Source organism: Manacus candei, unplaced genomic scaffold, assembly GCF_025592945.1.
Source record: "Manacus candei isolate 608988 ecotype Guabito, Panama unplaced genomic scaffold, ASM2559294v1 h1tg000022l, whole genome shotgun sequence".
NCBI lineage: Eukaryota > Metazoa > Chordata > Aves > Passeriformes > Pipridae > Manacus > Manacus candei.
In genome coordinates, this window is record NW_026138070.1 from 6329550 (window position 1) to 6462717 (window position 133168).

Genomic DNA, 133168 nt, shown 5'->3' on the forward strand with positions numbered 1-133168 from the left:
TCAGTTTGTTCCACCCACGGCAGGGACACCTTTGCTATCCCAGGTTGCTCCAACCTGGCCTTGGACACTCCCAGGGATGGGGCAGCCACAGTTTCTCTGGGAATTCCATCCCAGCCCCTCCCCATCCTCACAGGGAGGAATTTTTCCCAATATCCCACCTAACCAAGGACCTTCTGTAGAAACCAGAAGATAGGGAAAAGAATTAACAAAGAATTCAGTCCACGTGCTGGAAAGCCCCTTCTAGGAAAAAAAGATACTAAAAATGTGGATTTAATTAACACAGAAATTGAGAAATCAATAACCAATAGAAGTGAAATACTGGCTAATGAAAGAGAATGATGTAATTAAGAACCAATGAACATTAATTTCTTTTCTTTATAAAATTTATAGATTTGGCCTGGACAAGGAATTAAGGTTGAGGGAAGACACACTTCACCCCACCCCTCTTCCATGTTTATGAGTTTATCTACACATTCCAACCTCCAGTGTCTCTGGGATGACACAAACACATTTACAGGGGGTACGTGGAAAAAAAAACAACACTGGATTAACTCAGCTGGAAAATATCCCAGAAATCCCTAGGTCAGTCCATTTGGCAATTCTTCTCTTTGCAGTCTCTGTCATCCCACAGCACCAGGAGCCCCAGTCCTGCATCCAGGTGACTCTGCACAACATTCCCAGGAGCCCCAGGGTGACTCTGCACAGAATTCCCAGCTCAGGAGCCCCAGTCCTGCATCCAGGTGACACTGCACAGAATTCCCAGCTCAGGAGCCCCAGTCCTGCATCCAGGTGACTCTGCACAGAATTCCCAGCTCAGGAGTCCCAATCCTGCATCCAGGTGACACTGCACAGAATTCCCAGCTCAGGAGTCCCAGTCCTGCATCCAGGTGACTCTGCACAGACATTCCCAGCTCAGGAGCCCCAGTCCTGCATCCAGGTGACTCTGCACAGACATTCCCAGCTCAGGAGCCCCAGTCCTGCATCCAGATGACTCTGCACAGAATTCCCAGCTCAGAAGGTCTCTGAGCCGACGCTCCTGCTCTCCTCCTGCAGCGGGGAGGCCGTGGTGTCCCCCGGGGAGGCCACGTTCAGGTAGCCCAGCTCTGAGGGCTGGGAGGGGGACAGGCCCAGGGAGGAGTCCTGGCTTTCGGCCTCTCCCTCAGGCTTCATGTCCTGAGGGGTCTTCATGGCACCAAAGGGGTCTGGGAGATCCCGGGGTGGGAAGCTAGAAAGGAATTCCCACTGTTAAGTCATCCTTCACACACCTCAAAGTCTTCTCCAAGGATCTCACATTCGTCACCCACCCCACAACCTTCTTCAGAGGATCTCACACCCCTCGCCCACCCCCAGAGCCTCCTCCAAGGACCTCATATTCCCTCATCCACCCCACAACCTCCTCCTGGCTCCTCCTGCCCCCCCCAAGGTACCTGGCACGGGGAGGTGGCACCACCTTGCTCTGGAGTTGGCGTTCGGAGACGTGAAGGGTCTTCGAGTCCTGGAAGAAGGAAGAGAGACTTTGAAAGGAGGAGGTGCAGGTCAGATCCTGAATTCCAACATATCCCGGTTTTCCAAGCCCTCCCCAGCTCCACTGAGAGTTCTCCCCATCAGCTCCAGACCCACAGAGGTGCCAGTCAGGGATTTCACCTTTGGGTCTGAACTTAAACCAAAAAAAAAACCCCAAACCAAACCCCACCCAGCCCAGGGGAGCCCCAAACAGCCCTTTCCCCCTCATTTCCACCCCAACTGGGTTCCCTCCACATTAGAACATCCCAACAAACCTCCAAATCCACCTGGCTGGTTTGAAAGGTCCTTAATTTCTCCCTTTTTTCCCCCTTTCTCCCCCCAAAGCTCTTCCTCCAGCTCAGCCGAGTTGGGATCATCGCTCAGCTCGGCCTGAGGGTTTTGGGTGACAGAAGGAACATCCCCAACCCCTCTCCTCAGGGTTGATCCTCCTAATTTTGGAGCCAACTCTACAACTGAGGTCTTTGAACAGCTCCAGAGGTGCCAAGTGAGATTCCTGTCCCCTGGAAAGGGGTCCCGGGGCGCAGCCCCTCAGGGACGAGGGGAGCAGGGAGCGCCTGGAACCTTCAGCTCCCCCCAAAGTCGGTGCAACCTCTCCCACGTCTGGGGCCCTTTCCATCCCATCCTGCTGGATCCAGCTCTCCCCCAGCCCCTCAGGGCTCAGCCCCTGCTGACCCCAGCCCCTGGGGGGTCTCACCTCCGGGGTGGGAGCAGGGCTGCTCCTGGGAACGCGCTGGGAGGGAGGCGCGTGGCCAGGGAGCTGCAGCCTGTTCTCCTCCTCCAGGAGCTTCCCTCTGGGGGTGGAAACAGGCACAAGTTATTTTCCTTCTGGCCACACTCTGTTTTCAAAGGGGAATTTCTCTTTTCGAACTCCAGACCCTCCTCCACAGTCTCCGGCTAAAGGTTGAGGATTTTGATGGGAAAATGGGCTAATTACAGCCCTAATTACAGCTGATATGGCTTTAATAAGAAATTATTAAATAACATTATTTTATTATTATTTTATTGATGTGTTATTATTCAAAATAATTTATTTATATATTTATAATAATATCTTATTAAGTAATATTTTATTTAATTAAATATTACTGTTAAATAAATTATAAATTATTAAATCTATTATTATTAAATAAATAATTATTAAATATTTATAATAATTTATTGTTAAATAATAAGTTATTCATGTGTTTATTTATAAAAACATATTATTATATAATAAAATATCGTTAGTGTTATTATTTAAAATAATTTATATATTCCTAATAATATATTATTAAATAATATTTTATTCAATTGAATATTATTATTAAATAAATTATAATACAAATTATCAAATAAATTATTATTGAATAAATTATTATTAAATATTTATAATAATTTATTGTTAAATAATAAGTTATTTATGTATTTCTTTATAAAAACATATTATTACATAATAAAATATTGTTAGTGTTATTATTTAAAATAATTTATTTATATATTTCTAATAATATATTATTAAATAATATTTTATTTCATTAAATATTATTATTAAATAAATTATAAAATAAATTATTAACTTTATTATTAAATAAATAATTATTAAATATTTTTAATAACTTATTGTTAAATAATAAGTTATTCATGTATTTCTTCATAAAAACATATTATTATATAATAAAATATCGTTAGTGTTATTATTTAAAATAATTTATTTATATATTTGTAATAATATATTATCAAATAATATTTTGTTTAATTAATATTATTAAATAAATTATAATATAAATTATTAAATATATTATTATTAAATAAATAATTATTAAATATTTATAATAATTTATTGATAAATGATAACTTATTTATATATTTATTTATAGAAACATATTATTATATAATAAAATATTATATAAAAATAAAACTATAATAAAGGCTAAAATTTAACAAAATTTAATTTAATAAAATGCAACAAAATTAAAGGAAAAAGGTTAATAGCAAATTTAATAGCCACGGCACTAAGGGCTGGGGCACAATCCAGTTCCTCTGGAATTCTTAGGATAAACAGGCCCAAAAGCAGGGCAGAGGGAGGCTCCCAGAGGGGGGATGGCCATCAGGAGGGTCCTACCTGCTGGCCAAGGGGGCAATCCCAGAGCGGAGGCTCCAAAGGGGCTCCTCCTGCTCCGAAATCTTCTGGAGGAGCCGCCGCCTCTCCTGGAGCAGCTTCTCGTTCTCAGCAGTGATCTGGGAGATCAGCACCTTCCCCTGAGGGGTGGGAACAAGGACAGAACAACCAGCACTTACACCTGGGGCTCCTCTGCAAACCTCAGAGCCCTCCCAAAGGGGTCACCAGCAACTCTTGGAACCTTGGAGTCCCCACTCCTGGAAGAGTTCAGGGATCCTGGGGATGTGGCACTTGGGGACATGGGTTAGGAGTGAACACCTGGTGGAGGGTTGATGGCTGCACTTGATGAACATCATTATCTTAAAGGTCTTCTCCAACCACAAGGACTCTGGAATTCCATTCCCTGTCTAATGTAAAATACCCCAAAAAAAGGCTTTGGGGTCCCTTCCCAGCAGAGGCAAAGGAAAATGGAACTCAGGCAGTGTCTGGGGGGGATTGGAGGATTTCGCTTCCCCTGAGGGCAAACCTGAGCCAGGAATTTCCTGTGGGCTTTTTGTTCCTGCATCTTGGGGATGGTGCTCCTGGACTCTTCCAGAAGGAGCTGGTCCCTTCCTGCAAGGAGGGACTTTGGTCTGGAGTGACAGGACACAGGGAATGGCTTCCCAGTGCCAGAGGGCAGGGTTAGGTGGGATACCAGGAAGGAATTCTTCCCTGGGAGGGTGGGGAGGCCCTGGCACAGGTTGTCCAGAGAAGCTGTGGCTGCCCCATCCCTGGAAGTGTCCAAGGCCAGGTGGGACAGGGCTTGGAGCAACCTGGGCCGGTGGAAGGTGTCCCTGCCTGTGGGACTGGATGGTCTTTAATGTCTCTTCCAACCCAAGCCATTCCATGATTACTTTGGAAGGAGGGGATGCTCCTGCAGCCTGCCCTTACTGGAGAAGCCCTCGGTGTCTCCTCTCACCTTCTCCACTTGGAGCTTGGACTCGCTGAGCTCGTTTTCCAGCTGTTTGATCCTGCTGTCCCTCTGCTTCACCTCGTGGATGAACGTCTCCTTGGCCCTGCGGATCTTGGCCTTGTGCCGGAGCTGCAGCTCATTGTACTTCCTGAGGAAGCAGGGACAACCCTCAGGCTGGGCAATGCTCCATGGCAGGAGATGGCCTGAGTTCCTTCAGGCTCCTCGAAGCCTGAACTGGGACGGTCAGCCCTCCCCCAGCTCCTCCTGCCTGCATAGAATGGACTTTCTGGACTCTTTCACTGATCAGTTTGGGGGTTTTTTCTGTTGGAAATGTTACATTTTTAATTGTCAATCAAATGGAAATTGATTAAGGGGAAAGGAGCCAAAGCATTTCCAAAATAATGTCAAAAAACAAAAGAATTTTCTACCATGTAAGGGATAATTGGCCATGTTGGCTCAAAATTCATGCTCAAAAAGCTACTGGGCTTTAACATCAGAACAGAATGGGTGTGGGGAGAAAGGAGCAGCTCCAAGGAGGGTCTCTGCTGATACCAGACCCTGACCAGCAGCACCTACAGCCCTCCCAGGGCCCCCTCTGCTGCCTTCAGCTGCCAAGGAAAGGCTGGGAGAGCTGGGGTCTTAACCCAGAGAAGAGAAGGCTCCAGGGAGACCTGAGAGCCTCTTCCAGGGCCTAAAGGGGCTCCAGGAGAGCTGGAGAGAGACTTGGGACAAGGGATGGAGGGACAGGACACACTGTCAGAGGGCAGGGATAGATGGGATATTGGAAGGAATTCTTGGCTGTGAGGGTGGGGATGCCCTGGCACAGGTTGCCCAGAGAAGCTGTGGCTGCCCCTGGATCCCTGGAAGTGTCCAAGGCCAGGTTGGGCAGGGCTTGGAGCAACCTGGGCTAGTGGAAGGTGTCCCTGCCCATGGCAGGGGGTGGGATGAGATGATCTTTAAGGTCTGTTCCCACCCAAACCCACACGGAATTCCACGACATCCGACACGTGGTGTGGGACATCACAGCACACTGGGGGGATGGATTCAGGGGGATCTCCCGGTGCCAAATCCCTGAACAGAAGACAGGAAAGGCCACACAACAGCCAAATCCACTGCCAGGCACAGGAAGAGCAATTCCTGGGGAGGATTTTGTGCCATCACCTCACATAGAGATCCTTCTGGTTCAGGAGCCGAACACCCTCCTCATACAGGGCCTTGTTCTCCTCCTTCAGCAGGGACAGCTGCTCCGAGAGCTTCTGGTTCTCCTTCTGGCACTGCAGGTGCTGCAAAACAGCTCTGCTTTATTGTGTGTGGCTGCAGGAGCCCCTCTGCTGCCTTCCCCTCTGCAGCCTGGGCTGAAAAGCTTCTCTCTCCTCAATCCCAGTGGTTCCCATTACAGATAATATCCATCCATCCATCCATCCATCCATCCATCCATCCATCCATCCATCCATCCATCCCCTCTCACATCCATTTATCCATCCAACCATCCATCCACCCACCCATCCACCCATCCATCCATCCCTCCCTCCATCCATCCACCCATCCATGCACCCATCCATCCATCTATGCACCCATCCATCCACCTATCCATCCATCCATTCTGCCCTCCAGGCCTCCTCCCCCTAATGAGGGGCCCTGGGAATTTCAGAGCAGAGGGAGGCAATGAATCCTCCCAGACAATGGACTCTGCCCAAATTTCCCTGAAAAAACTCCACTCTCTGCAAGAAAAAGGGAAGGAAGAAACCATAAAGTCTTCCTGTGCCCTCAGAGCTTCATCCCAGGAAACCTACATGAGATGAAATCATGGAATGTCCTGAGCTGGAAGGGACCCCCAGGGATCATCCAGTCCAGATTCTGGACAACTCCAACAATCCCCCCCTGTCCCTCAGAGCACTGTCCAAACCCTCCTGGAGCTCTGGCAGCCTTGGTGCTGTGCCCACTGCCCTGGGGAGCCTGGGCAGTGCCAACCACCCTCTGGGGGAAGGACCTTGTCCTGAGATCCAGCCTGACCCTGCCCTGACACAGCTCCAGCCATTCCCCGGGTCCTGTCCCTGCTCACCAGAGCAGAGATCAGAGCTGCCCCTTGTGAGGAACCTGAACACAAAAGGAGCTGAAGCCCCTCCATCAGTCCCAGCTCCATGTGCTTACTGAACCTTTTCCTGTTAAATCAGTGGGATCTGCAAGGGCTCAGCCCCTGTTCCAGCAGCTCCCAGGTGTACATTTACCCCCTGGAATGTTCCTGTTACCCCCGGGATGACAAGGAACACCCCCCCCACAGCCCCTCACCTCTCCAGGGTCGAGCTTCCTCTCATCCTCCAGGGCATGCAGAGTCTTGGCCTGGAGCTCCACGTGCATCTTGGCCAGCGACGCCTCCGTCTCCCGGGAATGCCGGAGCTGCTGCCTCAGCTCCTCCACCTGCTGCTCCAGGAGCTTCCTGGGAACATGGGAGTGTGACAGTGAGACCCTGAGGTGGAGGTGTCACCACCATGTGCCCCCAAGGCTGGGTGTCCCCTAAAAACCTCCCCCTGCCCTGGGTCACGGGGAGGGAGAGAGGAATCAGTACAGGGGGAGAAAGGGATCAGCACGTCCTGGTGTCCCCACCAAAATCCCACTGAAATAGTTAATGGCTCACACATTGTAAGGTCACCAAAGGACTTCTGCAAACTGAAGAGAAGCAGCTGCTCACCCAGCAAAGCCCACCCCTCCCTGAATATCCTACTGGGGAAGGACCTTCAGAGCAGTTAAGGGGGTGCCAATGTCCAGCTATCCCAGGTGCAGATGCATACCTGGAGCTACAAACTGGATTTGGGAAGAGGCTAAGAAGAGGCAAATCCTGCAAGGTGGGATAATAATCATTCTTATCACGCCAATGTCCTCCCTCACATGAGTACTCTGCTGTGAAAACCCCTCTGGGGAGCATCAAAAATTTGTGACGTGTCCACTGACGTGATCCATGGTAAAACTGCCCAGGATCCATGGGAAAACTCCCCAGGATCCATGGGAAAACTCCCCAGGATCTATGGTAAAACTCCCCATGACCCATGGTAAAACTGCCCATGATCCATGGGAAAACTCCCCAGGATCCATGGGAAAACTCCCTGAGGAAGTACAAGGCGTTCCCACCTGAGCTGGAAGAGTATAATTACTCATGAAATCTTTGACTTTTGGGGGGGCTTCCCAACCAACAGACCAACAGACATGGAAGCTGCAACTCCCAAGTTTCATCTCTGGATCCAGCAGGCAGTGACTATAAACAGCTTTCTACCTTTATCCTTTCTTTCTCTTCCTTGCCTTATGCATTTCCTTAAGTGTTATTTTTATGCTTTAAGGTTGCTATAGATGCTTTAATACTGCTGTATTACTATAGAAAATAACAGCAATACACCTGTTTACCTTTGAAACAAAATAAACCCTACATATATATTTTATATTTAAAAACACTGATTATTCAGCGTCCTTTCGCTCTAATCCACCCCAAGGGATTTATTAACCAGAATCTGGGTTGATCTCCCCTTCTGGGTTGTGATGCCATGTCCCAATGACATGAAAAAGAGTGGATAATGCACTGGGATCATCAGGGGGGCTGTTGGTATCCCTGCACTGGCAGGAGAGGCCAAGGGCCTTCCGAGGCAGCTGAAGTCTCCAACAATTTTTTAAATCTCCAAGAGGGAATCCCTGGAGCTCTGCCAGGGATGTGGCAGATCCAAAGGGGAGGTCAAGCCAGTGGTTTGGGATTCCCTCATCCCCCCAGGAGCTGCAGCTCCCATGGACTGGCAGGACAGCTCAGGTACCTCTTCAGCTGCCCCTCGTGGAGCTCCCGCTGCACTCGAGCTTCGTTCTCCCGGGCCTCCTTCAGCTCCTCCTCCAGCAGCTTCTTGTCAGAAACACGGGCCTCTGCCAGCAGGAGCTGGTGATGGGAATCCTTCAGCTTCTGCTGGAGCTTGGAAATCTTGGAGGAAAACGGACATGGACTAAATTTCTGAATGATTAAACCAGTGTCTGCACCAGGTCGCTTGGATCCCTCCATGTCTGGGACTTGGGAATGGAAGCTTTCCTTGTTTTGAGTCAAAGTCCATGGAAAGCAAAACTTCTGGAATGGCCAAGGAGATTTTGGATCTTGGATCAGAGGGTGTGTCATGAATTGGCAACAATTCTTTTGGGATCCAATTTGATCCTGTAAACTTCAAAACTGACTCCAGAGATTCCTGCAGGAGCACAGCAGAATCAGTGCCATGGGAAACACAAGGGTTTGGAAATTTCCAGCCAGCAAACAGCAGGAAATCTGCTTGGCAAGAACAGGATTGAGGCTCCCTGTGCCTGCCAGTCCCAGTCCCAGCATTTCACAGATACTGAGCCATCACACTCACCTTCTGTTCCCTTCTCACTAACAACCAACTTTCTTTCTACAATATTTATCTGAGTGATCCCAAAATGGACTTTGGGGAACCAATTCCTGAGCTGCTCCTGCCAAACACACCCCTCCTGTTCCCCAGCTCACATTCACCTTTTTCTGGGCTTCTCCTGCCCTGGATTTTTCCTGGGCCAGCCTGTCCCTCAGGCTGCTGTGGAGCTTGTCAGCCTGGGAGCACTTGGAGAGCTTCTGCTCCAGCTCCCTGACCTTCTGCTGGCTCCTCTCCCACTGTGCTGACAGGGATGAGCAGGTTTCTGTGGAGTCTGAGAGTTTGGCCCGGGCCTGTTTCAGCTCAGCTTTGACCTGAGTTTGCAAAGAAGAAATGGAGTTTGTACTTCAGCAAAGATCAGCTGGAATGGCTTGGGTAGGAAAGGGGACTGGGAGCAAAAGAGGGATCAGGGAGGAAGTGCAGCAGGTTTTATTTGGAGGCAGGGAATTTTCTCATGGAATTCCAGAGGGGTTTCGGTTGGAAGGGACCTTAAAGCTCAACCTCATTCCATGGGCAGGGACACCTTCCACTAGCCCAGGTTACTCCAAGCCCCATCTAGCCTGGCCTTGGACACTCCCAGGGATGGGGCAGCCACAGCTTCTCTGGGCAACCTGTGCCAGGGCCTCACCACCCTCCCAGCCAAGAATTCCTTCCCAATATCCCATCTAACCCTGCCCTCTGGCAGTGGGAAGCCATTCCCCTTGTCCTCCACCCCTTGACCCCAGTCCCTCTCCAGCTCTCCTGGAGCCCCTTTAGGCCCTGGAAGGGGCTCTCAGCTCTCCCTGGAGCCTTCTCTGGGTTAACCCCTCAGCTCTCCCAGCCTGTTTCCACAGCAGAGGGGCCGTAATTCCCACGGAGCTGAGAGCTGTTCCCACCTTGGTGCACTCCTGCTGGAGCAGCAGGTTCTGTTTCTGGAGCTCTGCGTTCTTCTCCCTCTCGTACCTCAGCTCCCTCTCGGCGGAGCTGCACAAGTTCTGCACCCGCCGCAGGTCCTGGCGCAGCTGCTGCAGCTTCTCCTCCTGCTGCTGGAACCTCTCCTCAGACAGACCCTGAGGGAACAGCACAGCACCACGGGTCACAGGGACACCAGCTCCAGGGAAGGATAAAGGCTGTTAGCAAGGAAGGCATTTAAGCAGGAAGATGGGCAAAGCCTGGCATTGCTCTGCCCCCACACAGTGGCCTTGGAAAGGTTTAGAAGCCATGGGGATGTGGCACTTGGGGATGTGGTTTGTGGTGAACATGGCAGTGCTGGGTTATGATCTCAGTGATTCCACAGTTCTGTCCCTCCCCTCAGAGAAGCCAACATGACTCCTGAGGTCGAGGGAGAACATGTGAAAACCCGGATGAGGGAACAAACACCTGATAAAATGACCCTTTCCGACCAAAGAAAGCCACCAGGTTACTCTGAACTCTTGTGTCAGAATCCAGTTGAGGCAACCAAGTAGGAGCAGCACATCCAGCCCAGCTCCAAGAGGGAACAGGAACACGGGGACTCCTGGCAGTGGTGCAGGAACACACTGTGACAGCCCTGACACCCTGAGGTGTCACCGACGGTCTGGGGTGGCTTTTGGAGCTCCTTGGACCACCCACCTTCCTGCAAGGGCCTGGCACACAGACCAAAAGCTCTGCTTGGGTTGTACCCAGCATCACTTCCAGCCACATCTGGATCTGAATTCCCGCTGTGCATCCTCTCCCTCTGTTCTTGGCACTAGAGGGAATCCACTGAAGGCCAAGCTTCCCTTCTTAAATACATCCCCAGACAACTCCCCAAGCTGGGAAAGGTCTTGATCCAGCACTGTGGGGTCTGGCAGTGGCAGTTGTCCTCGAGAACCACGAAGTTTTGTGGTTTTTTTCCCCCTCATCTACTTCTATCAGGATCCTTTCCAGCATTCCCTTGTGTCCTGCTCTGCTCCACCTGTAGGGATTTGCTGCTTCTTGGATCTGGCACAACTCCAGTCCTCTCCTTTCCACTCCCACTCCTGCCCACAGGTCACCCAGTCCTCTCTTCCCATCCAAACCCTCGCACAGAATCCTTTTCCTCCTCAGCCTCCCCACCCTGGGTTCCCCCACCATTCCCACCCCTCCTGGCAGGGATTCCTGCCCCTGCCCTTCTCTTCCAGCTCACAAGGTAAGAAAGGGGAACAAATACCATTTAAATCCCTTATTTCTGCCATGGGCACTGACTTTATCCAAGTTCCCACCACATGCAAAGCACCACACAAGGAAACGAAGCCATCCCCAATTTCCAAGGGTTGGACTGTCTTCCAGCCCACTTTAATTAGGTTTTCCCACCCAATTAGTGACCAAAATCAGGGTGCAGATGGCAAAGCTGCCCATACCTGTTTAAGGCTGCCATCTAAACTGTCTGCTGAGCTCTGCCATGGCAGGAACCTGCTCTCCCTTTGCTCCAAGCCTGGGCTCATCCTCCAGGTCTCTCCGGCGTCTCCCTGTTCCCGGGCGCTCCGGATGTTGTGCTTGAGCTGGGAAATCTCTTCCAGCAACATCCTCTTCTCTTCATTGCTCTCTTTGAGCTGCTTTTCCAGCTCTTCCTTCTTCTTGTTGCTCTCTAGTAATTCAGAGCTTGAAGGGGAAATAGTAAAGGAGAGAGATGACTACACACATCCCAGGGAAAACACCCATAAAAGGGAAAAACTTGGGATGTGAGAGTCCAGCGAAGGCTCAAGTACCTCGGGAGGCTCCAAAGGGGATTTACTCCTGTGTGCAGCAGTTCTGGGCAAAGGTCAGTCTCCTTGGGACACTGTCCCACAAAACCACGTGTGTCCAGAGGCTCAGCCCTCCCTGGGAGGAGGTCACAGACTGGCCAAGGGAACCCTGCATGGGGTGGGAGCTGCTCCGTGCTCCAAAGACACAGGGAAGCACCGAAAGGAGGGGCTCAGGTCTGCCAGTCCCTGTCTGACTCACCTTCATCCAAACTGTCTCCACTATCTCCATCCAAACTCAAAGTGGGGGCTGCCCCATCCCTGGAAGTGTCCAAGGCCAAGTTGGACAGGTCTTGGAGCAGCCTGGGATAATGGATAGCAGCCTGCCCAAGGTCTGGGTGATCTTAAAGGTCCCTTCCATCCCAAACCATTCCAGGATTCCCTGTGCCGGTTTAGATGGGATATTATGGATAGATTCTTCCCTGTGAGGGTAGTGTGAGACTGAAGTGGGTTTCCCAGAGAATTTATGGATTTCCCATCCCTGGAAGTGTCCAAGGTCAGGTTGGATGGGGCTTGGAGCAACCTGGGATAATGGAAGGTGTCCCTGTTCATGGATGGGGGTGGAATGAGATGAGCTTTAATGTCCCTTCCAACCCAAACCATTCCATGATTCCATGGCCTGTTCAGGCACTGGCACAGGCTGGAATCAGTGCTGGAATCACCATCCCTGGGAGTGTTCAGTGACTGTGTGGATGTGGCCCTTGGGGACCTGGGCTAGTGGTGGCCCTGGCAGAGTGCTGGGGGAATGGTTGGACTCGCTGATCTCACTGACTGTAATCACCCTGGATCTAATCCAAGCTTTTCCTTACTACTGAAAAAGGGGAGTCAGATCAACACCTGGTGACACCTACTCTCCAAGGACACCTGAATTCCAGGGACTCCCAAAATCCACAGCAGCATGAGGACCACCACTGCTGGCAGCCATTGGCCCTGAGGAGCCCAAACCCATGATTGGAGCTTTTTTGGGACCCCCTTCGTCCAAATATTTGGACTAAGTCCAAGTATTTGGACCCTCTTACTCCAAACACCACCCAACTCCAAGGGATAAATCCTCTTCCCTAAGGACAGCTCTCATTTAGTCTGCTCAGAACCTGTAACAGCTGCAGAAGAAAGGTTTGCTCCTGGCTGCTCCTCATGTCATTGAGGGAGTTCCCCAAAATCAGACACTGATCCCATAAGGACACCAAGCTGCTGGGCCTGTTCTCTCCAGGACAGGGAGTCAGAAAAGACTCAGAAATTTTAAGTCAGCAAAGACAAGGAGCAGAAAATACCACAGGCCTTGGGAAGGTTTACCAGAGCAGCTCTTGTTCCTCCCTCAGGCTTTTGATCTGTTCTTCCAAAAACACAACTTTAGCCATCTGTTCCTCATAGGTCTTTGCATCTCCATCTTCCTGTGTCTGCTCCTCTCTGTGACTCTGTTCATCTTGTAGGATTTCAGAGGCCTGTAAGGTCAGAAAACACCAGGACTTGGATTTCCTTTGCTCTGATGGAAATCTTTTGAGCCAGTGCAAGGCAATCTGGGGGCTCCAGCAAGACACAGCTTGTGATTCTGTGGTTAAATTATCCCAGTTCTTGGAGTCCTTCCTCCTGCAGGGGCAGTAGCTGTGTGTGAACCACCACCAAGTCATGGTTCTTTATCTGATTTCATCCCACTGTGGCCCATCTGCAGCTCCCAAGGTTTTACAGCATGTGCCAAATCTCTTGACAAAACCAGCAGCTCTTGGGAAAGGTGTGGATTCAGCTGGATCCCAGAGAGATCCCCTGTCCAGACTACCCAAAATCCTCTCCAGGGGTGGCTGCTCTCCACCCCCAACGTCACCCCACGCTGAAACACCAGACAAAACTGCCCCCAAACCTGAGACTGGAAGAGAAGACAACAAGAAAATAGAAGGGGCAGGAAAGCAGGAATGTGTCAGGATACAGGAATTCCCAGGCTGGATCAGAACCTGAACCTGCCTGGACTAACATCTCCAGTGGTGAACCCGAATCCTTCCCACACAATCACTGTTTTCCCCACTAAACACCAGCAATAACATTGATTCCTAAACATTTTTAACCAATAGCTCTTCCTGAGCACTGGAAGTTCAATTCTAGGTGGTCTTATCTTCACCAGGATTAATAAAAAGAAAACAAAAGGGGCAAAAGAGCAGGAATGTGTCAGGATACAGGAATTACCAGGCTGGATCAGAACCTGAACCTGCCTGGACTAATATCTCCAGTGGTGAACCCAAACCCTTCAGACACTGTTCTCCCCACTAAACACCAGCAAAAACATTGATTCCTACAGGTTTTTCACCAGTAGCTCTTCCTGAGCACTGGAAGTTTGATTTCAGGTGGTCTTATCTCCACCAGGATGAGTCCACTCAGATCTGAGCCCCAGCAGCTCCTGTCTGCTCCAGGCCCTGGGGCAACCAGGATTTCCTTCCATGCCTCACCTCTGGGTCTAACAAAGCACTGTCCTTGTGCTTCTCATGGGACACATCCACGAGATCCCTGCTGGCTGATGCTCTCTGGAGACCAGGGGAGGTGTTACTGTGGCCTGGAAGCTCCAACTGGGAGTCAGGAAACCCCTGGAGAGGAAACAGCAGGAGTCAGTGGATGAAACACCCCCCGAAGGACAAGCTCAGGAAAAGTTTCCTCCTCTCAAATGTCCAAAAACCTCGTGAAAACAAGACAATTCCAGCTGAGAGAACCCAGTGATTTCATGCCAAGCTCATTTCCAGCACTGTTGGGAAACAATTCATCCCAATCCAGCTGCTCCATCCAAAGGGAAGCCAGAAATGCCACCCAAAAGGGGCTCTGTGCTAAAGGCTGTTCCAGTCTAACATAGGGGATCATGGGATCATCTCACCCCATGATCCCTTGGGTGGAAAAACAGTAAAAACAGTCCCTCCTTTGGCAAAGCCACCAGCAGCTGGTGGTTGAATTCCAGTCAGATTTCCAGGGATGGATGATTTTGATCCAATGGTCCATGAGTAGGTTGAACTATTGGGATGCAAGGGTTTAAAAAGGACTCTTCCCATTTCCCCCAGCATCCCCCACATCACACAATTCCTTTCCAGCCCTTTCCTCCCCCTCTCCCACCAGCACTGGTTTGTATCCACAGCTCTGCAGGCCTGGTTTCCACCCCAGCTTGCAGTGTGGAGTTGTTGCAGCAGGACAAAGCCCTGGCCTGTAGATGCCACTGTTCCTCCAGCAACTCCTGTGTCTCTGGAGTTGTGCCAACAGCTCAGGAATTCCATGGTTTTTTACTTGCATTCAAGGAGGTGACTGGACTCAGAGCTGATTTAAGGCCTCTCAGAGCTAAAATGTGGGATTTATCCCAGATGGAACCCCCCCTTTTCCACCTTCCCTCAGGTCTGCCTGATCCAGGCTGTGGATCTGCAGCTCTTCTGGATTTTTAGCCTAATTTCCAGCCCTTGTCCAGCCCTTGGGCAGTTTTGCTGGCACCACAAACTGTCTCTCCTCTGTGGCCCAGCTGCAAGCCAAGAGCTCCAGCAACATTCCCAGCAGGGAGAATCCCCCAGGAGTGGATTTAGCAATTAAACTGCCTCAAGCAAAATGTGCTGAGGTCCCTGGGGAACATCCCAGGAGGGATCCCAGCAGGATGTTCATGTCACCTCCTGTGGCTCTGGGCTGTTCTGACTCCTGCAATAAACACCTGAGTCTGAAAATTCCCACTCTGCCCCCCAGAGAATTTAGGGTTTGGCTGCAAAGTTGGAATTACTGGTTTGGGATTAGATCCACTGAAGTGAAAAACAAATGATGGAGTTAGAGACAGCACCATGAAAACGGATGGATTGAAAACCCTCTGCCAAAGGTTTCAAACTGGAGAGAAGCACCAAGTCAAATCACCTGCTTGGAGGGGAACTGCTGGATTTTATGGAGCATCCAAAGGGAACTGGCTTGTTCAGGGAGTCCCACATACCTGGCTGCCCAGGACCCCCTTCTCAGCCTTCAGATCCTCTCTCAGCAGCTCAAGCTCAGATATAAGTTGCCTCCTCCTCTCCCTCTGCTCTCCCAGATGATTTCCCAACTTGTCTATGGTTTCCTGACAGCTTTCCAACATCTAGAATAAGAAACATTAGGAGTCTCTTCTCCAGCATCCTTTATTCTACCCAAAGAAAAACAAATTACAGGAAATGTGTCTTCTAGGAAACACAGAAAGGAGAAAAAAAGACTCTCAAAAATTTCCAGGGGGATTCCTGCATCTCATTCCCAGGGCTGGCAGGACCTCTCCAAAGGCCTGGAGCCTCTACTGACCAAGATCCCTTGGGAAGGTCCTCTCCCACCTGTAAGCAGCTCTGTCTAGCTGAAACATCAGGAAGATCCAGTCGTTGGGAACAAATGGACCTGGTGGGAAGCAGCTTTAAATGTACCTACAGACCCCTTGGTTTCACTGAACCCTAAACAAGAACTGAGAACCTTCACACAGGTGACACCTTCACCCTCACAACAAACCCCTCAGCTTGCAGAGCTGAAGGCCAGACCAGCTCCTGAGGGAGGTGACTTTTCATGAAGATCACTTGGGCACGTTGGCTCCTTTCCTCCAAAAACATCCCTCTGTCTCCAGGAGCTGAGGGACTCCAAATTCCCAGGAGATGCTGATAAGGAGCATCCCCAGGAGAGAGTCGCTTGAGATGCTCATTTCAGATGTTCCCTAAGACATCCCTAAACAAAGCAGTTGGTTTCCCAAGGGAAAGCTCTCACCTCCTGCATCTCCTGTGCTCCAGATGCCTCCTGCTCCTTCCTGTCCATCTCACTTCTGTTCTTCTGCACCTCAAGCAACTCTGTTTCCAAACTGGTGATCTGAACACGGACAAACCACGAGTTAAAACCAAGCCAGGACTCACAGTTAAATGCAGAACTCCTGCTAAACTGCTCCTTGTGCTGCCCTTCCAGGATCAGCCCCACGTTTGGAAGGAAGGAGCAGGAGGGGCTGTGCACAGGCATCAGCTCTCAGCTCTCATCCTGCTGCTTCCAAGGGGGAAGGAGCCACCCAAGGCCAAGTCAGAAAGAGAAGGAATTGCCCCACAAAAGGAGAGAAACAACCCAGGCTCCTGGTGCAAATTCAAAGTGCTCACAGGTTGTGGTGCTCTCCTGACACCTTGGAAGGAGGTCACCCTCCTTCCCAGGGCTGTGGCAGTGCCCTGTGACACTCCAGCTCTGGAGCTGTGGGTTCACAGGCTCAGCCAGGAGTTTTATTTAAAATATATTTATGTATATTATTATATACATATATATTTAATATATAGGGTTCTTTAATACCTTGAGATGGCATTAAGAGAATAAGCCACGGGCTTGGTCCCAAGTGGTACCTTTATTAATTTAGGGGAGAAAATAAGGGCACTTGACAAAGGTTTAAAAAGCTAGAAAAATGTTCTACTACAATATCAACTCAGCACATATTAATCCACAACACTTAAGTCAAGATCCAAGCAATCCACAAGACTTAAGTCAAGATTTAATCCCTCCAGCTCCAAGCCACATCAAGCATTAAGGAAGGAGCAAAGAAGGAGAAGCAGAGGGAGAAAGAGAGGAGGGGGAAGAGGGAGAGACAGCTTATAGAGCTGGGATCCTGTGGAAGACCAGTTCTTACATGTCCAGAAGCAGGGCCACGTGGCAAACACATACCTGTGGTTTTATCTGCTCTGGTCTTTGGTTTTATCTTCTCCAGGGGGGTCTCTGACCCACCAGCCACTCTGGGGTTCTAGGCCAGGGTGAGGGGTGGTGTCCTCACTGTCCCAGTCTGAGCTGGGTCAGGGGCTGCAGGAGCTGGGGGTGTTATAGGGCAGTGTCCTCACTGTCCCTGTGGGCTGGGGGTGTTATAGGGCAGTGTCCTCACTGTCCCTGTGGGCTGGGGGTGTTATAGGGCAGTGCCCTCACTGTCCCTGTGGGCTGGGGATGTTATAGGGCAGTGTCCTCATTGTCCCTCCAGGAACTGTGGGGTGTTATAGGGCAGTGTCCTCACTGTCCCTGTGGGCTGGGGGTGTTATAGGGCAGTGTCCTCACTGTCCCTGTGGGCTGGGGGTGTTATAGGGCAGTGTCCTCACTGTCCCTCCAGGAGCTGGGGGGTGTTATAGGGCAGTGTCCTCACTGCCCACCTGAGCTGGGTGAGGGGCTGCAGGAGCTGTGGGGTGGTGAAGTTTTCCTGAGCTCTTTGTGACTGGCAGCTGCTCCAGGGCTTCTCCATGTGGGTTCCAGGTGCTGCCATGAGGGATACAACACCACCCCACTTCCATGTGGTTCCACCCATCCCTTCCACCTCTACCCACCCCCAAAAGGTGGTTCTGACCCCATAATCACTGATCTGGTGTCTACAGCTGATTTATCCAAGCAGATATTCATACCAGACTTGTCCTGGTCCCTCCACTGCTCAAAGGTTGTCAATCCCTCCCTCAAGGCTCCAAGGACTCGGGATTTGGGACCCCTAAGCTCCTTCTGGAAGGCAGGAGTTTGTGGGGACAAGTGCTCACTCTGCACATCTACCCTTGGGGGGATCCTTTGGGATGGATTATGTGTCCTGCAGTTCTAAAAGGCTCAAGGAGCTTGGGAACATCCCAAAGGAGCAGCCCAAAGAAGGAACATCCCAAAGGAGCAGCCCAAAGAAGGAACATCCCAAAGGAGCAGCCCAAAAAAGGAACATCCCAAAGGAGCAGCCCAGTTAAGGGACATCCCAAAGGAGCAGCCCAACCAAGGAACATCCCAAAGGAGCAGCCCAGTTAAGGAACATCCCAAAGGAGCAGCTCAACTAAGGAGCAGCTCAAAAGAGCAGCACAATTAAGGACATCCCAAAGGAGCAGCCCAGCTTGTCTTCCCTGGCATGGCTCCTGCAGACCCTCTTCCCAAATCCCCCTGCTCCCCTGCCAGCAGGGCCCTCAGCAGCTTCCTTTTCACCTCCCTATGACTGAAATCAAGTTTGGGCTGGTTTTCTCATTTCTAAACTCCCCAGCTGTCCAGCTGCCCAAGCCAGGCTGTCCCTGGATGAGCAGGGACACTGGAGGGAGGTGAAATCCAGCTGCAGATGAAATCCAGGTTCACAGAACCACGGGATCCCAGAATGGGTTGGGTTGGAGGGACCTCAAAGACCATCCACTTCCATGGGCAGGGACACCTCCCACTAGCCCAGGTTGCTCCAACCTGGCCTTGGACACTTCAGGGATCCAGGGGCAGGCACAGCTTCTCTGGGCAACCTGTGCCAGGGCCTCCCCACCCTCACAAGGAGGAATTGCTTCCCAAAGCAACCCAAAGCTGAAGAAGTTCCAAATCCCTGCCAACCCCAGCCCATCTCCCATTTCCAAAGCAGGACATCAAAGCCCAGGAGCTTTGCTCTCCCTGACAGGCTCCAGCACATTCTGGCCCTGCTGGAGCTCCCAGCAGGGAATGATCTCTCAGACCCAGCAAAGCTGCTGCAATACTGGGATTTTAAGACAAAGAAGTGACCCACTAGAGGTGTTCAGAGGTATTAAAAGTGGGGTGAGACACTCAGACCTCTCACAGAAGAGCTAAAGAGCAATAAATCCCCTCCTCTTGCATGACTACGTGAGAGTTTGGGGTTCAAGCAAGGCCTTGGTGTTATGAAAGAGATCTCAAAGGCAAAACAAGCCTCCCCTCCTCACCCCCAGCCAGCCTTTGCTCAGAAGTTGATGCCCAGCAAGGCAGTTCCATCATTTTGCCCATTGTCCCTCCAAGCCACCACTGTTTGAGCCCTTCCTTTGTGCCAGCAGCAGAACAATCCTCCCCCTGTGTCCTGGGCCTGAGTCACAGCCTGGCCAGCCCAGGCTTTTGGAGCTGTGCCAACCCATGGAAATCTCCCAAGTCCTTCCCACATGGAGCAGGGCTGGCAAACCCCAGCAGTGCTGCCTTCCCTGGGCTCCAGCCCTTCCCTGCTCCCCTCCAAGGCTCCCAAAGCCCCCCTGGGGATGCAGGTGCAGCTCAGCCCCCTCTGTCTGAGCAGAGGGATCTAACCAAGGGTTAACTCATCTCCTCCTCCATCCCAGCTCCCCTCCACGCCCTGCCAGCCTCCAGTCCAGCCCAAATACTTCCCATCTCCTTGGTTACTCGATGCCATGACGTTCCCTGGGATCTGTTTAACAATCCACTGACCAAAGGGGGGATTTGTCCAAACTCTTCAGTTTGATTTGCAGAGGGTTGTGTTTGTTCTGCTCCAGTGGGGAATAGTTTGGTGTGAGCTGAACAAGCCCTGAGTTAAACCAAAGCACAACCATGGTGGACAGACCCTTTTCCATCCCATTCCAGGGCAAGCCCTTGGCTCCTTGGAGAGAGGAGATGAACATGGTGTCATTGGCATCCTCATTAAGATACTGGAACATGTCCTCAGCCTGGTTTAGAGGCTTTTCCCTCCCAGCCAGAGGCTGCTGACAGTGAATTCCTGGTCCCTTCCTTTGAACAATCCATCCTGGGGATGCACAGCTGCTCCAGCATCCATGTGGGATACACCTGCACCCCTGCACCACCTCCTGCACTGTGTGCAAGTGCAAGGACATGTCAGTCCTGACTGGAAACCTAGGGGGGGCTAAAATCTCCTCCCAGAAATCCAGGGTGCCATGGGGACAATGTGTAAGGGCTGTGGAAGGACAATGTGTAATGTGCTCCTCCCAGAGCTGCTCCAGAGGGATGGAGAATGCCTCCCTAAAACTGAGGTTTAAACCACCCTGAGAGAAGCAGCAGCAGCCTGAGAAGCTTCAATCCTTGCCCAGGGGATGGAGGTGGCCCTGCAGGGGTTGCCAGGAGGCCCCATGGATCTGGCAAAGCAGATATTCCAGGTGCTGCTTCACATCTGGGGTTTCCCAAAGGTTCCCAGAGCATCCCATGCAAATAGTAAAGGATTTCTATCCACCTCCCGAAGTCAAAGGACGACCTGAGTGGACTTGTCCTATTAACAGTGTCCCAACCACCAGAGGGCAGGGATAGATGGGCTATTGGGAAGGAATTCTTGGCTGTGTGAGTGGGGAGGCCCTGGCACAGGTTGCCCAGAGAAGCTGTGGCTGCCCCTGGATCCTCAGAAGTGTCCAAGGCCAGGTTGGACAGAGCTTGGAACAACTTGGGATAGTGGAAGGTGTCCCTGATCATGGCAGGAGTGGAATTGGATCATCTTTAAGGTCTTTTCCAACCCAAACAAGTCTGAGATTCTGCGAGGGGGGACAGGAGCTGGAGAAGACAATGCTCCTGTAACACTGGGAAATCTGCACTTCCAAATAAGTGTCATTTACTCCCTGCTTTCCTCCTTTTCCCCTCTTTTCTGAACTGGCAGGTTTTTCTTGTCAAACTAAATGCAGAGGGTACAGGTCCAGGTCAAACATCATTTTATTTAATCAATCAGGGAGAAATCTGCCCCATTCCTCACTCACCTTCTGCTGCAGTCCCTCCACCTCGCTCTCAAACTGCTCCTTCTCCTGCTTGGTCTGGATCTGAGTCTCTCCCAGGATTGATTCCAGCTCCTCATTGCGCTCCACCAAATCCTCATGTTCCTGCTCCAGTTTCTGCAGCTTGTGCAGGAGCTGGGAATTCCTGCCCTCCATGTTTTCCATTGCCTCCCGGCACCTACACACCAAAACCAACGTCAGCAAGGCCAGAACTGCATCCCAACCTTCCCACCAGTGAGGAAAAGCCAGGCTGCTCCTCACTGTGGAACATTCCTGTCCTGCTGATCCCCAGTCTCACATTCAGCATGGCCTGTGCCTGTTCTTAATCAGGTGGGAATTAAGGGTGATGGGCTCTACACAAGGAAGGTCTGGGAGAAAAAGGGTCAGGCATGAGGATGCCAATAAATTCAGCTGCTTGAGGTGGGAAGAGGCTTGGGAAAAGAGTCACAGGGATGGGATCAGCCCCCTTTCCTCCCTGAACCTACGGGAAGAGGTGCAGCAGCTCCCTGAGCAGCTCAGGGGAGAGCAAAGCTTTGAATTCCCTTAAAAATCCCAGTTTACACGTTGAAGGTTGAAAGCCAAGTGTTCCAGTGCAGCCCTGAAGAGCAACCAAATCCAGGGAAAACTTCCCAGCACCAAAACAGGTCTGGAAACAACAGTTTTGTGTGCACAGAGCCCCAGAGGCCCAACTCTGTTCTTTTAGGAAAGCAGCAAAGTGGAGGAAGTGCCAGAAAACAACCAGGGGGCTCCAGAACCTTCAGGACTGCACCAAAATCTCCCACCTGGGGGCAGAGGAACAAAGTCCCAAAGAATATTCCAAAGGATGCAACAATTCAATCCCCCTCCAAGACAGAGCAGCAGCATCCACAGCCCCAGGAACCCCTGAAAGTAAAAGAGGGGAAGGATTCCTGCCCCTCTCACCTTTTATGGAGAGTTTCACCCCCCTGATCTCTATCCTCCTGATCCAAGGAGGACCAGGCTCTTCCTGCCCCATGCTCATCTTCAGCCCTCCCTTCATCCCGAGTGCCCTGCAGGAAATCCAAAGTTAGCAGAAAATTAAGACTGAAATCAGGAAACCCCAGAGTGGTTTGGGTTGGAGGGACCTTAAACCCCATCCAGTTCCATCCCCTGCCATGGGACACCTTCCACTAGCCCAGGTTGCTCCAAGCCCCATCCAACCTGGCCTTGGACACTTCCAGGGCTGGGGCAGCCACAGCTTCTCTGGGCAACCTGTGCCAGGGCCTCCCCACCCTCACAGCCAAGAATCCCTTCCTAATATCCCACCCAAATCTCCCCTTTTCCAATGTGAAGCCATTCCCTTGTCCTGTCCCTCCATCCCTTGTCCCCAGTCCCTCTCCAGCTCTCCTGGAGCCCCTTTAGGCCCTGCAAGGGGCTCTCAGCTCTCCCTGGAGCCTTCTCTTCTCCAGGTGAAGCCCCCCAGCTCTCCCAGCCTGGCTCCAGAGCAGAGGGGCTCCAGCCCTGGCAGCAGCTCCATGTTTTCCCTGGACTTTCTCCAGCAGCTCCACGTGTTTCCCGTGTGAGCTCAGAGTGACCCCAAGGCCACTTGAGTCCCTCTTAAATAAAATAGTCATGAGCTCCATCAGCTCCACAACCTGAGCTCACCACGGGAGCAAACCCTCCCAGCCCAGCCCACGAAGGGCCTGGAATGCAGAGGGATCCTGTTTTTCTGGAATGCCCAACAAAATGCCCTTGGAAATACCTGCAGTGAGGCTGCTCCGGGCTCCTCGGGCAGGGGCTGCCCCGGCCTCTCACTCCTCTGGTATTCACAGATCTCCTCCTTGAGCTGCTCCACCTGCAGGACAAACCACTCTCTTGGATTTTCCATGAATGTTCATCCCTCTGTCGTGGGGAAGATTAAGATTCCCCCCTCCCAAATTCGCTGTAGAGGAACTGCACGTTTATCAATATTAATGAATTTCTAAATTATTTTCACCTTTATCGTTAATTTATTATCATTCCTCATCCGGAGGGAGTGGTTGGGATCCCATGGCTGCTCCAGCTGGGTGGACTCAGAGGACTGGGAGAGGAAGGGCAGGAAAAGGGGGAATCTCATGAAGCATTAAAGGGTGATTATCCTTCATTTCTTTCACTCACTGACCACCCACACACGGAACACCCCCTGTACTGAGCAGTGAGACCCCAACTGCTGATTCCCAGGACACCTTCCAGCCCTTCTGCCATGGGATCAATGGAATTCTGTTCTTGGCAGCAGCTGCTCCCACCACAGGCACTGACTCCACGACCCACAGGCAGGAAAAGACATTTCAGGACACAGAACTGTTGGCAATAAAGTGCATTTTAAGCATCTAAATTTAAAATTGTGGGTTTCTTAAGTTCTGTGCCAACAGTTAAGCCCCATTCCCAAGGAATACAGGGAATTTGCTTTTAGCTTAACCTGTAGTTAGAACTGATCTCAGTCTGGCTGCATTTTTTTCTGCACAGAGAACACAGTATCTCACATGTATCTGTATTTTTTTGTCTCTATATATTTCTTTTTTATAGATATTGAAATATATTTTTATATCAAAATACATATTTTGATATAAAAAACATTAAATAATAAACATTAGAGGATATTCAGTAAAATATTTATTAATATTTGTCCTTAATAATTTCTTAATAATATATATTAATATATTCTGTGTTGTTATATATAATTATATATCTTTATATGATATATAAATATAATAAATATTAAATATTAAAATATATTTAAACATATATACACATATGTACCCATAGTGACTGAAAGGAGCAACGTCCTCAAGCAAAGGCAATATTATTTGGAATTAAAAAAGAATAAACTCAGGAATTTGAACTAAATTAATTTTATTACTATATTATCACATTTTTAGGCAGCCCTAGAAACGAACTGTCTGGTAACTACAAGGTCTGAGGTGAAAGATGTGGAAGAAACAGCAATTTTTTTTATGTCAATAAATTAATTCAAGATATTATCTGATAAATATCATTCGGGTGAGATCTCCTCAGAGGTATTTGTGTTCATTCAAAAATACCCATTTTATGTGAGAGAACTGCAAGAAAACCACAGAGCCCAGTGCTGGGATGGCCAAAACAATTCCAGGTTGCTGAAGGGCTGATATGGAGGGATTAGGAGATAAGAACAGGCACAGATTTTGTGCCAAATGACACATTTTAATAGGAAACAGACTGGGTTTATTCCTTCCCTGTTGGCAATCCCAGTGAGGAACTATTTTGCTGATAGTCCCTTAATTGTTCCTTAATTCTAGATGGCACTTAGAGGATTCTGGATGTGTTACATCAGCAGTAATGTCATAGGAAGTCATTCCCTTAGGAAAACCCCTACTAAATTAGCAAATCAATCACTGCAGCTGCATTAAAAGAGGCTGAGAGGGACCAAAAATCAGCATCAATTTAAAACAGATTTAAAAGCAGCTGCTGGTGGGTTTTAGGCTAAGCTTAGCTGAACTGGACTCTAACCCAGTCCCAGGGAGAAGGTGGGTGTGTTGCTTCCTCTGTTTATCCACCTGACTTGGGGCAAATGTGGGCTAAGGGAGCTTGGAGCTGATCCTGCTCCAAAATGTGTCCCAAAGCCCCCCATCAGTCTGAGCCCACCCAGCCCCTTCGTGTCCAAAGGAGCATCCAACTCTTCCTGCAGGGAGGAGGCTCCAGAGCTGCATTCCTGGGAATTTATTCTGCCCATTTCCCAGATTTTATCATTCTGAGAACCACAAAACAGCCAAACAGCAGCCCTGGAAAGACTGGGGATAGAACAGAGAGGGGGAGGAGGGAGGCAGGGCAGGGCAGGGAGCAGGGATGGCTTCCAGAACCAGCCAGGGCTGTCAGGGAGCAGGGATGGCTTCCAGAACCAGCCCAGGGCTCTCAGGGAGCAGGGATGGCTTCCAGGAGCCAGCCAGGACTGTCAGGGAGCAGGGATGATTTTCAGGAGCCAAACCATGGCTGTCAGGGAGCAGGGATGGCTTCCAGGAGCCAAACCACGGCTGTCAGGGAGCAGGGATGATTTTCAGGAGCCAAACTATGGCTGTCAGGGAGCAGGGATGGCTTCCAGGAGCCAGCCAGGGCTGTCAGGGAGCAGGAATGGCTTCCAGGAGCCAGCCAGGGCTGTTGGCCCCACCGAGACCCCTGAGGGCCATGGCAGAGCAGGAGGGGGGTGGGTGGGTGCTCACCAGCTCCAGGAATGCTTTCCTCTCCAGATCCAGCGTCTGGACCCGCGCCCGCAGTGCCAGGATCTCCTTATCCAGCCGGCTGTTGTGCTCCATGGCCTCCTGCAGTTCAGTCCTGCCTGGAAAAGCACAGGACAGGACAAACTGGTCACTGAATCCCAGCTGAGGTGGAAGGGACCCACAAGGATCATCCAGTCCAACTCCTGGCCCTGCACAGACACCCCAACAATCCCACCCTGTGCCCCAGAGGATCATCCAAACCCTCCTGGAGCTCTGGCAGCCTTGGGGCTGTGCCCACTGCCCTGGGGAGCCTGGGCAGTGCCCAACCACCCTGGGGGGGAAGGACCTTTTGCTGAGATCCAACCTGACCCAACTCCAGCCCTTCCCCGGGTGCTGTCCCTGGTCCTCCCAGAGCAGAGCTCAGTCCCTGCCCCTCCTCTGCCCCTCCCCAGGAAGCTGGAACTGCACTGAGCTCTCCCCTCAGTCCCTTCTTCTCCAGCTGAACACACCAAGTGCTCTCAGTGTCCTCACACGGCTTCAAATCAAGGCCCTTCCCATCTCTGTTGCCTCCTTTGGACACTCTCCAATGGCTCAATCTCTCCCTGACATTGTGTCCCCCCAGAGTGCCCCAATGTTGAGGTGAGGCCGCCCCAGGGCAGAGCAGAGCGGGACAATCCCCTCCCTGATGCCCCCAGGACAGGCTTGGCCCTCCTGGCTGCCAGGGCACTGCTGACTCAGGGCCAACTGGCCACCCACCAGCACCCCCAGGCCCTTTCCTGGTACTGCTCTCCAGCCTCTCCTTCCCAGTCTGTCCGTCCATCCGGGGTTGCCCCATCCCAGGGCAGAATCCAGCACTTCCCGCTGTTGAACTTCCCATGGGTGGTGATTCCCAGCCCTGGGATCTGCCCAGGTCTCTCTGCAGGGCCTCTCTGCCCTCCAGGGACTCAACAGCTCCTCCCAGTTTTGGGATCACCTGCAAACTTGCTCAGTGTCCCCTCCAGCCTTCCGTCCAAGTCATGGATGAACATGCTGAAGAGCACAGGGCCCAAGATGGGCCCCTGTGAAACCCCCCTGGGGAGAGATGACAGTCTAATGTCCCCCCAGTCACTGCTCTGGACCTGCCCCAGCTCCATCAGGGCCCCCAGGCAGCCCCCACACACAGGTGTCCATGGGCAGGAGCACAGACACTCCATGTGGGAACATCCTCATGGAACACCATCCTTGTGGAACACATGGAACCCATCCCCACGGAACACCATCCTCATGGAACACCATCCTCATGGGACACCATCCTTGTGGAACACATGGAACCCATCCCCATGAAGCACCATCCTCATGGAACACCATTCTCATGGAACACACCCCATGGAACACCATCCTCATGGAACACCATTCTCATGGAACACACCCCATGGAACATCATCCTTGTGGAACACATGGGACATATCCCCATGGAACACATTCACATGGGACACATCCCCATGGAACACCATCTCCATGGAACACACCCCATGGAACACATCCTTGTGGAACACATCCCCGTGGAACACTATCACCATGGAACACATCCCCATGGAACACCATCCTCATGGAACATCATCCTTGTGGAACACATGGAACTCATCCCCATGGAACCCATCCCCATGGAACACCATTTTCATGGAACACATTCTCATGGAATCCATCCCCATGGAACCCATCCCCACGGAACACCATCCTCATGGAACACCATCCCCATGGAACACATCCCCATGGAACACACCCCATGGAACATACCCCCATGGAACACCATCCTCATGGAACACCATTCTCATGGAACACAACCTCATGGAACCTATCACCATGGAACCCATCCCCATGGAACACCATCCTCATGGAACACATCCCCACGGAACACATCCCCATGGAACACAACCTCATGGAACACACCCCATGGAACACATCCCCATGGAACACATCCCCACGGAACACATCCCCATGGAACACAACCTCATGGAACCCATCCTCATGGAACACACCCCATGGAACACCATTCTCATGGAACACACCCCATGGAACCCACCCCCATGGAACACACCCCATGGAACACATCCCCATGGAACACACCCCCATGGAACCCATCCCCATGGAACCCATCCCCATGGAACCCACCCCCATGGAACCCATCCCCATGGAACACCATCCTCTCCCTCCCACAGCGGATCTCCAGTTTCTGGGAGATCCAGGTTCAGCAGCAGTGCTGTGTCCCCTACAATCCACAGTCATCCCAGGGATTCCAGTTTGCCTCTGGATCATGGAGAATCCCTCCCCTCCCATCCTCAGCATGGGACTCACAAACAGTAAGGAAAGTTTTGGAAAACCCAACCAACCCAAAAATTCCTTATTTTCACCACAAAATGCCTCATTGCTCCAAGCAGGAACACAACCAGTTACTGTATCCATGTTTTCCAGGCATTAATATTTATGGAATGGCCGGGACAGGGAAACTGTGGCTGCACAGCAGCCCTTCAAGGCTGAATCAATAAACTAGTGCAATCACAACACCCATTAATGCACACCCCCAGTATTCCCAGTGCAAAAAACAGGGAAAGGTGTTGGGATGAGGAGCACATGGACGGAATTGTGTCCCAAAAACCAGAGAGGAGACAGTTTTCTTCCCAGAAAAGGGAAGGAAGAGTTTTTCCCTTTACAGCTTAAGGGGCAGCCATGGGAAATTTCAGCTCCACGTTGATTTTTATTCAGGCAAAAATCAAAACATCTCTCCTTGTTTGGTCCCAACCTGAGAAAAATAAAAACATAACCCACAACCCCAATCCCCTGATTCGAACCAGGATTCTGATAATGGAATTTTCAGCTGTGCAATTTAAAATAAAATAAAATAAAATAAAATAAAATAAAATAAAATAAAATAAAATAAAATAAAATAAAATAAAATAAAATAAAATAAAATAAAATAAAATAAAATAAAATAAAATAAAATAAAATAAAATAAAGAAAATAAAAGGCAAAGAACCTCTTCACAGAATCACAGAATTGGTTGGGTTGGAAGAAGATCTTGAAAATCTCCTCGTTCCAACCCTCAATTTCCACCAAAGCGAATATTTTACTGAAAAGACACCTGAGTATTTTACTGAAGAGCCTTGCTGATAAAATTCTAGCTGTTCTCCACTTACAAACACCCTAAATTGTCCCTCTTTTCCCATTCCTTTCTCTCCAGCTGCTTTCAGGGTTGATCCTACAAGGACAATAAAGGCAGCCCAGTTCTGCTTCTGAGCCCCAAACCCTGCAACATCCTTTAGACCCTTTACTAAACACAATTCCAAACCCCCAAAACCCCACTAACTGGGCTCAAATTGGCCCCAAACAACCACATCCATTCCCTCTAACACAAACAACTTATCCTTGAAGCAAAATAGTAAAGGTCTTTTAGCAAAGATCAGTGATTTCTTTGAGGGTTTTTCTCAGCAAATAAATTTATTTACAGAGCCATTGGCTCTGAATTTGTCAGGAGGAGAAGCAGAGATCCAGCACTGGGGACACCCCTGAGATGTCACACTCGTTTTGCACACCCAGCACAACAAAACCCCACAGACACAAAGCATCAAACCCTTACTCACAGTTGGCAAGGCCTGGTATTCATCTGACACTCCAGGAGATCACAAAGCTCAGGGAATGTGCAGGGAACGATCCCTGAGGGTCCCAGGCTGGAGCTGCTCCGTGCTCCGGGTGCTGGAGCTGCCACTGCAGGCTCACCCCATCCCTGGGGACACGTGGATCAATCCACACACCCAGCACAGCCCTGCCTGGCATTAAAGGGCTGGGTGGGATGGGGTTGGAGGCTGGGGAGGAGCTGCCAGGTCCTGGAAGCTCCTGGGGTGAGGGCCAGGTCCTCACACACAGCACCAGGACACCTGAACCTGGAGTCTCCTGGAGTGACTTGGCCTCACGTGGGGCTGGGATGTGGCATCTCACCCCAGTTTGCTGCTCTCCACTGGAATTCTGCACCACAGGTTCAGGGACTGTGAGATGATGGATGAAGTTAAACCCAGAGAGGATTCAGAATTTAAGGGAAAAAGTACCTGCAACTCCCTGGGTGGACAGAGGTCGAGATGCTCCTCAACACAACCACAAACATCTGCTCAGAGGAACAGAAGGGAGTGTGGGACCAGGTGGAGACCATGTGGCCTCCCCCATCCTAATCCCAGCAGGATGGGAGAACATTGCAGGACTGAGACTGTGGCTGACAAGGGACAATCAGGATGTTCTGCTGCCAAAGCCACAACCACATCCAAGCCCCTCCTCAGGTGCCAAACCCCCTCCCACTGGGTACACCCATCAGAAATGAAAAAGTCTTTATGACTAGAGCCACTCCAACTCCACCCAAACAAAAAGAAAATGAGCAAAAATCTGAACTCCCACCTTTCACATGACAGGGACAATGCAAGGAACCTCCCCCCCCAAAAAAGCAGCCATACCCCTGTGTCCAGCAAAGCACCTGGACCACTCTGAGAGCAGCTTTACCACATCTCCCTCCAGAAAACTGTTCCCTTCCACAGCATTTCAGTATACATAAATATTTCAGTATTTATAGAAAAATACTAAAAATAAATAAGGGCTAGTCAGCAACAGTTATTTCAGAAATGAGGTGAAGGGACACAATCTAAGTAGTCACTTCATCACTGCTGCTCTTGCCAAGGGCTCCCAAAGAGGTAACATTCCCAAAGTGCATGTGGAGAAGCCCGGGATGAGGGCTCCAGCAAAACCTGTGCACATGGTATTGCAGCTACTCTGTTCCTGTACCAGGTCCTCATTCCCTCTCCATCCCCTCCTAGGGCAGGAATTTCTCCCTGTGGAGGAGCCAGGGAGAGGAATTCAGCCCAGATCTGGTTCTCAGGGATCACAGAGCCCCAGTCTCAGAATGAATGGGTTTGTAACTGTTAATTATTGCACTCCCATCTCCTAAGGAGCAGGCTAACACCTGATTTTCCCACATTCCAAGCAGGGAGGACACAGGAGAGGCTGCCCCCCCCTCCCCAGAGGTGGGAAGTGACCTTACCCTGAGTGGGCTGGGCTGAGAACAACCAGGAATCAGGAGTGGCTTTACCTGCTGCACTCTGCTCCTTGCTCGGTGCATCCAACTCCTCTGTCATCCCCTGGAGCTCTTCCTGGGCCCCCATCAGCCTCTGGGGAGCATCATCCAGATCTCCTGCAGGCTCCCTCTCCAGCTCTTTCCTGCAGAACTGAAGCACAAGGGTTAATGTTCCCCTGGAAATGAGAAAACCCTGTGGGGATGGGACTGAGGCAAAGCTGTTTGTCACCCTCTCTGACACCGGTCCCCTCATCTCCAGTGCCACTTCTGGGACACACCAAAGGCAGGTGATGCCCACAAGGCAGCCCTGACCCAAAGCTCTGAGTGTTCCCTGGCTCCCAGCAGAGGGGACTCACTCCTGCATAGGCTGGTGGGGCTGCACAGCCTGAGGATGAGGCTCTGGAACTGCTCAGGCTGTGGGTCTTCATTCTAAAACCAATTAAAACCCTCCCAGTGTGCTCAAGAAGAGACCTGAAATAGGGGGGGGGACCACAAGTCTGATGAGGATGAGCTGGGGGGGCTCAGCTGGAGAAAAGGAGGCTCAGGGGGGACCTTCTGTCTCTGCAACCCCCTGACAGGAGGGGGGAGCTGGGGGGGGGTCGGGCTCTGCTCCCAGGGAACAAGGGCCAGGAGGAGAGGGAACGGCCTCAAGTTGTGCCAGGGGAGGTTTAGATTGGATATTTGGGAAAATTCCTTCACAGAAAGGGTGGTCAGGCACTGGCACAGGCACCCAGGGCAGTGGTGGCCACCATCCCTGGAAGTGCTCAAAAAATATGTGGGTGTGGCACTTGGGGACACAGCTCAGTGGTGAATGTGGCAGTGCTGGGTTAATGGTTGGACCTGATGATTTCAGAGGGCTTTTCCAACCTTTTGAGTCCATGAAATCTCAACTATGAGCTGTGCCACCAGCAAGAAAATGTATTTCCTTCCTCACTGTCCCTTAGGAAGCAGCTGGGGCTGGGACCTCTGATATCCTGGATCTGCCTTTCAGAGTCAGAGGGCTCAGCTTTGCCCAGAGAGTGTTGGCACAGAGTGTGACTGACTCCCTTTATCAGAGTAACACTGGGAGACTTAGGATCATGGAATGGTTTGGGATGGAAGGGACCTTAAACCCCATCCAGTGCCACCCCCTGCCATGGGCAGGGACACCTTCCACCAGCCCAGGTTGCTCCAAGCCCCATCCAACCTGGTCTTGGACACTTCCAGTGATTCAGGTGTAGCCACAGTTTCTCTGGGCAACCTGTGCCAGGGCCTGACCACCCTCACAGCCAAGAATTCCTACCCAATATCCCATCTAACCCTGCCCTCTGGCAGTGGGAAGCCATTCCCTGTGTCCTGTCCCTCCATCCCTTGTCCCCAGTCCCTCTCCAGCTCTCCTGGAGCCCCTTTCAGCCCTGGAAGGGGCTCTCAGGTCTCCCTGGAGTTTCCCTTCTCCATTTGACCCCCCTCAGCTCTCCCAGCCTGGTTCCAGAGCAGAGGGGCTCCAGCCCTTGGAGCATCTCCGTGGTCTCCTCTGGACTCTCTCCAGCAGCTCCACGTCCTTCCTGTGCTGGGCCCCCAAAGCTGGAGGCAGCTCTGCAGGGGGGTCTCACTTGAGGGGGGCAGGGGGATAGAGTCCAAATTTAATTGGCCTTTGGGGTGCAAACACACACTGTGGGCTCCTGTCCAGCTTTCCATCCATGAGAACCCCCAAACCCATCCTTCCCCTGTCTTTTGAGCCATTTACAAACCCATTCCTGCTCCCCCCATGAACCATCCCTGAGGGTTCCTGAGGCTCAGCAGGTTGGTGTCACTGATATTTTGCACTCCTGGAGATGTTCCTGAGCTCCCACACACCGTGACCCCAGAATATTTCCCCGTGGATCTGTCAGAGCCGACCACACAAACTGCAGGTTTGGACCCCTCTTGCTGCCTTAGTGGTGACACATCAAAACAATCAGTTCTGCTTGGTCAGCCTGGCTAAAAGCTGAATTCATCCCTGTACCAGACAGGACAGGGATGGCCCTTCATCCCAAGAGTGGGACAGGTCAGCTGGGAACAAGCAAGGCCACACATTCCCGCCAACAGGGTAAGAGGAGCAATTAACCCATTAACCTGTAACACTGCTGGGACTCTAATGACTCTGTGAAACAAGAGTGATGCTCCCCTGAACAATGGGGTGCTTAATCCACAGTTTCTGGTTCACAGGGATGGACAGCAATGACATCATCTGGGAATAATCAGTCTCAGGGAGACTGTTTTCTGGGAAAACAGATCTCCCAAAGTGTCCTTCACCTGGTTTAAAACCACAGAAATGGTGCCCAGTGTCAGAACTGGGGAGAATTTGTGTTTGGTGGAAAACAAGGGGCATTAGGCTTATAAAAATTCCCTAAAAGTGTTCAAGGTGAGGTCCAGTGGAGGGTGTCCCTCTCTCCTCCAAACCCAAGCTGTTGTGGGATTCCATTCCTGTCCACAGGAAGAAACTGAAAGGCACAAAAGCAGAAGGCCAAGCCCTGACCCCTCTCTGAGGTCTTGCCCCCTCTCCCTGCTTTCCCCCAGCTCCAGCTCCTTCCTCATTTCTTGGTCACTCAGGAGACAAACAGCAGTTCACAGAATTCCAGAATTCTCCATGAAACAGCCACAGTCAGGAGTAGGTGGGAATTGGTGGCCTTAAAATCCTAGAAGGGACCCCCAAGTATCATCCAGTCCAACTCCTGGCCCTGCACAGACACCCCAACGATCCCACCCCGTCCCTGAGAGCTGTGCAGACGTGGGAGCAAATCAAATGCCAATGTCCAAGGGTGGAAACTAAGAAATCTAGAATCAAAGAATTCCAGACTGGTTTGGGTTGGAAGGGATCTTAAAGCCCATCCAGTCCCACCCCTTGCCCTGGGCAGGGACACCTTCTACCAGCCCAGGTTGCTCCAAGCCCTGTCCAACCTGGCCTTGGACACTTCCAGGGATGGGGCAGCCACAGCTTCTCTGGGCAACCTGTGCCAGGGCCTGACCACCCTCCCAGGGAAGGATTTCTTCCCAATATCTCATCTAAAGCTACTCTCTGGCAGTTTGAAGCCATTCTCCTTGTCCTGGCACTGTCTGCTCCTGTAAACAGTCTCTCCCCACCTTTCCCGTAGCTCCTTCAGGTACTTCACCACTGAGACTCCACTGAGGACTCAGAGACAGGAGAAACCGTTGTAATTGCAGAAATATCCCAAAGACATTCCCTTCCCAGCCTGAGCAGCTGAGCAGGAGGTACCTGGATGCCCTCTGTGGTGCTGTGGAGCAGCCCCAGTTTCCCCAGCAGTGCTGTCCTCTCCACCAGCAAATAGGCGACCTGTTCGCTGGCAGCGCTGTGAGCGATCTGGGACAGCCCTTCCTGCTGCAGCAGCTCCTCCACCTCCTTCAGCTGGGCTTCTGCAAGGCAAGGCAAGGCTTGGGGTGAGCAGAGGAGCAATCAGGGCATGATTTCCTGCAGATCTGCTTCCCAGATCCTCTAATTCCCCAGTGCAGCAGCTCCTGTTTCTCCCGGAGCCCAACAGCTCCTCAAGTCTCTCCTGCTTCCCACTCCCTGTTCTTACCTGTTATCTCAGCCCTACTCCCTCTCTCCCAAGGTTTCTGCTCATTCATCCCCTTCCCTGCCTGCCAAGTCATAGGACCTGCTACACCTACTTGGAGTTCTCCTGCCTCGTTTTCCAGGGAGGAGTTCCTACAACCATCTTCTCCTCCCAGCCTGGTTTATCCTCACACCATTAACCCTGAGTGATGGAACCTAAACAGGTTAAACAGTGGTTTAAACGGGTTAAACATGAGGGAACCATGGAATCAGTAAGGAAAAGACCTCAAAGATCATCAATTCCAACCTTCAGATACCCAAGACCTCTTGGAGAGAAGTAGACATTTTCTTCAGCAAGAGACACAAAACACCAGATCACTCCTAGAGAGCATCACTATTTTCCCAAAGAGAGAGGTAGATCTAAATATCTTTAAGAATTAAAGCACCAATCCTTCACCATTTATCCCAAAATTATAGCCAGGAACACCCTGCACTGGGAAAAACTTCCAGATTCAATGGCAGATTTGTGACAGCAGCACTTGCAGAAGTCAGTTTATGGCCAGGCACTGCTGTGTTTGTGAAACAAACAGGTGCTGAAAAGATTCCCTCGTTTTTGTGGCTGGAATTTACCTGCCAGGAGAAAATGAGGAAACTTTGGTCTCTGGAGTGGTCAGGGCAGTAACTCCTGCACCAGATCCAGCAGCTTGTGGAGCCAGGGAAGGGCTTTTCCAACCCTCCCTGTGTAATTCATATTAAAACAAATCCAAATTTCTGGTCCAAACAAGGTTATAAAGGTTTCTGAGTGCTGCAGGATGGGAGTGCAGTGAGCTGTAAGGAAGAAGGAGGGATATTCCCACTTTTTCACTCAGGAAGCTGGAGCTGTCCAGCAGAGCAAATATTCCTCTCCCCCAGAACACAGAGAGCTCTGGACAAGCCTGGCCCTCCCTTCCCTGCACTGATTTAACCACGTCCCGAGGCTCCAATCAATCAATGCCATGTTTCCACTCTGCTGTTCCAGCCCTGTGGATGGAAAACACCCTGAGGTCCCCTGGGGTCCCAGAGCACAGCTCAGTCAATAGGGGGTCAAACAGGGCCCACCAGCAAACAGGGCTTTGGGCAGCATCAAAATAACTGGACTGGCTCCGAGCAGGTGCACCAGGAAGAGCCCATGGATCCCAGGAAACAACCCCAACCTGCCTTGCAGTTTGCTCCCAGAGTTCTGCCAAATCCCAGCTACAATGAAGGGGAAACTGCTCCCATTTATGGCCGGGAATGGGATCCCCTATAGAACTGACACCTTCCCCTGCCAGTGCTCCCCTCATACCCTGCCAAGTAATGTTTACTGGTACAGCCTCGGATCCCAGACATTTTCCACAGGCTGAGGAGGGAAAAAAAAGGATTTGTGAGGATGAGAATGGTCTGCCACACCCAGCACAGGTCACCTGCTTGTCAAACCCACTGATTTCCCACAAACCCCTTCCCTCCCCGACCCAGCAGGTCTGGGAAGAGCCAACAGCTCCCCCAGGCACTGTTCCACCAGAGCCCTGCTGGGTTCCCACTGCCACCTCCTGTCCTTGCTTGTTTGGAAGCAAGTTTTGTCTTTGTATTTTCTACCCCAGGAAGACTCCCAGAAGCAGCAGCTCAGTGGTGTCCTCACCTCACCCCAGACCTGCCCTGTCCCTGCTGGGTGTGCTTCACCAGTCCAGCTGTTCCAGCTGCTACAACAAACAAGCTCAGACCACGACTATTTATTCTTTTTATTCCACTTTCGAAACAAATGGAGGCAGCTCCCCCCAGTGTGGTGCTTCACTGCCCATTCCAGCTGTTTTTCAGGAAGGCTTTTGGCACCACAGCACATGTGCCATTGACCTGCCCTCCACCAACACCCAACGAGAGTGTCCAACGAGAGCCCTCGGATCAGGAACCACCTGGAGGGGAGGAAAAATGTCACTCTGGGCAGAAGATCCACATGAGGTGAAGCTCAGCTCCATGGCCCAGCAGAAACCAGCCCTGGCTGCTCCAGCAGGAACCTGTGCCAGGCACAGAGTAAATCTGTGAGCAGGGATTTGTGTCATCAGAAACTACTCGGGGTCAGTGATGGGCATTAATGATCCTCAGAGCCTGAAGGGGCTCCAGGAGAGCTGGAGAGGGACTTGGGACAAGGGATGGAGGGACAGGACAAGGGGGAATGGTTTTAAATTAAAAGAGGGGAAATTTAGATGGGATATTGGGAAGGAGTGAAGGTGGTTTGGCCCTGGCACAGGTTGCCCAGAGAAGCTGTGGCTGCCCCAGCCCTGGAAGTGTCCAAGGCCAGGTTGGACAGGGCTTGGAGCAGCCTGGGCTAGTGGAAGGTGTCCCTGCCCATTGCAGGGGTGGGACTGGAGGGCTTTAAGGTCCCTCAAACCCAACCCAGTCTGTGATTCCATTCTATGAAACAACAGATCAAGTTGCTCCAAGTGATCCCAGATCAAGGTCTCCAGCCTTTACCTGAGTCTTTGCCCCTCCCTTCTCACCTCCCAGCTCCAGCTGTGAGGACAAGGCAGAGCAGGACAGATCCTGCCCCTCACACCATTCCCAGCTCAGGCCTCTCCTTTGTACCACAGTCTTGAACCAGCCACTGTTCCCAACTGCCCTTTCAGGTTCTCCTTCCAATTCTCCCAAAAGCTCCCCACCACCACCCTCTCCTCTTGCCTCACCCACATTTTTAACACTCCCAGCAGACCTGGGTCTGCCTTTCCACAAGACCCTTGTCCATCCTGATCTGCAGGATCATCCTGTCCCCACTGCAGACACCCAGCTGTCCCCAAAAACAAGAGGGGGAGCAAGACCCGGAGCACAAAGTGTGAGGAGGAGCAGCTGAGGGAGCTGGGGGGGCTCAGCCTGGAGAAAAGGAGGCTCAGGGGGGACCTTCTGGCTCTGCAACCCCCTGACAGGAGGGGGGAGCTGGGGGGGGTGTCAGGCTCTGCTCCCAGGGAACAAGGGACAGGAGGAAACGGCCTCAAGCTGTGCCAGGGGAGGGTCAGGTTGGATATCTGGGAAAATTCCTTCACAGAAAGGGTGGTCAGGCACTGGCACAGGCACCCAGGGCAGTGGTGGAGTCACCATCCCTGGAATTGTTCAGAAAACCTGTGGATGTGGCACTTGGGGACACAGTTCAGGGCTGACCTTGGCAGTGCTGGGGGAATGGTTGGACTTGTTCTCAGAGGGCTTTTCCAACCTTAACAATTCCATGATCCTGTGATCTCTGATGAAAAGCAGAGGCTGGGGGAATGGACACAGGGATACAGACAGGGCTCAGCAGCAGAGCAGCCCGAGAGAATCCTTTGGGAATGTGGCACAGCACAAGCAAATCCATCCACTCCATCTGCTCCGTGCCAGAGATGGCCAGGGGGATTTTTCTGTGAAGTGGCTGAGCCAGAATCATGGAATCAGAGAATATCCTGAGCTGGAAGGGACCCCCAGGGATCATTCAGTCCAAATCCCAGACAACCCCAACAATCCCCCCCTGTCCCTCAGAGTGTTGTCCAAACCCTACTGGAGCTCTGGTAGCCTTGGGGTCATGACACTGCCCTGGGGAGCCTGGGCAGTGCCAACCACCCTCTGGGGGAAGAACCTCTTCCTAATATCCATCCTAAACCTCCCTGGCACAGCTCCAGCCATTCCCTGGGTCCTGTCCCTGGTCACAGAGAGCAGAGATCAGAGCTGCCCCTCAGGAGAAGCTGCAGACCCCGAGGAGTCTCCCCTCAGCCTCCTCTTCTCCAGCTGAACAAACCTGCAAAGCAAAAACCCAAAAAAACCTCAATAAAAGACTCAATAAAACACTCCACCAACACCTCAAAACACCTCAGGGCTGCCCCCCCCCCCTGCAGGGGACAGCCTGGGGGGAGCAGGGCCTTCTCCACTACCCAGATCCCTGAATTATCTCCACACATCACTCATGCCAGCACTGAGGTACAGGCAAGCCTTAAAACCCACAATCTGCCAGTGATATCCCAAAACCCCTCCAGAAAAACCCTATGGTATTGAATCCACAAAACCCCCCGGGGAACAACACGACCACAATTAAAATCGAGATGCATGGACACGGATCTCGGCTTCCATTCCAGGCTTAATCATTGCTCAACAGCCACAGGAATCCCTCAGAAGTGGAAAAAGTCCAAGACCGGGAGGGAATCACTGCACTTCAGCTTTGGGAAAGGCCTGTCCTTCTCCTGCCACCTCGTGGGCAGCGAGAGAAGAACCAGGAACAGAGTTTCCTGCCACAGTGATGCTCCCAAAAACTCCTTAATCATTTCGACCCCTTGTAACCAGCATTTGCACCACAAACCACCACTTGAGGTGCCCAGAGGAATCGGAATTTTAGGCAAACCCATCTTTGGAAAGTCCCTCTGTCACATGTGCTCCTTGAGAACCCAAAAGATGCTCAAAACCACAATCAGTTTGCCCAAAACTCCTGAATTTGCTGCCCCAAACAAAGCCTGTATCACAAAGAAGCTGTGCCATCACCCCCAATTTTACCTTAGGGCCAGGTAAAAAAATACATCCCATGAAAGGAGTTGATGTAACAAAGGCACTCAAAGCACAACAAAAGACTGAAGAAAAACAAGATTTAAACCCCCCAAAAAAATACATTTGCCGTTACTGGAAGTGACCCCAGAGTTTGAAAATAAATTATTTGAAGCAAAATAAATGAAATAATTCCTTTAAACAAAATTACTGCACCTAAAATAGTGAAGTTCTAAGGGGCTCCAAGCAACCTGGGGTAGTGGAAGGTGTCCCTGCCATAGCAGGGAGTGGAACTGGATGGGCTTTGAGGTCCCTTCCAACCCAAACCATCCTGCGATTCTGTGACAAGAAACACACACAAGTTGTGAATCCCCAGTACAGGACACTGTCCCTCACAGTTGCTTTAAAAAATGGGGAGTTTGTGTAAACCAAAGCCAAAGGCAAATTCACTGCCTGGGTGGGAGTGAGGAGTCAGTGACAGATAAATTAGTGTTGGAAAGCAAACAGCACCATCAGTCCTGGCCTTCAAACAGCCTCTGGAAGAGGCAACAACGGAGTCACATGGAGAAAGTGCCAAATTCCCTGAATAAAGGCAGTGAAGGCAGGCAAGAACCTCTAAATCAATTAAAAATCAGCTCTAGCAGCTCATTAACACTTTTAGCAACCTCCCAAAGAGCAAACCTGAGGACATCCCTGAGGACTCCCTGAGAGCTCCCTGAGAGCTCCATAAGAACTCCCTGAGAGCTCCCTGAGAATTCCCCAGAAAGGCTGCTCTGATCTCCAGGAAGGTTTAACACCTGCCAGGGCATTCCCTGGGCCCGTGGTGAGGAGGGATCCCAACTCCCAATCAAGTCCAGCAGCTCATTAACACTTTCATCAACCTCCCAAAGGCCAAAGCACCGAGAGCTCCCCGAGAAGTCCCTGAGAGCTCCCTGAGAACTCCCCAGAAACGCTCTGCTCTGCTCCCCAGGAAAGTTTACCACCTGCCAGGGCGTTCCCTGGGCCGTGGTGAGGAGGGATCATTACCCTGGAGCAGCTGCAGCCGTGCCAGCTCCAACCTGAGCTGTTCATTCTCCCTCTCGTACTCCGAGGCGATGGCATCCCGCTCCTCCGTCAGGGCACGCACGTGGCCCACGTAGCTTTCCACCTGCAACAGGGAAAACAGCCCTTGCCACCCGGACCAGGGAAAACAGCCCTATCCCTGTGGCTGCCAGAGCCTCCCCAAGGGGCACAAAGAGCTCTGCCACCTTCGGATTTAAAGGATAAGCCCAAGTATTGGTAGGACGCTGCACCTTCGGAACAGCTGGGAATGGGAAAACCTGGACTGGGAGGGGGTGAGGTGTGGGGGTGCTGGGAAGGGGGGGCTCTGAGCCACGGCTCTGTGGGAGATGCTGGGCTCACCACCTGCTTTTTGATGCCCCTACGTGAGGAATGGGGACGTAGAGGGGATGCCCTGAGTTTCCCAGGGCAGCAGAGTGGCTGTGACACCCCTGGACGTGCTGCTGCACAGAGGGGATGTGGGACTGGGTGGGTTAAACCCAGAGGGGATCAGAGGATCACTTAGGTTGGAAAAGACCTCCAAAATCATGGAGTCCAATCTGTGCCTGATCCCCACCTGGGCACTGAGTGCCACACCCAGTCCTTCCTCAGACACCTCCAGGGATGGGGACTCCACCTGGGCAGCCCCTTCCAAAGCCTGACCACTCTTTCCACGAAGAAATTCCTCCTGATGTCCAACCTGACCCTCCCCTGGCACAGCTTGAGGCCGTTCCCTCTCCTCCTGTCCCTTGCTCCCTGGGAGCAGAGCCCGACACCCCCCCAGCTCCCCCCTCCCGTCAGGGAGTTGTAGAGAGTGAGAAGGTTCCCCTTGAGCCTCCTTTGCTCCAGGCTGAGCCGTCCCAGCTCCCTGAGACATTTCTTGCACTCCAGCCCCTTCCCCAGCTCCGTTCCCCTCTCTGCACTCACCAGAGGGATGGGCCACGGCTGGTGACCACACACCCCTGAACACCTCCAGGGAGGGGGACTCCATCACTGCCCTGGGCACCCGTGCCAGTGCCTGACTGCCCTTTCCATGAAGGAATTTTCTCATCCAACCTGAGATTCCATGAAGGAATTTTCTCACCCAGCCTGAACCTCCCTGGGCACAACGCGAGGCCACTTCCTCTCATCCTGCCCCTCTTTCCCCAGGAGCAGAGCCCAACACCCCCTCCGGCTCCCCCTCCTGTCAGGGAGTTGCAGAGAGTGAAAGGTCCCCCCGAGCCTTCTTTTCTCCAGGCTGAGCCCCCCCAGCTCCCTCATCCCCGGTGCTCCAGCCCCTTCCCCAGCCCGCTGCCATCCCAGCACAGCCCCAGGAGGGTCCCTTACGTCTCTCATGTCCTGCTCCCGCCGCCGTTCCAGCTCTCCCAGCCGTGTCTCCGCTCTCCGGAGCAGCCGCCAGGCCAAGCCCAGCAGCTCCTGGGCCGGGGCCGCGGGGTCCGCGCCCTCCGCCCGCAACCAGCGCAGCACCGCGTCCGCCGGCACCGGGGGCTCGGCCTGGGGAGAGAGGGCAGTGAGACGGGGGACGGCTGACCCCCCGAGCCCCCCACGGGGGTACAGCTGGTGTCCTCAGCCCCCGGTGCCGGGGGTACAACTGACCCCCCAAATCCCCGGGCCGGTCCCGGGGTATAAACGATCCCACTCAGCCCCAAAGCAGGCAGTACAGCTGAGCCCCCGAACTCCTGCGGGGGTACAACCGACCCCTCTCAGACCCCGATCCCAAACCCAGGGTACAACCGACCCCTCTCAACCCCGATCCTAAACCCAGGGTACAACCGACCCCTCTCAGACCCCGATCCCAAACCCAGGGTACAACCGACCCCCCTTCAACCCTGATCCCAAATCCGGGGGTACAACCGACCCCTCTCAGACCCCGATCCCAAACCCAGGGTACAACCGACCCCCCGAAACCCCGATCCCAAACCCGGGGGTACAACCGACCCCTCTCAGACCCCGATCCCAAACCCGGGGGTACAACCGACCCCCCTCAACTCCGATCCCAAACCCGGGGGTACAACCGACCCCCCTTCAACCCCGATCCCAAACCCAGGGTACAACCGACCCCCCTCAACTCCGATCCCAAACCCGGAGGCACAACTGAGCCCCCGAAACCCCAGGCTGGTCCCGGGGATAAAACAACCCTCCGAGGGGTACAGCCGCCGCCCCTCAGCCCCGATGTCGGTCCCGGGGGCACCATCGACCCCCCACGGTAACCCCGGGGGTACCACAGGCCCCCCGGGCCCGCTCCGGGCACCCACCGGGGCGGCGGCCGCGGCCGCGTCCATGCGGCGGGACGGACCCCCGTCGCCATGGCAACAGGACACGCCCCCAGAGGACACGCCCCCAGAGAGCGAGGCCTTGAATCGGGCTACGAGGCCACGCCCCCAACCAATAGTGTCGTGGGGGGCGCGAGGCCACGCCCACTGTCACGCCTCCAGCCAATAGTGTCGCGCAGGGGCGGTTTGAGGCCACGCCCCTGGTCACTCCCCACTCGACAGGCGCCCCCTGGCGGGGGTCCCGCGGCACAGACCGGCCACCAAAAATCCCAACAAACCGGGCAGAAAGTTATCCCGGTTTTCTTCCAAGGGAAACTGCGGGAGCTGAACCGAGCATGGAGAGGTGTCCGGGGAGACCTTAGAGCCCCTCCCAGTGCTCAGGTGAGACCCCCCTGCAGAGCTGCCTCCAGCTTTGGGGGCCCAGCACAGGAAGGACGTGGAGCTGCTGGAGCGAGTCCGGAGGAGACCACGGAGATGCTCCAAGGGCTGGAGCCCCTCTGCTCTGGAGCCAGGCTGGGAGAGCTGGGGGGGTCACCTGGAGAAGAGAAGGCTCCGGGGAGACCTTACAGCTCCTTCCAGTGCCTAAAGGGGCTCCAGGAGAGCTGGAGAGGGACCTGGGACAAGGGATGGAGGGACAGGACAAGGGGGAATGGCTTCCTACTGCCAGAGAGTAGGTTTAGATGGGATATTGGGGAGAAATCCTTCCCTATGAGAGTGGGGAGGCCCTGGCACAGGTTGCCCAGAGAAGCTGTGGCTGCCTCATCCCTGGAAGTGTCCAAGGCCAGGTTGGACAGGGCTTGGAGCAACCCGGGCTGGTGGAAGGTGTCTCTGCCCATGGCAGAGGGTGTAATGAGATGGGCTTTAAGGTCTGTCCCAACCCAAAGATGATTCCTTGAGATGGTGGAACTGCAAAGTGAAGCAGCTCCGTCCTGCAGAGCTCACTCCCTGACTGCACAAGGGAAGGAGAAGACCCAGCCATGGAGAAGAGAGACACAGCAGAGCACAGGGAGGACCTTCCATGGGCAGTCAGGGATCCCCAGAAAGCCCTGGACAGATGGTCCTGGACCTGCAGGAGCCCCTTCCAACTCATGGTACCACACCCAGCACCCCCAAAAGGGAAGGGCTGGTGCCCAAATATGGCCAGGCTGGAGCATTCCTGGGCTTAGGAACAGGATCAGCTCCTGCTTGGAACAGGATCATCCCCGACATGGGACTGGGGTGGCTGTGGCTCAAGAGTCTCCCCAACCTGGGCCTAGCAAGGAGAGGCAGATACAACCTCCACAGTGGTGTTCCCAGCCCCTGAGACCCCACAGGGCCTGGGGCAGGTGATGCCCCAATGTGCTCTCCAAACCATTCAGATCATTGCTCTCCTTCCCAACCATCTCCCAGGGGAATCCCAGAACAGTCCAAGACAGTGTTGGGGGCACTTTTCCCACTCTGTGTCCCAGCACTCCTGCAAGGGCACCTTCAACTTACACAAGCTCTGATATTCTCATCCCTGCTGATCCATCCCTGCTGCTGGCAGCTCCAAAGACAAGGGAAATCCCTGAACTAGCAGGACTTGACATTCCCAGTGATTACACACTGGGAGAGGAAGACAGGCAGCTCTTGGAGCTTCTCCAGTTCTCTCACCCCCTTCTCTATCAGTCCTGGCCACCTTGAAGTTGTGAGTTCCTTCTCCAGCTGGATCTCAGCCCTCCTGAACAACCTGGACTCTTTCTCCCATCCCTAATGGAATCTCCTGATCCCATTCCCACACTCTTTTCTTGCTCTTCTGGGTTTATTTTCCCCCATTTTATGAGCACACCTCACCTTCACGTGACAGTGTAATTACAACATCCCTGCTGCCTCCTTGAACCCACGATGGTTTTAACCAGGGCAGTTCCCCCCTCTGGAGAGGCATCCAGTGTTCCTAAGTGCTGTTGTCTTCCTTTCCAGGCTCCCAGTGACTTTATTGCAAGGACAAGCAGGTGAGCAGGCACACAGTGAACAGCAGCAGAGCTGCACTGAAGGTTTTTACCATTTTGGTTCTTGCAGACACACAGGAACAAACGCTTGGAAGTTGGGAATGGGATGGAAGAGGGTTTAGAGAAAAGCAGGAATGTCCCAGTTTGAACTCCAGCCAAGAGGCAGCTCCTCCCAGGGTCCATCACTGCCACTCCTGCTCACCCAGAACCATGGAATCAAGGTTGGGAAAGCCTCTTGAGATCATTGAGTCCAACTATTGGCCCAGCACTGCTGTGTTCACACCAAACCACGTCCCCAAGTTCCACACCACACATTCCTTGAACACTTCTAGGGATGGGGACTCCACCACTGCCCTGGGCAGCCCCTTCCAATGCCTGACCACCCTTTCCATGAAGGAATTTTCACAATATGAAAACGTGAACCTCCCCTGGCACAACTTGAGGCCGTTTCCTCTCATCATGTCCCGTGTTACCTGGGAGCAGAGCCTGACCCCCCCAGGCTTCCCCCTCCTGTCAGGGGGTTGTAGAGAGCAAGAAAGTCCTCCCTGAGCCTCCTTTTCTCCAGGCTGAGCCCCCCCAGCTCCCTCAGCTGCTCCTGCTACTCCAGACCCTTCCCCAGCTCCTTCCCAGGACACCTCCCCCCTCAGTGCCCACTCCTTTTCTCCAACCCCTTGTCCCCAGGCTCAGATCCATCCCCTGTGCTCCATGCCACGTTTCCCTGCCTTTATCCCCTCCAGCAGCCTATGAACACCTGGGATGGGAGGAAAACCTTTGAAGCAGCTGCTTTAGGGCCACTCTACAGCACCTACTGCTGAGCTGTAGGAACTGGGACCTCTCCTGGCACAGCAGCTGCTCCCCAAAGTCATTGTCACCTCATTCTCCTCCTTTCCCCAGCCTTGTTTCACCATCCACCCTCAGCACCAGCTGATTCCCCCCTCCAGTCATAAACCAGCACATCTTTGCTGCAAAGCCCCATTCCATCCTCCAGCCATTCCAAAAGAAACTTGGAAGAGAGAGATTCAAGAAGTTCTTTATATTATATAGACACCTGCACCATTTCTCCTCCCGCCAGGGGACAGAAACCAAATCCTTTCCTGCTCTGGACACCAGAAGAAACCTCCTTTGGAATGGTTTCACTTCCATGTATTTCTCTTTCCCGAAGCCACGACAGATCATGGCCAAGCTGTGGAGAAGTGACACAGTTTTGGATGGGCCTCCAGAGCATCCTGGAGGTTTGGTTTATTTACCTGGACAGGGAATCACTCCAGGGAATCATTCCAGTTCCTCTCCAGCACAATTCCCAGCTGCTCCTCAGCCTTTCCTCTCTATGAAGGCCGTGTGCTGCCCCTGCAGGTAACTCACAATTTTCTCCTCTATCTCCATGCCCTGTGCTAGTTCCTCCTCAGAGAGGGACAGGGGGGTCTGTGAGTTGCTGGTGACGATGATGACGGAGGTCCTGCGGGATTCCAGGACGTTGGCCACCACCACCTGGTGCCGGTACTTCTCCAGAGCCTGCCGGGACTTGTCGATCAGGATCTGGGGATCCGTCTCCAGCTTGAAGGAAATCACAAAGGCCTCAGGGGCCCAGTCTCTGACCAGGGGGGACAGCATTTTTGGCACCATCTTCATTGTGATCTGTGAAGGACAAAAGAACCCATCAGCCGAAACGTCACAGTGAGTTTTAGTAAGAGAGGAAATTCCAGCTCGCAGCGGGAAGTTCTGCAAGGCAGTGTTTGATCAGCCCTCAGCAAACAAGGCTCAAATGTCACTGCAACGCCCTGTAAATGGAACTTAAAGGATCAGTGAGGTGCCACCAATGAGCAGGGTGTAAATTCAATCCAACTTAATTCAACTCAGTTCAATTCAACCCAACCCAACTCAGTTCCATGGCCAAAGTGCTACCCACAAAAAGCAGGGGAGTTCTGAAGCAGGGCCACAGGAACTCTGCATTCCCAGAGCTAAACCCCACTCTGGGAATATAAATATAAGCAGGGGAAGATTTAAAAAAAAAAAAAAAGCATTACAGCTTCAGAAGTCTGAGTTTTTCAGCTCTCTAGAATCCAGGCAGTTTATTCCACCTTCAGCTTTGCTTCTCTCAACTCCTTAAGGCACATGAGGCTTCAAAGTCCCAAAGTACAGGGGGGGGAAAAAGGTAGGAGACTCTGTTCTCCAGCTTCCCATCACTGGGAATCAGGTTGGTCCCACCTTTCTGGTGCTAATGATAAAGAAATAAGCCCAGAAGCTGATTAAATTCAATTAATTTGGTGTTTTTTACACACAGAGCTCTGGAGTCAACTGCTCCCATCACTGAGAGGGCAAGAGACGTGTGTGTTGGACCATCATCGGTGCAGGTAGGATGGATCCAGAGTCCTGGAGTGGTTTGGTTTGAAAGAGACCTTAAAGACCATCTTGTTCCACCCCCTGCCATGGGCAGGGACCCCTTCCACCAGCCCAAGTTGCTCCAACCTGGCCTTGGACACTTCCAGAGATGGGGCAGCCACAGCTTCTCTGGGCAACCTGTGCCAGGGCCTGCCCACCCTCCCAGGGAAGGATTTCTCCCCAAAATCCCAGTCTGGATCAAGCCTCTTTTAGGTTAAAGCCATTCCCCCTTGTCCTGTCACTCCAGGCCCTTGTCCAAAGCCTCTCTCCAGCCAGAAGGCAGCAACTCAAGTACTCCAGGAGCTATTCTTGGAGCACTTCAGCTCCCTGAGACCCACCTCTCCTCGTCTCCATGGAAGCACAGACAGCTCTAAAGGACAAAGCCAGAAGAGCAGGAGGCATCTCACAGGCACCTTCACATTCCACAGCCCAACTGCTGATATGTTGGAGCTGCTGCCTCTCACACCCAGAAAGAGCAGTGCTGGACACCGCTCCCTCCCTGTGGATAACCCATGGATAACCCACGGATAATGCATGGCACCACTCACTGCTGGGGCTGGAGTTTGCCACTCAACCCCCTTCATGCCATCCTAAAAATAAACCTGGATCAAAGCAAAGCAGGGCTGACCCTGCCCTGCCCTTTATCTGGGCCCCTTGGTGCAAGATAAGAACAAAACAATGCAACTCCAGCATTTCCAACCCTGTGGAAAAACTCGCCCTCCCATTCCCTCTGAGAACACACATGAGCCGGTGCTTTGCAGCTTTCCCAGGCTTTATCCACAGCCAGGGAGCAAGGAGGGGGTGGCAGAGGAGGGTGGCAGAGAGGGGGGGGCCTCACCTGCAGGGGCCCCTCCGAGGACTGGATCTTGTGCTCAGGCATCTCAGAGGCCGGAATGTAGAAATCGGACACGGCGGCTGCCAGGTAGAACATGACACTGGAGCCTGTGGGAAAGAGCTGCTGTCACCCCTCCATGGCCTGGCCCTGTCACCCCAGGGACCCCAGAGCCAGCAGGGCCCCCCTCAGAGCACCCCCAGCACCGCCCTGAGCAGGGCAGCGTTGCCCCCTCACAGGGGTCCCTCACACACACCATCCCCACTGGGGTCTGCCTTGCCCCAGATAAGAGGTCCATTCATGCCAGAGCCCCACAGTCAACAGGGCCACCTTGTCACCTCATACCTGGGCTCTGGGGCCACCCTGAGGGGGCCATATTGTCCCTTCACACCAGGGACATCCCCCCTCACCTGGCCCCCACAACCACCACGTCCCCTCATGCCCATGTCCCCCAAAATGGGGGCCCATGTCCCCTCAGGCCTGGGCCCCCTCCCGAGGCCACTCTGTCCCCTCACACTGGGGACCCCCAAAGGGGCCTCATCCTCTTGCCTTACACCCCCCACACCAAGGCCACCCCAGTTCTTCTCTGTCCCCTCACACCAGGGACCCTCCTGGGGTCACCTCATCCCCTCACACCTGGTGTCCCCCCATTTCCTCCACCCCTCACACTGGGGAGCCCCACAGGGGCCTCGTTCTCTCTTGCCTTCCACCCCCCCACCTGAAGGCCACCCTGTCCCCTCATTCCTAGGTTCCCCCAGTTCTTTCCTGTCTCCTCACACCATGGGGGGGACCCTCCTGGGGTCACCCCATCCCTTCCCACCTGGTATCCCCCCAAGTTTTCCACCCATCCCCTCATACCCAGCTCCCCCCTGTTCCCTCATACTGGGGACCCCTATGTGGGACCTTGCCCTCTCTTGTCCTTCTCCTGCCCCCCACCTGGACCATCCCATTCCCTCATTCCCAGGTGCCCCATGCTCCTCCCTGTCCCCTCACACCAGGGACTCTCCAGGGCCACCCCATCTGCTCACACTGGGAACTCTCATGGGGGGCCTCACCCTCTCTTGCCCTGCTTCTTGGCCACCCCATCCCCTCATTCCTGGGTCCCCCTGGTTCCCATGTCCCCTCCTGCCCAGACTTCACCTGGTTCCTCCTCATCCCCTGTGTCCCCCCATCCCCTCACATCAGGAAACCTCCTGGGCCACCTCATCCCCTCATACTGGGGACCCCCATGGGAGATTTCATCTGCTCTTGCCCTGCTCCTGCCCCTCACCCGGGCCACTCCATCCCTTCATTACCAGGTCCCCCGGGTTCCCCCCATGCCCTCCCACCCAGACTTCACCTGATTCCTCCCCATCCCTTCAAACCCGGTGTCTGCCCCGTCCTCTCACACTGGGGACCCCCACGGCAGGACCTCACTCTCTCTTGCCCTGCTCCTGCCCCCCATCCCAAAGCCACCCCATCCCCTCATCCCCGTGTCCCCTTCACACCAGGGACCCTCCTGGGGCCACGCCATCTCCTCACACCCGGTCCCCCTCTGTCCCTTCACACTGGGGACCCCCACGGGGGACCTCGCCGTCTCTTGCCCTGCCCCTGCCCCCCACCCCAAAGCCACCCCATGCCCGTGTCCCCTCTCGTCCCCCCAGTACCCAGCGGTGCCAGCGCCCTGGCCGCGGCGCGCAGCAGCGCCAGATACTCCGCCAGCTCGGTGAACTCGATGGCGAGCAGCGCTCCCTCTTCGGTGGCCCGGTGGTAGTCCCGGAGCGCGGGCAGCAGCGCGGGCAGCGCGGCGGGCGCGGCAGCCACGCCGGGCGGGGGGCCCGGGGTGAGGCGGAGCGCGTCCAGCAGCGCGGGGCCGTGCGGGGGCAGCGCGCGGGCCCAGGGGAAGACGGAGCGGGCGCGGTGCAGGAAGCACACGCCGTAGCCGAGCCCCACGAGCCGCTCGGCCGAGGCCGCCCCGCGCCGCCCGCTGCTGAAGTTCTCCAGGAAGCGCACGGCCCGCGCCTCCAGCGGCACCTGCGTCCCGCCCGAGGTCACCAGCGCCACGCGCCGCCCGCGCGCCACCTGCGCCGCCGCCCACGCCCGCACCCGGCGCTCGGCCGCCAGCGCCGCCGCGTCCTCCGCGTCCTCCTTCTCCGCCTTCCCCTTTCCCGGTTCCGCCATGACCCGCCCGCCGGAAGGGAATACTTCTCCTTCCTGCCGTCACCGGAAGTGTTGCCTTGGCAACGCCGTCGCCGGCAGCCTTCACCCCGGAAGTGTTGCCTTGGCAACGCCGACGCTCTCGGACTTCACCCCGAAAAGCCGGGGAAGACGCTCTCCAGACTTCGTTTTGAGGACGTACAACCAAAAAAGACACACACGTTTATTGCAGCGCCGGGTGTGTCGGGAAGGATTCCCCAGGACGCACCCCGAATCGCATAGGTTTCATCAATTTAGACAACTTCCTAATTACAGATTCGAGGATTCCCTCACCTGTCCCACTCCATTTCCTCCCTCGAATTGCTTGTTTTACTCTTGACACTGTTTCCTTCCTTCTGGACCTGGTTCAAGGCCTAAACCCAGTCTTGTCTCGTCTCCTTTTTCGCTTTTATCACTCTCTTCCGCAGGTGCTAACAGTTGTCTTAGTTTCCCAACTAAAACACTGTAAACTGTTTCATTCACTTCCACAGGTACTTTGAAATAGTTTCTCTATTTCTTTGTTGAAATCACTAATCTCAGATGAAAGGTCACAGAACACAGGTGATCCCTGCCTTTCTCAGAGGCAGAATTAAGACTTCACTAACAAGATGTAGAGGAATAGTGTGTCAGAAAGGCACAAAGAAATGAGTATAATTACATTTGAGGAAAATCCTGGTGTAGTATGAAGAATCAAAGGGAAATGTAGACAGTCAAACCAAGTAGAGAGGTGATAGAATGACTGGAATTTTTGAAGTTCAGGATTTTTGAAGGATACAAAAATAACATTCCCATACCTTACATACAGAATTGACGCCATAGACGGATGTTATGCATACGTAGCATAACACAAAAGCAGCTTTTAGACTTCTGGTGGAGAGAACTGGAAGGGAAAACTGACCCTAAACTGAATTTTTGCGGGCCGTGGAAGCGCTGCCATGGCAACGCGGGGCGCTCCCGGCACCGGGCCGGCCATGGCGGGGCGGCCTCGCTGCGAACTGTGCGGGACCCGCCCGGCCCCGCGGCTCTGCCCGCGCTGCCGCCTCGTCCGCTACTGGTGAGGGGACAGGGACATCGTCCGCTACTGGTGAGGGGACAGGGACAGGGCGGGAGGCAGCGATGGGACGCGGGAGGGAGAGGGGGAGAAGCGCCAGGAGGCAGGTACGGGCCTGGGAGCAGCCCCAGGACGGGGCTCGGGACACGCGGAGAAGGCTCAGGATGAGACACGGGAGGCAGGAACGGGCACAGGACGAGGCTCAGGACGCTGGGAGAGAGCCTGGGAGAAGGCTCAGGACACCCAGGAGGCAGGGATTGGCCTCAGGATGGGGCCCAGGGCACCAGGAGAGAGGCCAGGATGGGAGCCAGGGGGAAGGACAGGACAGGGCAAGAGGCCAGGACTAGTCCCAGGATGAGGTGTTGGAGGTGGGGACAAAGCCCAGGAGGCAGGAACAGGCCTGGGACAAAGCAAGAGTCAGGGACCAGCCCAAGGACAAGGCTCAGGTCACACAGAAAAGGCCCAGGAGAAGGCTCAGGACATGAGGGGAAAGCCTGGGATAAGGCTCAGGACACTGGGAAAAAGCCCAGGATGAAACACAGGAAGCAGGAACAGATCCAGGAGAAGGCCCAGGACCCAGGGAGAAAGCCCAGGAGGCAGGATCGGGCCCAGACAGGGCAGGAGGCAGGGACTGGCCTCGGAGTGGGGCCCAGGACACTGGGAGAAGGGCCAGGATGAGGCCCAGGGGGCAGGACAGGACAGGGAAAGAGGCCAGGACTAGTCCCAGGATGAGGCACAGGACATGGGGAGAAAGGCCAGGATAAGGCTCAGGACACAGGGAGAAGGCCCAGGAAGCAGGAACAGGCCTGGGACATGGCAGGAGTCAGGGACCAGCCCCAGGATGGGGCTCAGGGCACACAGAGAAGGCCCAGGATGAGACACAAGAGGCAGAAACATGCCCAGAAGAATGCTCAGGACGTGAGGAGAAAGCCTGGGATAAGGCTCAGGACACTGGGAGAAGGCCCAGGATGAAACACAAGAGGCAGAATCAGACCTGGGACAGGGCACAGGACAGGGATAGTCCCACAGCAAGGCTTGGGACAGGGATAGTCCCACAGCAGGGCTCAGGACAGAGCCAGGATGAGGGGCTGGAGGCAGGAACAGGCCCAGGACAAGGCTCAGGGCACAGGGAGAAGGCCCAGGATGAAACTGGGGAGGCAGGAACAGGCCCAGGACAAGGACTGAGAGCCAGGGACAAAGCCTGGGATGTGTCTGGGACACAGGCAAAAGGCAGGAATTGTCCCTGGGATGAGGCTCAGGACACAGGGACAGCCCCAGGACAAGGCCTGGGACACAGGGATGGAGCCAGGATGGCAGGGATGAGATCTGGGACAGAGCTCAGGAGGCAGGGACCAGACTGGTATGGAACCAGGGAGCCTGGAGAGGGTCCTGGATGGAACTGAGCAGGGAGGCAGCAGGAGCTGGAGTGGTCCTGCTCACCTGGAACATTCCTGCTCACTCCCAGCATCGGACAGGGAGCAAATCCAGGAGCTCTGGGGTGTCCCCAACATCCCCCCCCACGGCCCTTGGAGCAATCCCACAGGAACTGAGCATTCCCTGCTCCCCCAGTGACCTGGGTTGAGTTGGTCGAGGGGGTTTTGTGTCCATAGGGACACAAATCCAGGGATTTGACTGTACCAGGAGTTTGGGGAGTGATTTAAATAAGGATTTTAACACCCAGCACCAGGTGGGCTTGGCAGGACAGAGCTGTGCCTCCATCTGGGAATATCATGTGCCCTGTGAGCAGCCCAAGGGCTGGGGTGAGGGGGATTCCTGTGGGGAAAGTCCAGAAGGCCCAGCAGGGGATAATCTTCCCTCACACCATCCCCAAGATGGATAAAACTCTGGCTGTGCCCCCTTTGGCAGCGATGCCTCTCACCAGGGGGCCGACTGGAACAGCATCCACGAGAAGATCTGCCCCCTGCTCATCCCACCCCAGCCCTGCTTCCACTCAGAGAGAGACAGAACACACGGCAAGGAGCAGCTGCTGAGGAGGCAGGTGGGTGCAGCAGAGCAAACACCACTTCAAAGTGCTCCAAGGGAGGTTAATTCCAGCTTCTCTCCCTCCACAAACTGGGCTCCACAGGCTCACCTGGGGTTTTCAGCCACACAGGAGCTTCCAAAGCAGCCTGGGCTGTCACTGCCCATTCCTATAAAACTGAGAGGAATCTGCTGCCTAAAGCAGAGCAGGACTTTTGCCTTCACCCCTTTAGAATTCCTCTCTCTGGATGCTCCCAAGAAAGGCAGCAGGCACCTCCTTGGGTGATTTGGTGCCTGATTGCAACTTGGGGGTTGTTTTTTCAAACAAAGCCTCAACAATGAGGGGAGTGGAAGCACCCTCTGTGTGATTCTGGAGCCTCCAGCCTTTTCCACAGCCCTCACTGCAAGTCCTGATCTTCCTAAGGCAGCACAATCCTGGCTCTCCTCCCTGGCCAGGTGGTCCATTTCCCTGCTTAGTGCAGGATCCTGCTTCTTCCAGGCTGAAGGGAGGGAATCCCCTTTCCTGGAGCAGGGGGGGCAAAGAAATCAAGTCCCTTCCCTTTGTTTACCTGCCCAGCTTGGCCCTGGAATTCTCTTTCCCACTAAGTGCAGTCTTTTATCTCCCGTGGAGCCCCGGGGTAGGTGCAGATGTGCAGCTCCTGCCCAGCCCCGGTGGTTTGCAGCTCTTTCTCTCTCTGTTTGTGGGGTGGCAGGAGCTGCTGCCCCACCGTGTTGCTAAATCACCCCACCCAGGTGCATCTGCTCCTGAAAACCCTCCCCCTGGAAATAAATTCTTCCTCTGTAATTGCAGAACTCCTAGTCCTGGAGAAAAGGGGCAGCAGACTGAGCTAGGAACAATCCAGCCATTGAGAAGAACATCAGGGATTTGCCACGAGTTGTTGTTATTATTATTGTGTTATTATTATAGGTGTTTCTGGCCCAGGTGTGGGGCTTTGCTGAGCAGCTCATTGCTGTTGTGTTTCTTGGGAGACTCCAGAAAGAGGAATTCTAAATTCAGTTCCAAAGGCTAGGGGATGAAAGAGAATCTGTGAAGGCAAAAGTGCTGCTTGGGGAGAGCTCGTGACAGGCTTTGGGCAGCAGATTCCTCTGGGTTTTACAGGAACTGGGCAGTGACCTCCCAGGCTGGTTTGGAAACTCCTGTCTGGCTGCAAACCCCACGTGAGCCCGTGGAGCAAAGTCCACAGAAGGTGTGTCGGGCCAGCGTGGCCCAGAAAATGCCAAACCTCCTCAGTTCCAGGTTCTGCTGAAGTTGATCCTTCATGAGGTCTGCAGGGAAGGTTAAAGTCGGTGTCACAGGGGGTGTGGCAGGATTTTTTCCACCCAGAACTGCTTGAAGCTGTTCCAAGGAACTCCCCCTCTATTGAACCCTGTGTTTACATCAGCTCAAATCATCCCCTACACATCCCAAGAGCCACGTCAGTGCCAGCTGGAGGAAGTGCTCCTTGATTAGCTGGAAGGTAATCAGCTGGGTTAATTAGGGGCAGGGAAAGCCAGCAGGAAGGGCTGGAGGAGGAGAGGGAGTTGCTCTAGGTTGGGGTTCACCTGTCTCAGCCTGGGAAGGCAGGGACTGCAGACTGAGTCTCCTTCGAAGGAAAGACTTTAATGGGCCATTTAACAACCCTTAACAATGTCTGTTCTTTGACCTTTGTCTCCAGCCTGGTCAAATAAAATAGGTTCTGGGAACAGGATGTGCTGGGACACTTTGCTTTTCTTCTTTGCTGCAACACTGTCTTCCTTCTTTCTGAAGAAAGGAGGGAGACACTGGAAATCCCTTGGTGAGCTCTCCCAGAGAGAGGGAGAAGTGAGAAGAGGAAGAGAATGAGAAAGTCCCTTTGTGCCCAGCAGGGTTTGGGGCAGCCAGGCTGGGCCTGGCCTGGCTGAGAGGATCTGGGAAAGGGGGGAGGTTATTTAGTGCCCTGTCTCACTGGTGGCTGCATCACATTCCTCTTCCAGAGCCAACAAAATGCTTTAAAATGTTCTTCCCTGGGAGGGTGGTTTGGCCCTGGCACAGGTTGCCCAGAGAAGCTGTGGCTGCCCCTGAATCCCTGGAAGTGTCCAAGGCCAGGTTGGACAGGGCTTAGAATTACCCGGGCTGGTGGAAGGTGTTCCTGTCCATGGCAGGGAGTGGAATGAGATGAGTTTAAGGTCTCTCCCAACACAAACCTGTCTGGGATTCCATGAAAAAAGACCTTTGGAGCTGAGGGGGAAAGCTCTGCAGTCTCATGATAGCCAGAGGAAAAACCCAGTGCCCAGAGCCTGCCCGTGGGTTTGGTGGTTTTTGAATATTTCTGCTGCACTTCTCCCCCTCCTGCACGGTGTTTGTTTAGAAAACACAGAGCTCCAGCCCCAGCCAGAACACAGGGAAGCTTGGGCACATCCCAATGCCCGGTGGCTCCAGGAGCAGGGAGCCAGGAGTGAGGAGTTTCATTCCTGTTCCTCGTCCGGGTTCCAGAGCTTTGTTGATAGAAATCTGCTGCTGTCAACGTTGCCTTGGGAGTGCCTGCAGCCAGCACCTCCAAACTGACAGAATTCCAAGTTTCTGTTTGGAAAAGAGCCTCACCTGCCTGTGTGATGTTGTGATGTCAGCTCCCCACAGCCCCTGGGCATGGGAAAAGATCCCAGAGGATCCAACTCGGCAGAGCTCCAGCCACGGCGGCTGCAGGTTGGACCTGAGCTGATGGGACCTTCCCTCCTCCCTAAATCCTCCTTTCTCCAGGCACACCAGGAGTGTGGGAGTGGATAATGGATGTGGCACTGAACCCTGAGCACATTCCCAACCCCCTGCTCCCACCTGGAGCAGAGCTGGGGTCCTTGGCCTCCCCAAGCCCCCCCAGAAATTGTGTGGGGGCAGTTCAGAGAAACCTCTAATTGCAGCTCACATGAAAAGAGCCCAAAATGAGCAGGGCTGGGGGAAAGGGGGGAAACCAGGCCAGGGACAAAGGGAATTATCCCCCTAGGGCTGTTCAGGTCAAAGGGAATGATCCAATGATCCCCCCAGGGCTGTTCAGGTCAAAGGGAATGATCCAATGATTCCCTCAGGGCTGTTCAGGTCAAAGGGAATGATCCAGTGATTCCCCCAGGGCTGTTCAGGTCAAAGGGAATGATCCAATGATCCCCCCAGGGCTGTTCAGGTCAAAGGGAATGATCCAGTGATCCCCCCAGGGCTGTTCAGGGCCAAAGGGAATGGTCCCCCCCAGGCTTGGAACTGTGGTAGAAAATATTCAGGGCTCCAGGGCTCCTCTTGCCTCCTGCCCTTCCTCCACCTCCTGGAAGCTGTGCCAGAGTCCAACCCCCAGCTCTGCAGATGTCTCAGATAGTTCACTCTTGGGAAGCAGAGATGATCCCATCGACAAGGAGTAAAAAAAGGAATGATCCCGATCTCCAGCCCCTCCCAGATGCCAATCTGGGCTGTGCCCACGTACCAGGGCCCTGCTGGTTGCACCAGCCTGGCACAGACGGAAAAAGCAGCCTGAGAAACACCAGCTTTTCCTGCTGCTGCCCCGAGCATGTCCTGGCTTTCCCCTGGGCACCACGTGCTCCCTGGATACAGTTTGGGTTTCATAGAATCCCAGACTGGTTTGGGTTGGGAGGGACCTTAAAGACCATCATTCCAACCCCCTGCCATGGGCAGGGACACCTTCCACTAGCCCAGACTGCTCCAACCTGGCCTTGGACACTTCCAGGGATGGGGCAGCCACAGCTTCTCTGGAAAACCTTCCTTTTCCCTCTCCATATTCTGGTAGCTCAGGGATGGCTGTTATGTTTTCCAGCTCTTGGCAGGGGACTCTTGCTCTGGGCTGTGTTCTTTGAAGCTCTCATTTATCCAAACCAGTGTCTCTTTACCTCAGCCAGGATCTCCAGGAAACACTCCTGGGCTGTCCTGGAGCTTCCCTGTCCCTGAGCTGCTCCTTCACCTCTGGCATGACCCTCTCTGCCTCACTCTGAGCACTTGGAGCTCAGCAAAATGCCAAAGCCTGGCCTCCAGGAGCTCTGGGAATGGTTTCTCTGCCCAGCTTAGCCCCAGCTGGAGGCAGAAGGTAATAAAGAGGTGAAGTGGTATTTTCTGTGGTGCCCGGGGAGTCAGGGCCTCACTGACTTACCAGGGCTCTCCAGCAGCTTCCCTGCCATCCCACTGCTTCCCAGGCAGCTTTCCTGACATCCTACTGCTTCCCAGACAGCTTCCCAGACAGCTTCCCTCTCATCCCACTGCTTCCCAACAGCCTTCCTGCCTCTCACTGCTTCCCAGCAGCTTTCCTGCAGCTCCACTGCTTCCCAGGGAGCTTCCCTGCCACCCCACTGCTTCCCAGGCAGTTTACCAGACAGCTTCCCTGCCATCCCACTGCTTCCCAGCAGCTTTCCTGCCATTCCACTGCTTCCCAGCAGCTTTCCTGCCATTCCACTGCTTTCCAGGAAGCTTTCCTGCAGCTCCACTGCTTCCCAGGCAGCTTTCCTGCCATCTCACTGGTTCCCAGGCAGCTTTCCTGCCATCTCACTGCTTCCCAGGCAGATTTCCTGATATCCCACTGCTTCACAGCAGCTTCCTTCCCATCCTGCTGCTTCCCAGGCAGCTTCCCTGCAACACCACTGGTGGGAAAAGCTGATGGAGAAGTGTTGGGAACTGGCTGGATGGGGCTTGGAGTAACCTGGTCTAGTGGAAGGTGTCCCTGCCCATGGTGGAACAAGATGGGCTTTAAGTCCCTCCCAATCCAAACCTTTCTGGGGTTCTCCAAGGATCCTGGCTCTTTTTCCCTGTGAGGGCACAGCATCCACACTCCTGGCAGGGAGCAGCATTTGGATGGAGATGTTTGTGGAGCTGGGGGTCACAGCAGATGCTGCAAAGGGTGAAAAGGCCAAATGGTGTGGCCTGGCAGGAGCAGCAAAAGGCAGGGAGGAGCCAGACATGGATAAATACAGGATAACTTACAGGTTCTGACAACCAACCCAGCCACTGCTGCCCTGCAAACCCTGGTGGGGGATTTGGGATTTTGACCCGTTTCCAGCCTCTGCACCCAAAGCACCAGCCCAGAGCTGGCCAGGAGAGGGTGGGATGAAGCTGCACTCTGTGTGAGGAGCTCTCCCCTGGCTCCCCAGCTCTGGCAGCCGGAGCTGTGCCCAGCTGGCACCACCAGAGCTGCTCCACTGCCTCTGAGTCAGCCGCGTTCCCGGCAGAGCCCGGCGGAGCCCCTGTGTCTGATCTCTGCTCTGGTCTTGTGATGATCATTTTCTGTGCTTCACAGCTTTTATTGCTCAGCCTTATGAGCCCTTGTCAGGAGCAGTAAAGGATTCTTCATCCTGGAAGACACCACATGACCTACAGGGATGGCCAAAGCTGTTCCTGCTCGGAGTAGGAATGAAGCCAAGCTCTAATATGCTCTAATATGCTCTAATATGACAGCTTTAATGTCTGCCTATTAATTACAGCCACAAACTGCATTACAATCACTGCTTTAGAGTCTGAAAACTTGATTTGAAAAGAAGGCTGTGCAATTGTAACCACTTGGGCTGGTGGAAAGTGTCCCTGCCCATGGCAGGGGATGGAACGAGATGGGCTTTAAGGTCCCTCCAACCAAACTAATCTGAGATTCTATGATTTTATTCCATGGCAGGGGGTGGAATGAGATGGGCTTTGAAGTCCCTCCAACCAAACTAATCTGAGATTCTATGATTTTATTCCATGGTAGGGGGTGGAATGAGATGGGCTTTCAGGTCCCTTCAGCCCAAACCAGTCTGGGATTCTATGATTTTATTCCACTGCAGGGGATGAATGAGATGGGCCTTAAGGTCCCTCCAAGCCAAACCAGTCTGGGATTCCATGATTTTATTCCATGGCAGGGAGTGGAACATGATGGGCCTTAAGTTCCCTCCAAGCCTAACCAGTCTGGGATTCCATGATTTTATTCCATGACAGGGGATGGAACAAGACAGATTTTCAGGTCGCTCCAACCCAAACCAGTGATTCTGTGATTTTTCTCTCTCCCCTTCTCTCCCTCCGCCCTGGCCTGTGTTTCCCTGCAGAAGTCCATCGTGGAGGTGGCTGTCAGTGCTGCCCAGAGGTTCCTTTGGGAAGGGAAGGCCCTGGAAGCCCTCCCTGCAGCCCTGCAGGCCCTTCGCTTCAGCGCCCGCGTGTTCGGCTGGAGCTCCGTGCAGCTGGTGCCTGTTTATCTCCTCCTGGCCGAGGCCTCCACGGGTGAGCATTGTCTGGATCCAACCCCTGGCAAGGGCAAGGCCTCCTGGGGGTCAGGTTTCTGGTTTCCTTTTCCCATTTATCAGGGAAGGGCCGGCTCTGTGCCCTGCTCTGCCTCAAGGACGTCGCGGGGAGATTTGGGAAGTGCCAAACACACACACACGCCCTCCTCACACCCCCTTTCTGTGGGGCTGGGGAAGAGAAGCAATGAAAGCAACTGGAATTCTCGCTCCCTCTCCTCCAATTCCAACAAGAGAAGCCGAATGAAAGTCTGCTCTTTGCTTCTGTGACCTCGGATGACTCCCTGAAGCATCACATTCCCGAGGGTGCTTGGCTGTGCTTTTTATCTCAGGGAGATAAAAAAGGGTTTTTTTGAGGCCGTTGCACCCCAGGTCCATTCACAAATCCTGCTCTGCCTGAGCAGAGCTTTTCCTCTTTGTGTGCTTTGGAAAACATGGCAAATTAGGGCATGGGAGTTGCTCTGCTCCATGGGCAAAGGGCTGAGAGCTCCATGTAAATCACTGCCATTCCAGGAACACACAATGCCCTGCTGGCAGAGCGGGGCTGGCTCAGGGCTCGTTCTAAATGCTGTGGTGAGAGCAGGGGAAAAAAATTCCTATGAGTAATTGCAGTGTGATAGCGTGAGAGTCATGGAGTGAACCTGTTTGGGAAACGTGTCCCAGGGATACTCAGGGCAATAAACCCTCTGCAGAGCCTGGGAGAGCTGGGAGGGTTCAGCCTGGGGAAGGGAAACTCCAGGGAGACCTTAGAGCCTCTTCCAGTGGCTCCAAGAGAGCTGGAGAGAGACTTGGGACAAGGGATGGAGGGACAGGACAAGGGGGAATGGTTTTGAGCTGAAAGAGAGTTGATCTAGACTGGGATATTGGGAAGGAATTCTTGGCTGGGAGGGTGGGGAGGCCCTGGCACAGGATGCCCAGAGAAGCTGTGGCTGCCCCAGCCCTGGAAGTGTCCAAGACCAAGTTGAAAGGGCCTTGAAGCAACCTGGGCTAGTAGAAGGTGTCCCTGCCCGTGGCAGGGGTGGGACTAAGTGGGATTTAAGGTCCTTCCCAACCTAAACCATCCTGGAATTCTGGAATTTTATTCCATGGCAGGGAGTGGAATGAGATGAGTTTTAAGGTCCCTCCAACCCAAACCATCCTGGGATTCTGTGGTTTCTGGCTCCTCTTGTAGCTCTTGACCCTCAGCCTGGGTGTAAATGAGCCTTTGGACACATGGGCAGCTCAGGAGCACAGGGGAGAGAAGTGGGGAATCCCCACACTCCACCTCCACATGGAACTACCCAAAGGGACAGCAGGCAGGATCCTCTGACCTTCCAGATTAAAAAAATGCTCTTTATCCTTCTCATCTCCCTGCTTTTTTCCACATGTCATTCCAGGCACTGGGAATCTCCGACAGGCATCCAAGTACCTCTCTGAGGCCGAGTGGGTCGTCCTGCAGAGCCCAGACTGCCCTGCTACTGTCCAGTCCAGGCTACACCGTGGGCTGGGGCTCTTCTGTATCGCTCAAGGAAACCTTGACCAGGCTTTGTATCACCTGGCCACTGATGTGAGTCCCCCAAAATACAGGAACACCTTGGAGTTGACCCTTTCCCTCCTCCCGGGTTGATATGGAAACCCCAGCAGGCAAATATGGGATCCCCAGAGGGTTCACATCCCAAAAACCTGAGCTGGATGGATCTAAGGCACTGGTGTGTCCATGTGGGAGCCAAAGCTGGGTTTTACCAGTTATCCCTCCTCCTGTGAGGTGATAGAGAATCATGGAATCACTGAGGTTGGAAAACCCCTCTGAGATCAGCGAGTCCCACCATTCCCCCAGCACTACCAGGGCCACCACTAACCCACGTCCCCAAGTGCCCCATCCACGGGTTTTTTGAACACTTCCAGGGGTGGGGTCTCCACCACTGCCCTGCACAGCCTGTGCCAATGCCTGACCACCCTTTCTGTGAAGGAATTTTCCTTAATATCCAACCTGACCCTCCCCTGGCACAACTTGAGGCCGTTTCATCCTGTCCCTTGTTCCCTGGGAGCAGAGCCTGACCCCCCTCCCAGCACCCCCCTCCTGTCAGGGAGTTACAGAGAGTGAAAAAGTCCCCCCTGAGCCTCCTTTTCTCCAGGCTGAGCCCCCCCAGCTCCCTCAGCCACTCCTTGTCTCATTCCTTGTCACATTCCTCGTGTCCTTGTCACATTCCTTCTCTCCCTTTAAATTTTTCCATCAGCTTTGCTGAGGTGCCCAGACATTCCTGCCTCAAACTCATATTGTCACCTCTTATCCCACAGACAATTTATATTTTGGCTGTTATTTCCCTCACTACTTTCCCAGATCTTCAGCCAACATTTCATTAATGCCTCATTTAACTCTTTCACCATCTGGTTCAATCACCCAATTCCAGGGGTTGAATTTCCCCAATTCAACCTTTTGAGCCACAAGAACAGTTTGTTACATTGGAGGTGGGGGTTGCCAGCTGTGTTCCTGGGGATGCTTTGCCTGCCATTTGATCCTCCAAAGCCAGATGAACTTCTCCACATCCTATTTCTGTCCCGTGGTGACTAAATTTATCCTGTGCCGAGTGATGGCTCCCCACTCCTGGGGAATTTGATAGTGGCTTTGTGTGGGTGGCAGGGATGAGGGCCAAGAATCAGACCCTTTCCATTCTAACAGACACAACCCAGTCTTTTCTTATGCTATAAACCCTTTGGGAATTCAAGATTCCCACAAAGGGAAGCTCGGGACATCCCCAAAATACCCTTTTTGGTTTGAAGATTCCTAAATGTGCTGCCTGAAAAGGCACCAGGTAACGAGTTTTTTTTTGCTCTTAGCCAGTGGCTGTCCCAGGTTGGAGCAGCCCAGGAGCTGCTGGGACCTTTGGCTGCGTGTCCAGGATCTGCTGATTGTCACACGCCGGCTCAGAATAGCTGGAATGCACCAGTGCCTTCCCAATCCCAGCTCCAGGGGCTCCAGCAGGGCTGGGAAGGCAGCAGGGGGGCACCTGGGAGAGGTGGGACGGGCACAGGGCTGAGGAGAGGTGGGAAACCTGCCCTGGATCGAGGGCAACACGTTCCAAAGGTTCCCCTGGCCCAGGAAAAGGCGGCGTTGGGATGTTGCATTCCCTTGGATTGACCTCAAAATGCAGCTTATTCCTATGGATAATCCCAAAATACAGCTTTTTAGGACCTGATTCCTTAGGAGAAACCCAAAAATGCAGCTTTTAGGACCTCATTCCCATGGATAAACCCCAAAATGCAGTTTTTTAGGACCTGATTCCTGTCAATAACCCCAAAATGCAGCTTTTAGGACTTTATTCCCATGGATAACCCCAAAATGCAGCTTTTTAGGACCTGATTCCTTAGGAGAAACCCCAAAATGCAGCTTTTAGGACCTCATTCGTATGGATAAACCCCAAAATGCAGCTTTTAGGACCTGATTCCTGTCAATAACCCCAAAATGCAGCTTTTTAGGACCTGATTCCTTAGGAGAAACCCCAAAATGCAGCTTTTAGGACCTGATTCCTATGGATAACCCCAAAATGCAGCTTTTTAGGACCTCATTCCTCTGGATAAACACCAAATGCAGCTTTTTAGGACCTGATTCCTGTGGATAAACCCCAAATACAGCTTTTATACCTCATTCATTTGTACAACCCCCAAATACAACTTTTGGTACCTCATTCCTTTACAGAACCCTCAAATACAGCTTTTTATACCTCATTCCTATGGCTCAGCCCCAAAATGTGGCTTTTTAGTACTTCATTCATTTGTACAACCCCCAAATACAGTTTTTGATACCTCAATCCTTTACAGAACCCCAAATACAGTTTTTATTCCTCATTGCTTTACAGAACCCCCAAACACCTTTGTAGTACCTCATTCCTGTGGATGCAGCTTTTTGATATCTCATCCCTATGGATAGCCCCAAAATACAGAGGTTTATACCTCATTCCTATGGATCAACCCCAAAACACACCTTTTTAGTACCTCACTCCTATGATAAACCCCAAAATCCAGTTTTTTAATACCTCATTCCTCTACATAACCCAAAATACGGCTTTTTATATCTGTCTCCTATGGATAACCCCTCCAAAATCCAACTTTTTAGTACCCCCTTCCTTTCCACAACCCCCAAAATCCAGTTTTTAGCACCACACTTTCCAATCCCAACCAGGTACAACCGACCCCTTACAACATAACAAAACCTGAACACCTGCAATATTTATTAATACATAAGGAAAAACTGTTCAGCTTTGACATGAACATTAAACTTCTGGGGTTTATTTTGGTTTTTTTGGTGTTTAATATTGATTTCAGGTTTATCTTGCTACTTCTGCCTTTGGAGTGGACTCCATTGAGGTCTCTGGGGGGTATTTCCACATGGCCAACATTTTCTTCCGCCAGAATAAAGTGGATGTGGCAAACTCACTCTACACTGAGGTTAGTAGAACCAAAATCCATCATTCCTCAGGTGTTTTGGGGGCTCTTTCCAATGTTTTCCCAACTTTTAATCAATATGCTGGTGACCATAACAACTTTTTAAGCTCAGTCTCAGAAACCCTTTTCATACTTAAATAATTCTACGAGTTAAAAGCAGGAGACTTTAATCCTGTGCTCGGGGTTGTTAATTAAAATGTCTTCAGTCTGGGCAGCCAAATACCTGTCAAAAAGCAGCTTTGCCTTCAAATTCCCTGTGCCAGAGGTTAAAGGGGAGAGGGTCTCCAAGGGGGTTCCAAAGCCAGTGAAGGGCAGGACACAAAAAACCACCTAAAATTAATGCTGGGAATCACTGAAAAGTCACACTGATAAAAGATTCTCAGAATGGACTGATCAACAGAGGAAAGTAATAATTATCTAACTGATTTAATAACTGAATTATCTAATTGATAATTATCTAACTGAATTATCTAATTACCTAATTGATTTAATAACTGGGGGGAGGGGAGAGGGGAAATGAGCTTTCGTTTGTTTAGAGCGATTTTTGTGGAGGCAAAGCTTTGGGAGCTGCACAATCCACCCCCAGAGTTTCCTTTTGGTGAATATTTTGGTTGGATTGGTTCAAGTTTGGTTAAAATCAGTGCTCAGGTGGAGAAACGAGGTCCCAGCTGGGGCTGTGTGGGAGAAGCTGGAGCGATCCCGGCGCGGAACATCCGTGGCTCAGTGACCCGCCGGCACGCGGAGGGGCCGTGCCCGAGACATTGTTTGGAGAACAAGGAATACCAGGTACCCACACAAGTGAAATAATTCCTGTGCTTCCTGCCAGGTGACCAGGCTGTGGCATTCCTGGCTGCTGAGCTCACTGCAGGAGCACCAGGGACGGCTCCGGCGGCTCCGGGCCCGCGCCGAGGCGGCTCCGTGGGCTGACGACGAGGAGGTGGCCGAGGACGGCATGAGTAAGAGCTGCTGTTGCCCCAGAACCACTTGGAAAGTGGGGTTTGGAAGAGGCTGTGCACCCTGCAGATCATGTTGGCAGTGTTGGGGTCGGTGTGGCATTCCCAGAGCCCGATTTCAGCGGGAGCTCCGGGTGTTTCGGGTGTTGGGGTTCAGTGGGCTGTGCCACAAGGCAGCTTCAGGAATGAGGGTTTTCCACAGAGGCACAGCAGCTTTGCCCTCTCTGTCCACACACTCCCTTTCACAGCACCCTTGGCAGTGACTGCAGCAAGATTTTGCCTTTCAGGATTTGATTCCACTCCATAGAATCATGGAATCATGGAATCATTAGAAAAGACCTTTAAGATCACCGAGCCCGACCATTTCCCCAGCACTGCCACATTCACCCCTAACCCATGTCCTCAAGTGCCACATCCACACATTTCCTGAACACTTCCAGAGGTGATGGCTCCACCAGCTCCCTGGACAGCCTGTTCCAAATCTTTACATGTCTTTCCATGACAAGTTTTTTCCTAATATCTGATCTAAACCTCCCCTGGTGCAACTCGAGACCTGAACATTCTCATTTCTCTGCAGCTCCTTCGTCTCCCTTTAATAATGAAGGTGACACCTCCCCTCCTTTAGGTGGGGTTACAGCTCTCTCCTGGAGCAGCAGAGAGCTGCTCCATGGAAGAGCCTGTCCTGATGATTGGATGTGTTATCAGGAGAATATTCACGGGAAAGAGGCTGGGGGGTCTCTCAGTGGGACATAAATGTGCCCAAAGCATTAAAAATGAGCCTGATACTACTCCAAGCTCCACTGAAGCCAGAGCAGACAGTGGGTTTTGTCTCCTTTCTACCATCTGTGCTAACTAGGATATTGGCAGGGAAGGGAATTTCTATCCCTGGAAGTATCCAAGGCCAGATTGGAGAGGACTTGGAGCAACCTGGTCTGGTGGAACGGAAGGAGCTTTAAGGTTCCTCCCAACCCAAACCAGTCTGGGATTCTGTGCTTCTAGGAGGAACATTTCTGTGAATCCCATTTCCTGGCATTGTCTCCATCAGGAGTTCCCAAAGAAGGAACCACACCAAGGCAGGGCTACAGGAGACTGTCTTTGTTGTGACAGGAGTAGGAAAATTGTTCTTCTCCTGCAGTTTTTGTGACTCCACATCCTCACTAAAGGCTCATCAACACAATCACTGACAGATGAAAAGAGTTCTCTTCACGGGCATGGAATGTGCATGGAGCTGGGATCATGGCATCACAGAGTCCCAGACTGCTTTGGGTTGGGAGGGACCTTAAAGCTCATCCCATTCCACCCCCTGCCATGGGCAGGGACACCTTCCACTAGCCCAGGTTGCTCCAAGCCCAACCTGCCCTTGGACACTTCCAGGGGCAGCCACCGCTGTGCCAGGGCCTCAGCACCTTCAGACTGTATTGATGTTTGTAGTAGAAATGCTTTGATGTCTGGAAGAGCTCACTGGGCAGTTTGGAATGTGTTCCCTGGCCCAAACCCACCCATCCCACGGGATGTTTCCATTCCCTCGCAGCTGAAGCCCAGGGGGAGGAAGCGAGGCGGGTGCTGCAGGCCCTGCTGGGGGTCAGGAAGAAGCAGCAGCTCCCCGAGGAAAGAGCCCGAGTCCTGCACGCCCTGGCCATGCTCCACTACCTGGACCTGGATTTGGAGAAGGTGAGTTGTGGCTGGAAGGGTTGGCCAAGTGTTTTTGGGGGTCACTCCGTCTCCTGGAATGCTCGTTCCCATGGGACACCTCCCAAGCCCGTGAGAGGGGGACAGAGCATGGAGCTGCCTCAGAGACCTGCACGTGGTGGCTTCAAAGGAGTGGCTTAGGTGGGACACTGGCGGGGAAATTCTTCCCTGAGGCCCTGGCACAGGGTGCCCAGAGAAGCTGTGGCTGCCCCAGCCCTGGGAACGTCCCAGGCAAGGTTGGACAGGGCTTGGAGCAACCTGGGCTGGTGGAAGGTGTCCCTGCCCGTGGCAGGGGTGGAAATGGATCATCTTTAAGGTCTCTCCCAAGCCAACCACTCAGGGATTCTGTGACCTGCATCCTGTCAAGGCTGACAATCCCTCTGGAGCTGTTTTGCTCTCTGCCATCCACAGCAGGTCCTGCAGTTCTCCACATGTTCCATGTTCATCCTTTCCCTGGGCCATCCTGGCAGTGTCACTGCCTGTCACAGGCTGCCTTTAGGCATCAGGTGAGGTGTCACACAGCGAGCAGGACATGGGCCTCCCACTCCAGGCTCCTCTGAGTTCAAGGTTGGCTCTACTGCAGCCTGTAAATCAGTTTAGAATTCGCACCCCTGTATTTTTCTGGCTGAAAGTTCCAAAGGTTCCAGGCTGTGCCTTACCAAGAACTGATTCTGAGGAAGTGCTGAGCAGAAACCATCTGGAAATCAGGCCTCTCTATTCAGACTCAGCTCAAAACCCCTGAGTTTCTCCTGCCTGTGTTTTGGGACATGAAAATACAGATGGTGCAAAACACTGTGTTGAAATATTAATGTTCTCTTCATTGTCTCAGAGAAAGCCACAGCCATGGGAGTGTTTGGAAGACACCAGGAAACAAATTCAAATTAGAAAGAAGACAAGGCTTTATAATTGTGGGAATGTCTAATCCCTAGGAGAGCTACCAAGGGAAATGATTTAGTTCCTTGCTGAGGAAAATGAGGGATTTAGTTCAGACTGAGTCAATACTGGTTTTTTTTTTCCCTGAAAGAGCTTTGGGAATGTTCAGATGAGCTGCATTAGATGGGAGGTGATATCTGGGATGGGGGGCTGGGGTCAATAATCTCTTCTGTCTGCACCACTGGATCCTAAATATGAGATCTGGCAGCTTTAGGCTCTCCTGTAAAGCAGCTTGTACAGGTCACCTCGAAAAGGGAGCCTGGATCTGCTCCAGGCTACTCCTCCACTGAACCTGGGCAGGTATTTCCCCGTGAGAAAAGGCAGATTCCTGACAATCCCTGTGTGTTCCTTCTGTCCCATTCCAGGCCCGGGAGGTGGGGATGAAAGCCTTCGACCTGGCCAGAGAGCTGCCCCAGCAAGAGTCTCTAGAAACCATTGGTCACCTGTTGGAGCTGATTAATGCCAACTTTTCCCACACAAAATAAGAACTGGCTCTGCCAGATCCAGGTGTTTGGCCAGGTTATCTCTTCCCAGGTTCCCGGACACCACGAGCGTCAAGAGCCCTCCCTCCTTCCCGCTGCTGCCTCTTCCCAGCTGTTGTTCCTTGGCTGTCCCAAACTCTTTGGAAAGTAAACACCTGGGTCTGAGTTAACCTTCATGTGCTGCTCCACCTCTGGGAGCTGTCAGGGTGACAAACAAAGGCCCCCCCAGCACGCCATGAATAAATCATTGTCGGCCGGGCTGTGAATGAGCAAACAGCCTCTCACGGCCTCACCTGGGCTGGCCAGGAGCCAAGAGCAGCTCAGGTGTGTTTGTTACTGGTTTCCTGGCTTTGCCTTCCAGTTTGGTGAGGGGGATGCCATGGAGGGATAGGGGAGGGACACAGGGTGGGCTCCTGCTCCCAGGGAACCTGGTTGACGGGGTGTTGCAGGTCTCTGCAGAGCCCCTTCCATCTCCAAACCAGTTTTACTTGAATGCCAGGCTGGTTTGGGGTGGAAGGGACCTTAAAGCTCATCCAGTTCCGCCCTGGACACCTTCCACTGGACCAGGCTGCTCAGAGTTTCCTCTTTCTGCAGAGCTTTGAGGACTCTCATAACTCTGGGCACTGAGGGACGGGTTTGTTCCCCTTCTAGTTTGTTCTTCTTGTGGAAGAACTTCCATCCAGGAGGGACCACCAGGGGCCTGGGGGACTCTGAGCAGCCCTGAGGGAAAGGATGAAAAGGCTCCAAGTGGAGATTCCACCCCAAAGGAGACGTGGAGAGCTGGGACCCCCTTGACTCTGCCACCAACCTCAGGGGGAGGAAGCCCCTGATGTCACTGTCCAAAACCCCCAGAGAGGCCCCTCAGGGTGACCCTGCTGTGGAAGGGCCGGTGGAGCCCCGGGAAGGCTCCAGAGCAGCCAGAGCATGTGATCCCTGGGGCTGGGAAAGGGGTGAAGGGAACCTGGCTGAGCCCTAAGCCCCGATTAAGGCTCATTTTCCTGGGCAGGATTTACGAGGGTGTTTAATTGCTGGGCTGGAGTCAAGTGTGCTTTGTAAACGCTCTGTCAAGCTGGGGCCTGAGCAATTAGAGGGCTTGGAGCTGCTGGGGAGGGAGAGCTGCGGGTTCAGCTCTGTCCCAGTCCATGGGGTGGGAGAACACTGGTCAGGGGGGCTGGGGAAGGGGTGGGAGACACCCCAGAGCTCCTACGGGAGATGCTGGTGGGTGTTCCCACCTCGTCGGGTCTGTCCATGGCTGGAACAAGCACTTCTGGAGGGTGGGAGATGCTGCAAGGGGCTGGAATGGCCACCTCTGTGGGGAGGGGGATGTTGGAAAAGGCTGGAATGGCCACCTCTGTGGGGTGGGGGTGTCAAGGGGGCTGGGACAACCATTTCTGTGGGGTAGGAGATACCTGTGTGGGGTAGGGGACACCAGGGGGGTTGGAACAGCCACCTCTGTGGAGTGGGGGATGTTGGAAGGGGCTGGAACAGCCACTTCTGTGAGGTGGGAGATGCTGGAAAGGGCTGGAATGGCCACCTCCATCACGTGGGGGGTGTTGGAGGGGCTGGAATGGCCACTTCCATGGGGTGGAGAACACCAGGGGAGCCAGAAAAACCACCTCCATGGGATGGAAGATGCTGGAAGGGGCAGGAACAGCCACCCCACTGTGGGATGGGAGATGCTGGAAAGGGCTGGAATGACCACCCCTGTGGGGTGGGGGATGTTGGAGGGGCTGGAACAGCCACCTCCATGGGCTGGAGGACACCAGGAGGGTTAGAAAAACCACCTCCATGGGATGAGGGACACTGGGGGGGCTGGAACAACCACCTCTGTGGGGTGGGGGATGCTGGATTGACTGGAACAGTCACCTCCATGGGGTGGAGGACAGCAAAGGGGCTGGAATGACCACCTCTGTGGGGTGGGGGATGCTGGAAGGGACTGGAACAACCCTCCCTGTGGGGTGGGGGAGCCGGGGGGGCTGTGCCTGCTGGCACAATGCCCCAGGGCACCGAGGATTTGGGTCACCGGGGATTTGGAGCTCGGTTGTGGCCGTAATCCCCCCGGTGCTCCACGGCCAGGCTGAGCTCCGGGGGTTCAACAACACAAAACCGGGAGGAAAACGAAGGTTGTGCGGGGCTGAGCAGCTCCTGGAGCCGGGAATGGAACAGCACGGGCGAGGAGGGGAGCCCCGGGCACATCAAAAACATTCTGGGCAGCTTTAAAAGACATTAGGAGAGCGATTTCCTCCCCCAGCCGAGCCCAGCGCTGCCCTCCGGGGCAAAGAGCTGCTCCAAGAAGGAAAGAAAAGCCTGAAGTGACCAAGATCAGAGGGTTTTTTGCCTGAAAATGTTCGGGCTTGCAGCTCTTGGCACCTTCTCAGCTCCAGGGGGCAAAACCAAATCCCTGGAGCAGCAGAAACATCTCCCCTCCCTCCCTCCCTCCTTCCTTCCTTCCCTCCCCGGTGCTTGTGGAACGACCAAGGGCTCGGTCCTGGCTCGGAGCAGCTTTGGGGGCTCCAGAGCAGGAAAGCCCCGTCCAGCTCCTGCCCTGATCCCAGCCCGGGCTGCCCCAGGCAACCAAAACCTGGTCCTACACCCAGAGCAGATATTTTGCAACCAGGTGAGTCGTTCCCGGCGTGGAAAAGATTTGCAGGGACACGCACTGCCCAAACCTCCCCCCCGCCCCAGCCATCCCCGGGCAGGGCAGGGGAAAGCCCAGCTCTGCTGAAATAAAGGCACAGGACCCGGAAAAAAAAGGGCAAGGACACGAAATAAAAGCACAGAACACGAAATAAAGGCACAACACACCAAATAATGGCACTGGACATGAAATAAAGGCACAGGACACAAAATAAAGGTAAAGGACGTGAAATAGGGACACAGAACACAATATAAAGGCACAGAACATGAAATAAAGGCACAGGGCATGAAATCAGGGCACAGGATATGAAGTAAAAGCATAGGACACAAAATAAAGGCACAGGATGTGAAATCAAGGCACAGGATGCCCAGTGGTGGCATGGGACACAAAATAAAGGTACGGGACACAAAATCAAGGCACAGGACATGAAATAAAGGCATAGGACACAAAATATTGGCACAGGACATGAAATAAAGGTAAAGGACATGAAATAGGGGCACAGGACATGAAATAAAGGCATAGGACACAAAATAAAGGCACAGAACATGATACAGAAGGCACAGGACGTGAAAAAAAAAGGCACAGCACATGAAATAAGGGCACAGGACAAGAAATAAAGGCCCAGGACATGAAATAAAGGCCCAGGACACAGCTGGCTGGGTCGCTGCAAACGTTCTCCTTTATTGTTCACACCACACACCTTCCTCTTGGCACTTCACTGTAGGGATTTGTTTAAAAAAAACCCACACTCCTACATGGAGGGCTCCTTGTCGGGACCAGCTGAGCAAGGGGTGGGGTTTTATAGACTTTTGTTTCTCCCCCCACGCCCCCCAAACCCCAACCTTTATTTTTCTCCAGATGTGGTCAAGTGTCATCACTTCCAAACCAGGCAAATAAATTAAAAAAAAAAAAGATACTATTGAAAAAAAAAAGAAAAAAACAAACAAAACACCAAAAAAACCTTCTCTGTGGCTTTGGGAATGTGCCAGGAGCTCTCCCACACCAGCTGCACTCAGGGAAATGCTCTTTTTCTTTTTCTGTGTGTGTTTTCAGTTTTGTTTGAAAAGGACAGTATTTCTCAGTGTGGTTTTGTTTTTGTTTAGTTTTTTTTGTTTAATATACTACAGCCTGAAATTCAGTGCAATAGGTACAACTACAGTGCAGAACTATACAAAAAAAAAAGTCATCCTAACCATGTACAAGCTTTTTTTTTCTTTTTTCCTCTTAGTTGCTATAGAAACTATAACCTTTTTCTGTACCTTTTGTATACATTATACAGTGTGGATATACGAGAATATTTACAGTACTTGGCTTGTCAAATCAGAAACGCTATAACTTAAAATTCTACTATTAACAACCATTGAACAAAAATATATATAATATAAATATCTTCCAGTCTATACACAGAGCAGGACACGGCTGGATCCATGCGGTGCTGGAATTTGGTGAGTCCCGGGATGGGGGTGGTGGTGGAGGGGGGATGGTGGGATGTTGTCGCCGCTGGTGCTTCACTGTCGGGCAAATATTGCCAAGATTAACCCCAAAAAAAAATTCAACAAGGACACATTTCCCCCCCCCCTCCCCATTCTCCCGTTCGCCCTCCCCATCCCAGCTGGAATTCAGGAGGAGCAGAGGAGCCTTTTGTGACTCTTGGGCTTGACCTTTTCCAACGGATCCATGCGGGACGGCTCCGTCCTCCGCGCTGCCCCGGGGCGGGAGGTCCCCGTCCACGAACCCACCGCGGGGGCTTGAAATCAAGGAGACTTGAGACAAAATAAAAATAGCTCGTTTTCCTGATCTTTTGTTCTGATTTTTCATGTGTTTTTTTTGTTTTTTTTTTTTAAAAATAATCGTTGGGTTTAGTTTAGTCGATTTAGGCGTGGGGTTGTTTTTTTTTTTTTCTCCTCTCTACGGTTAGAAGGTTAAAAAATAAAAGTTTCTGGCTTTAAAAACTTCCTCTCTACGTGATTTTTTTTTTTTTGTCGTCGTCGTTAAATTACCTAAAATCGCGTCGTTAATTAAAAATAAAAAAAAAAAAAAAAAGAGGGAATCGCCTTCCTCCTGCCGGTGGAGGCCGAGTTGGGTGGGGTTTGGAAAAACCCCCTGTGGGGGCTTTGAAATCCTGGACGTTGAGACCAGCTACGGAATAAAAATAAAAATAAAATTCGTTCCTAGCCAGGAAAAACAACAAAAAAAAAAACAACAAAAACCAAAACAAAACAAAAAAAAACAAACAAAAAAACAAAACAAAACAAAAAAAAAACAAAAAACAAAAAAACAAACAAAAAACAACAACAAAAAAAATAATAATAATAAAATAGCTCAGTCTGTCCCCAGTAAAACCAGCAGGGGAGGCTGGGAAGGGGCATTTGCACACCAGGGTGGGGACCCCCCCCCCTCACATACACACACACAATCCCTCCTGCCTGGGGTCTGTTCTGTACAAAGTGTTTAAAAAAAAGCCCCCCCGGGTGAGGGCGGAGGTGCCGGCGGTGCCACCCGAGGTGCCACCCGCGGCCACCCCAGCGGTTACACCTGCGAGTCGGCGCCCAGGCTGTGGAACTCGTCCGGGGTCTTGTCGCTCTGGCCGCCCCCGCCCTGCCGGAAGCCCGAGGCGATCTCGTCGAAGGTCCGGCCCTTCGTCTCCGGCACCTTGAAGTAGGTGAAGATGAAGAAGAGCACGAGCAGCACCGTGAAGATGATGAAGACGTAGGAGCCGCAGAGTTGCTGGGGAGGAATGAGGGGGGAAAAAGGGTGAGTGGGCAGGTGGAGATCATGGGATCGTGGAATTCCTTTAGGTTGGAAAAGCCCTCCGGGATCATTGAGTCCAACCATCAACCCAGCAACGCCAGGGCCGTCACCAAACTGTGCCCCCAAGTGCCACATCCACACGTCCACTGAACACCCCCAGGGGTGGGGACTCCACCACTGCCCTGGGCAGCCTGTGCCAGTGCCTGACCACCCTTTCCATGAAGGAATTTTCTCATCCAACCTGACTCTCCCCTGGCAACAGCTTGAGGCCATTTCCTCTCCTCCTGTCCCTTGTTCCCTGGAAGCAGAGTCTGACCCCCTCCAGCTCCCCCCTCCTGTCAGGGAGTTGCAGAGCCAGAAGGTCCCCCCTGAGCCTCCTTTTCTCCAGGCTGAGCCCCCCCAGCTCCCTCAAACATTCCTAGTGTTCCAGACCCTTCCCCAGCTCCGTTCCCCCCTCTGGACCACAGCTGAAGGACCAGCTGGTGACCACCCTGACCACCCAGGTCCTCCTTTCATGGAACATCTCAAGTTGGGATGATCCATCAGGATCATGGAGTCCAATCCCTGCTCCTTCCCCAGGTCCCAACCCCATCCCTCTCCCCAAGGGATCTCCCCAACCAAACCACCTCAGCCCAGGTTTTAGGGCTCAAGGACATGGCTCTGAGATCCAACACTGGGATCCAGCACCGGGATCTGACACCGGGATCCAACATCAAAATCTGGCACTGGGATCCAGCAGCCAGACCCAGCACTTGGATTTGGCAGCAGGATCCAGAAGTGGGATCCTGCACTTGAGTCTGGCACAAGGATCCACCACCAGGACCCACGATCAGGATCCAGCCAGACACCACCTCCATCCCTGATCCAGAACCGGGATCTGGGACCATCCAGACCCAACCCAGTCTGGGTGTGCAGGACTGCGACTCCCCCGAATTCCTGGGACCCCCTGAGTCCCTCCAGACCCCCGGATTGCCGTGTCCCCCGTCCCCCCCGTGGTGCCCCCGTGATTACCGCGATGTACTGGAAGCCCATCCCCACGATGAAGTTGGAGGTCCAGTTGGACAGCCCGGCCACCGCGAAGGCCGCGGGACGGGGGCCTTGGCTGAACAGCTCGGCCACGATGAACCACGGGATGGGGCCGGGACCGATCTCAAAGAAGGCCACGAACCCGAAGATGGCCACGATGCTGAGGTAGGACATCCAGGGCATTTGGTCCTGGGCAAGGGAGAGGGAGAAGGTCAGTGTGGAGAAGGGGCACGAAGCACCTGAAGTGCAAGACAGCAGCAATCCAGTGCTGGCAGAGGAGCCACCAGGCTTCTCCCAGCAGGAGATGGGAATTCTGGGACCTCAGCCATCACCCTAAGGAAGATAAATCCTTCCTCTCCCTCCCAGCCCACCCGTCCCCTCAGCACCCAGCACTCACCAGCAGCGTGAGGGCGATGGTCATGAGCACAGCACACCCTGCCATGCCCGCCAGGCCGATGAGGTGCAGGGTCCTGCGCCCGGCCCGCTCCACCACGAACAGCTGGGGGATGGAGACACATCATCAGCACCTCCCCAGCCTGCAGGAAAGGCCCCCAATCCCTCCAGCAGGACCTCAGGGGGCCAACACTCACTGAGACCACCGTGAAGGCCGTGTTCACCACGCCGGAGCCGATGGTGGCGTAGACAGGCTGCTCCACCCCTGACTTCTCAAAGATGCTGGTGGAGTAGTAGAAAACCTGAAAAGGGCAGGGAAGCGCCTCGAGTCAGGTCTTGGAGCCAACACAACCCAGGCTGTGGGTGAAACGACCTGGCCCTGAATGAGCTCAGGCTGCGGGTTTGACACCCGTGTGGGCCGTTCACTTAAGAGCTGGACTCCATGATCCCTGTGGGTCCCTTCCAGCTTGGAATATGCTGTGATCCCGAGCCTGCCACCCCGAGACTCACCGCGTTGATGCCCGAGAGCTGCTGGGAGAGCTGCAGGACGATGGCGATGAGGATGGGCTGGCGGTACATGGGCGAGCGGAACAGCTCCATGATGGTCACCTTCTTCTCCCTCATCATCTGCCGGCTCTCCTCCTTCATCTCCTGCAGGTCACTGCTCACGTCCGTCGTGCCCCGCAGCTTCTTGAGGACTAAGGGGGGGACGGGTGGGGTGAGGAGCAGCCGAGGACCCTCCAGTGCTGGGGAACAGGCTCGGGGAGGGGTCACTCACCGCTCTTGGCCTTGTTCTCCTCGTTGCGGTTGATGAGGAGGAAGCGGGGGCTCTCGGGGGCGAAGGGCAGGATGATGCACTGCAGCAGGGCAGGCACGAAGATGAAGCCCAGCAGCAGAGGCCACAGCGAGTCATTTCCCATGATCAGGTCCAAACCGAACACCTGAGGGCGACGGGAGGGGTTCAGCCACCCTTTCCCAGCTGGAAAAGTCCCATCTAGACCCAACTCTGCTGCCCGTGGGTGCTGGGACACCCACTGTGGGGACACAGCTGCTGTGCTGCTTCCAGGCAGCCAACATCATATCCTAGTGCTGCCCATCCCAAACCTTCAGACCCCACAGCATCCCTGCTCCTGCTGAGCTCCAACCACCCCGCTCTGCTCCTGCTGAGCTCCAGCTCCAACCATCCCAACCCTGCTCCTGCTGAGCTCCAACCACCCCGCTCTGCTCCTGCTGAGCTCCAACCACCCCACTCTGCTCCTGCTGAGCTCCAACCCCAACCATCCCAACCCTGCTCCTGCTGAGCTCCAGCTCCAACCATCCCACCCCAGCCCCACCTGGAGGGCCATGCAGACCTACAGTACCTCGTCCCTGCAGACCTTTCAAGCACCAGTGCTAAAAACAGGGGAAACACCCCCCATAAAAAGTTCTCCATCACTCACCTGAGCAATGAGGATGCCCAGGACAATGCCCAGCTGGTGGAAGGTCCCCAGGGCCCCCCGGAGCGCAGTGGGGGACACCTCACCCACGTACATGGGCACAAAACCGGTGGTGAGGCCGGAGTAGAGGCCGATGATGAAGCGGCCGAGGATGAGCATCTCAAAGGAGAAAGCCATTTTGGAGAAGCCCATGAGCACGGCCGACACGAAGGCCAGGATGTTGGACATCAGCATGGAGTTGCGTCTGGGAGGGGATGGGAAAAGGACCATGAGGAACACCGGGAGAACCCCAACATCAGCCCTGGGCAGGAGGGAGGTGCCCAAACCCACCCTAGTGGGATGCCAGCATGGGGTGAGGCTGCACAAGCCCCTCGTTGAGGTCCACCATGGATCCACCACGGACCCCCCAGGGACCTACCACAGACCCACCATGAATCCACCGTGGATCCACCACAGTTTCCCCAGGGACCCAACACGGATCCACCATGGACCCACCAGAGATCCACCACAGACCCACCATGGACCCACCAGAGATCCACCACAGACCCACCACGGACCCACCACGGACCCACCAGAGATCCACCACAGACCCACCATGGACCCACCACGGACCCACCAGAGATCCACCACGGACCCACCAGAGATCCACCACAGACTCACCATGGACCCACCACGGACCCTCCACGGACCCTCCACGGATCCTCATGGGACCCACCACGGACCCACCATGGACCTACCAGGGCCCCTCCAGGCTCTGTGCTCACCTCCCAAAGCGATTGACGAAGAGCCCCACGGAGAAGGAGCCGATCATGCCCCCGACGGAGAAGATGGCGACGGAGAGGGACCAGAGCGTGGTGAGGGTGGCGGGGCTGATGGGCTCCTCGTATCGGTACAGCCACGTGCGGTTGTAGAAATCCTCAATCACCTGGAAATCGGCGGGAGAAACCAAGGCCAGGGTTAAACCCAGCCGTGCCGCCGGCAGAGCCGCGAGGGCTCGGCCACCTCAGCTCACAAGACGATGCGTCAGCGGGAGCCGCCGGGGCTCGGCTCCAGCCCCAGGGAGGGACCTGCTGGGATGCGTGGGGGAAATGCAGCCGGACGGGTTCTGGGCTCGCCCTGCCCGGGGAGGGACACACTCGGCGCTGCCAAAACCCCGCTGCCGCCTCGCCGGGCACGGGCAGGTCACGCCGCTCCCCGGGGCACCGCGCAGGATGAGCCGGCCCTGGGAGAGCAGGAGGAAGGGCAGGAACACAGCAGCAGGTCCTGAGAAGTTCCCAGCCCCTTGGACACTCCTGGAATTGGGGTTCCAGGGGTTTTTTTTCCCCCACAGTAATTCCATAACGTGCCATTCGTGCCGTGATTCCGGAGCGCTGCAACGCTGAGACCAAACACGTTTGGTTTGAAACACCACCTTCACAGAATACCCTGCTTGTATTTCTTACATCTTTTTATATACATTTTATATATATCTTGTGTATTTTATATATATCTTGTGTATTTTATATATATCTTGTGTATTTTATAATATATAAATATATTATAATATATATTATAACTATATAATATATATAATTATATATAATTATATAATATATATAATATATATATAATATATTATAATATATAAATCTTGTGTTTTGTCTACTTCATACATTTTGTCTACTTCCTATCTATTTTGGCTATTTTATATCTATTGCATATTTCACATCTCTTGTATATTTTATTTTATATATTTATATATTTATATATATTTTATATCTATTTTGCATATTTTATATATTTTTGTATATATCATGCATTTTTTGTAAATTTCATATATACTTTGTTATTTTAGACACTGTTATTTTTATCCTGTTATTTTATACACGGTTTGTATATTTTATATATACTTTGTTACTTCGTATATACTCTGTATATTTTATAAATATATATTGCTATTTTAGATATACTTTGCTATTTTTATATATGCTTTGTTATTTCATATATATACTTTGTATCTTTTAAACCTACTTTGCATATTTTCATATATACTTTGTATCTTTTTTAAATCTCTTTTTAAAGCCGCCCCACCACCAGCAGCTTCCATAAATTCCTGTCCCTGCCCCTGGCGAAGGCTTGGCCTAAATGACCCTTTCAAGGGCCCTTCCAACCCAAATCCTTCTGGAATTCCAGGATTTAAGGGCCACCCAGATCCCAAATCACCTCATCAAAGGGCTCCATAACACACCCCACCAAGCCCAGCTGGAAGGAGAGGAGATTCCCTGCTCTGCTGGACATCAGGTGGGCTAAAAATTACAATAATGTCACTATTTTTTGAAGCTGCTCCTTTTCCAAAGCACCTAAACCAGGAGAATTCCCGTGATCACGAGATTTCTTTCCCTCCAGCTTCACCTGGAGGTTTGGATGCTTCTTTCCCTTTTCCCAACATTCCCAAAATAAGTAACTGAGAGGATTATTGGAGAAGCCTGGGCTGGCTCAGGCTCTTGGTGGGGGCAAGGGGGGGGCCCTGAAAATAACACCTGGACACCTCCTCCTGTCTCTTCCTCCTGAAAAATGAGATGCATGGAAGAGCTCGACTTTTCTGGGGGAGAGTAGAAGAAAAATGAGTTTAAAGGGAGAAGGGTAAAAAAAACAATTTGGCTTCCCCAGAACTGGGAGGGTTTTTCGCTTCTCTCTCCTCTCTGAGGAGCACTGGGTGCATCCCCAGCCTGCTCCTCCATGAATCCCAATCCCAGGAATCACAATCCTGTGCCCCAAAGTATCCCAGAGCATCCCAAGGCTGCATCCCTGGTCATTCCCATGCCAGCCCTGATGCACCCCAACACCAATCCTTCACCCCAGTTTATCCCAGTGCAACCCCATCCTACATCCCAACCCCAGTCCTGCACCCCAGTTCATCCCAGTGCATCCCAATCCCGTGCCCCAATGCCTCTCTACGCATCCTGAGGCATTCCCATTCCAATCCTACACCTCCCCATGCTACCCCATCCTGCATCCCAACCTCAATCCTGTGTTCCAATTTATCCCAATGCATCCCCATCCTGCATCCCATCCCCAATCTTCTGTCCCAGTTTATCCCAATGCATCCCAATCCTGCACTTCAATGCATCCCTAAATTGCATCCCAACCCCAAACCTGTATCCCAATTTATCCCAATGCATCCCCATCCTGCATCCCAACCCCAGTCCTGTGCCCCAGTTTATCCCAATGCATCCCCATCCCCATTCCAGTGCATCCCAATCCTGCATCCTGATGTGTTTCCATCCCAATCTTGCATCCCACTGCATCCCGATCCTTAATGGGGATCCTTAATGTGGGATGGCCCCACATCCAGCACATCCTGCTTCCAGGAAAACCCTCATCCTGCCTCTCCTCATGCCCCCACACAGAGCATCCAGAATCCTTCCCTAACACAGGTTGAATCCCGGCCCAAAACCAAGGGATTCATCCCAAAAATCAGGAGGAAAACTGAAGCAAAGCCCATTGGGGGGGTCTGGCTTGGCTGGGGGCTGCAGGCTCCAGAGCTCAGTCCCAAGGGAAGCTCCCACTTTCCCTGATCCCTGCCCATGTCCCCCGGAGCTGCAGGCTGGGAAAGGACGGAGAGAAATCCTTCAGCACAGGGAGACGACACCTCTCCCGGGATGCGGCTCCGAGCAGGGTGGGATCACACAGCATTCCTGCTTCCCGGGGGGCCAGAGCTCGGGAAAAGCAGGGCACGTGCCAGGGAGCAGCTGCTCAACGCGATTCCAGGGATTTCCCAGCTCTGAGGGCTCCAGCTCTGCTCCCACTGCCTGACTGGAGGAGGGTGGTCGGCACCATCCCAGGACGGACGTTACGAGGTCGGATGGATCCAGAGGAAGGCGAGCAGGGACCGGGATATCTCAGCAGGACGATGCCTCCAAGCTGTGGGTGCTGGATGGGCTCCACAGCCACGTGGAATCCCAGGATTCCATGTTATGCAATGCAACACCTTGAATAAATTCCCAGCTTCTTTCCTCTTCCCCCACCGGTGGGGTCTGGGCGGTTTTTCCACAGGGTCTTCTCTCCCACTGGGAGTTTTCTCAGCTCTTGAGGCCACATTCCTGGGATGGGCTCAAACTCTGCCTCGGGGGGCTCAGGGCTTTGGGATGGTGTTGCCTGGGGACAGCTCCACTCCCACCAGGTTGTCCCTCCTCAGCTCATCCCAGCACAGGGGCCACGCCAGGGAACGCCACGAGTGCCAAAGAGAATTCCAAGCTAACTTTCCCAAGCCTTTAACACCTCAGAGAGCCCCCAAATCTGGGAAAAGCCCATGTGTCCCATGGATCTACCAGTGGCTGGGGGGCCACATCAGGGGAGGAGCCAACACCCTCCCAGCGCTTCCCAGGCAACCCTCTCTCCTCCTGGGATGCAGAACTCCGGGATCCCATCGCAGCAGGCACCCAAACCCTAATTAACTCCCAGACCTTCGCTGAGGGCCGAGGTGAAAAGTTCCACCAGCTACACCCAGAGCACATCCTGCGGCGCTCCGGGGATTCTTCCCAACAAAAATGCCGGGCAGGGAGGAAACCGATTCCGGCGGGAAAGGCCGGAGCAGAGCAGCTCCCTCACAAATCCCATCAGAGCCATAAGCTGCCTAGCCAGATGTACTATTTTAGCCGGGCTGGCAGCAGATCCCGGTTTGTTCTCGGACATGGTGAGGGGGGGGGGGGGGGGAGTGTGGAATTTTGAGGTGGAAGGGCTGGAATTTCCCGCTGGAGCAAACCTGGGAGCGCTCACCTTCTGCGGGGCGTTGATGACGCCGGTGTTGTAGCCGAACTGGAGGGAGCCCAGCACTGCTCCTCCCACGGCCAGCATCAGGCGGGCCGTCATCTGCGGGAAAAACAGGGAACAGGGGGTAAATCCGGGATCCTTCCCCCCCCACCAGGGCGTTCCCAGGGAAGCCGGGGAGGCGGCGAGCGCAAAATATCCCGGAGAAAAGACAAAACTCACTTTTTTTCGAGGCGCTTAATGGGGGGGGGGGAAATAGAATAATTTCAAAAAATATCATTTTGGGGAGGTTGGGAAGGACCCGGTTTTGGGGCTTCCAGGAATTTCAGCTCAGGAGGCGTTATCTGGGCCCGCAGGGTCCCCTCGGAGCCCCCACGTGACCCCTGGCACCGCTCCAGCTCCGGCTGCTTTTTGGGGCCTCCACGTTCTCCCACCCTGGGGATGCTCCGGGCGCCGCTAACGAAGGTTTTTCCACGGGATCCTAATTAGGAGACGCCGAGCGAAATCCCGGTTAGTTGGCAGAGCCTTCCCGAGCCTCTTCTTGCTCCTGCCCGAGCAACAATCGGAGCCTTGTCGGGGAGCGGGGTCAGGGCAGGGCAGCACTCGGGCCACCTTCGTTAGCGGCCCAATTATCCCGGGCAGGAGATTTTCCCAGCGCTAGAACCAGGATCCGACATTCCCACCTAATCAGCTTTGGGATGAGCCACGTGAAATTTATAAGCCCCTTAATTTGAGGGGTTGGGGAAGGGGGGAGGGAGGTTTTCCTCGGGGGACCAACGCATCGCCCCGAGGATGCTCCTGCGGCCTCTTGGAGTAATATTCCCAAGGGATTCATGCCTCAGGTCCCACCTGAACCAGGAGGGGCGACTCTAACCCCCCAAGAGAAAGGATATTTTTTAATATTTAAGACCTGTTTTCCTCCCCTTTTTTTTTTTTTTTTTAAGTAAATAATGGAATTAACGCCGCTCCCTGACCTCGCCGCTCCGGCCACCGCCGCCCTCCACGGGAAAGTTCCCAGGGAAAAAGCAGAGGGAATGGAGCCAGGCCCGTTAATGAAGCTCATTAATTAGGCTTGGCCCCAACACAACTAATCAGGGAGGTTCTGGCACTTGGATTTGGTCAGTGCTCTGGAATAAATCCACCCCCGAGCAGAAAACGCTGCGTTTGGGAGGCCAGAAACGGGCTGGGAAGTTGGTGGCATTCCCAAAAAAAAAAAAAAAAAAACCACATGAAAAAGCCCCCCAGAAAATACCAAAATTCCACTTCTGAGCTCATCCAGCCCCCGAAAACCCGGGATGGGCAACACCGGGAACGCCGACCTTGTGCTCGGATAAATGTTGTTAAAAAATGAGGGATTTGGGGGATTTGGGAGGAATTTTTGTGGTGAGGGGCGTTTGGGTGATTTTCCTTTGCTTTTTAGGGATCACCCCGAGCTTCCTGGGGGGCTGATTTTGGCCTTTTCCCGGCTAAAGGAAGGCTCTGGAGAGGTGAGCACAGGCAGGTGAGCCCAGGGGTGAGTCCCGGAGCTCCAGGGATGGGGATGCACGGCCAGGATGAACTTTGCTCCAGGAAGGTGAGAGGTAACAACCCCTCGGAGCTCCCACGGCAGCCACTACTCAAAAACAAAAAAAACCAAACCCAAATTAAATCAATTATTCCATTTTAACTCGGGGAAAAAAGAGAATTTTTTTATGGCTGCCCCCCCCCCTCCAAAAAAAAAAATCGGATTTTTGGGTAAAATCTCAGCCCAAAAACCCTGTGTTGGGCTGAGATTCCAGCAGTTTGAAGAGGTGAAAGGGTAAAACTGGCAGGAAAATTGCTTTTTTGGAGGCTCTTCCTGAGCAGGGTCAGGGTGAGTCAGCTCCTCCCGCTCCCTTCCCATTCCAAACACGCTCCTATCCCGGAGCCTTTCGGTTTGAACTTTGCCATTAAAGGCAAGTTTGGGGGGGGAGAAAAAAAATAATTAAATAAATGGAAAAGTCGATTTTTAAGGGCAGCTTTGCCCGGGCAGCTCCTGCCAAACCCCACGTGGGGCCGAGGGCAGGAGGTTTTAGCTCCTTGCAGAAAAAAAAAAGAGGCTTTAGGGGGAATTTTGGGACAAATTTCTCCTCTTATTTCCATAAAATCAGCTTGTTTAGGGCTGGGTAGACCCAAAACTCCTGGGTTTATCCCTAATAAGTCCTCTGTTTTATAGGAAAGCTGGAATTTGATGAAATTTGTGTGGTTTGTTTTCCCTTTTGCTGCTTCCTGCTTCCTCCCCAGGCTCCAGGGCGGAAGCTCCGAGAGGGGGGGGGTCACAGGGGGCCCCCCAAATCTGCTGCCTTGGGCTTTACAACTCTATTTTTAACCCATTTATTTTGTCCTCTGGCCTGGAAGGACTTTTAGGATACAACTCACCTCATGGATCAAGGGAATGAATAATCTCTTTAAAAGCAAAATAATAATAATAATAATAATGTTAAAATATTAATATAATGATATTCTAAAATGGTTCAGGAGGGAATTCCAGTGTTGGGGTTTTTTTTTTACTCCAGAATGGAGGATTTGGGGGATGCTGCTGCCTCATGGAACAATTCAGAATTCCTTTAAAATAATATTAAAGGTGTCCCAGAAGGGAATTTCAACTTTTTTTTACTCCAGTGCAGAAGGATTTTGGGGGGTTTTTGGGATGCCAGTTGTCTCAGGGATCGAGGGAATTAATAATTCCTTTAAAAGCAAATTAGTCATATTATGGAAAGAAAAGGTCCCAGGAAGACATCTCAGTGTTTTTTTACTCCAGCATGGAAGATTTTGGGATGCTGCTGCCTTATGGAACAAGGAAACTATTAACTCCCTTAAAATAATATTGAAAAAAAGTGTCCCAGGAGGGAATTCCAATGTTTTTTCACTCAGCCATGGAGGGTTTTGGGATGCTGCTGCCTTGTGGAACCATAAAAATTAATAATTACGTAAAAAAATCAAAATAACATTTAAAAAAAAAAAGGTTTCCTACGAGGGAATTTCGGGGAAAATCCACCTTACAAAGACCCCATAAAAACATCCCACGAGGATTTAAGGAGCATCCCAGAGGCTGCTCCTGCCAGGTGTCATTCTGGGATGGAGGGGGGAATCCAGGGATGGGGAACAGCCCCTCACACCCCCATTCCCACACTGCTGGGAACGAGGGCACAGGGATAACACAGCTGGGAACGAGGGCACAGGGAGAACACAGCTGGAGCTGCCTCCCAGCTCGGGAAAAACTCCCACCCCCCCCAAAAACCCGGGAAAACCCACTGCAAACTCACAGGAGGGGATTTGCAACCGGAGAATCTGGGGGGGGACAGAGGCCCTGGGGGGATTTAGGGGGAATTTGGGGGCGATTTAGGGGGAATTTGGGACGCTGGAGAGCGCCAGGGGGGGATGGGAAGCAGCGGCGGAGCGGCGGAATCTTATTTTTTATTTATTTAGTTCCCTGCTTAAAGGTCATCCAGGGACGGCCACACGATCCCGGCGAGTTTTGCAACTGCGACAAGCTCGGGAGATGTTTTTTGCATGGAATGAGCTGGAAAAAAAACACCCGGAATGTGCAAAAAAAAAAACCCAAAAAAGCCCATCCTTGATTAATAATATCCATTATTAAATATAAAGGAGGACGGGGGGGTTTGTTCCCCACTTTCCAGCCCCCTCCAGCATCCCAAGCGCCGGCTGCTTCCATGAAAAATCCCTTTTTTTTCCATGCAAAACACCGTCTGGCTGGAAGCGTCGCCCATCAGCGCTCGGTAAATCATCCCAGCAATTAATTACCTTTGCCCAAATTAATAATTTCTAACCCAAATCCAGCCGAGCGGGGAGGTTACGGAGCTGGAAAAGCAGCGGGAACGCGGCTCCGGCTCCATTTGGGAAGTCGGGAGTTAAGTGCGTCGGATTTCTTGGATCTGAGACCAAATTTGTGTTTAATTCCTGCCCCCATCAGAGCGCTGCCGGCCGGCACGTTCCCGGCTCCCACCCCAATCCCACCACTCAGCCCGAAAAACAGGCGCTGGGAGGGAGCCGGCCGGGAATAAAATCATTAAAAATTAAAATATACGTTAAAATATCCATTAAGTTTCTTTAAAAAATGGTGGGTTTAACGCTCCAAATGTGGGAGGCGGGGGGAAATCACGGAGTTGTTTTCCATCAGAAAAAAAAAAAAAAAAAAAAAAAGGAAAAAAGAAGAGGGATCGTTCCCGTCGCATTTTTAATTAGGATCAAATCGTGATTTGGGGCTTTAATTACACTTTGTGCCGCCACGGAGCCAATTTTTAGTTTCCTTACGCACCCTCTGCCCCCCCCCCCCCAAAAATAGTTAGATTTATCCCTACCATTCCCAGATGGGAATATTTGGGGGGACGGGAATGTTTTGGGGGTTGGGATGAGGCAAGTTGATGTCAATGAGCTGCTGGAATTAATCACCGGGATCGTTTCGGGCTTTACACCCCCCCCAAATTAATTATGAATTAATTAATTTGGGGGAAGGGCTGATGGGGGGTCCCGGCAGCCGCCGAGCGGCCGGGGGGGTTCGGATCATTTCATAAACCCAATTTTGGGATGAATTCATGGGAATTGGGTCAGTGGCGGGATGTGCCACGGCCGGACCCCAACACTGCGGGAGTTCGGGGGGTATGGGGGGGATCCCCCAATCTCGACGCCCCCAAACCACCTCGGCCCTTCGCAGCCTTCGCGTCCCTTCCCCGCGCCGGGAATGGGGCCAGAAGGGCCCTTTTTGGGTCGCTCCTTCCCAGTTCCGCATCCCGACCCGAGCGGGGGGGGGGGGGGAGCGGAAGGGGATCCCAAAAGTGTCCGCCGAGGGCGCCGCGAGCCCGAGGCCGTTTCTCCGGAGGGGGGCCCGCGGCGTTTTCGGGGGGTGCCGCGCGCAGCCCGAGCGGTGCCCGCGGTGCCCGCGGCGCGGGGGCGCGCAGGGGGGCGGCGGGGCCGCGCGGGGGCGGCGGGCGGGCGGGCGGCGCGTTGTGTAACGCGGGCGGGCGGGCGGGGGGAGCGGCGCGGGGCTCACCTTGCTGCCGGTGTCCATGGCGGGGCCGGGCGGCGGGGCCGGGGCCGGGGCGGGCGGGCGGTGCGGCGGGGCCGGGGCCGGGGCCGGGGCCGTGCGGGGCGCGGGGCGCGGAGCGGAGCGGGGGGAGGCGCGGCCGCCGCCCGGGCATTGGAGCGGCTTAAGAGCCCGGGGGGGCGGGGCCGGGGCCGCGGCGGCGCCCATTGGGCGGTGTTGGGAGGGGGCGGGGCGAGGGGCGGGGTTACGGGGGGCGTGGGCGGGGCCGGGAGCGGGAGGTGAATGGGGGGCGTGGGAAGGGGGCGCGCGGGGGGCGGCGGCGCGTGCGGGGCCGCACGTGGGCGGGGGGAGGGGAGCGGAGCGGGAGGGGGGGGAAGGGGAGGGGGAGGTGGAGAGGTGGGAGAGGGGGCACGTGCGAGGATGCACGTGCGGGGTGGGGGGGAGAGTGTTTACACGAGTGGGGGGCGTGGGAGTGTGAGAGTGTGAGAGGGGGTGAGTGTGAGTGAGTGTGAGAATAGGGAGTGTGAGAGGGGTGAGGGTGAGAGGGGTGAGTGTGGATGAGAGTGTGAACCTGTGAGTGTGTGGGAATGTGTGTACCTGTGAATGAGTGTGAGAGGGAATGAGTGTGGGTGAATGTGAATGTGTGAGAGTGGGTGAGTGTGAGATTGTGAGAATGAATGAGTGTGGGAGTGCGAATGGGTGTGAGAATGAGTGTGAGTGTGACTGAGTGTGAACGTGTGAGTGTGAATGAGTGTGTGAATGAGTGTGTGTCTGTGTGAATGAGTGTGTGAGCGTGTGAATAAGCATGAGTGCAAATAAGCATGAATGAGAGTGCGTGCAAGTGTGTGCACATGTGTGTCTGTGTGTGCACATGTGTGTGTGTGTGTGCACGTGTGTCCATGTGTGCACGTGTGTGTCTGTGTGCACATGTGTGGCTGTGTGTGCACGTGTGTGTGTGTGTGCACATGTGTGTCTGTGTGTGCACATGTGTGTCTGTGTGCACATGTGTGTCCGTGTGTGCACTGTGTGTGTCTGTGTGTGCACTGTGTGTGTCTGTGTGTGCACATGTGAGTGTGCAAGGGGGCAGGTGGATATGCGGGGGGGGGGACTGTGCGTGTGCACATGTGTGTGACCACAGGGGTGGGGGGGTGTGCGCACGTGTGTGTGTGTGTGTGTCTGCACATGTGTGTGCACATGTGTGTGTCTGTGTGCACATGTGTCTGCACGTGTGTGTGTGCACATGTATGTGCTTGCACGTCTGTGTCTACACATGTGTGTGTGTGCACATGTGTGTACACACATGTATGTGTCTGTGTGCACGTGTGTGTACATATGTGTGTGAACATGTGTGTGTGTCTACACATGTGTGTGTGCTGTGTGTGTGCACATGTGAGTGTGCACATGTGTGTATGTGCACATATGTGTGTGCACATGTGTGTATGCACATGTGTGTATGTGCACATATGTGTGTGCACATGTGTTTATGTGCACATATGTGTCTGCACATGTGTGTGTGTGCACATGTGTGTATGTGCACATATGTGTGTCTGCACATGTGTGTGTGTTTGCACATGTGTGTCTGTGTGCCCATGTGTGTCTGTGTGCACATGTGTGTGTCTGCACATGTGTCTGTGTGCACATGTGATCGTGCCAGCCCAGCCGTGCCTGTGCTCACACACGTGTGACTCTGGGTGTGCACGTGTGCGTGTGCAAGGGGCACATGCCTGTACATGTGTGTGTGCACGTGTGAGTGTGCAAGCACACGTGCTGGCATTTGCACCAATGTGAGTGTGCAAGGGACTCCACATGTGTGTGCAAGGGTTTGTTCACCCTTTCATGTGTGTGTGCACAAAATGCACCCAAAAAAAGCACAAATATGGGGAAAAAAAGCACAAAAAATACACAAAAACGGAAGGAAATTGCACCAAAAAAATGTAAAAAACGGGAGAGAAAATTAAAAAAAAAATTGAATGAAAGCTGCAAAAAAATTGAGGAGAAAAGGGGGAAATAAAAAAGGGAAAAAATGGAAGAATAAAGCACAAAAATGTACGGGAGTTTTAAAAGGGGAAAAGAAAGAAAAAAAGAAAGAAAGAAAGAAAAAAATGCAAAATATTTTGAAAAATGCAAGAAGGGAAAAGGAGCAAAAATTTTGCATGAAAATGTGGAAGAATTGGGGGGGGAAGCAAAAATGCACAAAAAATTAAGAAAATGCAAAAAAAAAAGGCAAAAAAATGCACAAAAAAAGGGCAAAACTCGAAAGCACTAAAAAACAAAAGCAAAAATTGGGCCAATAATAAACAAAAATTAAAAAAATTAATTTTCTTTCCTAAAGCTGCCGGAGTTTGCCCCTAATTTGGCCATTCCAGGCAATTCCTCACCTGTAAATTCCGTTAAATATCCCTGGGATCAATCCCAGCCCCTTTTCCCCCTGGTTTTGGCCCATCCCGAGGGAGCCGGGTTGGGTTTTGCCGACTCGGCATTCCCGGCGGGACCCTCCCGGCGCCGCGGGAATGCTGATGGAGGAAAACGGCCGGAGTGGGATAATCCCGGCGGGGCCGAGGGGCTCGAGGGGATTTAGGGGGATTTGCTCCAGGGAAAAGGGTTAAAATAACACGGGGGGGGGAAGGGGGGAGGGCGGAGGCCGCGGGGATGGGCTCGGGGAGACAGGGATGAGCCCAGGGAAACAGGGATGAGCCCAGGGAAACAGGGATGGACTTGGGGAAACAGGGATGAGCCCAGGGAAACAGGGATGAATCCAGGGAAACAGGAATGGGCTCAGGGAAACAGGAATGGGCTCAGGGAAACAGGGATGAATCCAGGGAAACAGGAATGAGCCCAGGGAAACAGGAATGGGCTCAGGGAAACAGGGATGGGCTCAGGGAAACAGGGATGAGCCCGGGGAAACAGGAATGGGCTCGGGGAAACAGGGATGAGCCCAGGGAAACAGGGATGAGCCCAGGGAAACAGGAATGGGCTCGGGGAAACAGGGATGAGCCCAGGGAAACAGGGATGAGCCCAGGGAAACAGGAATGGGCTCAGGGATTCAAGTGATGGGGGAGGACAAAGGACCACAAGGATGGGCTCAGCCTCTCCATGGGATTTGAGTCGTGATGGAGACCCAGGGCCACGGGAATGGGCTCAGGGATATGAGTTGTGTCCAGGACACAGGGATGGGCTCAGGGATATGAGCTGTGTCCAGGACACAGGCGTGGGCCCAGGGAAACAGGGATGAGCTCGGGGACAGGACACAGGGTTTGAGTGGTGGGGAAGGACAAAGGATCACAGGGATGGGCTCAGAGATTCAGGTTGTGTCCAGGTCACAGGGCACAGGGATGGGCTCAGGGATTCAGGTTGTGTCCAGGACACAGGGCACAGGGATGGGCTCAGCCTCTCCATGGGATCTGAGTTGTGGTGGAGACCTGAGGCCACGGGAATGGGCTCAGGGAGTTGAGTGGTGATGGAGGACAAAGGATCACAGGGATGGGCTCAGGGATATGAGTTGTGTCCAAGACAGAGAACACAGGGATGGGCTCAGCTCTTCCATGGGATTCAAGTCATGCTGAGGACTGAGGGCACAGGGATGGGCTCAGGGATTCAGGTTGTGTCCAGGACACAGGACACAGGGATGGGCTCAGGGATCCAAGTGTGTCCAGGACACAGGGCACAGGGATGGGCTCAGGGATTCAGGTTGTGTCCAGGACACGGGACACAGGGATGGGCTCAGGGATCCAAGTGTGTCCAGGACACAGGACCCAGGGATGGGCTCAGCCTCTCCATCCTCACCCTCTTCCCTGCACAGATTCCATCTCGGACTCCTGGCACACACACCCCACCCCCACCGCGTGGCCGTCAGGATCTCTCCCGACGTCATTCCCGGCAGACAAGGAAATCCGGGCTCCCTGATCGCTGCCCCACACCAACCACCCCGTGACTGTCACCGTCAGGACGAGCCCTTTGTCACATCACCCCGCGCTGACGAGCTCCTTATCTCCCGGCCCCTCCCATGCCAGCCCAGGTCCCACCCCCAGGAACACCGGGAACACCAGGGCCGGGGACATCCTGCTCACAGGATTTGGGGAGGGTCATTTGGGCACAGCTCTCATCTTCTTCAGGCAAAGGCCAGGCTGGAATCACCTTTCCAGGGCTGTTTAATGCTTGCAGGGATGATAAAATCGGCGTTGCCGGGTGGAACAAGGGAGGGAATTTGGCTTTACTGGGACTCATGAACCGAAAATCCTGGATGATCCCTGAAAATTTAGGGAAAACTTAAGGAGTTGAACTCCAGTGCTGAGCATCCTTGGGATGGAATTAATCCACTCCAGGAGGGAATTTGTTTTAACATTCTCAGTGTCCCGTGATGTGTTTGAGCCTCAAAGGAACTTTAAAATAATTCCCTGGGCCAAAAGTTGAGGTTTTCCCCTTTCAAAGTCCAACCAAAAATCCTAAAAAAAAAAAAAAAAAAAAAAAAAAAAAGGGATTTCCAGAGCTCTACTACCCCAGTTCCTCCCAGTTCCTAAAAAATCATGGAAAAATATGCAGGAGTGTGTAATTCCATGTGCTACAACTCCAGCCCCCAAGAGCTGCCCGGACACAGTCCCGGTGATCCCATGAATCGGGTCAATCCGGGGGTTTTTCCTGGTGTTGAGGCTCTTTGAAGGTGTGGGATGAGCCAGGGTTGGATCAGCTGGAAAAATGTCAGCCCAGGTGACGAAACTGGGGATAAAGTCCACCTGGAAGCAGGATTTGTCCCCGGACTGGGTTGGGCACTGGCGGCACAACTTCCGCCGGGATTCCAGCCTTAAAACCCCCGGCCTTGGTTTTCCCTTGGGATTCTGGGCTGCTCCCAAAATCCAGGGGATACCCCTGGAGCCTCCTGGCGTCCCTGGGATCAACCCCATCGATCCCAGAGGCACCCAAGCTCCTCAATATCCGGATTTAACAGCTGCATCTCCTTGGATTTCACTTTTTATCCTTAAACCTGGATTAGTCAAACCCCGGGATTCGTTAGGCCGGGATTAAAGTGCATTAAAACCCCTCAGGCCTTGGGTTAGAGTGGGATGGAGAAACGCCCTCCATCCCAAAAAGCAGGAACACCGACCCAAATTAACTCAATTATTATCATTTCGTGTCTCCCAATCAATAAATCAGAAGTTTCCCAGCCCAGGCGGGGATTTCCTTGTCCTGAACTGCCCCGGGTTCCGTTGGTTTTACAACCATTAAACAGGGAAAGGAAGGGAATTTCTGGTTTCTCCATGAAAAGGGGGGGAATCAGCCCCAGCTCCAGCCCTTCCAAAGGCGGGTTCTGCGTCTCATCCCTGGCTTTGCATTTTTAGGGCACCGTGACGTGGGTGAAAACATGGGGAGAAAAGAGGTCGGGGCTAAAAATAACCTGTGAGTCACAGCAGGAGCTGGGAGTGTCCAACCAACGGAGCTGGGGCTGAAATCCCGGGAAGAGGATGGGAAAAAAATCCCTTTTCCCTCCCTTGATGCCTGAGGGTTCCCAGTCCTTCTCCAGGAAGAAAGAAAAAGGAGACTATATTTTATAGATATATACATTAAAATATGTATAATCCCACTTTTCCCACTCCATCAAACCTCCTTGGATTTCCCAACGTGGCCAAAATAGCAGGAGAAAGGATTTTCCCCCCTTTCCCATGATTCTATAATGACATAATTCCCATGTACCAGTGTTTTTTTCCCCCTTGGGAAGCTGTTTGTGGAGCTTTAGGCCAATAATTAATCATTAGTGATAATGAGCAGATAATGGCATTTACAGGGATGTTCCTTGCTTGGTTAATTTGGGGATTAATTCCAGGATTTTATTTCATCCCATGGGGTGGAGGATCCCACAGGGGGAATTTTTGGGGGGGAGTTGCTGAGTTTTGGGGATTCAGCTACTGGGGTTTCCTTCAGCTGGGGAGGAAAAAGGGGGAATAGGGAGAAAAAAAGTGAAATGGGGAGACAAAAAGAGATGGATTATGGAGAAAAAAGTGGAATAGGGAGGAAAAAAAGAGGTGGATTATGGAAAAAAAGGGTGGAATTGGGAGAATAAAGTGGAATAGGGAGAAAAAGAGTGGGATAGGGAGGAAAAAAAAGAGATGGATTATGGAAAAAAAGGGTGGAATAGGGAGAATAAAGTGGGATAGGGAGAAAAAGGTGGAATAGGGAGGAAAAAAAAGAGATGGATTATGGAAAAAAGTGGAATAGGGAGGAAAAAAGAGGTGGATTATGGAAAAAAAGGGTGGAATAGGGAGAAAATGGGTGAAATAGGGAGAAAAAGAGTGGGATAGGGAGAAAAAGGTGGAATAGGGAGGAAAAAAAAAGAGATGGATTATGGAAAAAAGGGTGGAATTGGGGGAATAAAGTGGAATAGGGAGGAAAAGGGTGAATAAGGGTGAAAAAGAGTGGATTGAGTTAAAAAAAGGCTTGATTAGGGATAAAAAAAGGGGGAACCAGGAGAAAAAGGTGAAATAGAGAGAAAAAAAAGGTGGAATGAGAAGTAAATGGGTGGAACAGGGAGGAAAAGGGATTGAATGGGGGGAAAAAGGGTGGGAAAGGGACAAAAAGGGTGGAACTGGGAGAGAAATTGTGGAAAAGGGAAAAAAAAGGGTGGAATGGGGAGAAAATGGTGGAAGGGGGAAGGTGGGACAGGGAGAAAAAAGGGAGAACGGGGAGAAAAATAGTGGAAGAGGGTGGGAAAAGGGTGGGTCAGAGAGAAAAAGGTGGAATGAGGAGAAAATGGGTGGAACGGGGTGAAAAAAGGGTGGAAGAGGGAGAGAAAAGAGGGATTGGAGAGAAAAAGAGGTGGAACAGGGAGTAAAAAAAAATAAGGGTGGAACTGAGAAAAAAGGGAGGATCAGAGAGAAAAAGGGTGGAATAGGGAGAAAAAAAGGTGAAATTGGGGGGGAAAAGGGTGGATTAGGGAGGAAAAGGTGGGACAGGGAGACAAAAGGGTGGAGTGATGAGAAGGTGGAATAGGGAGAAAAAAGGTAAAATATAGAGTGGAAATATATATATATGTATTATATATTATATATTATATATATTATATGTATATTATATTATATTATATTATATCTTGTATAAGATATATATTATATCTGGTATATTATATGTAGTGTATATTTTTTATATATTACATGGTATATATTTTTATGTATGTATATTATGTACTATATATTATATATCATGTACATTTTATACATATATATTTTATATAGATGTATATTATATACTATATATTATATATCATGTACATTTTTATATATATATTTTATATAGATGTATATTATATACTATATATTATATATCATGTACATTTTTATATATATATTTAAATATAGATGTATATTATATACTATATATTTTATATCATGTACATTTTTTTATATATATTTATATATATGTGTATTATATGCTATATATTATATAGCATGTACATTATATATCATGTACATTTTATACATATATTTTTATATATGTATATTACATACTATATATTATATATCATGTACATTTTTATATATATATATTTATATATAGATGTATATTATATACTATATATTATATATCGTGTACATTTTATACATCTATATTTTATATAGATGTATATTATATACTATATATTATATATCATGTACATTTATATATATATTTTTATATATATGTATATTATATCCTACATATTATATGTGTTTCTAAATATAAATATCTATATTATATATTATATATATGTAAAAATATATAAAATCAGTTATATATATATACTATGGGTTGTTTTGGAGGGTGAGAATATATATATAAAAAGCATATATATTATATCTTACACATTCTATATCATGTATGTTTTATATATAATATATAAATATATGTTATACATTATGCATAATTTAGGTATAAATATGTATTATATAACATATAAATATATATGATGGGTTTGTTACATGTATTATGTATTGTATATATATATATATATAATGGCTTAAATACTTATATTATGAATTGTTTTAGAGGATGGGAATATCTATATAAAATATATGTATTCTATCTTACATATTATGTACAATGTATAGTATATATATTATATATATAATAAAAAATATATTATACATTATGCACATTCTATACATATAAAATATATTATATAAAATATCTAAAATATGTGCAATGGGTTTGTTGTATGCATATTATGGATTATATATATGAGTTATATATGTATATTATGGGTTGTTTTAGAGGGTGGGAATATATATGTATAAAACATATATATTATAACTTACATTTATATATAATATATATTTTATATAATATATTTTTATAGATAAACATATTCTACATGATGTATATTTATATATGTGAAAATATGTTATATAAAAATATATATTATGGGTTATATATGATGTGTTTTTTAGAGGGTGGGAATATGTTTATGAAATGTATCTATTATATCTTCTATATTATATATTATGTATATTTTATATATTTATATATTTTTACGTAAATATGTATTATGTATTTTATATATAATATATATTTTATATTATGTGCTTATATATATTTAAATGGGTTATAATACATACTAAAATGGGTTATAAATACATATATTATGGGTGGTTTTAGAAGGGGGTAATGTATATATGTAACATATATATTATACATTCTATATTATATAGAAGGTATCTTTTTATATATATTTAATATATTTAATATATTTTATATAAATATATATTAGGTGTTATGTATATTAGATATATAAATTATATATTATGTGTGTATACATCTTAAAATGGGTTATAAATAGATATATTATGGGTTATATATATAATGGGTTATATATTATTAATACATATAATTATTATATATATTATATATATAATTATTATATATATAATATATTATAATATATATTATGAAATATATATTATAATATATTATATATTACAATATATTATAATATACTATTATATATTTATATCATTTATATAATAATAATTTTTATATAATAAATTATATAATAATTAATATAATAATATAATATTGTAATATTATGATAATATAATATATTATATAATCTATATATTTTATATATAGATTATATATGTATAATCACCCATATGGAATAGTATATATGTATATACTTATATATAAATATATATATAAAAATAGATATATAATGGGTTCTATGTATATAAAATATACTATATATATGTGTATATATATTATATATATACTAATATGTATACATTATATATATTATATATAATATAATATATATACATGTATATATACATATATATACACATACGTAATATATGTGTATATATAATATATATAATAATATAATTATATATATTATATATATAATATATATAATATTATATATATGTGTGTATATATATACTTATATATATAAATAAGACACCCGTAATATATATAACCCATAGTATATATATAATAATATATATACCCATAATATATATATAAAGCCCATTATATATAATATATATAATTTTATCTATAATATATATTATATATAATAATATATAATATGTATTATATATATTTGTACATATTTATTTATTTTATATATATATTTTATATGTATAAAATGGGTTTAATATCCCCTTGTTGTTGGGATATTAATCGGCAGTGTGGGTCTGGGGCAGGGGGAAATGCTCCGGGAATCCCACTGGGGATGGAGGAGGAAGCTCCCAAGATCCCATCCCTGGGGCTGCTCCGCGGGCTGTCATTCCACTGTCAATCAATCAATTTAATTAACGATTTTCCCCTCCCTGACCGAGGTGAATTCTCCCCCCGGGCCCCGCTGGGGCGGGTTTTGGGTGCCGGGGGTTGGCAAACCCCAAGGAAGGGAAGGAAAAGCCCCAAATCCTCTTTTATTCCGCCCCAGCCCCTCCGGGGCCGCTCCCGGCAGGGAGGGCTCTGCCCGCGCATCCCATCCCGGCTCGTGTCCCGGGAATGGGCGAGAGCTCCAGCGGCAGCTCCCGCCCGCGGGAAGGCGGCTTCGTTCCCATTACCTAATTAACCGCCCCAATGCTAATTAGTCAGGTATTCGTGTGTCATCAGCCCTCGGCTGCAGGGACATGTCGGGGCCCCGCAAATCCAGGAGGGAAAAACTTCCCGGATCCCGCTCATCCCGCGGCGGGAGCGGCTCCGCAGGGCGGGGAGGGGGCAGCGAATTCCGGGATGCTGGAATGCAACTTTTGGGGGGGTCCCGATCCTCCCAGGGGGCTGCAATTTGATTTTGGGGGGGATATCACCCTCCCGGAATGATGTAAGTTCAGTTTTGGGGGGGGTCATGATCCTCCCAGGACGATGCCATTTGATTTTTTGTAGGGTTGTCCCTCACCCAGTAGAAAATAATTTGATTTTGAGGGGCTCTTGCATCCCCCCAGGATGACACAACTTGACATTTTGGGGGATATCACCCTCCCAGGAAGATGCAATTCCATTTTGGGGGCATCACTGGTCTCCCAGGATGATGGGATTTGATTTTTTGGGGGGGGAATGACCTTCCCAGGACAACCAAATTTCAATTTTGGGAGATATCAGCCACCCAGGATGATGCAATTTGATTTTTGGGGGGACGTGGCCCTCCCAGGATGACTAAATTTGATTTTGGGGGCCCAGCATTGTCCCAGCACAGTGAAATTTCAGTTTTTGGGGGCCATCATCATCCCGTGAGGATGGAATTTGACTTTTTTGGGGGACTGTCACCCTCCAAGGACAAAACATTTTGATTTTTGGGGGGTCATTGTCCTCCCAGGATGATAGAATTTGATTTTTTGGGAGGTTATCCCTCACTCAGTAAAAATAGTTTGATTTTGGGGGAATTGACACCCTCCCAGGATAATGAAATTTGAATTTTGGGGCGGTCATTGTCCTTGCAGGAAGATGCAATTCCAGTTTGGGGGCGTCATTATTCTCCCAGGATGATGGAATTTGATTTTTGGAGGAGCATCACCTTCCCAGGACGACCCAATTTCAATTTTTGGGGGGATATCACCCACCCAGGATGATGCAATTTGGATTCTGGGGGCTGAGTGCCCTCCCAGGACAATAAAATCCCATTTTTGGGGGGGTCATCATCATCCCAGGAGGACGGAATTTGACTTTGGGGCAATTTCGCTCTCCCAGGATGACTAAATTTGATTTTCGGGGGGATTATCACCCTCCCAGGATGACTAAAAGTGATTTTTGGCAGGATTATCCCCCCCCCATGATAATGAAAATTGATTTTTGGGGGGCCAAGCGTATTCCCAGGACAATGTAACTCAATTTTGGGGGGATCATTATCCTCCCAGGATGATGCAGTTTGATTTGGGGGGATCCCTCCCCCCCTCCCAAGACAACACAATTCAATTTGGGGGAGTTTTCCATCATTCCAGGACGATCCAATTGGATTTTTGGGGGAATATCACCCCCCCCAGGACGATCCAACTTGATTTTTTGGATGGTCCCCAACTTCCCAGGATGATGGAACTGGATATTTTGGAGGCTCTCCCAACACTCCTCCTTCTCCCAGAGCCTCACCCGCCCTCTCCATAACCCCATTCCCCAAACTCTTGACTCAGCAGCTCCCAAAAAAACCCAGGAGGCAGATTCCAAACTCCTTTCCAAGTGGGGGGAGAAGAAGAAGAAGAAGAAAAGCCAGGGCGTCGGATCGCCTCCAAAAAACTCACAAACCTCCCCAAAAAAACGCCTCTGTCAGCTCAGGGGGTTATTGGAATTTTTATTTTGGCTCTATAAATAATCCAGACTAAAAGGTTGAATTAAAATTATTAATAATAATAATAATTAAAAGTATTATTATTATTATTATGACAAGAGTCAGCAGTGATGTGAGTGATAACTCGGCGCTTTCCTCGTGGTTTTGGGGATATTCTCCCTGGTTTTTGGAGGGGACACAAAGCCCTTGGATGAAGCCAATGGAAAATATTCCCAAATATCCCCACGGGTGGGTTTTTTGCCAGGGCAGGGTCAGCCTTCCCCGGCTTCTCCCAATTAAAAGAATTAAGAGAAGGAAATTGGGTCTGCGGCTCCCGCCGCCCCCTTGTCGGGAGCAATTAAATCCCGCGGGTTAATGAGGGGATTTAATGAGGGAGAGGGAACAGCTCCCTCATTAGATGGAGACGGCGGAACTGGGGCTTGGGACCCCAAAAACGGGGCTGTGGGGAAGGGGGATCGGGGTTGTCTGCCACAAAATTCCCAAATTTGGTCGTTTTCTCCGCTCTTGGCCGAGGAGATGCCAAAGAGGCTTTTTTTTGGTGCCAGATCGGGAGTTTTGGAGGCTTTTAAGAATTTTAAACCCCGGCGGGTCTGGAATTCGGCGGCTGCCAAACCGGCTCTGGGATCCCAGGGGGATTCTCCTCCCCCATTGCCCAGGATGGAAATGGGATGGGGGAGGTCACAAAGCCCCGGGATGTGCCGGAGGGAGGCCGAGCCCGGGTCCATCCCAGACATCCCCCACTCCTCGATCCCGGGCCCCCCCAATCCCTCACACCTCTGAGGGAGTGGCTCCCGCTTCCCACACAATCCCATGGAATCCCGTGCAATCCCAGTGGAATCTAATGCAACCCTCTGCAATCCCAATGGAATCTAATGCAATTCTCTGCAATCCCAATGGAATCTAATGCAATCCTCTGCAATCCCAATGGAATTTAATGCAATCTTCTACAATCCCAATGGAATCTAATGCAATTCTCTGCAATCCCGATGGAATCTAATGCACTCCCGTGGATTCACCCCATGAAATGCCATACAATCCCACACAATCATCCCAAGGAATCCCAGACAATCATCCCATGCAATCCCACGGAATCCAAGTGCAGTCCCATGTAGTCCCACGGAATCATGTGCAGACATACCAAGGAATCCCTTGCAATCACTCCATGGAATCCCACACGATAACCCCACGGAATTCCATGAAATCCCACGCAATTCCCCTACAATCATCCCAAGGAATCCTGTTAAATAGCCTGCAACCATCCCATGCAATCCCATGGAATCATGTGCAAGCACCCCAAGGAATGCCACGCAATCCCACACAGTCATCCCACGCAACCCCCACAGAGTTCCATGGAATCCCGCGGGACCGACCAGTGCGATTCCCCTACAACCATCCCGAGGAATCCCACTAAATTACCCACAACCATCCCCTGCAATCATCCCGTGCAATTCCCACACAATCCCATGTGGGATGACGCCATCCCACGCCGTCCCCTCGTGCAAACCCACGCAATTCCTCTGCCATCCCAAAATCCAGCCCCCCGGGCAGCGTCTCCGGCGGGAAGGGTGGGATGGAGCCGGAGCGAAGCCCCCCCGGGGGCTGGTTTTTAGCACCCAATTCTTTGCATAAGGGAGAGATAGGAAAAGGCTGGAGAAGCCAGTGCTTCCCAGCACGTCCCGGCACGCCGGGGAACCGGCCCGGTGGGATTGGGGGATGCCCGGAGCGTCCTGAACAGTCCTGGAGTCCATCCCTCCCCCGTATCGGGGTCCTTCGGGGGCTTCAAGCCACAATTCTGGGAGTGAGGGAGTTCAGGGACTCACACCACTGCCGGTGGGATGGATCTGGATTTTTGGGAATGTCAAAGCCGGGTCACCCCGGATCCTGCCAGGACCTGCCCGTTCCCACGCAGCCGCTTTGATTCCTCCCACAATTTTCAGCCTCTGAAATTCCTGTGGCTTTTGAATTCCACCCTGCGCTCCCCAGCCTGGAACTGTGGGTTGATTTTTCCCTCTTTTCCCGGCTCCTTGGAAGAGGGTGTCAATATTTTAGGGGTTCCCCCCACTGCCCAGAGACCTCAGAAAAGGTGGTTGACTGAAAAACCCTTTCCCTTCCCAAAACCAAGGTCAAATCCTGGCAGACACCCTTCCAAACCCGCTCCAGCTGGAGCTGCCAGGACTTGCCTAACCTGGCCAGAGGAGTCCCAAAATTTGGGGGAGGTGAGGTCAGGTCAGGGCTTGTTCCCACCTGTTGCTCTGGAACATTGGGATGGAAAGGGGGCTGAGTCCAGGGAAGCTCGTGACATGGATAGGGACCTTTTCCCAGTGGGACTGGGATGGAGGAGATGTGGGGTGAAGACATCTGTGGGGTGAAGGGTATTCCAAGGGTGAAGGACATTTGTGGTGTATAGGATATTCCTGGGGGGATGAAGGACATTCCACGGGGTGAAGGACATCCATGGGGTACAGGACATCCAGGGGATGAAGAAGACCCATGGAGTGAAGGTTATTCCACAAGGTGAAGGACATCTGTGGGGTGAAGAACATCTGTGGGGTGATGGATATCTGTGAGGTGAAGGACATCCATGGGGTAAAGGACATCCAGGGCATGAAGGATATCTGTGGGATGAAGGATATCTGAGGTGAAGGATATCCATGGGATAAAGGCTCTCCATGGGGTGGGGGATATCTTTGGGATGAAGGATCCATGAGGTGAAGGATATCTGTGGGTCGAAGGATATCCATGGAGTGAAGCATATCCATGGAGTGAAGCATATCCATGGGGTGAAGGATATCCATGGGATGAAGGACCTTCACGGGGTAAAGGTTATCCATGGAATAAAAGATATCCTTGGGACAAAGGATATCCATGGGATGAAGGATATCCATGGGATGAAGGACCTTCACGGGGTGAAGGATATCCATGGAATAAAGGATATCCTTGGGACAAAGGATATCCATGGGATGAAGGATATCCATGGTTTGAAGGACATCCATGGGATGAAGGATATCTATGGGATGAAGGATATCCATGCAGTGAAGGATATCCATGGGAATAAGGACATCTGTGGGATAAAGGACCTCTATGGGGTGAAGGATATCCATGGGATGAAGGATATCCATGGGATGAAGGATATCCATGGGGTGAAGGATCCATGGGATGAAGGATATCTGTGGGATGAAGGATATCCATGGGATGAAGGATATCCATGGGATGAAGGATATCCATGGGATGAAGGATCCATGGGATGAAGGATATCCATGGGATGAAGGATCCATGGGATGAAGGATATCCATGGGATGAAGGATCCATGGGGTGAAGGATATCCATGGGATGAAGGATATCCCTGGGATGAAGGATATCCATGGGATGAAGGATATCCATGGGATGAAGGATCCATGGGATGAAGGATATCCATGGGATGAAGGATCCATGGGGTGAAGGATATCCATGGGATGAAGGATATCCCTGGGATGAAGGATATCCATGGGATGAAGGATATCCATGGGATGAAGGATATCCATGGGATGAAGGATCCATGGGATGAAGGATATCCATGGGATGAAGGATATCCATGGGATGAAGGATATCCCTGGGATGAAGGATATCCATGGGATGAAGGATATCCATGGGATGAAGGATATCCCTGGGATGAAGGATATCCATGGGCCTCTCTGTGGTGTCCTGGAGCACCACTGGAGCAGGGCCCGCACTGGGGACCCCGGGGACAGCTCTCTCTGGGGTGGGCTTGGATTTTGGGCTGAGGCTCTGGCTGCGCTTCCAGGCTGTGGAAGCAGGAGCAGCAGGAGCAGCAGGAGCAGCAGGAGCAGCAGGAGCAGGAGGAGTCTCTTCCTCATTCCAAGCTCTTGCCCGAGGCGAGGATTGGGTGTGTTCCGGCCTGACGGGGTGATGGGACCCGTCTTGCCCAGGAGCCTCCTCCTGCCTCTCCCAGCTCCTCATCCCCTCACTCCCTACTTTTTGGGATGCTCCAGAGCCAGATGGATGCAGGAATTCCCCCGGGATGGGGGAGCAGCGTCACATCCAGACCCTTTTCCCAGGGTCACACTCCAGGCAGGATCCACAGGGCTGGGGGGAGCTCCCATGTCCCACCATGTCTCCACATCCCACCCGCTCAGCCAAATTTAGGGAGCCAAATTTAGGGAATCTGCTCCCCAAACCCCTCTAAACACGACCATTCCCAGCCTCGGGAATGTGGGTGCTGGGGGGGGGCTCAGCCGACCCCAGACCCCTTTTTTAATGAACGTATTTCTAAGTTTACTTTCTAAAAGAGTGGGAAAACTTCGGGAAAATGGGAATTCCTGGGGCTCTGGTTGAACAGCCTGGCTACCCCCACAGCCCCTCACACACCCACTGCCCTTGTACCTGCTCAGCCCTTGCACCTGCTCAGCCCTTGCACACTCAGCCCCTGCTCACACTCCCCCTTTCCACACGTGCTCCCTTTGCTCTCTCACTGCCTGCTCACCCCCCTTTGCTCCCTTTGCACACTCGCATTTAAAGCTTCTCCCCTTTGCACACTTGTTCCTGTGCACACTCCTTCCCTTTCCACACTCCTTCCCTTTCCACACTCCTTCCTTTCCACACTCCTTCCTTTCCACACTCCTTCCTTTCCACACTCCTTCCCTTTCCTCACTCCTTCCTTTCCTCACTCCTTCCTTTCCACACTCCTTCCTTTCCTCACTCCTTCCTTTCCCACTCCTTCCTTTCCACACTCCTCCCTTTCCACACTCCCTCCCTTGCACACCCATTCCCTGGCACACTTGCTCCCTTGCTCCCCTTTTCACCCTCACTCTCTCTGTACACTCCCTTCCCACACACCTGCTCCTCTTCCCCACTCTCTCCCTTTGGAAGTTTGCTCCCTGGAATGCTGGTTCCCCTGCACACTCGCTGTCCCTGCATATGTTCACCCCTTACACACTCACTCACCCCCTTTACACCCTTGCTCCCTATTCCTCTTCCTTTCTGGGATTGTTCTTTCCCTTTGCACACTCCCTCCCTCTGCAGCCTCAGCCCCTCCTGGCACTGTTCTCCTCCCACACTCGCTCCCTGTGCACACTCCTCTCCCTTCCACACTTGGTCCTCTTCCACACTCTGTCCCTTGCACATCCTTCCCACACTCCCTCCCTTTCCACTCCTTCATTTCCACACTCCTTCCTTTCCACACTCTTTCCCTTTTCCCTTTCCTCATCCTCTCCCTTTCCACACTCCCTCCCTTGCATCCTCATTCCTTTTCCATACTCCCTCCCTTTCCACATTCATTCCCTTTCCACACTCATTCCCTTCCCCCATTCCCTACTTCCCCACCCCCTCCCTTGCACCCTCATTCCCTTTCCACATTCATCCCCTTTCCACATTCGTTCCCTTTCCACATTCCCTCCTTTCCACACTCATTCCCTTTCCCCCATTCCCTACTTCCCCACTCCCTCTCTTGCTCACTCATTCCCTGTCCACATTCTCTCTTTTCCACACTCATTCCCTTTCCACATTCCCTCTTTTCCACACTCATTCCCTTTCCACATTCCCTCTTTTCCACACTCATTCCCTTTCCACACTCATTCCCTTTCCACATTCCCTCTTTTCCACACTCATTCCCTTTCCACACTCATTCCCTTTCCACATTCCCTCTTTTCCACACTCATTCCCTTTCCACACTCATTCCCTTTCCACATTCCCTCTTTTCCACACTCATTCCCTTTCCACATTCCCTCTTTTCCACACTCATTCCCTTTCCACACTCATTCCCTTTCCACACTCCCTCTTTTCCACACTCATTCCCTTTCCCTCCACCCCCTCCCTCGCCCTCTCGCTGCTCCCAAAGACCCCCGAGGCCAAACAAACCCCGGGCAGTGAAATCCTCCCTTTCCCCCCGATATTCCCTAATAACCCCCCCAGACACGGCAGAGGGGGGGGTGTTTGGGTGCCCCGAGCTGCCTTTCTCCCCCATCCCACAGAATTCCAGCTGGGATCCCCCTCCCGGAGCCCCCGGCCCCCTTTCCCACGCCGGGACCCCTCCGGGGTTATTTTCTCCACCCCCCGTGGTGGGACCTTTTCTCTCCCTTCCCTTCCCCTGCCCAAGGTTTCCTCCCGGTTTCCCGGCCCGCCTGTTTATTCCCAAATCCAAGATTTCTTTGTTCGCCCGGCTGTAACTTTCCATCGAGGCTCCAAACCCGTGAATTCCCACGTCACCCGCCCGAAAAAAAACCCCCGTCCCACCGAAAAACCCCCGTCGGATTTATGGGGTACAGAGACAAAAAAATCCTCGTTCGTGTTCCCTCCACATCCCTAAAATTCATTTCCCAAGGAGGGAAAATAAATTCGGGTGAAAGAAGCAAAAAAACGATACAACAAACCTAATTTTAAGGGAAAGATTTTGTCCAAAATATCGAATTTTCCAAAATTTGGGGGAAATTATTGGTTTGCCTCCATGAAAAATTGATTAACGTTGGGATTTGGGACATCAGGGAAAAGCTGGAAGAAGTTTAGTTGTTTATTTTATTTATTTATTAATTATATGTTCGTATATATGTGGGAATTTAGGGTCTTTTTATTGTTAGAAAGCTGCAAAATTATAGATAAAAATATATATGGGGGGGATTGAGTTTGGTTTTTTTCACTGGGAAGCCACAACATTATTCATCCAAAAATATATATGGGAGTTCAATTGGGTTTTTTCACTAGAAAACCGAAAAAAAAAATCTATAAAAATACATATATGGAGGTTTTAGGGTATTTTTTCACTAGAAAACTGAAAAAAATATGTAAAATACATATAAATTTAATCTAGTTATTATATATTATATATATGGGGAATTTGGGGTCTTTTTATTGTTAGAAAACTGCAAATTTATATCTATGAAATATATATATAGTGTGTATTCTGCACAATTTTTCCAAAATTTCCTCCTTGGATCCCACCAAGGAAAGAAATTGTGACTTTTTGGGGTGGATTTTCCACATTTTTTCCCAAATTTCTCCCTTAAATCCCACTGATGGGGAGGGGAAATGTGATTTATTTGAGGATATGTCTTGTAACTTTTCTTAAATTTTCCCCTCGGATTCCACCAATGGGGGGAAATGGGATTTTTCAGGGTGGATTTACCATTGTTTTCCCAAAATTTCCCCTTAAATCCTTCTGAAAGAGGGGGTAAATGTGAATTCCTGGAGAGAATATTCCACAGTTTTTCCAACAAGATCCCACCAAGGAGAGAAATCGTGACTTTTTGGGGTGGATTTTCCATAATGTTGCCAAAATTTCTTCCTTAAATCCCATTGATGGGGGAAAATGTTCTTTTTTTTGTGCATATTTTGCCAAATTTTTCCAAAATTTCCCCCTTATGTCCCATCAATGGGGAAAATAAGATTTTCTTGGCGTGGATTTTCCAGAGTTTTCCCCCAAATTTACCCTTAAATCCCACCAATGGGTGAAAATGTGACTTTTTGGGGCGTATTTTCCGTAGTTTTTCCAAAATTTCCCCCTTAGAACCCTCCAAGGAGAGACACTGTGACTTTTTGGGGTGGATTTTCCACAATTTCCCCCAAATTTCTTGTTTAAATCCCACTGATGGGGAAAAACATTTTTTTTGGTGTGTATTTTCCATGTTTTTTCCAATATTTCTTCCTCAAATCCCACCAACGAGGGAAAATGTGACTTTTCCAGGCAGATTTTCCATAGTTTTTCTAAAATTCCCCCCTCAAATCCCTCTGGATTTCCCATTTCACAGGAAATGTGATTTTCTGGAGTGGACATTCCATAGTTTTCCCCCCAAATTTACCCCCCGAATCCCACTAAGGAGAGAAATCTGGGGCGTATTTTCCCAATTGTGACTTTTTGGGGTGTATTTTCCATGATTTTTTTCCAAAATCTCCCCCCTTAAGTCCCACTGACGGGGAAACTGGGAACTGTTGGAGCAGATGTTCCAAAGTTTTCCTTGGATTTCCCCCCTAAACTCCCCCAAGGGGAGGAACTGTGATTTTTAGGGGATGATTTTCCACCCCTGATCCATGGATAAGGGATTTTTGGGATGTCCCTCGGGCTGTGGGTGCCAGGGGTGGAGTGGGCAGGGCTGCAGGAGCGTTCTCCAGCATCCCAAAATCCACTTTTTTGGTGTTTTTTTTTTAAGGGAAAGCCTTTTCTGACAAGTTTTCATCCCCGGTGGAATTTTTTCCAGGTTTTTTTGGGGGATGTGATTCCCCACCCAAGGGGGGGAGGGTCGGTGCCTGCGTGGGTTGTTTTTCCTCTTCCCGGAACAGCCAGAGAACAAACCACAAAAAAAAATAAATAATTATTAAAATCCAAAGTAATCAAATCCAAGCCCGGCCGGGGCCATTCCCGGGGCAGGAAAATTCCAGAAAGGTGGGAAAAAAACCGTGTTTATTTGGTTTAGGAAACGCCAAAAAAAAAAAACCCACCCCCCTCCCGGTGCTGCTGAGGAGGGAGAACAAAGGGCCGGGAACCCCCGGGGAGAGGGGGAGGAGGAGGAGGGAGGGATGAAGAAGAGGAGGAAGAGGAGGGAGAGGAGAGAGAGGAGGAATAAGAGAAGGAGAAAGAAGAGGAGGAGGAGGAAAAGGAAGAGAAGGAGGAAAAAGACGATGAAGAAGATGAGGAGGAAGGAGAAAGAGGAGGAAGAAGTAGAGAAGGAATAAGAGGAGGAGGAGGAAGAAGAAGAGGAAGAAGAGGAATAAGAGGAGGAGGAAGAAGAAGAGGAAGAAGAGGAGGAAGAAGATGAAGAAAATGAGGAGGAGGGAGAAGAGGAGGAGGAGGAAAAGGAGGAGGGCAACGAGGAAGAAGTAGAGGAGGAAGAAGAAGGGGAGGAGGAACAAGAGGAAGAGAAGGAGGAGGAAGAAGAGGAAGAGGAAGAAGAGGAGGAAGAAGAGGAAGAGGAAGAAGAGGAGGAAGAAGTAGAAGAGGAAGTGGAGGAGGAGGAAGAAGAGGAAGAAGAGGAGGAGGAGGAAGAAGAGGAAGAAGAGGAGGAGGAAGAAGAAGAAGAAGAGAAGGAGAAAGAGGAGGAGGAAGTAGAGGAAGAAAAGGAGGAAGAAGTAGATGAGGAGGAAAAAGAGGAAGAAGAGGAGGAGGAAGCAGAAGAGAAGGAGAAAGAGGAGGAAGAAGAAGGAGAAGAAGAAGAGGAAGAGCAGGAAGAAGAGAAGGAGGAAGAAGAAGCTGAAGATGAGAAGGAAGAAGAAAAAAAGGAGAAGGAGGAAGAAGAAGAAGAGGAGGAGGAGGAGAAAAGGGAGGATAAGGAGGAAGAGGAGAAGGAAGACGAAGAGGAAGAGGAAAGAGAAGATGAAGATGAGGAAGAAGAAGAGGAGGAAGAAGAATAGAAGGAGAAAAAGGAGAAAGAAGTAAAGGAAGAAGAGAAATAAAAGGAGGAGGAGGAGGAAGTGAGGAGGAAGAAAAAGAAGAGGAGGAGGAAATAGTCAAGGAAGAGGAGGAAGAAGAGGAAAAAGAGGAAGAAGAGGAGAAGGAAGAAGGAAGAAGAAGAGGAGGAGGAGGAGGAGGAAGAAAAGGAGGAAGAGGTGTGAACTCCAGCCCCGAGTCCTTCCCTCCCTGGAATTCCCCCAGCAGAGCGTCCTGAGGGCACCTGGGGGGGGGGGGGGGACGGGAAATAATAAACAGGATTAATTGAATTATTGGATTATTTTTAGAGTCACATCCCTGGGTTTTCCTGGGCTTGGATTTGGGGCCCTTTTATTTCAGTTTTTAGTGGTCTTTATTTTGGGTTCCTTTTATTTTACTCTTCTTTAGGTTTAATGTCGGGGTTTTTTCTCTTATTTTAGTTTTATATTCTCTTAGTTTCTAGTAATTTTAATTATGTGTTATTGTATTATTAGAGTATATTATTTATATTTTATTACAGTTTATTTTATCATTTTCCACACTGGAAAAAATGGGTCTTTTGGGGGACCCCAAGGGTGAAAAATGGGTTTCCTGGGGGAACCCACACTCCAAAAATCGATTTTTGGGGGGGATCTCAATGCTGCAAAATCAGAGCTTTTTGAGGACCCCGGGCTGGAAAAATGGGGCTTTTGGGGAAACTCCAAGAGTGCAAAATTGGGGTTATTGGGGGACCCCAAGAGTGCCAAATTGGGTGTTTGGGGGAACCCTCTGGTGGAAAATTGGATATTTTTGGGAGGATCCAACACTGCAAAAATGGGTCTTTTGGGGAACCCCAGGAGTGCAAAAAGGGGTTTATTGGGGGATCCTCAAGTCCTAAAATGGGTCTTTTGGGGACCCCAACAGTGAAAAAATGGCCCCCCACTGTGGGACTTTTGTGGGATCCCACCCCCCAAAAGCAGGAGGATTTGGGGTCCCAGTGCTGCAAAATGGGGGCTTTGGGGGCCCCCCCGATGCCAAAAAAACAGGGTTTGTGGGGGACCCCAAAAGTGGGTTTATTGGGGGACCCCCAGTCCCAAAATGGGTGTTTGGGGGGACCCCAAGAGTGCAGAAATTGGTGTTTTAGGGGACCCCATGTTCGAGGGGTTTTAGGGGACCCCATGTTTTAGGGGACCCCATGTTTGAGGGGTTTTAGGGGACCCCACATTTGGGGGGTTTTTAGGGGACCCCATGTTTGAGGGGACCCCACGTTCAAGGGGACACCCCAATGGCGGCCTCTGAGCTGCAAAATTTGGGGGACCCCCCAATGCTGCAAAAAGGACTTTCCTGGGGGACACCCCCCCAAAAAAATGGGTTTCTTGGGGGACCCCACTCACAACCCCCCACCCCAATTCCACATTTAACTTGGGGGGGGATCCCCTAAACTCCAGGTTGGGGATCCCAGGGATTTGGGGCCACAACCAGCCCCAGGAAGGCCTTCCCTGCTCCCACCAGGCACTTCTGGTGCCTTTTTCTGCAGCAATGGGAGCCCGGGGCTCAAGGAATTAGGGGATTATCCAGGGAAATCTCCCCCCAAACCCCCGGGGGGGTCGTTGCCAGCTCCATCATTTCCCAAAACTCGGCTTTGGGAATGGTAATACCCGGATTTGGGAATGTAATACCCATGGCAGGGGTATTCCCACGTGGGCCAGGGTGGGAAATCCACACAAACCTGGCGCCCCAAACGTGCAGATTTGGGGGTTGTTTTATTAAATCCGGAGGCATTTTTGGGAAATCTGGGATCCCTTCAGCAAACCAGGAACCTGGGATTCCGTTTTGGGAACACTGGGAGAGTCTTTCCTTGAATTTGGGGTGTCTTTTTCAGCCCTGGGACCCGGTTTGGGGAACCTGGGGGGCTTTTTCTTAAATTTTGGGGGAAGGAGAATTTTCTTAAACTCATTTTCTTAAACTTGGGGCGACTTCTATTCAACCTGGATCCCCTTTTTGCACACCTGGGACCCCATTTTGGGAACCTGGGAGGCCTTTTTTGCAAACCAGGGCTCCTCTTCTCAATCTTGGGGGTGACTTTACTTAAACCTGAGACCCATTTTTGGGACCTGGGGGGACCATTTCTTAATTCTGAGGTCCCTTGTCTGAAATCTGGGACCCCAATTTACAAACCATGACCCGTTTTGCAAATCAGGGACCCTTTTTCTTAAACCTGAGACCCCTTTTGCAAACTCAGAGTCCCTTTTCTTAAAACCTGGGCTCCTTTTTTACAAACCTGGGACCCCTTTGGGCAACCCTTGAGCCCCATCTGACAAATTTGGGGTGTCTTTTCTTCAAACCTGGGACCCCAATTTACAAATCAGGACCCATTTCTGCAAATCAGGGACCCCTTTATGCAAATCTGGACCCCAATTAACAACTCAAGACCCATTTCTGCAAATCAGGGACCCCTTTTTGCAAACCTGGGACCCCACTTTGGGAACCTGGGCCCATTTCTTAAATCTTAAGGGGGCCCTAAATCTTAAAGGGGCCTTGTCTGAAATCTTGGGGGGTCTTTTTGCAAATCTGGGACCCCAATTAACAATCCAAGACCTCATTTTGCAAATCAGGGACCCTTTTTCTCAAACCTGAGACCCCCTTTTGCAAACTCAGAGTCCCTTTTCTTAAAACCTGGACTCCTTTTTTACAAACCTGGGGCCCCTTTTGGTAACCCTTGAGCCCCATCTGACAAATTTGGGGTGTCTTTTCTTAAACCTGGGGGACTTTCTGCAAACCTGGGACCCCAATTAACAAACCAAGACCTCATTTTGCAAATCAGGGACCCTTTTTCTTAAACCTGAGAGCCCCTTTTTGCAACTTTACCCCCCCATTTTGCAATCCTCAGGTGCCTTTTTTCCAACCTCCTGCATCCAACCCCCGGCTATCGAAGAAAGGGGGGTTTGGGGGCATCTTAAAAGCTAAAAAAAAAAAATGGATTAATTTGTGTAGAATTCGTTGCTTAAAATCAAAAGGTCGTGATTCTCTCCTGGAGCTCCAATTTAACTTGAAAAAATTAAAAAATGTGGTGGATTTTCAGCCTCCACTCTAATTCCTGGCCATTCTTTCCCATATTTTGGTGGATTTTTCAGCCTCCACTCTAATTCCTGGCCATTCTTTCCCATATTTTGGTGGATTTTTCAGCCTCCACTCCTATTCCTGGACATTCTTTCTCATTTCCAGGCAGGAAAATAACCCTTATTTCCCCTAAAACCCACTAAAAGTGAGCCTAGAAGCTGCAGGAGGCTGTTTGAGGGCAGTGCTGGGGATCAGGATCCAGGGCTAAGCAGCCAACCTGGCGCTGGGATTTGGGGGCACGTGCCCAGCAGGAAATATTTTCGGGAATCTCTGGTTTGGTTTCATTCTTTAATTAATAAAGGGTCTATTCTTTGTCAGGAGCTGGGGGGGGATTAAGCTGGAGGCAGCTGAACCTCAGGCTGAGCTCTCCTTTCCCCCCTTGATGGGGAAAAGGGTTATAAATTTTATATATTTTAGTGCATAAATTATATTTCAATATATAATTTTTCACCTGTATCTTTGGATGGTTTATATTTATATAAAAATTATATATATAATACATATAAATATGTTATTTATTTTAATATTTATTTTTACTTTTCATATTTTTATTTTTATCTGTATTTCTCTATATTTATATATATAACTATATGATATAAATATATAATGTAATATATTATATAGAAATATACCTAAATATATAAAAATATAATTGCATAATAGAAATATATAGCATAGTATATAATATATATAAATATATAATGTTGTAATGTACTATATCTTATAGAATATAAATAAATATATATTACATTATACATTCTATAAACAAATATACACAAAATATTGTTATGTATAATATATAAATATATAATAGAAATTTATTATAATATATTATAGAATATAAATAAATACATATTATATTATACATTCTATAAACAAATATATACAATATATTGTTATGTATAAAATATAAATATATAATAAAAATTTATTATAATATATTATAAATATATATATTATACATTCTATAAACAAATATATACAATATAGTATATAATATAATATAAATAAATATATACACATATAGTAATACATATATAACTCTCTATGTGTGTACACATATAAAATATATTTTTATATATATTATATATATAGATATAATATTTCAGTATTATACTTTCAAATTATAAATAAAGAAGTATAGAAGTATAGAAATCATATAGATATATAAATATAAATATAAATTATAAATATATATATTTTTATATATAATATATATACTTATATATACTATAAATTATAAATTTACAACCCCTGAGGGATTTAAACCTCCCACAAATCCTAAAAAATCATGAAAAATACACTCAACCCCCCCTTTTTTCTTCCCTTCAAACATCAGGTCAAGCCCAATCCTTTGGGATCTTCCCCCCTCCCGTGTTCCCGGGGCCGGGATGTTGATCCAGGCCGGGGCACTCCCACAAAACTCTGCCGGGAAGGATTTAGGGGGGAAAAAAAACCCCTCAGAGAACATGTTGGCCATGGATTTTCGTGCCAGGCCGGATTGGGAGGCAGGGGGAGGGGGTTGGACGTGCCATAGGATGAGGGGGGGTTATTTCCATTAAATTCCCACCGGTGCACGGGGCTGGAAAATGGGAAGCGACAGCTGTGCCGGCGCCGCGGCCTCTTTCCGACCTGTTGAGCCGAAATAATTCCCAGGGCTTTTGTTCCAACCTTTCCCCGGTCAGAAAACGGGAAGGAGAAGGGGAAGGAGGCTGAAAATGGGGGGATTTGGGATCTCCAGGTTCTGGAAATTGGGGGGGGGGGGGGGGGGGGGGTGGAATTGAGGGGGTCTTGTGACAAATGTGGGTTTTCATGGAGTAGAATCCCAGAGTGGGTTGGGTTGGAAGGGACCTCAAAGCCCATCCCATCCCACCCCTGCCGTGGGCAGGGACACCTTCCACTGGCCCAGGCTGCTCCAACCTGGCCTTGGACACTTCCAGGGCTGGAGCCCTTCCAGGCAGGGTTGGCTCTGTCCTCTTCAGGAACAGCCTCCACCATCCATGCCTGTGTGACACCCTCCCCTCACCCTCCTCTTCCTCCCCACCCCCAGCCCGGCTCCCCCACATCTCCCAGCCTGGCAATCCTGCTGTCCCTGCTCCCTCTCCTCTGTCCCCTGACCTGGGAAGGTCCCAACTGGCCACAGCAGCCCAGGAAGGGGACACCAGTCCAAGGGGCCACACTTGGAACATCCCGAGTGTGTTGGAAAGACTGTCCTGCTCCTGGAGAAGATCTGTCACCTTCCCTTCTGCTCAGAGCACAAGGCCTGGGTGACATCTCACCCTCTCCTCTCCCATCCTTCTTCCCGGAGCAGGGTGGCCCATCCAAGCCTCCCTTACTCACAACCTGGCTGGGAGGGAGCAGGAACTCGGGGATGACTCAAAAGGAAGCCAAAAGGCTCTTTCAAAGGGTGGGAAAAGGAAGAAGCCGAGGGGTAGGTAAATAATCAGAGGGCAGCAGAGGAAAGAGGGAGGATGTGACCCCACAGGAACCCTGGTGGGAATGGGATGGAGTCTCACCTGGGATTGTGTATCCAAGCCTCGGAGATCTTGGTGTGGGCAAGGGATGAAGGTCTTGGTGGGGGCAGGAGATAAAGGTCTTGGTGTGGGAAAAGGATGAAGGTCTTGGTGTGAAGAAAAGATGAAGGTCTTGGTGTGAGCAAGACATGAAGGTCTTGGTGTGGAAAAGGGATTAAGGTCTTGGTGTGAGCAAGAGATGAAGATCTTTGTGTGGGAAGGGATGAAGGACTTGGTATGGGAAAGGGATGAAGGATATGGTGTGGAAAAGGGATTAAGGTCTTGGTGTGGGCAGGAGATCAAGATCTTGGTGTAAAGAAGAGATGAAGGTCTTGGTGTGAGCAAGAGATGAAGATCTTGGTGTGGGCAAGGAATGAAGATCCTGGTGTGGGAAAGGGATGAAGGACTTGGTGTGGGCAGGAGATGAAGACCTTGGTGTAAAGAAGAGATGAAGGTCTTGGTGTGGGCAAGGGATGAAAGTCTTGCAAGAGAAGCAGCAAGGCTGGGCTGGAGAAGCAGAGCCATGGGGAGCTGGGAGGAGCTGGGGTTAACCCTGGGGATCAGTCAGAAGTGTCCATCCCTCTGGGGGGACACTTGCAAAGCCAACTTTGCCCCGGGAGCTCCCCAGTTTTGCGTGTTCCCAGCTCCTGTTCGTGTGTGATGAGATGAGGGTGACGAGGCTTTGTGGGTTTAACATCAGCCAGGAACCAAAGCTGGAGGAGAAACCCAACCAGCAACGGGTCAGCTCTGGGCAAAGTGAGGAAAAAAAGCTGTTCCAGGAGATTCCAAGGCAGCTTTTGCCCCCCAGATCCATGAATTGTGCCACGAGGAGGATCTGAGCTGGTGGGAGATCCGTGGTATCAAAGCACGTGGCTGGAGAGGAGCCGAGCAGGGACGGATGGAGGAGACAAAGAAAGAACCTCAGAGCATCAGCCATGAAGGTCCTGGAGGGCACAGCCTAAACCCTGTGTCAGTTTGGGGTCAGCTGTGACAGGCCTGGGTCAAGCACAGGTGACCCCACACTTATTTTGCCCCAAAATCGCTGGATGTGCCCCAAAAGCAAGGCGGGCTCAGGCTGGAGGCAGCTCTGGGATGAGGTCACCCACTCCCAGGCTCAATATTTGGTCAGCAGGAGACCTGTTTCCAGCTAATTGTGTCCTCAGGGTGCCAACACCAGCCTGAAGGGCCAAGGCCAGCCCAGCTGAGCCCGGCTTAGATCCCGAAGCCTCCGTGACCTCCCGCAACGGGAGACAAGAGCCCAAATCCAGACACACTCCCCTCCCACCCAGGTGACACCAGGCCTGGTTCAATCCCACCTTAGATAGCCCAGAAGTGCTCCCCAAGGTCATTTTTCCTCGCCAGCATTCCCAAGATCCAATAGATCCTTTCCCGTGGGACCATCCCAGGGGTTAATGGAGGAGAAAGTCCCACAGGTGGACTTGGAGCACCTTCCTCAGAGCCCAGCTCTTGGGGGGGGGAGGTTTGGGAGGTGATCCCACCCAAATTAGGGGTGGGTGAACACGGGGATGGGGATTTTGGGATTCTCCAGCACATTCCAAGAGCGGGATGGCCAAGGGAAGCCTTGAGGTGCTTCCAAACGTGTCCTGATCCTTTAATAATCCCAAACATTTCATCCCTGCTTTGGGAAAGGAGGTTTTTTTTGCAAATTTGAGTGGTTTCTCCAGGAAAACACCTCCCTGGTCACTGGATGTGTGGAGGGATAAACACTCTGTAGCCACAGGAAAGAACTCACAGCTCCGTTTGCTTCCCAAAAAAAATCCACCATTCCATCAAGGATGGATTTCAACCCCCCCCCCCAAAAAAAGCTCTTTTTTTCTCTCCAAAAAAATCTTTTCCCAAGGGAAAAAAAACCCTTTTTCCCAAGAAGTTTTTTCCAAAAAATATCCCTTTTTTTTCATCAAAAAATCCTATTTTTTTCCTAAAAAAAAAATTTCCAAAAGAGTCTTTTTCAGAAAAAATCCTATTTCCCCCTAAAAACCACCTTCTTTTTTTTTCCAAAGCCCCTTTTTTCTTCCCTAAGGCTTTTTTTCCCAGTGAAAAGCACCCCTTTTCCCCATAAAACCCTCTTTTGCCCCAAAAAAACCCTCTCTTCTTCTCAAAAAATAAAAAAAACCCAACCTTTTCCCCCGTGAAGAAACGTTCATTTCCTCACAAAGCTTTTCTTTTAAAAACACAATTTTTTCTCCCCCAAAAAATACTTTTTTCTCTGCAAAAAAAGTACCTTTTTCCAAAAAAAAAAAGACATAAAAACCCCCTCAGATCCCACGGAAAGCAGGGAAAAGCTCCAAAGGAAAGCGAAATCCCACCAGCAGAGTAACCCCAGGAAGGGAAAAGAAAATCAGAAATAGGGAATATTTGGAGGTTTTCCCACACAAATCCATGGGAATCTGTTTAGTTGGTGTGGGATTGCTCATCCAGCAAGGGCTGGGCTGGGATTGTGTGATTCCCACGCAGTAAATGTCGGGAATTAGGGAATTTTGGAGGGGAGGATTCCTTCCTTTGTGCTACAAACACAGGGCAGAGGCTGAAATCACTCCAGAGTCGTCCAAAATGGTAAAAACGCAAACAATCCCCCAAATTTCGGAGGATAATTTATTTGTTATCTTTGTTTCTGTCCCTCCCCAGTTGCAAGCCCATTGCAAACCTGTTGCAAACCCCTTGTAAGGCCCTTTTTCCCAAGGTCATTGCAGCGTTCACTGTGGGTCTCTTGTAAACCCGTTGCAAGGCCCTTGTAAGCTCATGGTGAGCCCACTGCAAACCTACCACAAGTCCCTTGCAAACCTGTTGTAAGCCCATTGCACAGCCACTGCAAGCTTGTTGTAAACTCATTGTAAAGCCCTCGCAAGCCCTGGTACAATCTTGTTGCAAACCTGTTGTAAAATTGTTGTAAACTTAATTTTAAAGCCGTTCTGAAAAGAAGGGGGAAGGAGAGATGAGAGCATGAGAGCAGCCCCAGCTTGCTACGGGCTTGCAACCAGCTTGCAACAGGTTTGCAACAGGTTTACAACAGGTTTGCAATGGGTTTACACAGGGAAGGTGCAATGGGATTGGAATAGGCTTGCAATGGGTTTGCAATGGGTTTACAATGGGTTTGCAAGGGGTTTGCAAGGGGTTTGAAATGGTCTTCCAAGGTCCCCACTGAGTTTGCAATGAGCTTGCAAAGGGTTTACAATGAGATTACAAATGGGTCCACTATGGGCTTGAAAGCAGCTTGCAAGGGGTTTGCAATGGGTTTACAAAGGGTTTGCAATGGGTTTGCAATGGGTTTACAAAGGGTTTGAAATGGGCTTGCAAGGGGTTTACAATGGGTTTACAAAGGGTTTGCAATGGGCTTGCAAGGGGTTTGCAATGGGTTTACAAAGGTTTACAATGGGTTTACAAAGGGTTTGAAATGGGCTTGCAAGGGGTTTACAAAGGGTTTACAAAGGGTTTGCAATGGGCTTGCAAGGTCCCCAATGAGTTTGCAGTGAGATTGCAAAGGGTTTGCAAGGGGTTTGCAACAGGTTCACGACGGGCTCAAAGGGCTTGGCAAGGGGGTTACAACGAGTTTACAATGAGCTTGCAACAGGTTTGCAAAGGGTTTGCAGGAGGAGGCCGCAGAGCACCCTCTCCCGGGATGGGTTGGGTCCAGAGGGGCCCTGGGAGGGGGGGAGCAGCCCGGGAATGTCGGGAATGTTGGGGGAGCCCCGTCAGGAGGGTCCAGGGGGAGGGAGAAATGTTGGGATTGGGGTTGGGATTCTCGGGATGTGCCAACGGCGTGGAGAGAAGGCATTGCAAGCCCTTTGCAAGCTTGTTGTAAACCCGTTGTAAATCTATTGCAGGCCACTCACAGGCCTGTTGGAAACCCTTTGGAAGTTTGGTGCCACGCCCTTTCAAACCCGTTGGGAACCTGTTGGAAGACCATTGCAAACCCCTTGCAAACCCATTGTAAACTAATTGTAAACCCACTGTGAACCTATTGTGAACCCATTGCAAACCCCTTGTAAACCCATTGTGAACCCATTGCAAACCCCTTGCAAGCTGCTTTCAAGCCCATAGTGGACTCATTTGTAACTTCATTGTAAACTCTTTACAAGCTCATTGCAAACTCAGTGGAGACCTTGGAAGGCCATTGCAAACCCCTTGCAAACCCCTTGTAAACTAATTGTAAACCCACGGTGAACCCATTGTGAACCCATTTCAAACCCTTTGTAAACCCATTGTGAACCCATTGCAAGCTGCTTTCAAACCCTTTCTGGACCTATTTGTAATCTCATTGTAAACCCATTGCAAACTCATTGCAAAAGCAGTGGGGACCTTGGAAGGCCATTTCAAACCCTTTGCAAACCCCTTGCAAACCCATTGTAAACCCATTGCAAACCCATTGCAAGCCTATTTCAATCCCATTGCACCTTCCCTGTGTAAATCCATTGCAAACCTGTTGTAAACCTGTTGCAAACCTGTTGTAAACCTGTTGCAAACCTGTTGCAAGCTGGTTGCAAGCCCGTAGCAAGCCGGGGTTGCTCTCATCTCTCCCTCCCCCTTCTTTTCAGAACGGCTCAAGCCCCATCTCCTCGATCCACACCTGCCACCAAATTCCCTTTAATTCCATCTTTCCCCTTGGAAAAGCGAGGGACAGAGAGGACGGAGACAACCCCCACCTCCCCCAGCCCCCGCTCGGCCCCCGCCGCCCCCTCGGGGCATCGCCCCGGCCCCGCCGGCTCAGCAGAACCCGCGGGCGGGCTCGGGGGGCCCCCGGCCCTCGTTAGGGCTCATTAACGAAGGGCCCGTCTCGCTTTTCCGGGCCGTCATCCCCCATTACCGTCGGGTCCCGCCGCCCCGTCCCCGGGCTGGGAACGGCCGGGCCGCGGCTCCATCAAAGGTCCCGCTCCAGCGGGGCGGGATAATTTAATAGAGAAGCCCGTCATTTATTTTTACAAGGTTGTTGGTTTTGTTTTTTGGGTTTTTTTTAATATATTATTTGCTTTGCTGTTACCAAGTCTCGGCTCAGCCCGTCAATCCCGGCCCGCCGCCACCACCGGGAAAAACCGCGGTGGAGTTGGGTTTTGGGTTGGTTTTTGGGTTGTGTTTTGTTTTTTTTTTTTAAATTAAGCTCCGTGGGGTTTTTTGGCAAATTCCACTTTGCTCTTTCCAGGGAAGTTTCGGATTTACTGGAAAGGCCGGGATGGGCAGGGTGTCGGTGTGTTACCACTGCTCTCTGCTGGACCCGCCGCGCCTCCCGCAGCCGGAGGCGGAGAGAGCCGCGCTGGGGGAGAGGAGGAGGAGGAGGAAGGTGGTGGGGAAGATGCATGGCCCCATGGGCAGCGGTGCGGGGTCCAGAGACGCCACTCTCTCCCTGGCATTCCCACCCTGCCCCTGGCATTGCCACCCTCTCCCCAGTGCTCAGAACTTCTTCCCGGCGTTGTCACCCTCTCCCCAACATTCCCACCCTCTCCCCAATCCTTCCACCCTCTCCATAGCATTCCCACCTTCTCCCCAGTTCTTCCACCCTCTCCCCGACATTTCCACCCTCTCCCCAATCCTTCCACCCCCTCCATAGCATTCCCACCCTCTCCTTGGATTGCCATTCTCTCCCCAGTGTTCAGAACTTCTTCCCGGCATTCCCACCGCCTCCCCAGCATTCCCACCCTCTCCCCAACGCTGCCAACCTCTCCCTGGCATTCCCACCCTCTCCCCCATACTTCCACCCTCTTCAAAGCATTCCCACCCTCTCCCCAATACTGCCACCACTTCCCCAGTGTTCATAACTTCTTCCTGGCATTCCCACCCTCTCCCCAACATTCCCACCGTCTCCCCAGCATTTCCAACCCTCTCCCCGGCATTCCCACCCTCTCCCCGGCATTCCCACCCTCTCCCCAGCATTACCACCCTCTCCCCAGCATTACCACCCTCTCCCTGGCATTTCCACCCTCTCCCTGGCATTTCCACCCCCTCCCTGGCATCACCACCTTCTCCCCACCATTCCTACTCTCTCCCCATCATTCAGACCCCCTGCCCAACATTCCCACCCTCTCCCCTGCATTCCCACCCTCTCCCTGGCATTGTCACCCTCTCCCTGGCATTGCCACCCTCTGCCCAGCATTTCCACCCTTTCCCCAGCAATCCCACTCTCTCCCCAACATTCCCACCCTCTTCTCGGCATTCCCACCCTCTCCTTGGCATTGCCATTCTCTCCTCAGCGTTCAGAACTTCTTCCCAGCATTCCCACCCTCTCCCCGGCATTCCCACCTCTCCCCAACCATCCCACCCTCTCCCGTGTGTGCCCGGGCTCCGACTCCTCCGGGGAAGGTTTATTTGGAAGTTGGCACCCGGAGCTGTGTCCCCGCGGGGAGCGGCCACCCCGGGGGCAGGTTCCCAGGGAGCCGGGATTTCTCCGGGTCCGAGTGAAAATCCCTCAAGTGAAAATCCCTCAAATGCAAATCCCTCGTGTCTGGGAATTCAGCAGCGCCTGGGGCCTCACCGGGGAGCTCTGGAACGGCCCGGGAGCGACGGGGCACGGGACAGACAGTAATTCCCCGGAGCTGAACGCCCCGACGCTTAATTCCCCAACCCTAAATACCCCAGAGCTAAATTCCACGATGTTTAATACCCCAAACACTAAATACCCCAGAACTAACCCCCACCCCGATGTTTAATTCCCCAACCCTAAATACCCCAGAGCTAAATTCCACGATGTTTAATACCCCAAACACTAAACACCCCAGAACTAACCCCCCCGGTGCTTAATTCCCCGACCCTAAATATCCCAGAGTTCAATTCCATGATGTCTAATACCCCAAACACTAAACAGAACTAACCCCCCCCCATGTTTAATTCCCCAACCCTAAATACCCCCAGAGCTAAACCCCCAATGTTTAATTCCCCAACCCTAAATACCCCCAGAGCTAAACACCCCGATGTTTAATTCCCCAACCCTGAATACCCCAAAGCCAAACACCCCGATGTTTAATACCCCAAACATTAAACATTCCAGAGTTGAACACCCCAATATTTAATACCCCAGCACTAAATACCCCAGAACTAAATGCCCCCATTTCTAATACCCCAAACACTAAAAATCCCAGAGCTGAACACCTCGATGTTTGATACTCAACCCTAAATACCCCAGAGCCAAATACCCCCATATGTAAAGGCTCAGCACTAAATACCCCAAAGCTAAACCCCCCAATGTTTAATACCCTAAACATTAAATACCCCAGAACCAAATCCCCACATTTTTACTACCATACACTAAATATCCCAGAGCTCAAGACCCTGATGTTTATTGCTCCAAACACTAAATACCCCAAAGCTAAATGCCCCCCTGTTTAATACCCCGAACATTAAACACCCCAGAGCTAAACACCCCGATGTTTAATATCCGAACCCTAAATCCCTCGGAGCCAAATGCCCCAATTTTTAACACCCCAATATGAAACGTCCCTGAACTAAATGCCCCAATTTCTAACGGCCCAGCCCTAAATACCCCAGAGTTAACACCCCGATGTTTAATGCCCCAACACTAAACACCCCAGAGCCAAATTCCATTCTGGTTAATATCCCATACTAAATACCCCCGAGCTAAATGCCCCAATTTATAACCCTAAATACCCCAGAGTTAACACCCCGGTGTTTAATGCCCTAAACATTAGCTGCCCCAGAGTTAAATGTCCCAGAGCTTAAGACCCTGATGTTTAATGCCCCAAACCCTAAATATCCCAAGCTAAACGCCCCAATGTTTAATGCCCAAACCCTAAATACCCCAAGCTAAATACCCCAATGTTTAATATCCCAAATCCTAAATACCCCAAGCTAAATGCCCCAATGTTTAATGCCCAAACCCTAAATACCCCAAGGGCTAAACACTCCAATATTTAATACCCCGACCCTGAATAACCTGGAGCTAAATCCCCTGATGTTAAATGCCCCGATATGTTATGCAGAGACCCTAAATACCCCAGAGCTCAATGCCCCGATGTTTAATGCCCCAGAGCTCAATGCCCCGGTGCCAAATTCCCCAATGTTTAATGCTCCCAAGTGCCCCCACCCCGAGTGCCCCAGAGCTGAGTTCATTGATTCTTTGAGCATCACTCTGAGTGCTCCAGTGCTCAGTGCCCCGACCCTAAATGCTTCAGTGTTCAATATCCCGGGGCTAAATGCCCCAGTGTTTCATTTTCCAGGGCTAAATGCCCCAGTGTTTCATTTTCCAGGGCTAAACGCCCCAACGCTCAGTGCCCCGGAGCCAAATCGATGCTTTATGCACTGATCTAAAAGTGTTCAGCGCCCCAGCCCTAAATCCCCGAGGGTTAAATGCCCCAGTGATTAATATTCCAGTGTTCAGTGCCCCGACCCCAAATATCCGAGGGTTAAATGCTCCAGGGATTATTCCAGCGCTCAGTGCCCCAACCCTAAACGCCCCAGACCTGATTGCCCCGGTGTTTAATGCCCCAGTGCCAAATGCCCCGACACTAAACGCCCCGATAATTTCATGTCCTGATGTTGAATGGCCCAACCCTAAATCCCCCAGAGCTGAATCCCCCGCTGTTTAATGACCCGGTGCTCAAGTGCTTTGGCCATCAGCACTAAACACCCTCCTGCTCAATGTCCCGGTGCTAAAAACCCCGATGCTTAACGACCCACAGCTAAAAACTCCCATATTTAACGACCCGGAGCTAAATACCCCGACATTTATTGCCCTAGAACTAAATACCCCGGGGTTTATTGCCCCAGGGATAAATACCCGAAATTTTAATGACCCAGAGCTAAATACCCCGACATTTATTCCCCTAGAACTAAATACCCCGGGGTTTATTGCCCCAGGGCTAAATACCCGAAATTTTAATGACCCAGAGCTAAAAAACCCTGTGTTTATTTTCCCCCATGTCTAAATATCCCGATATTTATTCCCTCAGAGCTAAATACCCCGGGGTTTATTGCCCCAGGGCTAAATACCCCATTTCTGCAGCAATGCTGGACACCCCGATGGGAAATATCCCAATAATTAATCCCAACTTAGTGCTCCAGTGGGGAACACTCCAGTTCTGAACCCTGTGCTGTTTAATTCCCCAGGCACTGAATTCCCAGGCTCTGAATTCCCCGGAGCTCAATGCCCTGATGTCTGATGCCCCAGCACTAAATATTCCAGAGCCAAACACCCCAATGCCGAATTCCTCAGGCACCAAATTCCCAGGCACTAAATTCCCTGGATGCCCAAAGCCCCAGCACTAAATATTCCAGAGCCAAACACCCCAATGCCAAATTCCCTAGGCACTAAATTCCCTGGATGCCCAATGCCCCAACACTAAATATTCCAGAGCCAAATGCCCCAATGCCAAATTCCCAGGTACTAAATATCCCAGAGCCAAATTCCCTGGTGTTTAATGTCCCAACTCTAAATATTCCTGAGCCAAACGTCCCAGTGCCAAATTCCCAGGCACCAAATTCCCAGGTACCAAATATCCCAGAGCTCAGTTCCCTGGTGTTTAATGCCCCAACTCTAAATATTCCAGAGCCAAACACCCCAATGCCAAATTCCCCAGGCACCAAATTCCCAGGAACTAAATATCCCAGAGTTCAATTCCCTGGTGTTTAATGCCCCAATGCCAAATTCCCAGGCACCAAATTCCCAGGTACTAAATATCCCAGAGCTCAATTCCCTGGATGCCCAATGCCCCAACACTAAATATTCCAGAGCCAAACACCCCAATGCCAAATTCCCAGGTACTAAATATCCCAGAGCTCAATTCCCTGGTGTTTAATGACCCAGCTCTAAATTCCAGAGCCAAATGCCCCAATGCCAAATTCCCAGGCACCAAATTCCCTGGAGCTCAATGTCCAGCTCATCCTGCTTTAACCACACCAGCCAAAAAATTCCCATCACACCCAAAAGCAGCAGCTCCCTTTTGGGATAACTCCCCCATCCCAGAATTCCAACTCCCCCATCCCGGAGTTCCAACTCCCCTATCCCAGAGTTCCAAATCCCCCATCCCAGAGTTCAAACTCCCCCCTCCCAGAGTTCAAACTCCCCTATCCCAGAGTTCAAATTCCCCCATCCCACAGTTCAAACTCCCCCTATCCCAGAGTTCCAACTCCCCCATCCCAGAGTTCCAACTCCCCTATCCCAGAGTTCAAACTCCCTCATCCCAGAGTTCAAACTCCCCAATCCCAGAGTTCAGACTCCCCCAATCCAAGAGTTCAAACTCCCCTATCCCAAACTCCCCTATCCCAAACTCCCCTATCCCAGAGTTCCAACTCCCCCCCATCCCAGAGTTCAAACTTCCCCATCCCAGAGTTCAAACTCCCCTATCCCAAACTCCTCCATCCCAGTTCAAACTCCCCTATCCCAAACTCCCCCATCCCAGAGTTCAAACTTCCCCTATTCCAGAGTTTCAACTCCCCCATCCCAGAGTTCAAACTTCCTCATCCCAGAGTTCCAACTCCCCCATCCCAAATTCCCCCATCCCAGAGCTCCAACCCCCCCATCCCAGAGTTCAAACTCCCCTATCCCAGAGTTCAAACTCCCTTATCCCAAACTCCCCCATCCCAAAGTTCAAACCCCCCCATCCCAGAGTTCCATCTCCCCCATCTCAGAGTTCAAACTCCCCTATCCCAGAGTTCAAACTCCCTTATCCCAAACTCCCCAATCCCAGAGTTGCAACTCCCCCATCCCAGAATTCCAACTCCCCATCCCAGAGTTCAAACTCCCCAATCCCAGAGTTCAAACTCCCCTATCCCAGAGCTCAAACTCCCCTATCCCAAACTCCCCTATCCCAGAGTTCCAACTCCCCCATCCCAGAGTTCCAACTCCCCCATCCCAGAGTTCAAACTCCCCAATCCCAGAGTTCAGACTCCCCCAATCTAAGAGTTCAAACTCCCCTATCCCAAACTCCCCTATCCCAAACTCCCCTATCCCAGAGTTCCAACTCCCCCCCCATCCCAGAGTTCAAACTCCCCCATCCCAGTTCAAAATCCCCTATCCCAAACTCCCCCATCCCAGAGTTCCAATTCCCCCATCCCAGAGTTCAAACTCCTCCTTCCCAGAGTTCAAACTCCCTTATCCCAAACTCCCCTATCCCAGAGTTCAAACTCTCCAATCCCAGAGTTCCAACTCCCCCAGTCCAAGAGTTCCAACTCCCCCATCCCAAACTCCCCCATCCCGGAGTTCCATCCGTTCCCAAACTATTTATGGGGCTTTGATGCCCCCAGGGGAGACACGAGGGGGGTTTGAAGCTTCCAGGGCTGATTCCAGCCGGGAATTAGGGGCTGGATCCCTCCCCCGGATCCCAGGGCTGATTCCAGCCGGGAATTAGGGGCTGGATCCCTCCCCTGTGGATCCCAGGGCTGATTCCAGCCGGGAATTAGGGGCTGGATCCCTCCCCTGTGGATCCCAGGGCTGATTCCAGCCGGGAATTAGGGGCTGGATCCCTCCCCTGTGGATCCCAGGGGATGAGCGGGAGCCGCTCATCATTAACGCTGCTTAATTAAGGGTTTAATTGCAGGGAGGGGGTGGATCCCCCAAAAAACGCCGGCGCTGGAGGGGTCGGGCGGTTTGGGATGGCCGAGCTGACCCCAAGCGGACGGGAATTGCAATTCCCGCTTCCCAGAGCGGAGACCGGGAGGGTTTGGGGCAAAAAAAAAGAGGGAAAAACAGCAAAAAACCCCCCAAAAAAACCTTATGAGAAAAAAAGTGTTTAAAAAAAGGCCGATTTGGAGCTCCCAGCAAAGCCCGGGGGGGCGGGATGGGAAGGACGGAGCAGCTCAGCGGGAGATTTCCTTTGGAAAAGTACCCAAATCCATGGCAGGGACCTGGAATAAACCTCCAAAGGCAGCTCGGGACATTTGTGTAACCTCGGGCAGGGCTTTGCCAGCTTTTTCCCCCACAAAAAAACCCCCTTTTTCCCCAAAAATCTGCTTTTTTTCCTCCCAAAAAAACCCTTTTTTCCCCCAAAAAAACCCTTTTTTCCCCCAAAAAAACCCTTTTTTTCTCAAAAAACGCTTTTTTTTCCTCCCCCAAAAAAGCCTTTCCCCCCTCAAAAAAACTTTTTTCCCCAAAAAAAAGCTTTTTAAAAAAAAAGTTTTTTCCCCCAAATAAAGCATTTTTCCCTCCAAAAGGCTGTTGATGTTTTTTAAATAAATCCTTTTTTTCCCAAAGGCCTTTTTTAAAAAATAAAGTGGTTTTCTTTTTTTTTTTTTTTTTTTTTTAAATAAAGTGCTTTTCTTTTTTTTTTTAAAAAAAAGGTTTTCTTTAAAAAATTCTTTAAAAAAAATTCTTTTTTTATCTAAAATAAGCCTTTTTTTTCTCAAGAAAGAGAATTTTTTCGCAAAAATGGCCTTTTCTTTCCTGCCTGAACAGACTTTTTTCCTCATAAAAAAATCTTTCTTCTCAAAAAAAAAGCACATTTCCCCCCCAAAAAGCACCTTTTTTTCCCCCAAAGCACCAAAACCCCCTTTTTCTACCAAGAAATAAAAGGCTTTTTTCCTCAAGAAATACTTTTTCCCTGAAAACAATCACTTTTTTCCCCAAAAAAACCCCACTTTCCCCCCGAAGTTCCTTTTCTCCCTGAAAAAAAATTCTCAAAAAAATCACCTTTTATCCCAATAAAGCCTTTTTTGTTCCAAAAAGGCTCTTTTTTCCTATGAAAACCCACATTTTTTTCCTCTAAAAAGCCTTTTTTCCCCAAGAAAAAGCCCTTTTTCCCCAAAAAACGTATTATTTTAAAACACTTTTGCCTCAGAAAGAGTCTTTTTTCCTCACAAAAAGCATCTTTCCCTAAAAGCACCTTCTTCTTTTCCTAAACCCCCCTTTTTTCCTCCCCAAAAAGTCTTTATTCCCCAGTAAAAGGGCTATTTTAGTTTTTAAAAATCACCTTTTTTTCTCCAGAAAACCTTTTTCTGCTGAGAAAAAAAAAAAAAGCCCATTTTTCCCCCAAACCTTTTTTTTTAATTAAAAAAACCCCAACATAGTTTCCCAAGAAAAAGCCTTTTTTGCTCTCAAAAAAGTGTCTTTTTATTTTTAAAAAAACCCTTATTTCCTCCTAAAAATCACCTTCAACTTTCCCAAAATCCTTTTTTCCCCCCTAAAGGATTTTCCCTCCAAAAAAGCTCTTTTTTCCCCCCCAAAAGAAAAAGCCACTTTTTTCCCCAAAACCACTTTTCTTCTCTCAAAAAGCACCCTCATTTTTTTCCTCAAACCCCCTTTTTCCCCCCAAAACCCCCTTTTCCCCCAAAAAATTCCCATTTTCCCCAATAAAAACAACAATTATTTCACACCCTCCTCATTTGTTCCTTAAAAAAAACCCCATTTTTTCACAAAAAAACACTTTTCCCCAATTAAATCTTTTTGCCCAACAAGTTTTTCCAAAAAAACCCTTTTTTTAAAGGAACCCCCAATTTTTTTTTCCTTAAAAAACCCAATTTTTTCCCTAAACCCGCCTATTTTTTCCTTTAAAAAACCTCGATATTTTTCACAAACCCCTCTACTTTTTTCCTTAAAAAACCCAATTTTTTTTCCACAAAACCTTTTAATTATTCTTTTAAAAACCCTTTTTTATGTTACTTCCCTATTTTTTCCTTAAAAAACCCAATTTTTCCCCAACCCCCCCATATTTTTTCCTCAAAACACTTTTTTTCTTTAAAAAAATCCATTTTTTTTTCACAGTCCTCCCATTATTTCTAAAAAAACCCCATTTTTTTCCATAAGACCCTTTATTTCTTCCTAAAAAACCCCCAGTATTTTCCATGGAACCTCCCTATTTTTCACCTTAAAAGAACCTCAATTTTTCTCCACAAATCCCTCATTTTTTTTCCACAAAACCCCCCGGTTTTCCCTTTAAAAATCCCAATTTTTTCACAAAACCCCATTTTCCCAATTAAAAAACACTTTTTCCAAGTTGTTTTTTTTTAAACAAACATTTTTTCCACAACCTCCCTATTTTTAACTTAAAATTCCCCATTTTTTCCAAAAACCCTCTTTAATTTTCCCTTTAAAAAAAAAAACATTTTTTTACAACCCCCATGTATTTTCCTTAAAAAACCCGACTTTTTTCCCCATAACCCCCCCTATTTTTCCCCTTAAAAATTCCATTTTTTTCCCACAAACCTCCCTATTTTTTCCACTAAAAAAAGCAATTTTTTTTCCCAAAAGCCCCCTGTTTTTCCTTAAAAACTCCAATTCTTTTCCACGACCCCCCAACCAGTTTTCCAGAAAAATCCTTATTTTTTCCATTAAAAACTCCAATTTTTTCCACGACACCCCCTTTTTTCCTTTTAAAAAAACCATTTTCCCTTTAAAAAACCCCAACATTTTTGCCACAAACCTCCCTATTTTTCCTTAAAAAAAACCCCAATTTTTTCCAAAAGCCCCCTATTTTTCCCTAAAAAACCCCAATGTTTTTCCACGACCTCGCCTATTTTTTCCTTTAAAATCCCATTTTTATCACAAACCCCTCTATTTTTTCCTTTGAACCCCCTGCTTTTTCTTTAAAAAAACCTATTTTCCCTTTAAAAAACCCAATTTTTCCACAAAACTCCTTATTTTTCCCTTTAAAAAAAGGGATTTTTCCCTTTAAAAAATCCCAATTTTTCCATAAATGCCCCGGTTTTTCCTTTAAAAACCCCTATTTTCCCTTTAAAAAAAAAAAACAATTTTCTCCACAAACCCCTTATTTTTCCCTTAAAAACCCACATTTTTTCAAAAACCCATTATTTTTTCCTTTAAAACCCCCTATTTTCCCTTAAAACCCCCCAATTTTTTCCACCCCCCGCATTCTTCCCTTAAAAGAACTTTTTCCACAAACTCCCCTATTTTTCCTTAGAAAAATCCAGATTTTTCCACAAACCCCCTTGTTTTTCCCTCAAAAATCCCCCATTTTTTTCCACAAACCCCCCTATTTTTTCCTTTAAAACCCCCTATTTTCCTTTAAAAAAAACCCAATTTTTTTTCCACGAACCCCCCTATTTTTCCCTTTAAAAAAAAATCCATTTTTTCCCCAAACTTCACTCTTTTTTCCCGAAAAACCCCAATCTTTTCCTACGAACCCCTTTATTTTTCCTTTAAAAAAAACCCCCTATTTTCCCTTGAAAACCCAAAATTTTCCCACAAACCCCCTTATTTTTTCCCTTTAAAAAACCCCACAAACCCCTTATTTTTCCCTTAAAATCCCAATTCTTTTCCACGAACCCCCTATTTCTTCCTTTAAAAACCCCAATTATTTTCCCAAAACCCCTCTATTTTTTCCTTTTAACCCCACTATTTCTTCCTTTAAAAACCCCATTTTTTTCCCCACGACCCCCTCATTTTTTCCTTTAAGCCCCCCTATATTTTCCACCAACCCCCCTATTTTCCCCTTAAAAAAACCAACATTTTTTTCTCAAAATTAGGGCCTTTTTCCCAAAAAAAAAAAACCCCGGGATTTGTGGCCCTGGGGCCGGATCTGCTGGAATATCCGGCCCATTGTTCGGGGGGGCCGCGCCGTGTCCGTGCTTTGTTCCCTCGGGACCCTCCTGCATCCAGAAATATTTGGGACGTCCAACCCGCGGGAAGGAGGACGAGGAATTTTAATTTAATATATAATTTTATATATAAATATATAAATATATAAATATATTAATATATATTATATATTAATATATAAGTATATTATATATTAATATATTAATATATATAAATTTTAATATATTTTTTTCTTTCCCTCCTCCCCCTCCTTTATTTTTTTTTTTATTTTTTTTTTGGGTAAAATTGACTTTTTTTTGTGGAATTCGCGGCTGGAAACCCAGCCCTGCTCCTGGGGGGAGCGTGAATGGGCGCCCCGCCGGGGGGGGAACAATATGGATTTGGGATGAAAAGCTTTTCCCGGCGGTTCCCCGCCGAGAGCCCGGAATTGCGGGGGGGAGAAGGGACAGGGATCCGGGAGGAACGGCGGCTCCGGGATCCGGGGGAATTCCAGGGGGGGAGAGGGAGCCGGGATGAGGGGGTGGGGTGAGGGGGGGGGGATCCCATTCCAAAATTATATCCCAAATCACAGCGAGGAGGGCTGGGATGCAAAATGTCCCGTCCCAAAAATTGTAGGGAGCGAGGGATGACGGGTGGGATGGGGGTGGAGGGGCCATCCCGTTCCCAAAAGATATCCCAAATTGTGGGGATCCAGGGATGAGAGGTGGGAGGAGAATGTGGGATCCATCCCATATATAAAAACGCCAGGGATCCAGGTAGGAGGGCTGGGATAAAGAATGGGGGATCCATCCCATATTAAAAATGCCAGGGAGGAGGGCTGGGATATGGAATGGGGGATCCATCCCATATCAAAAATGCCAGGGATGAGGGCTGGGATATGGAATGTGGGATCCATCCTGTCCCAAAAATTATAGGGAGCAAGGGATGATGGGTGGGATGGGGGGTGGAGGGGCCATCCCGTTCCCAATGATATCCCAAATTGGGGGGATCCAGGGAGGAGGGGTGGGAGGAGAATGTGGGATGCATCCCATATTAAAAATGCCAGGGATGAGGGCTGGGATATGGAATGTGGGATCTATCCCATATTAAAAATGCCAGGGATCCAGGGATGTGGTGTGGGATAAAGAATGTGGGATCCATCCCATATCAAAAATGCCAGGGATCCAGGGAGGAGGGCTGGGATATGGAATGGGGGATCCATCCCACATTAAAAATGCCAGGGATCCAGGGATGAGAGGTGGGATATGGAATGTGGGATCCATCCTATCCCAAAAATGATAGAGAGTGAGGGATGACAGGTGGGATGGGGGGTGGAGAGGCCATCCCATTCCCAATGATATCCCAAATTGTGGGGATCCAGGGAGGAGGGGTGGGAGGAGAAGCGGGGATCCATCCCATATCAAAAATGCCAGGTATGAGGGCTGGGATATGGAATGGGGGATCCATCCTACCCCAAAATTATAGGGAGCCAGGGATGAGAGATGGAATGAGGAATGGGGGACTCATCCTAAAAATTATAGGATCCAGGATGAGGGATGGGTGTGGGATCCATCCCCTCCCACAATTATAGGGATCAAGGACAAGGGGCGAGATGTGAATGAGGATCCATCCCATCCTAAAATCACAGGATCTAGGGAAGAGAGAGGGGGAATGTAGGACACATCCTAAAAATGATAGGGATCCAGGAAGGAGGGGTGGGTCCTAAAAATGAGAGGGAGCCAGGGGTGAGGGGTGGGATGTGGAATGGGGGATCCATCCCATCCCAAAAGTTACAGGGATCCAGGGATGAGGGTTGAATATGGAATGGGGGATCCTTCCTGTCCTAAAAATTATAGGGATCCAGGCAGGGGAGGTGGGATGTGCATTGGAGATCCACCTCATCCTGAAAATTATAGGGATCCAGGGATGAGGGGTGGATGCGGGATGGAGGGTCCATCCCATCCCAAAATGGGATCCCAGCTCCGGGATTCGGGATTGGGGATGCCAAGAGGATCCCAAGCCCTGCCCCGGGCAGACTTTGTCACCTGCCGTGGATTTTGGGGCTGGAAAGGGCAGGATTTGGGCCAGGAACTGCTTGAGGTGCTTGTGGGAAGGGATGGGATCTGGGAATGTGGGATCCCTGGGGCAGGAAAGGGAGAGGAAAAAGGGGGTGAGGGCAAAAAGAGGGGAAAGGAAATACATGGGAAATGAGGAAAAAACAGGGGGAAAGGGGTGAAAGCTGGGGGAAAAGTGTGGGAAGTGGGAAAAAGGGAGGGGAAGAGGGGAAGGAAAGGGGGAAAATGAGGGGGAAACAGAAAAAGAGGGAAAGGGAGAAAAGGGTGTGAAACAGGAGAAAGGGGGAAACAGGGAAAGAGGGAAAAGGAGGTGAAGGGGGAAAATGGAAAAAGAGGGGGGGAAATAAGGGATGGGGGAAAGGGGAGAAGTGGGGGGAAATCGGGAGGGAAAGGAAAAACGGGAAAGGGGGAAAAGGAGAGGAAAGGGGATAAAACAGGGGCGAATAGAGAAAAACAGGGAAAAGGGGGGAAGGGGGGAAATGGGGGGAAACAGGAAAAACGGGGGAAAGGGGGGAAGGGAATAAAAGGGGGGAAACAGGAGAAACGGGGAAAAAAACGGGGGAAAGGGGGGAAAAGGGGGGGAACAGGGGGAAATGGGGGGAAAATAGCAGAAAGAGGGAAAAGGGGGAAATCAGGAAGGTAACAGGAAAAACAGGGAAAAGGAGGGGGAAAGGGAAAATCAGGGAGAAATAGGAAAAAGAGGGGGAAAGGGAAAATTAGGGAGAAACAGGAAAAATAGGGGGAAACAGAGAAAAGAGGGGGAAATGGAGGAAAGGGGGGGAAACCAGGAGGAAACAGGAAAAACAGGGGAAAAGCGGGGGGGGGGGGAGGAATGAGGAGAAAACCAGGAGGAACCCGGCAGGCGCAGGGAAGGAGGAGCAGCGCTCGGGCCCTCCCGGTCCGGCAGCGGCCCCCTCGTGGCACCGCCCGGGCAGCCCACGGGGGGGGGTCGGCCCCGGGCACGGCCCCCCCAGAGCCCCCAGTACCCCCCAGAGCTCCCAGTACTGCCCTAGGGCCACCAGTACTGCCCTAGGGCCACCAGCACCCCCCAGAGCTCCCCAGTACTGCCCTAGGGCCACCAGTACCCCCCAGAGCTCCCAGTAACCCCCAGAGCTCCCCAGTACTGCCCTAGGGCCACCAGTACTGCCCTAGGGCCACCAGTACCCCCCAGAGCTCCCCAGTACTGCCCTAGGGCCACCAGTACTGCCCTAGGGCCACCAGTACCCCCCAGAGCTCCCAGTACCCTCCAGAGCTCCCCAGTACTCCCACAGCCCCCCAGTGCCCACCGAGCCCCCCAGTGCCCCCAGTACCTCCCGACACCCCCAATACCACCCTAGCCCCCGTACCCCTAAAACCCCCCAGTCCCCCTATAACCCTCCAGTACCCCCATAGCTCCCCAGAACTCCCCATAACCCCCAGTACCCCTCAAAGCCCCCCAGTATCCCCTTAGCCCCCTCGGTCCCCAGTGCCCCCATAGGCCCCCCCAGTAACCTCCCAGTAGCCCTGTAGCTCCCCCCCATAACTCCCAGTACCCCACAGTCCCCAAGTACTCCCCATAGCCCCCAGTACCCACAGAGTGCCCAGTACCCCCGGAAGCCCCCCACGAGCTCCCCATAGCCCCCTCAGTATCCCCCGTAGCCCCCAGTAACCCCATAGCCCCCAGTACCACCCAGAGCTCCCCAAGTACCCCCCATAACCCCCAGTAACCTCCCAGAGCATCCAGGACCCTCAGAGCTACCAGTACCCACATAGCCCCCCTAAGTGTCCCCATAGCCCCCAGTACCCACATAACCCCCCCAGTGTCCCCATAGCCCCCAGTACCCCCCATAGGCCCCTCAGTGTCCCCATAGCCCCCAGTACCCACATAGCCCCCCCAGTGTCCCCATAGCCCCCAGTACCCCCCATAGGCCCCTCAGTGTCCCCATAGCCCCCAGTACCCACATAGCCCCCCCTAGTGTCCCCATAGCCCCCACTACCCCCCATAGCCCCTCTCAGTGTCCCCATAGCCCCCAGTACCCCCCATAGGCCCCTCAGTGTCCCCATAGCCCCCAGTACCCACATAGCCCCCCCTCAGTGTCCCCATAGCCCCCAGTACCCACATAGCCCCCCCTCAGTGTCCCCATAGCCCCCAGTATCCCCCACAGCCCCCCCAGTATTCCCCATAGCCCCCAGTAGCCCCCATAGCCCCTCAGTGTTCCCATAGCCCCCAGTACCCACATAGCCACCCCAGTGTCCCCATAGCCCCCAGTACCCACATAGCCCCCCTAGTGTTCCCATAGCCCCCAGTACCCCCCATAGGCCCCCAGTACTCCCACAGCCATCCCAGTGCCCCCATAGCCCCCATTACCCTCATAGCCCCCCACGAACCCCACATAACCCCACAGTAACCCCCATAGCCCCCCATAGCCCTCCGCACCCCCAGGGCCCCCTAGTACCCCCTATAGCCCCCCAGTACCCCCATAGCCCCCCAGTACCCCCTATAGCCCCCAAGAACTCCCCAGAACCTCCAGTAATCTCCATAGCCCCCAGTGCCCCCCATAGCCCCCTGTACCCCCATATACCCCACTACCCCTGTAGCCCCCTCAGTACCCCTCCACAGAAATAGTCTCATAGCCCCCCAGTGCCTCCACAGCCCCCCAGTACTCCCCCATATGGCCCCAGTACCCCATAGCCCCTCCCCGAACCCCTACAGCTCCCCAGTACCCCCTATAGCCCCCCCAGTACCTTGCTATAGCCCCTCGGGATCCCCCCATAACCCTCAGTACCCCCCATAGCTCTTAGTAGCCCCCCAGTTACCCTCCAGAGCTACCCAGTACCCCCCACAGCCCCCCAGTGCCCCATAGCCCCCCATGCCCCCTATACCCCCCTAGCCCCCAGTACCCCCATAGCCCCCAGTGTCCCCATAGCTCCCCCAGTGACCCCAGAGCCCCCCCGTACCCCACATAGCCCCCCCATAGCTCCCAGTACCCTCCTATAGCCCCTCAGTACGCCCCATAACCCCCAGTGACCTCCATAGCCCCCAGTTCCCCCCATAGAACCCCAGTAGCCCCCCATAGCTCCCTCAGTAACTCCCCAGTACTCCCATAGCCCCCAGTGCCCCCCCAGCCTCTCCAGTACCCCTATAGTCAACCAGTACCCCCATAGCCCCCCCCAATAACCTCCATAGCCCTCCCAGTACCCCCAGAGGCTTCCCTGGGGTCCCCCCCATAGTCTTTACAACCCCTGCAGTGCCCTCCCATGGACCCCCAGTTCCTCCCCATAGCCCTCACAGCCCACCCAGTACCCCCCAATATCCCCCATAGTCCCCCTCTATCCCCAGAGCCCCCCAATATCCCCCCATAGCCTCCAGTACCCCCATAATCCCCCCCCCAGTAACCCCCAGTGCCCCCAGAGCCCCCTGGGTCTCCCTATAGACTACCAGTGCCCCAAAGGCCCCGCCATAGCCCCTAGTTCCCCCAAAGGCCCCCCCATAGCCCCTAGTACCCCCCATAGCCCCTCGTTCCCCCAAAGGCCCCCCCCATAGCCCCTAGTACCCCCACGACCCCCCAGTACTCTCATAGCCCCCCACAGCCCCTCAGTGCTCCCCCAGTCTCCCCCAGTTCCCCCCTAGGCTCCCCTGGGGTCCCCCCCATAGCCTTTATAACCCCCCAGAACTCCCCCAAGGCCCCCCCCAGTTCCTCCCATAGCCCTCACAGCCCCCTCCAGTACCCCCAATACCCTCCACAGACCTCCCAGTACCCCCAGAGCCCCTCAATATCCCCCCATAGCCTCCAGTACCCCCATAACCCCCCCACTAACCCCTAGTGCCCCCGTAGCCCCCCCAGTACCCCCAGGACGCCCAGGAACCCCCAGTACCCTCATAGCCCCCTCCAGTGTTTCCCCAATTCCCCCCAGTACCCCCAGAGGCTTCCCTGGGGTTCCCCCCATAGCCTTTACAACCCCCCCCCAGGGCTCCCCATGGCCCCCCAGTTCCTCCCCATAGCCCCCATAGCCCCCCCAGTACCCCCAATGCCCCCCAAGTTCTCCCAATCCCCCCCGTGTCCTCCGGTGGGATGGACCCCCCCGGGGCGGGAGGGGTTTGGTGGCCACGGGTGGGGTTTGGTGGCCACGGGTGACCCACGGGTGACCCACTGCCCGAGCCACG

The 133168-nt window shown here is 51.2% G+C and overlaps 4 protein-coding genes across 5 annotated transcripts; 1 reads left to right on the forward strand and 3 right to left on the reverse strand.

Moving 5' to 3' along the window:
- Positions 1-357: 357 nt before the first annotated feature.
- On the reverse strand, positions 358-41733 carry CCDC30 (coiled-coil domain containing 30). Its single transcript, XM_051786124.1, has 25 exons — positions 41691-41733; positions 40762-40929; positions 39424-39544; positions 33595-33752; positions 30375-30510; positions 25274-25389; positions 22804-22896; positions 22005-22111; positions 21069-21261; positions 16408-16506; positions 15626-15766; positions 14133-14267; positions 12991-13139; positions 11317-11557; positions 9853-10026; positions 9082-9291; positions 8369-8526; positions 6864-7011; positions 5736-5857; positions 4581-4722; positions 3626-3762; positions 2219-2315; positions 1428-1495; positions 988-1225; positions 358-937 (listed from the first exon to the last, which is right to left on the reverse strand). Exons 1-24 carry the CDS (start codon positions 41715-41717, stop codon positions 1012-1014), a joined length of 3354 nt encoding a protein of 1117 aa, XP_051642084.1. The 5' UTR covers positions 41718-41733; the 3' UTR covers positions 358-937; positions 988-1011.
- A 2939-nt stretch (positions 41734-44672) lies between these two features.
- PPCS (phosphopantothenoylcysteine synthetase) lies at positions 44673-49076 on the reverse strand. Its single transcript, XM_051786129.1, has 3 exons — positions 48533-49076; positions 46893-46996; positions 44673-45310 (listed from the first exon to the last, which is right to left on the reverse strand). The coding sequence occupies exons 1-3, from the start codon at positions 49044-49046 to the stop codon at positions 44987-44989; spliced, it is 942 nt and encodes a 313-aa protein (XP_051642089.1). The 5' UTR covers positions 49047-49076; the 3' UTR covers positions 44673-44986.
- Positions 49077-49981: 905 nt separating this feature from the next.
- Positions 49982-67055, forward strand: ZMYND12 (zinc finger MYND-type containing 12). The gene is made up of 8 exons (XM_051786128.1): positions 49982-50115; positions 51979-52111; positions 58129-58300; positions 59694-59863; positions 62620-62742; positions 63566-63695; positions 65224-65363; positions 66680-67055. Exons 1-8 carry the CDS (start codon positions 49997-49999, stop codon positions 66797-66799), a joined length of 1107 nt encoding a protein of 368 aa, XP_051642088.1. The 5' UTR covers positions 49982-49996; the 3' UTR covers positions 66800-67055.
- A 3036-nt stretch (positions 67056-70091) lies between these two features.
- SLC2A1 (solute carrier family 2 member 1) lies at positions 70092-84908 on the reverse strand. 2 transcript variants are annotated; one of them, XM_051786125.1, is made up of 11 exons: positions 84819-84908; positions 79799-79891; positions 75805-75965; positions 75044-75284; positions 74383-74545; positions 74115-74302; positions 73802-73906; positions 73609-73710; positions 73197-73400; positions 71974-72161; positions 70092-70945 (listed from the first exon to the last, which is right to left on the reverse strand). In XM_051786125.1, exons 1-11 carry the CDS (start codon positions 84834-84836, stop codon positions 70771-70773), a joined length of 1638 nt encoding a protein of 545 aa, XP_051642085.1. In that variant the 5' UTR covers positions 84837-84908; the 3' UTR covers positions 70092-70770. The 2 variants fall into 2 exon arrangements, with proteins under 2 accessions (XP_051642085.1, XP_051642087.1); XM_051786127.1 differs by having other exon boundaries at positions 70809-70945; positions 71970-72161.
- Positions 84909-133168: the final 48260 nt, after the last annotated feature.

Excerpts from the sequence above, each read along its gene's own strand:
- PPCS (XM_051786129.1), bottom strand. The coding sequence starts at position 49,046 with ATGGCGGAACCGGGAAAGGGGAAGGCGGAGAAGGAGGACGCGGAGGAC. Across the intron at positions 46,997-48,532 it reads CAGGGCGCTGGCACCGCTGG|GCTCCAGTGTCATGTTCTAC; the intron begins GTACTGGGGGGA and ends TCTTTCCCACAG. Across the intron at positions 45,311-46,892 it reads CCTCGGAGGGGCCCCTGCAG|ATCACAATGAAGATGGTGCC; the intron begins GTGAGGCCCCCC and ends TGTCCTTCACAG.
- SLC2A1 (XM_051786125.1), bottom strand. Across the intron at positions 75,285-75,804 it reads TTCGTCAATCGCTTTGGGAG|ACGCAACTCCATGCTGATGT; the intron begins GTGAGCACAGAG and ends ATCCCCTCCCAG. Across the intron at positions 73,401-73,608 it reads CCATCGCCCTCACGCTGCTG|GACCAAATGCCCTGGATGTC; the intron begins GTGAGTGCTGGG and ends TCCCTTGCCCAG.
- CCDC30 (XM_051786124.1), bottom strand. The coding sequence starts at position 41,717 with ATGGACGCGGCCGCGGCCGCCGCCCCG. Across the intron at positions 7,012-8,368 it reads CACGAGGGGCAGCTGAAGAG|GAAGCTCCTGGAGCAGCAGG; the intron begins GTACCTGAGCTG and ends CCATGTTCCCAG. Across the intron at positions 3,763-4,580 it reads CCAAGCTCCAAGTGGAGAAG|GGGAAGGTGCTGATCTCCCA; the intron begins GTGAGAGGAGAC and ends CCCACCCCTCAG.
- ZMYND12 (XM_051786128.1), top strand. The coding sequence starts at position 49,997 with ATGGCAACGCGGGGCGCTCCCGGCACCGGGCCGGCCATGGCGGGGCGG. Across the intron at positions 62,743-63,565 it reads CAAACTCACTCTACACTGAG|GTGACCAGGCTGTGGCATTC; the intron begins GTTAGTAGAACC and ends GCTTCCTGCCAG. Across the intron at positions 63,696-65,223 it reads GGTGGCCGAGGACGGCATGA|CTGAAGCCCAGGGGGAGGAA; the intron begins GTAAGAGCTGCT and ends ATTCCCTCGCAG.